We start from the raw sequence: 144179 nt of genomic DNA on the forward strand, positions 1-144179 counted from the left end.
TGCTAGCAACTAGACTAGCTGGAAGTATTAGTCTATTTCTATTGTTTCTTTTCTTGAGTGTGGTGCGAGCTATTAATAAAGATTTGTGTCCTTCAGCAACAGGGAAGTTACGTACGATTCACATTTAAAGTTAGTTCCGAATGTCGAGCTGATCGTGAATTTGGTGTATGTACATAACATCACGCAAGATCAATTCTAAAGTATATGCCGCTCCCCACTACTTAACCTTGCCTACAGGAGAACTAGATTATCTGTACCACATCACTGACTCTGATTACTCTATTTTCTGTTGTATAAATGAAATCAGAGAATCAAACGAAATACAATAATTTTTAGTAGTAGTAGTAGTATTGGAATATATGGATATTTAAAAACTATTATGATATAAGTTTATAAATCTTGTTTCGGAGAAAAACGAATTTAAAATTGAATGATCCCACAACTTTCTTAACAAAACTGCAAATTTTAAAAAGCTGTATCTCCGGTAAATAACATTATCATGTTTAGGTCTCTTTATTACATGAACTTAATTGTGTGTGGTTGTCGTGTAGTACATAAACGTATTTCTATTTTGTTCTGGAACTTAATTATGATGCTATGTTTTCCAGCCATTTATATATGAGCAAATAGCGCAGCCAGCTTAATTTCTTAGAGAAGGCAGAAATTATTATTGACGTGGAAATGATAGACATCAAAAAGATAAAAAGAAACTGTTCACGGACCTATCGCTGACTTTTCTCCTGTTGAAGAAAGAATTACTGTAATATATTAGTGAAACGTCACCTATTCATCCACTCCCCACGTCATTTCCAACCAGTCTAAATGTGTATCAAATTACTGTCATCGCAGACTTCTTCCGAAGTGTTTGAGACGCCTTAGCTCGAGATGGATTTATTAGAGGAAGAACTTTGGATTGGTCAAATATGCCGAATTTCGAAACAAAATCCGAATACGAACCAATAAGTTAATTAATTAATGTCCAAAGGTAGGATGATTTGGATGGGTACGAGTGAAATTGATATACAGCCACCGTTTCGTGGTGTGTAATGGGTTATTCTGTTAACAAGGAGAGAGTTGTATATTTTTAAAATTAATTCCATAAATACGCAGAAATTTTAAATGTAGAATATAATTTAACATTTTTCATGAACTGTTTTAGAAATTTCCATAAAGTTTCAAATACTTTATAAACTTAAAAGGCTGCAGGGAGTAAGATATGAATTAAAAACCCTATCCACGAATGTTTCAAAAGCCATTTCAGAGTGGTTAACAGATGGCAATAGCAAATTAGAACTGAACTCTTGAAAACGTTTTAGGTTTTGTTACTCATGTCTTGCATTAACTGAACAAAGTAATAAAACGGAAAATTATCCATCAAGATCTAAAATGAAATTATCACATTATTTAATTTTTTACTCTTTGTAAATAGTTGGATATCGATACCTACATTTGAATTTTTATTCTATACGTACATGTAAGAAAAATGAATTTGCTTGGTGCTTCAAACAATTTTATATTCTCCAAACCAAATTTTCAACAGTGCGCGTTGAGAGCTTCTTCAGAGAAGCATTTAACCGCTTTATTATCGGAGTTGTTGAAATAGAGTGCATGCTAAATCCCGAGGGGTTGCTTGAAGTTATTGCCTCCTGTACTATCTTACTTAGTAGGTAGTGAGGGATGATTACTTTTACACTATTATCAACAGTTTAGAAATTCATTATAGTGAATGATACGTAATTATCATGTATTTCGTATAACAAATGGGTAAACAAATGCTTCTCCGTGTCCCTTAACCTTTCACTAATAAATATGGAAAGTCAAATATGTGAGCTCTATATGTCGACATATTCCAGTACAAAAATGTTATACATTTTCTACTCTCCTGTCTCCCCAGGTGTGCCACCACACACATACTTTGACTCTTATAATTTTGTATCCTTCTTGAGGTGATATGCACTGTAGAAATCAGCTAAATATTTTAAATAGATTAAAGTTTACAACTGCTTACTTCTATAGAAATTCATTAAAAGTAGCCAATAACATTAATTCTTAAGAATACAAGGAAACTAACGCAACTAACATGAATATAAGAGTATTCATTTTAAGACAAAGTTATGCACAAACAAAACTTACACCCATAACATTTAGTTGACAACTTGTCTCTTACCGATAGCAGCCCAAACAAGAGGCCATATTGGAAATACGTAAATACACTGAGCTCGATGAATTGAAATAAATATTAACATTGGAAGCAAGATCTTGGCGTTTGAGGGGCACACGCAAAGATAGTAAAAATCCAGAAGACATTAAGTGATAAGTAGAGTGAAAACATGTCATACATCCATCAGCTATACTTGTTTCAATTAAGAGTCTGCTTGCGCTGACCAAGAAAAACATATGTATACAAGATGTGAAGATTCAATTTCCACGAAGGAATATGTCTTAGTGTTGTGTATGTCTCCATATTTTTAATCTGTATCCATACTAGGATCTAAAATACCAATTTTGTCCAAAATTATAGTTGAAAGGTAATTTCGAATTAAGTCTTTGACGTCACAAGTGAGATTATTTTTAATTCCCTACGGTTAACCACCGAGTCAGAAGGAAATGATGATAACGAGATAGATAATAATGGTGGAATGAAGAAAGTGAAAAGAAAGGGGAAGAACCACGTGAAAACTCACATACAGAAATACTAAGTGGCGGGAGCTAGCTTTGAAGCAAATATCCACGTGTCAGATGCGAGCGCTCTACCACTGAGTCACTACGTCCCACGCTGTATATAGTTTACACTTCAAGTACAGGGTGACCTTTTTTATCTGTCATTACTATTTTTCGTGTACTCCAGAATATGACGTCTGGCAAGATAGCCCAACAGACTTTAGAAAATTGAAACAATAACTAGGTCATTTGTTTGTACTACGTTTGTACCGTTTGTACCGAAAATATTTTCGTTTCTACCATTTTCCTTATAGGGTTACTTGAGTAGTCAACTGGGGGGGCTATCTTGACTCCAAGCTAGCCCCCGTATCACAGTACAATAAAATTGAAATACACCTTTCTAAAGCAAATCGTTTGTTCCGTTTGTACAGAAAATTTTTTGTTTGTACCCGGATAGCTTTCGAGAAAGAGGGGATGATATTTGGAGGAGGTATCTTGGCGCTACGACAAATCTCCCCGTTAGATTCTTAGGTTTCTGGTTGTCTGCATTTGCAATCGTTATTAGTTTATGAACCAATTCTTTTTATTATTTTATATTACTTCTTCAGTTTGCTTTGCATAATTTAACGTTTCATCAATGTACTCTTCTTTTTCAATTCTTTGCTCTTCCAATTTACTTATTTGATAAATTTAGGATTGGAGCTCTTAGCAATCGTTGTCCATTTCGTTCATTTGTTCTAGGAACATGAGGCATTGGTCAATCAGAATATCCCAAATATCTGGCCGGCAATTTGAACCTTGTGAACTTCTTTTTGTAAAGTTAGTTGGCGATTTTTACACTGTTCTAGCATAAATTAACATAATGAGGTTAGGAATTAATATATAGGAATATAGCAATTAATGTAGGTGTTTCTATGGTTTTAAGTTGTTGGAAAAGTTACGGCCACCATAGATTGTCACACGCTCAATTTATAAATATTATTACTAGATATTTTTCTATTTCTCGTTTTCTACGACCTCCAGAAGCGTCCTAATGGCGGTTCCTGCTTCCCTTCCTTTCCTGAGTCCATGTTGTAAATTATCTTTGTTGTTGGTTTAATATATTTATTATTATTCTCTGGAAGATTTTCCCAAGTATATTTAGAAGGCATATCCATCTAACAGAAATTGTACAGCCTTGGCAAATGTAGCGCCACAACTTCTATCTCTTCCTTAAATGTTTCCGATTTTATCATGTCTGATTTTCTTATTTTTAGTTCGTTAATATATACTGCTATTTTATTCATTTGTAGTTCCTTTGAGTTTTAGGCAGTGATTTCTTAAAATTTTCACCTAATTTTTCAAATTTTTATGCTCTACGTCATAACCTGTCTGATCAAAATACGGTAAAAGTTTCAAAAGTTTCGAAAGTCCGAGATTTTTTGAAGGGAACCTGATCTTTCTAGCTGCGTGTGTGCAACTAACTGATAACTATGTTAATTCAGGACATTCGTACCTCAGCGAAAGCGGATATACTCTCTGTGAGGTAGAAAAATTATAGGCGCCTAAATATGTAGATTGCTCTAGGAGTAATTAGTGGAGAAATGAGTCCAACTGCACGAAGCAACCAATGTTTAAATGAAGGTGGTGAGTATGTAGAGAATTGAAAAAATTTCAGTTGTGTAACAGAATAGTTTTTTCAATAAATGCTGTGTTTTCCATTTATATATATATATATATATATATATATATATATATATATATATATATATATATATATATATATAACACAACTGTCTTTATGATCCTCGTATGTAAGAGTCTCATTTTTCCAAAAGAGGGAAACGTTTAAACACTAGGGTCTCATGTGTTCCTTTATTTCTAATAAGCAGTTTATATTTCGAATTTCATCCACTAACTTGACGCCTTTCTGATGTACTTAATTTCTGCCATAGATTATGACCCTGCTTTCCAAGGATATGAATTTGATAAATATAATATCATAAGATCTCTGAGAGGGCAAATGTAGGTAACTATGTCTGTTGCAGTTTCATTGTAATTGGTTCAGTAGTTAGTGCGTAATGCGATCAGTCAGAATCTCAGATTTATGTTAGATTTGGACATTCTCATTACATTAAGAAATAACCTCATACCAAGATGTTTTTTATTAATGTACTTTACCTCATGATCTCTAAAGTATGGACTCAGAGGTATTTCTCCTATAAATGAAAAAATGCCAAGAAAAATATCTTAATCATCTTTTTACACCTTCCTGTAAGTGCGGCTGCCAGCCATGTTGGATTGGCCGTCATATTGGCTGAAGCAATTATGGGTGACACGAAGACTTTTACTACGTTGTTACATGTACTTTAGAAACTCCGTACGGAGTTTCAGAAATTCAACAATTATGTCCGGGTTCACCTCCCAGCTGTACTTGGATATTGTAATTAATTAAATGTGTCTGTTATGCAACCATTTTTACAGGTAAAAAAGCAGCATGAATTGAGGCTTGAGGAGGAGTTCAGTTTGAAATATGCCTATATATACAGCTTAGGTTTTAGATAATATATATTACAAAAGTATACATAGTAACGAAATCCGTCATATTCTACTTAATTGTAGATTTTCCCGCCTCTTCCCAAGCGAAATTTGATACATCTGGGTTTAACATAAATACGAAAATCTTATCCTTGTTCCTAATCTCTGAGAATGTCACATTTTCTATCTATCTTTCTTCCTTTTTGTACGGCATTCTTTATACCCAGCTAGTCACAACCCTAACACACTCTCCTTACCTGTATCTGTCACTGACCAACACCAATGAATTTTGGTAAATATATCGACTTCAACACACATAATTTGTTGGAGTATATTTCATACAGCAACCTACTCTACAGCCGAAAAAAGGTAATCCAATTTGTTTGTTAAATGCCTTTTCGGATGAGGTTTCGGAACATTTTCGTGAATTTTGCATTCGGAAGGCATATCTGAGATCTCATTGAAAAGGTAATAATGGCAAAAGCATGATTCTAAATTAATTATAGTAGGACAAAATGAAATTGTAAAATTTCAATGAAAAGAAAACAGCTGAAATTTGAAAAAGTTAATAACGCGGCCGACTAGGTATTTATATTTACATTATATTGTAGTCGTACAGGTGGCAGCTACGTTCTTTCTTGACTTTGAGAAATAAAAATGTTTACAATTTTCTAAGTTTTCATTTCTGTTTAATAAATAAAATGTATCTTTTTCTGTTCCATTAATTTTTTTCTATCAGTTCTCTTATGAATACTAGATTAAACACTAGTTTTTCGCAATATTTAGTTGCTCCAATAGTTACCTTTAAGAAAAAGCAAAAATGCTGATTCCAGAGTCAGCAAACTTAATGTGGAATATTTTGTAAAATAAAGTATTTTTTGAAAGAGAATAACCGGATTCCTACGAAAGGAGGCTGGTATTCTTGTATATCTAGCGCTGTTATCCAACAAGAAAGTTATGAAGAGCAGAACTTATTATTAATATGGTTTATGAATGTTTGAGGCTTGAATGTAGTAAACTGGGCGTCTACATGCTAGATATAACCTTCTATTCGCTAACACACCTCTTCTCTCCAATAACATCTTATTATAGGGCCATATCACTGTCTACGAATAGCGTATTTTTAAACGACAAAATTATTATCAGAATGATTAGAAAGATATTCAGAAATACATTTCATACGAAATACCTGAACCCATTACAGATTGAACGAACACCTTCACACATTTGTTGAAAATTAAAAATATATAGTTACGATATTAATTGATAAATAATCTCAAACGTGTCTAAATAACATTAATAGAATATTTATTAAGTTCTTGATTTGTCCCTTTTATCTTTTAAATACTATTATTTATTAATTATTTTTGTTACATATGTCATGTGATGAAAGTAATATTAACTTAACCAAAAATATATATACACATTCCAATGAAAGAATACTCTAAAGGTGTTGAAAAGAATAATATCAATCGGTTTTAAATGACCAGTCAATATCTCATCATTAATATGAAGGTTCTCTAAATATTTCTTCTATAATGATCTTAATGTCCAACTCTCTGAACCATACAGTGCAATGCTCCATATATAGCACTTCTTCCTTAGTCCAATATAAATGCTGGTAGTTAAGAGTGACATTTTCTAGTTGAATGCTTCTTTGGCATTGGCAATTGCTTACCCAATCTCTTTGGTGCAGTACTCGTCTTTCGTCAAAATACTAACCAGACACTTGAAATGGTACCTCTCCAAGTTCTCTTTGTTCTACTATGCCCTGTAATTGGTAATTTCTACGGGACATTTATGTGCCTTTTCTACACGAGACAATCATATACGGAACATGTTATCAAATCACACCCAGTAGGACATTGAAGCAGGACATAGTACCAAGATAAAAACAATGAAGGTTATCCTTTTCTTTAAACTCTACCCTAACTCTTTCTCTCTTTCTTTTTCTACACATTTTATTTTTTCCCTATCGTAGTCTGTAACTACCAAGGATGTTATATAATAGAGGATATGTTCATATGCATCTTCATCTTATTAAATTAATGAAGTCAAAAAATAATCACGTCTGATATGCTACTTTCGTTTCCGCCATGAATATTGGTTCAAAACACTGCGACCTTATTGGGCGGAGTGGGCAGCGTAGGCGTGGCGAAGCTGTGATGTGTGGCTTCAAATTTTGTTCTAAGAGAAGATTTTCTATCTTATAACACTCTTGGTAACTACTCTGTTATTATCTCTTTCCACTTCAGTACACTTAAAATCAACATCCTTGTATTGGCGACTCAATCTATAATGCAAATTCAACCTCTCATTAAAATACAGTTAACCTTGATTTGACAGTGTTGCTCCCAAGCAACATCACATTCTATTGCTTTATCCACACGAATTATAACTTCAGTGATCATTTAATTGGCATTATTGCTTTCATACAATATTCATATACATGATTTGCGGGTCCCTTCCTTAGATACGTCTAATCTGCCTCAGCAGGGGAAAGTCAAATTTAGTATTGTAGAAGCTTTATCTCCTACGTTCCGCGAAAGTTTCTTTCTATTTATTTATTTGTGGTTTCTTGCTCTGTAGGAAAATATTTCAACAAAAGTGTTGCTAATTACTGAGAGTATACTTATGATATTTGACCATAATGGGACAATGCTGCTTAGTAGCTACACATAAGACTTTTTTTTATCGCTATGTTTTTTGATATAAACAACCTGTATTTTGTAATACAAAAATACATTAAAGATCAAGATATAATCAGGAAGACATAGTTCAACCATAAAAGTAAACTAAACATTTTAATGGTAATGCTATCAACGCCTGCTATCAATATTGTTAAAATTATGACACAATTACATCAAGGGGTATGTAAGCGAGTTTACATCACTAATCATTGTAAGGTATTACCATAATGATGCAAATCATACATTGAAATCTCGCTCACTGTACTAAAATTCTAAAGTCTGGTTTTGATTAAGATTTTACAGTTACAAACAATGTTTCTGTTGCAACAGGATTTAAAACTGCCAATGAGAGCAATCAAATCCGCTTTCTACCGTACGAATGGAAGAATCTTCAAAATTTGTAGCATTCAGTAGGTCACATTTCCAAATCATCCTACCTGGGGATGGGTGACGAAAGCTCCGACCTGAATAAGTTAAATAATTTAAAAGTTACGCACTACATTGCACTACAAAGGCCACTCCGGCATAGATATTGTATGCTGGAAGCATGTGAAGAAGAGGATATCAATACCACGTAGTTTGGCCGGAAATATGAAAGAAGGGCATGTTACTATCATGTAGGTAGTACAACGATATTATGTGTCTGTTTTGTGAATTACATTCATTTTCGTGTAGTTATTTTGGGCAACGGCGTTTAAAAGTGCACAATTTGTTGATAAGAAGAAGAAGAAAATTGTAGATTATGTGTTGATTTTATATAGTTAATCACATAAATGTCAGTTGTTGGAAAGAAGATAGGTTTTTGTTTGTCGTAGCTATGACAACAGAATGACATAATCATGAAGTTTTGAAAATAAAAGTTAATTGTGATATGCATTTGATGTGCCTAGTTCCTCTTGTAATTATGAGTAACATTTAAGGTGCTGGATCGTGTTGACTTACTCTAATTGTGGGCAATAGTTGTAACAGGAAGTTATGAGTATTTCAACGGTAAGTTAAATAAATAAGAGTGAAACGTTACAGTAGGTCAGAAGTCTGTAAAGAACTGGATGTCTTTGCCATGTAGGGAGATTAGTATTAAGGATTTATTGATGTTACATAGAATTACGAAATACAACGTTGTTGATTGGTGAAGCAGTTTTCTAAAAATACAACGCGCAAACAAAAAGCTGCTTTTTACTTTGCATAATAGATATTCTGCCATCATTGGCAGATCACATATTCCACCTGACAAGCTTCCTTGTTCCACAGTCTTCCATTAACCTCTTTGTCTTCATGTACAATTTCTCTCTTTTGATATCATCTATTAATGGTATTTTTCACCGCCTCTCCCTCCGTTTCTTGCCACCATACCCTCTTGTAAGTCTCTGATGATACAGTTATTTCCCTGGCAATGTCCCAACCAATCTCTCTTCCTCTTTCTAATAATATCTAAAAGTTGTTTTTCCCCCATCATCCTTAACACCCTCTCATTCGTTTCCCTCTCAATCCAGCTAATTCTTTCTGTTCTTCTCTACACCCACAATTCATCACCTTCTAGTTGTCTTTCATAATTTCTGCGTAATGTCCATGTCTTTGGCCCATACAGCACCATACTCAACCCAAAGCATTTATGAGTGTTTTTCTCAATCCTTTTTTTCAAGATTCCACAAAATAGTATTATCTCCCTCCTAAAGGTTTATTTTGCCATTACTATCCTTGTCATTATTTCACGTTTGCACATCATATTATCAGTAAAAATACTACCTAGGCATTTGTTTTATTTTCCCCGATCCTAAACCTATATTTTACTTTATAGAGAACCTAAAAATTCACGCCCCTCTACATATTTCACATTTGTGTCTCAATTTGTCGAAATATCGAAACTATTTCTTAACTGATATTGAGAAATATTTGTTAATAATTTGTCCCTTAAACTATTTGTTCTTTATATTATATGATATAAGAATAACAGTGTATCAAAGACCTCTTAGTGGACAGGTATACGCAAATATATAACTAAAGATATCATTATTACTATTTTGTATATATGTGGTATCTTCCTTCTCAACCTGGCCTCCTCTCTAGTTCTGCAATTTTTATATATGCAGTAATTCGATGTATACTGCAAATGAAACTGGCCTGCTACCTCTGTTCTGTATGGTGTGTTATTTAGAAACTGCCTTAGGGCATTTCACTAAGAAGCAAAGGGTCCAAATGGATGAATCGAGTAGCGGGATGAGACATAGTGCACCTGATATAGGATATGAAAATGGTGTCTGCGCAAAGTTATAGCGATTGACTGCTATAAGAATTGAAGGGAGAGGGGTTCAAAATTGGTGGGAGAATGGCTATACTATGCTGTAGAAATACATAATTGAACTGTTGAATCATAAAAGTATGAAAGATTGTTAATGCAAACGGTTGTAGTTTCACATATCGGCAAAAGAAAAATGGGCAAAGTAGATCACGAATCTGAGCCACCATCTTGAAGTCCAAAATTTTGATGTCTGTGTTTCTTTTTGAAATGGAAAGGTATTCATGCGGTATGTATGTTAAGACTGTATTTTGATTAGAAATGCAATGCTGCTGTCCATTTTGTCATATCTCTAACCATTGATGAATTAAGACCTATTTTGTAACTTTGGATACCATCACACCACCTATGTTGAACAATGGTTTGTACTATACGCCTCTTCCACTTCATATGCACACCCAGCAATGTATTTGGACGCACTGAAGCACATGCATCCTCAATCCGCTCCAAGAGATATGGTAAATTCCTGATAATAACGGAGTATACTACGGACTGACGGTGACTCCACAGGTAGAAGTCGAGATCTGGAGAGCACGGTGGTTACTCCGCCGGTTCCCGACGCCCTTTCACCTCCCAGGGAATTGTTGATCCAGATGTTCCCTGCACTCCAAATCCGTAATGAGGAGGTGCTCCATTCTGCAGAAAGAACGTTGGATATGAACCGTCCTCCATCAACACTGACGGCAAGATATGTCCGTCCAGCAGCAGTAGCCAGGACTAGGAAAGCCAGGTATTGGTTGGCTTTCAGTGTGCCGTAGATGAAGAATGGACCAATGACCCTCGTGCCAAAAATATCTCCTCATATCATAACTGCTGACCACCAACCATCCCTGATGTATCACTCCCATACGGGTTTCTGTCACTGCAGTAACGGTGGTTTTGTTTGTTTACTTCTCCTTTGACGTAAAATTCGCCTCGTCGCAGGACAGCAACGTCAAGGGGAAATTTGAATAAGTTGCCAGTTGTGCTGTTGCCTATTCTGCAAACTGGGCCGGAAGGTCTGAATCGTCCTCTGTTAGAAGCTTGTGAAGCTGAAGTTTATATGGATGCTACTTGTTAGTAGAAAGTATCCACAAAATGGACGTTCGACTAACTGCACATGCCAAGGATAAATTCCGTGTGCTGCGTTGGAGGCTTTTACTGAAGGACAAGACGACAGCGACTGTGTAAAAGTTTTCGGAGTACCACTACGATGTCTGTAGTTCACACCACCCGTCTCCAGGAATTTGGTGATGAGTTTGGCCACACCATAGTGAGATATGAGCTTACTGGGTGTAGCGCTTTAAACTCCGCAGTCAACACATTCGAACTGTGATTTCCACACATCAGGATGATAGCAATACGCTCGTGGGTCGTCAGTACCATTGATCAGTCACTGGAATCTGCAAAGTTAAAGCAGGCCATAATTCATGAATGGTTAGTGATATGACAAAGCGGGCAACAGGATTGCATTCCTAATCAAAATACAGTCCTAACTCATCTGCCGCATGACAACCTTTCCGTTTCTAAAATGTCACATATTTCAGAATGACGGATTTAAGATGGCGGAGGCGGTCCGTGATTTACTCTCCACATTCATCTTTGGACATTATGTGAAACTACGACTGTTTGCATTGTTAATCTTTCACTATTTCTATGATTCAACAATTTATTTATGTATTTCTACAACATAGGATAGCCCTTTCCCAACATTTTTGAACCCTTCTGTTACATATTGCATACACATATTTGAACATCCTTTATCGGGTCCACTATGTCTCATCCGTAAATCGATTCATCATGATCATTTCCTGGGCACTAGTTCGAGTGCATATGCAGCGTAAGATCAAACAAGGATTTTCATTCATTTGCCCTTCTAAAATGTCATCATTAGCTAATAAGAGTAAATAAGCTAATAAGAGGTCAGCGTTGGTCTGTAATGTAGCGTTCATCTCCACTGCGTGATGTCCCTGGTATAACTCAATCTTACTCCAAATGGGCTTTGTGATGGACAAATATCGTGTGTGTAAGTCTTGTCCTGGGTCTACTGTCTCCCCACTTTCTTCATTAAACCAATTTAGATCATTATCAGCATTATCGTTTTCCTTAGCCTCCGAGTATATATACATTTGCGTGGGTACAACCCGCATCGTCGTATCTACACCCAAAATGTACATATCCATCGTCCGTGATCATCACCTGGCCTCCTACATCGCTTAATATCTCACTCCTTACTGATCAATAGCTGACTTTCAACTTCAACTCACATTTAGATGACCCTTTCTATTTCACACCATTTCATAACATCCTGCAACTTTCTAACTTTCTCATCATCAACAGTCGTTATATATCTCTGGCCATAGAGAAGGCATAACCTTCTGCGGCCCGCCCATTCCCGGATGGGAATGAAAGACATGTGAGAAAAAAAGATGTTAACTGCAATAAATGCGGAAAGCACCAAAGTTTGTTTTTGATCTGTCGTAGAAAACAAGGATGGAAATGCATTTAAAACTGGGAATATCAGTACCCAGGTTATCAGTAGAGACAAGAATTTCTAAATGTATGGAGTGATAAAATAATGGTTTTAAAAATTTATTGTTAAAATTTCGAAAGGTGCTAAATAAAAGTAATGGTCTTGATGCACAGCTGAGTCTAACACTTTCGTTTTTTGACAATAGGTATCAATGCAAATGATGATAGATTGTGAGAAATGTATTTGTGGGTTAGATTCTGCATGGTGAGAACAGATGAGAACAGATCTCAACTACTCATATACTTTAAGATATTAAAGTCATTTTGTGCTCCAAAGACTAAATATGTATTAGACCACCTGATATTATGGGTGAGTCATATTTACTCTCTAATATAATTGGTATAGATTGTCTTTCCTTCTTAATGAACAGAATGTTTGCTAAACAATGAAACATTTAGTCCTTCACTTTTAACTTAGAGTTTACATATCGAATTTTACATCACATACGTAAGTGAATCGTATAGTTTAACATTTTGGAAATAGACCTAGCTGTTATAGGATTTTAATTTTGTTTAAATTGACCCTTCTTGCAAAAGAAGCGGAACTTTTTACAATACTGAATCACATACTTCATTTTGTTTTCAGTTAATAGCTAGAATACCAATTTTCATAGACGTCAGCTAATGATCGTCACATTGGTATTTTTCCGAATAAGTAATGGTAAATTTTAATATATAAATTGCTACCTTTTTTTTAAATGCGAAGTTTTCGAAAAGTGATAGGCCTATGTGTCTGTTTATTTCTAATGATTAGTTTATACACCACATTTACTGTCCATCACCGAGAAGTGTGTGGTGTCTTAGCTTCACATAGATTTACCAGAGTAAGCGCTTTCGAAAGGTCAAATATTCCAATTTTCGGTATATATTCTGAATACGAACCAACAACTTAAGGAAATATTGTCGAATCGTGGGTCAATTGGGTTTAGTTGATTTTGAGTTTAACGTCTCTTTAAGCACCACGACTATATGAGACGTGGATCTGCTGATTAACGTGCAAACCTAACCATATGAGCTCCTGCCTTGATTCGAAGCCGGGTCCCCACCCCAAAGGCGCGTACGCATACCGTTTAGCCATAGATGAGTTCGTAAGGTAATTGAGATGGTTCTTGTAGCACTCGATACTCAATCATTTCAAAATTTTAAACGATGTTGCTCCAGGGAATAAACTTCATTTTTAAAATTAATCAAATTAGAAAAAACAATCAACCTATTCCTCGTAACACTATTCAAAGTAGTACATGAAAAATTCATTTCACAGTAGTTACACAGATGGCAGAAAAAAATATTATTTAATTCTTGGATGCAATTTAGTTTACTTTAACAATTATTTGGAAACGAAGGAAATAAGGTAATAAAATAAACAACCTTGTACAAAGTTCTAACTCGGAATTATTATATTATTTATTTCTGTATTGATTGTAAGTACTTCGATGATTGTTTCTAAATTTCAAATTCATAGTAGACGTGCTTATAATAAAGATAATTTAAGTACTGGTATCAACTCAGTAAATTATAACCAAACCAAATTTTTGACAGAGCGAGTTAGGAGTTTCTTGAAACGGAGCACCTGACCGCTTTCTTTTGCAAGTACTTGTATCAGAGAATAATTAAATATAAAAAAACACCAGAGGTGCAAGAAGCAAGCCCGTATCCACGTGGGGGGGCAGAGGGGATCCGCCCCCCTAAAATTTTCATGGAAGGCTTTGAAAAAACTCGGTTAATTCTATGAGTAAATACTAAGAATAAAATGCAATATAAAAGAGATTATTCCAAGAATTTTTCCATTTTAACTATTTGATGAACACTTCTAAACATATTTTAAAGAAGTTAAAGTAACGTTTATCAGTCGTCTCGATATGAAATGAAACAGTATATATTGAAGCAAGTTTTTTTTACGAAAACAAGGAGTATGTTCATAATACCTCATGCCACAGTTGTAATAGCAATCTGGAAGGTAGGAGACGAAGTGTGAAGTGCTTGCTGCAAGCCAAATCATAAAAACATGATTTGGTTGACAGTTTATCTTTTGTCGATTGCAACGGCGGTAGGTTATTGTTATTCTATTGTATAGTTGTAGTACATACATGCATTGCAAAATCCTCGTCAACAGCAAACCTTAAGTTAACTGTGGAACAATTAGTTGTGAATAGAATTAAGAGCTCTGAGTTCCGTTAAAGGCGATTGATTCTAGTAGGGTCTAAATTACTGTGGTGTGAAATGTTAAACAAGAACTGTGGTGGAACACTCACCGAAAAAGTAATGTTTCAAAGACTTTCATATGCTTGTTCTCATAGAAGAATAAAGTTAAGCTAAATTACCTTAATTAAATGAGTAACTGAGCAAGTGAACATTTTTAAAGTTTACGTTTAAGGATTAAATTCCGGGATGTGGAGCCAGGACTAGTAAAAATTTGCAAGATTTACAGGAGAAATTAATAGCAAAATGTTTTTATTGTACTTGGGGTGGGGGATCCCGTGGAAGTAGCTAGTTTTCATATAAAAACGTTGTAAATTGGAATTATTTCTTAGTCGCGTACGCGTAATAATGTTGTAATTAAACATGAAAGAAGCAGTGATGCTTTTACTCGATACTACATGGGTGTAGCGTTTTACTTATACTGAGAAATACCCGTTCTCCGGACAGTGGTATACTGTACAAATATACGGAATCTTCTTGCTTACTACAAAAATCAGAACGGATCATACGTTCGTTATCTGTATGCTACATAGGAACTGCCCGTTTGTGTTACATAATGCCGTTGCAGGATTTTTGATGTCTAACAGTACATATGTTGTATGTGTGTTACCTTCGTCAGCTATATGTTATATACGTCCATTTCTATGCGAGATCCTGACCTCGTATATTGTTTCATACGGATAGTATGTATAGTTATACCACATATACAGAAAGCATTATAAAACATGCGTTTTCAGTAATATGTTTGCTGTACGTTGAGTCCAAAAACTCTAGGATTTACAAATGTAATGTACGATATTACGTATTTCGCATACATTTTTTCTCAGTGTAGCTTTGAATGGCATTATAGTATTTTTTAAAGCTGTTTTGGTATGTGTCTTCTTGGTATAGTGTGCAGGTAGTTCATTTATATAAAACAAGTTTAATTTAAGATTTTAAACAAGAACTTAGTATAAATATTTAAAAAATTACAACTGTAATTGTAAACAATGGAATTGCTTCAAAGTTACATAATTTTCAACACAAAACATAATAAAATCTGTAATAATCAATTTCTAATTAAACTTTACTCATTTTATGTTCTGTTACGTTACGTCGAGGGTGTAAGTACGGGGGAGGAACCACAATTCCATATGGAAATCCATTGTTAACCGAAAGGGGAGACTGGCGGGCCGCGCTGAGTGTGGTTGTGGGTAGTTAATGGGGAGTGCGGAGTTAAGAGGGAAGAACGAGCGAAACGAGAAGCCGAAGTAAGGTGGGATAACGCACTACTAGGTTACTTAGGTTAGGTTATGTCTACTTCTCACTTACGTTAGAACGTACTTAGGTTAGCAGAGCTCCCTATCTCAAGCAGAAACTCGTGAATGACTGTTGGTGGGCTTTGTTCTTTCATTCATTAAACCATGAACATTCAAAAGATTAACCCTTCTCCGGGCAAGATATTTTTGTAACGTAGACGGGCAACTAGGCCTTACCAACTCTATATGTTCATGACTTTATAACTTCGACAAAAGATAAAAGAATTCAGAATTTTATGTCATCGAAATATTTATGGTTATTGCGAAATTCGAAAAAAAAATATATAAAGCTACTGGGCCTGGGAGGCTCCGCTTGCCCGGATAACATTATGTTTTACAAATGTTAGTACTGTCAATTCAAATCCAGCGCAAAGAGCCTGTACACTTGCAGGCATGTTTACTCGAAAATTATCCACAATCCAACCGTCCTTAACCTAGAGACAAGTAGTTCCCTCTACTTGCGAATTAGTCGCGTCTTTAAAACCGCTTATCAATAGGTATTACACATAAATTACGCTTCACTTGCATCTTATCAAGCACACAAGCAATCAAATTATCAAATTCTTCTAGGTAACTTTTCAAAATTTTGATGAAAACGGAAAGGCAATTTTACCCTAAGCAAGCGCCTAAGTAAAGTTGAATTTCCTTATTTCACATAGATCATCTCTCGTTCTTGATCTTAAGGTTACTATTACATGTGGGACTATTAAAACATTTATACTTTAATTAAAATTCGTGTAGTTAGTAATACCCATTTAATAAAATTAACGTTTTTTATATAGGTTACAGAATGTAGATTACAGTTTTTTATGTAGATTACAGATACGAGAAAAATTATTCATCACAGAGGAAGATATGCATTATAGATATAGTTACATCGGCGCTCAAGAGAGAATAGGTATATCGACATGTGGTGAAAAGATTTTCCAGTGGCAACTGTTACCGTGCGGACGTGACTCAGGGTGTTAGTTCGTGCACAGGGTAGAAACCGTTTCTCAGTCAAGTGACCTTCAAAGGCCAAATATTTTGTGCCTTTTTACGGTGTAATTCTTTAGCTGTTGTTACAGAAGTCTGCTATAAAAATACTCTGTTTATCATTTTGCGTATAACCTGGAAACAGAAGTGCAACTCTAAAGCAATAGACGCTTATCAAATTGCATCAATTTTTTTTTTTAAAAAATATGCCAGGATGGCTCATGGAGGTTATGAGTTGCACTCTCTTTTCAATTCTCCCTTCATTAAAACATTTTCCGTAAATAACATAATACTTGGTTTCACTGAAACAGGAATATTTCCTCTGAATGCTCACGCAGTATAAAGTGAAGCATTTTTAACAGCCCCAATACGTCTCGATTTCTTCCTGGACGCAACTAGGTCTGTATACGCTGAGAATGAATCACCCGATTCGACCAATATTTATATATTACCGATGGATAGTCTTCTCCGTGTAACGAACTTAACCCTGCCTGACAAAAACAATACTGTTTCTAGCAGAAAAGCTCGACGAGATACAAAAGCAACAGTTCATCTTCCTGATCAGGCCACAACGTCGACGGGAAATGCCACTAGAGTAAAACGTGATTCTCCAGCTAAAAAGAACAAGCGTCAGCGTAAGAAAACTGATGAATTGAACACTAATTGTAACGAGAACAACAGTTCGGGAAAGAATCTTAGCCCCTAGATAAAGTGCTGCTCCTGTTTACGATCGTTTCATGAAACATACTAGAATCATAATTAAGGTGACATAACCATTTTTATGTGCAGCATATGTGCAATGACAAATGACAGTGATGCAGACGGTGACAATTAATTACACTACCGTATCACGAAATAAACTACACACCCTCACGCAATAATGTATGCTATCACGAAGTTACATATATAATATAGCCTATATATATATATATACAGTGTATAATAAAAAGGTCGGGACAGTAAAATATCTCGAGAAATACACTTGAGATTCAAAACTGCGAAACACGTATCCAATATTTTAAAACGATTTATTTAACAAACATAAAATGAAGTTTCTATCCCCCTCCGTAACGGGGGGAGGGGAGGCACCTTGAAAATTTCACATGGAAACCCCCTACTTTTATTGCAGATTCATATTCTGTGACCACAAATTAGCAACTTTTGCTGGAAGAACTTTTACGTTGTCTTTATAGATGGCGCTGTAATCGCAAAAAATGAATTTAATCGTATCTACGTCCCCTCATTTTGCAATCTGAAATATGTCCTAAATGACAAAAAATGTCACAAATCTGGTTACGCAAGAACGTATCAATGTCAGGGGCCTATACAATTCTGTGAACATCAAAGTGCCCCCAGGGAATCCATCATAGGGCCCCAAGGGCCAACTTGAAAATTTCAAATGAAAACGCCTATTTTTATTGCAGATTCGGATTCAGCGACCAAAAATAAGCAACTTTTGCTGGAAGTACTTTTTCGTTATCTTTCTAGATGGCGCTGTACTCCTAAAAAATTGAATATCAGCACACCGACGGCCCCTAACTTTGCGATCTGAAATATTTACGAAATGACAAAAAATGTGACAAATGTGGTTGCGCAAGAAGGTACCCATTCAGCGGCCTATAAAATTCTGTGAACAGCAAGCGCCGCGGGGGAACCCGCTATTTGTATTAAAGATTTTGATTTTGCGTCCGAAAATACGCAAATTTTATTCAAAGTACTTTTCGTTATCTACCTACGTGGCATTGTAATCAAAAAAAGAAATATTATATACTTTACCTGGGATTTGTGATAACCTAAATATTTCTAGAAATACACGTGCAATTAGAAAGCACGGAGTACGTTACCGATATTTTTAAAAAAGGCTTAGCATAAAACAAAATTGCAATTATTAATATTTCAATGGGACCGTTGTAAACCATTATGATATAGAATGGAAAATGTTTATGATTTACAAGATACATCTTCCCTTGAGTTGTAAAAATCAAGTAGAATCAATATGTTCGTTAAATATCACGGGACGCGGACAGATTAAATAAAATCATTTTTTCACGCTAGTACGACAAAGCACAAAAATGACGGAGATTTCACGAGAACAAATTTACAAAAAGTGGATAAAGCATAAACAAACTTAATTGATATACAGTGGTATGTCAGAGTCAGTAGATCCACCTGTTTTCTAAATGCGTTCTCAAAGTTCAGTTAAATTCTTACGCTTGGATTTAACATAACCCTAACTTCGTTGAACGCATACTACATTCCGTTTCACATGAAATTCGAGAGTAGAGAACGTTGTCCTGTTTTCGTTTCCTGCTATCTTGATTTACTGTTAGGCTAGCTGCGGAATGCGTAACTTTATCAATCATGTACTGTCTTCCCGTTTTTCTCGAATAACTTGATTATCGTGAGTCCCCTTGGCTCTCAGGACTTGGTTGTATAGAATTTGCAGATGAACAAAATGTAACTGATATTTCACAGCAGTGCTCATGCTCAGTGGAACATCATGAATAACCCTGTGACGAAGATTATCCAAAATGGTTGACATTGTTTGGTAAACTCAGACTTATAGAAAACCCCAGAAAAAGTGTTTTAGTGGCGATAAATCACGGTAAGAGAGAACGAGCGGGCCACCCGACCTCGCCTCTTCTGCCAACAAGTTATTTAGGAAATTCCGTGTTAAGAAATTGCCGCATATTTATAATGTAGTTGGGTCTTGCACCATCTTGCTGGAACCATCTGTGGATAAAATTGCTTTCTAGAGTGTCTCACATTGACGAAACTACTTGATTTCGAAGCATCTCCTCACAGAGTTCAAAAATCAAATTGTCATTGCTAAAAAGGGGGACAGTTATTGTATTACTGCTTCTCAGATATTCAAATTTTCAGGATTTAGAGTGAGTTTGCAAAGGACCAATGAGATTGCTGTCAAATCGAAACCTACAATTATATCTGTTAATGTAACTAGTTAAGTGGAACGTGGCTTCATTAGAAAATACAATTGTGGTGGTGGATCATCATTGATTTGTTTCATCATATTTTCAGAAAATTCTACACGATGATCAAAGACATCTTCATTCAGCTGATATATCACATGAATTTTGTATGGGCGCAGCTTTATATTCTTCAACATTTTTTTCGCAGACATGTGACTAATCTCATGTTGTTCGGCAGCTATATGAATGCTAAGGTGAGTATTTTCAATAAATGAGCGCAACATCAAGCTGTTTGTCGCCGATTTCGGTCGATCAGGAATGTTACACTCTTTTATACTTACCGCTTTCCCTACGCGTCTTACGATGCACTCGACAGTAGATCTCGAAATGGAATTGTTTGAAACGCGAAATCTTTTCGTTAAATATTACCCTTACTTCTGCACATGACCTTTCGCGATTGCCCCATCCTCGTATCATCGATAACGTTACAACTTCACTTTGAGAGTTCTAATACAAACCAGTTCAAATACATCTTGAGTGTTCAGAGATTTTCTGTAACAATGATTTCTGCTACCAATATCTAATAGCTTCTATGTTGCTGGGGTGTAATTTACGACCAACGATAAGTATTTACAGTACATGCCATAAAGATGACACATACGTATGTTTTGTGATCAAATGTTATTTGTTACACTAATTTTATAAAAGCACATTTGCTCTCTTCTCTAATGACTAATTGATCTATAGATCAACTTTACATGTTCACATTTACTTTCACAGATGAAATTAAATGTAGTTTCAAATCAAATCGTAAGTATGCACATCTCCATAACCACAACAACAAACTGATAGTTTCATTTTAAACTTTAATAGATTCACCGATCAACATCATGTGTTCACTTTCACTTTTTTCCTCTCAGGTAAAATCACATGGTTTATATTCAAATCAAATCATTATAATATCTAAATAAACATGACGAAAATGAATAACTTAATTGATTTTTGGCACTATGTCCGATTCTTAATTGACACTTCATGTCCCAATGGAGAGCTGGCGTTAATCAACTTTCATAGTGTCCGCAATCTTACAGAAAATCTCAGTTCTTGAAGAATATTATTACAAACATCTTCATAACTTTATTTGTTTGCAAGTCTTAGCAACAACATCACACTGCATGTCCACTTGTTGAGCCAGTTTTTCATTTATCAACCTCAGGTGACGTACAATGATGTTATTAAATTATTATTATTATTATTATTATTATTATTATTATTATTATTGCGATTTATGTATTATCTAGGAGGATAACGAAAAAATATTTAAGTAACAGTTGCGTATTTTTGGTAGGAGAATCCGAATCAGCCTTAAGGTAGAGGGTTTATATTTGAAATTTTGGTGAGATAAATGCAACTTCCTTTTTTGATAGTTGAATAGATATTTAAAAATTATTGGACAAGTGTTAAAATTGCAAAGTATTTCTCGAGGCATCATCAGCCTCAGATGACGTATGTTTGTACGATGGTATTCATTTTTTTTTTTGCTATTGCAGAGCCATCTAGCAGAATAACGAAATAGTGCTCCAAGTAAAAGTAGCTTACTTTCTATCGCAGAATTACACTGAAAAATCGTGTTATTTCAATGACATGCCTATGTGTTAACACAATTGTGTTAAAACATAACACAAAGAGGTGGTTAGAACAACTCACTCTCCAATTGGAGTTGTGTGTCAAATGCAGGTAGTTGAAATAACACACAGCCTCTATGTTAAATTAGCACAAGTGTAGAATCTTCGGTGTTGTTTTCTGCGTGATTGCAAGATATGTTGGGCATCTAATTACAGTAAAACCTGTCAACTTGGCCACCTCTCTAAGTTGGCCACCTGCTTATCTTGGCCTAGTTCGTCTTGAACCTGCATTTTCCCATAAGACATTCGTTACTTACTACTCTATAAGTTGGCCACCTGTCTATCTTCGAAGTTGGCCACATTGAAGCAATGTTTACCCTATGATGATGATGATAAATTTATCTGTGTATCTTGGCTACGCAAAATACAGTTTTGTTATTTTTCTTAAGTCTTTCGAATTCCCATATGTGAGGCAGATATTCTGTATTTGAGACTGGACACAAAGAAGCATGGATTCGCACGATCTGTTCTTGGAGGTCAATGGCCAGATATCCACCCTCATAAAGGGGTGGTAGAGGAAGATGTGAAGAAGAAAAGGTACGTACAGAAATTCAGGAAATGGTTGTACGTATCTGTTTACCGTATCTTCTGGTAAAACCATTAGATATATCAACTCCTCTCATCAGTGGTTAGCTTTGGTAATTCAGGAAAATTCTCAAGGTTAAAACTAACCATCTCAATTGTCAACTATTGGCACCTGCCGGCTTGTCAAAACATAGCGGAGTTTTTGAGATATGAATTCTCTCAAGATTTTCTCGAAACATCTTTTGCTCCGAGGGAAACACTTCTAGCTCATTAACAAGAGGTAGTTAACTACTATATTAGAATGTGCATATCTGCCAAAAAGAATAAAGCAAATATGTCTAGAATTAAACACCATTCAGTAACAACTGAAAAAAGTCATATAAATTGCATATGAATTTCTCAATGTATAACGTAGCTTTTCTTGTTTTCAGTCTGAATAACTCAGTGTGCTATAATATCAATTTCAATAAACTGCGTACACACACTTTTATTTCATGGTTATTTGTGTTATTGTGTTTTCAATCCGAATAATCCAATGTACCAGACTAGTTTTCAGGAAGAGAAAGGTATGCACATATATTAAACATACTATCAAGGGTGCCGATCCTGGGCGACGGAGGAGGCCTGGGCCCCCCAAAGCTCATATGGCCCCTATTTTATTTATGAGTATACAATATTTGGTATAATTTGAGTGCAATTTGTCTTAAAATCTACATATATATACCTTTTGCATCTGAATACCCCTCCCCTAAATTTACAGAGAAATCGGCGCTCTTGTATACTATATTAATATTTTCTAGTACTATATATTTTTATTATTACGCTATATATATTATTTATAAGTAGCTGTCGTGCCACTGCTTATTAAAATTTTACAATCAAGTAACACTAGCAATCCTATTCTAAAAGTACACAAATCACACTTATTTTCTGTAAGTTGGCCACGTGTCTAAGTTGGCCACTTTTCGATTGAACCGATGGTGGCCAACATAGACAGGTTACACTGTATAAAGGCTTATGAATTGAAACTACAGACAAATACAGAAACACAGTAGAAATACTTAAAGAAATCCAGGTATTTACAAAATTTCAACATGCAAACCGCGCGATGCGTTTTCAATTGTTTTACATAATGTTTCTGAAGAAACATGTTAACAGCGAGAAACAGCACCGTATTACTGTGTCACTTCTGCACTGCACTAGACCTCATCAGTCAACACCGGGGACTTTGCTTCAAAAATGGCAGAAAACAAGTAGAATCACGATTAAGAGCAAACAAACTATTATAAGGACAAAGGTAAGAGTTTCCTATCATATTTGGACAAGATATTGGTGAAGGTTGTGTTTCGCACCAACAAGAAATACTTCACACTAATGTTGGGGAGGACGAAGATTTTCTATATGAAGTGTTCTGTAGTTTACTATTCTTATTTTAAATTAGAATCTTCGGTAAGCGCCTGACTTTCCAATACACAAAAATGGTTATATCAACACCCCATACGGAGTTATTTCAACACCGAAATAGATGTCGTAATAACACAGAAGTGGAATCGAACTAACACCAAAAATTGTGTTAATCTGGTAGTCTGACCTTGAATTTTAACACAGGGAGTGTTGAATTAACACCAAAACAGTGTTACTTACACGGCTTTGACATTGAATTATGACACAGATAGTGTGTTGAAAAATGAATAAATGATGTTGAAGTAACAGAGACTGTGATATATTGACACTTGACATGGTGTAATATTAACACAAAATAATGAACACACTACACAGTTAAGTTCAACTATTAACAGAATTAGTGATGGGCAAACCGATTCATCTCTGAGATCGCCGCTCAATAGGTCGCTCACTAAAATGAATCTATTCATTTGAACGACTCAGTGGCTCACTTATATTTTTACAACGGTGGAGGAGGAAGTTAAAAACTGAAATTTTATTATCAGACTAAATGCATTACATAAAATGAATTTAAAAGGTATAACTCCATCTTTAGATTATAAGGATACTGCTATTAACAAATGTAACTTTAAAAAATCACAGAAAGTTACACTTTTAAACTAATGCAAATTACAATTAACAGATGTAACACACAAAAATGCAATTCAGATTCAAAATACACATACAAATTAGACTAAATAAAATTACTATTAATAAGTGTGAAAATACATCACAAATACAAAAAAGCTATATATAAATTACAGCCTAAACGAATCAAAATACGGAATGAAAAATATTACAACTTTAGACTCAATGCTATACCAATACAATTTTAGAATTACTACAAAAGTGTGACAACTTTTAATTAAATGCCAAAAATATTATAATTTTATTACAACATCGTGAGAAACTAATTTTTCCCTAAAATTGTTGGCGACCACATCCCCCTTAGAATACACATTGTAATCAAAGTAACGAGTTCCCCCATGACTAAGCGGGTAGCGTACGGGCCTTTGGCGTGGGAGATCCGGCGTTCGATTCCCGGTGGGATCTCATGTGGTTCGGGTTCCAAGTTTTCAGTAGGTCCACGTCTCATATAGCCTCCCTGCTGAAATAAAATGAAATATTTTAGCTTAAAAGCAAACGATTAAGTTCTGTAGGCAGAGGAAGACGATGATTAAAGCAACTGAATGATGAAGGAAGAATTTGTGGAATGAGAAAGTGGGAGGAAACGGAGTACTTAAGAAAACCCACGGACATGATGTCCACCACGAACTTACTTGACCGGAGATCGAGCAGGGACCCCACGCACAAGAGGTAAGCGCTTTACCACTGAGCTACAGTGCCTCGCTACTGAAAAGGACGCTAGACTCAAAACCAAATAAAATCAGGCCCGTAGCCAGCCCAAAAATGTAGGGGGGGCTCGGTGGATGTTAGGGAGGGCTAAAACGAAATATATTATAAAAACACTTCGCTTTAGCCCTGATTCGTTTATGTACCTTTAAATCACTACGTTATTTATAATAAATATACCAACTATTAATCACTAACCATAAATACGAATTGCGTCCAGATATCGTCGATTTATTCTTCTGTTTTTATACGTACATTAAATATCAACAGCAACCATAGCTTTTTGTACATATCTTCCAATTTCGTGCGTATCCCTCAGTAATGAGCTTTCCCATAGCAACTAATAGTCTCGACAATAACAACATGTCCTATCAATAATAAACTAATAATCTTATTCATGACAACATGTCCTGTCAATAACAACGTTCTTTCTTTTAATTAATATCTAAGCTATATGCTTAATTATTGCGCCTCTGATCAGTGTTGATAATATAGGTACAGATTAACTATAATAGGGATATATCGCTGTAGAAATGTCGCCCGAACGGGAATTCCGTAACAGTATTACAGTGAAGGAAAGAACCCTGGATATTTTCAAAACACTCACTTTTTGAATAGCCCTCGTACTAATTATTATTACATCAATCCTCGTATTAATTATTATTATTACATCAATATAAATATTTTTCTTTTCTCTTCTTTCTCCATATATATATATATATATCAATTCATTTATAACAACATTTTTCTTTTATTACTAATCACATATCATAAAACGTCGATTCACTACAAATATCATTTATGGGTCTATTCAAAATTATAAGTAATTGATGACTTACGCAGAGTTACTAGTTAATTGTTCCTCTTTTACATTGAGCGATAACATCCATATACAAACAACATTATTTATAATTAAGATCGTCATCTTATCAAAACAACAACAAGATCAGAAGGCAATAATTACGTTTAAAGGCTTCAATTTAAAATCAATGTCATGGATTTCAAGTTAACATAATCAAATCTCTTTTGAACATGTAAAGTAAAATAAAGGTAAACATAACACTCAAAGTTAATACAAAGATAAGATAAATTAATCATATGATAACATGTTGCATAAACATAAAGTTCAAATGAAGTATTCACAACACAACTCGTAACATCTGAGAGAATAAATTAAGAATTGTTATCCATCCGTAACTCAAATCTAAGTTACATGGCCAAAAGGTTCAATCAAGCTAAACGATAAGTCACAAACGGGAATACAGCCATCTTCAACTACATCTATGCTAAGAATTTGAGCACAACTCTTAGCAAAAATAAATCCAATTCCTCCAATGGCACAACACACATCTACCAAGGAAGTTTCTTCGTCAACTTCAACCATTTCTGCGATGGAAGTATACAGCATCAAAGTATTCACTTGAAAATAATAATCTGGAGATACTCGAAAATTCATGTCACATATAGTTTCTTTCACATATTCTTTCTTGAACAACAGCTGTAGTGGTGGAGGTTTCTCACCTTCTTCCTTTTCATTGAAGATCTGGAAATAGAGCGATGTTACGTTCAAGCAGTTTCTTTCTCTGTTTTGGACATAATCTTTCAAATCATCCGTAATCTTCTCTATAGACGAATGCTTCAGAAAGTCAGCAAGTCCTTCATTCTTCTCTTTTCTTTCTTCTGCCCAATTTGTTAAATCTAAATTCCTTCTCGGCAACAAATCCATTAGTCGCGTGAGTGAAGATTTTATTTCTTCAGTATTCTTCTTCAACTGTTCTCTATAATTAACATCCCACAAAGGTATTATAGCCTGTTTTATTCTGTCTTCTACGGATAACTGAACTTTCGCCTTTTTATAATCCTTATCAACAGAGTTTTCCAATTTTCGCTTACGTTGATCAGCTTCGACAACTTCGGCTGAAAGAACTCGCTTCTTCCAACTGTATCCATTCAAAATCTTTACTGCCATCTGTTGGTCTTCTTCAGTTTTGAAGATCAAATAAATCCAAGAACTCGCTCTTTTCGGCGACTTAATAGTATGGCTTCCCAACTTCAAATTATCAGTCAACAATTTCTTCAATTTCCCTAACCGGTATGATCTCGGCAGACCTTTCACTTCAATTTTGAATACGCCTGTAGTAGTAGTGGAGGTTTTCTTGACCGGAGATGACGGTTCTTCTTCAATTGTAGCATCTTCCGTATCATCATTCGTCACAGGTTCTATGGTTTCATTACCATCTTGTTCTTCACTATTTTCGTTTCGTCCATCTTCATCTAGCTTTTCATCTAGCTTTTCATCGTACAATTTTTGTTGTCGATCAAATTTCTGTTTTAGCTTTTCATTGTGTTGTTCGAATTTAGCATCTAGTATCTGTTCTAGCTTTTTATTGTATTGTTCGAATTTAGCATCTAGTAATTGACTAATCGTATCAACAAGATTAGAATAGAAATGTTCAGACACAGTTACGGCATTTCCAGATATGGTTTCATTTGAAATACTGGGTACTTCTTCAATCTCGGAATCCTGCATATTGCTAATTCTTTGGATTCTCTTCCCACTTCTTAAAGTAGTGAAACTCATAAAATACGTATACACATAAACTCAGTTCTTACTATTCTTCGGAACTAAATAGTATAGTATAGTCCCGGGTTTCGGCACCAGATAAAACGAAATATATTATAAAAACACTTCGCTTTAGCCCTGATTCGTTTATGTACCTTTAAATCACTACGTTATTTATAATAAATATACCAACTATTAATCACTAACCATAAATACGAATTGCGTCCAGATATCGTCGATTTATTCTTCTGTTTTTATACGTACATTAAATATCAACAGCAACCATAGCTTTTTGTACATATCTTCCAATTTCGTGCGTATCCCTCAGTAATGAGCTTTCCCATAGCAACTAATAGTCTCGACAATAACAACATGTCCTATCAATAATAAACTAATAATCTTATTCATGACAACATGTCCTGTCAATAACAACGTTCTTTCTTTTAATTAATATCTAAGCTATATGCTTAATTATTGCGCCTCTGATCAGTGTTGATAATATAGGTACAGATTAACTATAATAGGGATATATCGCTGTAGGGCGATCCAACCATATTATAGGTCATTTGCAAGCCTACCGTGAAAACTTTAGGGGAGACAGTAGAAATTCAGAAGTGGCCCGATCCCCGTCCCCCCCATGGATACGGACCTGAATCAAATCAAAGTAACATGATAAAAACTGAATTCGAAGTAGGTGTCAATAACTATCAAAAAAATAAAATAAAATAAATGGTTCAACTGTTTTCCCTTTTCGTGATAACAAGATTCTTATCATTTTTATATAATAGACTTGTTGTGTCAATAACGTAACATTGCGGTTTAAGAACTGTTTTAAGTACAGAAAACCATAACAAGGTCATCGGTAACACCCATCCCAACCGTGTGTGCTTCCATAAAATTCACTTATGTTGTAGGTACAACTTACTGGAAATACATTTTGAATTTTGTACATCACAGTTCTAAGAATTTCAATGTAGGTCTATATTATAAAAGTGTCTTAACATACAGTACCCTTAAGTAGACCTTCGTTACTTATGCTGATATCTTTTGCAACGGAAATAATTAACTAAGACAATCAGGGTCAATTCTCTCCCATTATAAAATATATTTAAAATTTACTGTAATTATTACGAATTTATTTGAATTACATATGCTCATTTTAACATACCATTTCCCTTAAGAATTGTATAACACATACTTTTGTTTAAAACTAACAGTTGCACAATATTGATGTACGAATAAACACAGAGTGACTAATCAGTTCTTACCTCTACTGCTGGCGCCCTGTGCGCTCTCGTTTTCATTAATTTCTCTACTGAATATTCAATTGTCTATGTGCAATTGCAAGAGCGGATCCAGGGAACAGGAAAGAACCGGCTCTTACGGGCTTTTACGTACTTGACCTACACTTAAATTTTGCAGATTCGATTTTAAAAGTTTACGCTTTATACGTAAAATATCAATGTGAGTCCAACTGCCAAATTAAAGTGCTAAACATTTACATTGTTGGTACTCTTTTTAATTTATTCATGCCAGAGGTGCAAATATAATAAGGCAACGCACATTTGCCGAACTCAACTGAAGAGGCGCTCGTGATAGTGAGAACTAGCGAAACTACCCCTCCAAAGCAGCAACTGACTGAATCAACCAACAAGATTATAAAGCAAGAGGGTGGTTCGCGAGTGAGAAACGTACAAGATTAACGTTCTCCAAACATTGTCACTCCTAAAGAATCGTCCCTTCCAGAGAACAGAAGTTCAAAAAGAACCATGACTCCTGAAGAACCACGACTCCAGAAGAACAATGACGGACCACGACTCCAGAAGAATCATTATTCTCGAACAACCACGACTCCCAAAGAACAAGGACTACCGAAGAACAACGTCTCTCGAAGAATCGTTGCTCATTTCTAGTGAACAACGACTCACTCACTCATCTAAGGGAGTTAGTCAGAAGAGTCGGCTCACTCGCGAGCGATACATCACTAATCAAAATTTAGAAATTTATTATAGTGATTCATACGTAATTAACATTATTCCATACGTAATAAATCGAAAAACAAATAGGCTGCAGTAACATATCTAACCTTTCATACTTTTATAATTGTGGAAAGTCAAATCCGTGAACTTTGTTTGTCGAAACATTCGAGTGAAAAGCGTATTCATTTTTTACTCTGTTATATTCTCCAATGTCCTATCACGTACACGCTTGTCTGTTAAAATTTTGCATTTTTCAAGTGTTATATGCACTTGTGAAATCAGGAAAATATTTCTTATATGTGCATTGGTTAAATCAGGAAAATATTTCTTACAGGTTAAAGTTTGCAACTGTTTACCTTACAGAAATTTCATCATATTGCCATGACAGTAATTATTGAGGCCACAAGGAAGCTTATGATGCAATTAACATGAATATGAGTTTGTGTTCATTTCAACACAAAGAGACCTGAAACAAAGGTTACAATCATAGAAGTGGGTTGACAAATTATCACTTCAAAGCAAGACGGTATATTGGAAATCCCTAAATAAAGTGAGCTTCATAATTGGAATAAATAATAATACAGAGTCCAACATATTCGAGATTCATGGGCAGACGCCAAGATGGTAAGAGTCTGAAAGGTATTATCTGATAAGTAGCTTGAAAACCAAAACAATAATAACACCCTTCAGTTATTCCTGTTCCAAGTAAGGATCGGCTTGCACCGACAAAAGAATCTGTATAAGATATGAGAAGGCTATTTGTACGAAGAAATATGTCTGACTATTGTAGCCCAGAATCTATATTTTAGATATATTCATTTCATTTAATTTTCTATTTGATTAACCATTTTTGTTTTCTGGAAAAGTTAGAAATTATCCATTGAATTAACAGAATGAGGTTAAGAAATATTAAATAACAAAAACATTTCACAAGCTACAAGTTGTGTAGTTAGATTTATGTAATGATTATATAACTTTGGCATCAAGGAAGACATGATGTGGCACAATATTGTAACAGATGCAAAAGAGAAAAGAATCTGAAATAGTCATTACTTGGAAAGAATTAAGGAAGTTTTATGTAACTAAATTTTGTAATTAATTGTTAACACAGACACAATTTCGGAAATGTTAAAACTTGCAGCATCGCGGACGTAGGTATTCTGGAGATTTTTATCACTGATCAACAATGAGGAAAGAGAGAGCTTCCTGGAGAAGGGACATTACGCCTCTGACGTAATGATGATGAAGCGGAATCCTGAAGGAAGGAAGCTAAAGAAAACCGGAGGGTCGCTGGTCTCATAGAGGTAGTCGAAGCAGGAGAGGTGATCGAAGTCGGAGGTAGTCGAAGGACGAGGAAAGAAAGTCCGGAGAAGTCCGAGGAAGTTGGTAGAGAGAGAAGTAGGAGGAAAGAGAGTCACAACAAACGATGCGAAATTTGCGTGATGGAGTGAGATATAACAAGCAATATTAAACTAGCGAAATATAAGTCATCCAGGAGACAAGAACCATGTTACTCCGATAATACTTAAATTTACCAAGACTCCATCGAAGGACCTCATTGACACAAGGAGAAAACCAAGCCCACTGACGTTCCAGGAGCTTGTGTCTGCAGGCCCACGTCGTCATATGTACGCTAAGGGAAGTCCAAGAGCCATCAGGTATGTGGTCCTTCTTTGAATCTGTTATCAGTGGTATCATGTCCAGCAATGTCGCTATCGAGATCTGGCTGGATTAACTTAATCGCTCTACACACACACACACTTTCCACACATTCGAATATTCCTTCGTAGTTGAAATACATGAGCATAATTCGTATTAAATCTGATTTGTTATTTCAAGTATTTTACCTCTTACATGATTTAAGTAAGTTAGCTTATTTCCCGGTCATTCTAGATGGTGAACGGGTAGAACTTGGTATGCAGCCACCTTTTTGTGGTGACTTCTAGCTGGTACGGTACTGAGAATCGGGGAAGAGTTGCCTGTTTTTAAAATAATTTTCACAAATACGCATAATTTATAAATTCAGAATATAATTCAACACAAGATCAATGAACTCTTTTGAAAATTTACAAAAAGGATGACATATTTTACAATTCTAAAAGTTCTTCGTTGGAATAAAGTTTACTTTTTAAAAATACATTGTTTTAAAAAAATGAACCTGTTTGCTCCACTCTACTCAAGATGCATGAAAATCCATTTCTCAGTGGTTCAAAGATGGCACTACCAAATTATGATTTCATTCTTGAATACATTTTAGTTTCTGTTACTGTTCACTTGTATTGAAAGGAACAGAGTAATAAAACACAAAATCTGCTATTAAGCTTTAAAACGGAATTGTTATTTTATTCATTTTTGTATTGATTGCAAATAGCTGAATATTGGTTTCTGCGTTACAGTTGTCGTCCCAGATATAACAAAATGAATTTAGTTACTGCTTGTCTTTCAAATAATCGTATTAAAGCAAACACAAAGTATTGACAACAGCGCATACATACTCTACTGTTATAATTTCGCATCCTTCTCAGTGAAATATTTCGTATAGGTTAAACTTTATAGAAATTTCATCAACGCAGCCAATGACAGAAGTTCTTAAGAATATAAGGAGGCGCATGCAGTTAACATGAATATAAGAGTGTACACTAACATGAATATAAGAGTGTACACTTTAAGACAAAGTTAGTCTCAAACAAACTTTTCACACACATCAGTTAATTGACGAATTTTAACCTACCGAAAGCAGCACTCAGCAAGAGGCCATATTGGAAATCCGCAAATAAAGTGAGCTTGAAAATTAAAATAAATATTAATGTCAAAAGTAAGCTATTGGTGACTGATTGGTAGACGCCGATAAACATCTACATCCTGACCAGGATAGCAGTGCGGTTTTTGGGAGCATGGCGCTGTTGTTGTGTTTAGATCAGTTTCTTGGAAAGCTCGGTGGGACAAGGGAACGAAGAGTTTCACTCTGCAGTGTATCCAATGGTTTTTAAAAGTTGCAGGTTAGATGTAATGCATAGCCGAATCTCTTTACACTTAGTAAAAAAACGCCGTAAGTTATGTGGTCGTAGTGAGCCATTAATGCAGTAATACAGATATATTATGAACAGTAATATATGAATCGAAATTACTAGAGACAGTCACCAGAAAATAATGAGTACACATACTCCATATCGTCTCGTCAGAAACTTCAGCGAGTCGAGTCGACCAATTTTAATTCGTTTTTTTCTTTGCCACAGAGAGCGTCTGATCCTTTGTACAATACTGAGATTAGTTTGTTCGCAAGTTAATATGGAGTTTTTCTTTATTTATTTAATTTGCTTGTTACTTAAAATGTTCTACAAATAACTTAAATATGTTTTGAAACTGTTTGTCTTAACTTGAGACAGGGGTTGATCCAGGCTGAATGTTTGGGTGGGGCAGTCGTTCGGAATCAAATAAAGGTAAGAGTATATTGCAAATTAATAATAATAAAAAACAAATTTAGAAAACGAGAAGTAGCTATTGTTTGCAATTTCTAGAAAAGAAATGGCCACCTGCGGTTTCGAAGCTGGATATTTTTTTTTGAACAAGAACGCAAAGGTAAGTAATTTCTTTCTATTTATTGCTTCATTTGGCTTCTGCAACGTAAAACAAATAGTAAGTACTATTTATTTTAGGTTTTATTTTACATCTATAATACAAAGGTGGAACCTCTTAGGTTTTATTTTTAAAATAAAAAAAAATATCCTATTCTAGGGGAAGGGCAATCGCCCCACTGGATCCACTCCTGACTTGAGCATATGCATGAAGTGGTTTGTTACGAACAGGACAAAAAGAACTGTGATAGATTGATTACAAGTAATTCGGTTAGAAACACTGCTGCTTGCATTTTAGTTCCAAACCGGCCGCCCGCACTCGTTCGCTGGTCAGGTAATAGACGATATTAAGTGAGAAATAAAGTGACCAATTCATACAATAGTGACCCTTCATCTTTACCTATCCCATGTAAGAATTGCAAGCAATGGTGATTATGTAGAGAATTGAAGGAAGCTTCAGATATGTAACAGAGTTTTTTAATACATCTTGTGTTTTCCATTTTGTATAACTAAACGGTTTTTATTTTCTGTGTGAACCTCGTATGTAGATGTCCCATTCCAGCAATAAAAACGAAAATTTTCCGAAACGGCTGAGGAGACGTCAGTTCCCTTATTTCTAATGAGCAGTTTATATGCCGAATTGTATCTTCGTTATTTGACGGCTGTTATATTCATTTTTTGACATAAATTATGAGCCCCGCTCATTCTATGAATAAGTACTAAAATAAATACAACATCGTGAGATCCTGCTAGGGACAAAAGTTTTAAACCATGGCTTCGTATTTCGTTGCAATTGATTCAGTAGTTGTTACGTAATGCAATCAGACACAAAATTCAGACCAGGATGTGTTTTAGTAATGTATTTTATCTCATAATAATGTGTGAAGTATTTTCTGTGGTTCTTCTGCTATAAGTGCAAAAAGGGCCAAGAAAAACTCAGAAATATCAGTTTATACTGCCAGGTAAGTTTGGCTTTCGGCCATGTTGAATTGGCCTTCATATTGAATGATGGAAGTATGGTTGATGCGGGAACTTTTACTATGTTGTTATATCTACCCCGGATTCGATTCATGTGGTTCGGATTCCACGATAATCAGTAGGCCCACGTCTCATATAGCCTCGCTGCTGAGCGGTACGTTAAACTTAAGATCATCTCAACTCAAGTCCGCATACAGTTTCAGGAATTCAACAACTATGTCTGGGTTCACCTCGCAGCTATATTCGGTTAGTGTAGTTAATTATAAGGTAAGTCTGAGTTATATCATCTTAAACATAATCCTACAGCAAACTAGGAGCGTGAATTGGGCGTTGGGTGGGACTGAGTTTGAGATATTAGTATATGTATATACCTTACATTTTAGATAATAAATATTGTAATAGCATTCCCCAGTAACGAAAACCATGATAATCTGCTTAATGAAAAATACTTCCCATCATCTCCCCACGCAAAATATGAACATCTGAACCTTACAGAGGCCTAAATATGAAAACATATCCTATTTTCTACTCTCTGAAAATATCACATTATTGGTCGGCGATGTTTATACATACTTAGTAACCGCCCTACTTCACGCTTCCCTTCCGTATCCGTCACCGACAGTACCTCAACGAATTTTAATAAATACTGTATATAAATAAAAACCTACACAATTTTTTGGAGTATCTTCCATACAGTAATATCATCCTAGATCCCAAACAGTGGTATCCAAGCATTTTTAAATTCTCTTTTCTTGAAGGTTTCGTTACATTTTAACGAATTTTGCATTCGGAAGGCATATTTTTGATGCTATTCAAAAAAAATCAAAACCATGAGTTTAAAATAATGGCAACACAAAGTGAAAGTTTAAAATTTCAGTGAAAGGAAAAACAGTGATTTTAAAGAGTTAATAAAGTAACGGAAAACGTGTTTCCATTTATATTATATTGTAGTCGTATAGGTGTTAGTCACATTCTCTATTCACTGAGAAATAAAGATGATTACAGTGACCAAAGTTTCCAATTCTGTTTAATAGATAAAATGTACCTTTTTCTATTTCGTTAAAGTTTTGTTTAACATTTGTTTCGTGAATATTAGTCGAAACAAATAGAGTTTCTCACTATTTAGTTCCTCCTAATTCTACAATTAAGAGGAAGTAAAAATACTGAAGCCGCAGACTCCAATGGTAGAATGGTAGAATCAATATTGGCACAAATTATATTTTTGAAAGAGAATAACCGGATTCATACGAAGGGAGCTGGTTTTCTCTTGAGTAAAGTTTTTTCTACGCAACAATAGCGTTAAGAAGGACAGAGCTTACTATTAAGGTTGTGTCTGAATATTTGAGGCTTAAATCTGGTGTCAGATATGGACGTATACATAGATCAGGCGTGCACCCAAAAATTTGTGTTGGAATGGATTCAATACTATGGGTACTATTATTCATTAGAAAAGACAATAACTAATTCTAAAATACTTCTACTTATATTTTCAGAAAACAATGAAAAAGTATATATTTTTTTAGTAAGAGAATGAGTATAGATGAAGTGTAAAACAAAATGTTCTTGCTACATCAATGACTTCCCTGTTTAACAAGCACAGTTTCCTTGATAAAAGCGTACATATATATGTTGATTTAGCAAGTATTTTTTGGGGGAGGGAAGCTTTTGAAGACAAAATAAATTAACCGAAGTTAATTGTCTTATTTCTGGTATGCTGAGAGGTAGCAAGTAGTATTATTATCCATCCAAATTTTATCATATTTTTATTTTCTTATTCTTAAATGTATCCTTCGTCTGATGTAAGACGAGAAATTATGTAAAGCTTTCATTCTTTTCTTTAAAAAAAGAATAAACGAAAGAGAATTTCCTACTCTCCCAATTATATATATATATATATTGTGTAACAAAAAGGTATTATGTAACAAAAAAATATATTGTGTAACAAAAAGATACACCAAAACAGGAGTTTTGCACTCATTATGAGTAAACAAGTAAAAAAGTTCATATTACCATATCTAGGCAAATGCATCGTTACAGTTATGGACATTGAGGCGCCTGACGGTATGAAATAGTCGCATTCTGCACGCAGCTTAATGTTACTCAATTTAAACCTCAATAGCTTAACTCCTAATTAAGCTACAAAGATAATTGCAATATCAATATCTTGAAGAATGAAGCTTTCTACTGATATTAATTTTCATGGGTGGGCGAACAGTCAAGAGCAAGTTATCCGACACATCCAGAAGTCTCTTTAAGTGTTTCCCGTCAGCCTCTGCGAAAGTATGTGTGCGCCTAGTAATGCGTTACCAACAATACAGCACCACACACTGAAAGCAAATTTGTCTTAATGTCTCCTGGAACTGATCGAATGACAATTATCGTCAGCTCAATAATGTTCGTACGTTATGGTATCTTTAATTCTCATGTGAGTTGAGTCTCATCTGTAAACACTATTGCAGCTATTGCAGATGGGAAAATTAGGTTAACCGCACACTGGTGGAAGTATCAGTGTACTCTCGGCAGATAGTAGACTGTTTACAAAGACTGCACTCACTGCAGGTGATATAGTACAGGCTCGCTGGACAACATATATGCCATATCTGCATGTGATTTACATGTAGTTCATTCTTCAGGAAAACATTGATACCACAATTATCTTTCTAACTTAATTAGGAGCAGAGCTATTGAGGTTTAAATTTAGTCACATTGAAGGGGCGTCCAGTATGTAGCTGTTACACACAGTCAGGCTGCTCAAAGACTGTAACTCTACAGGGATACATTTCCCCACATACGTTCATACGAACTTTTTTACTTGTCGACCTATAAGAAATCCCCGCCTGAAATTGTGCCATAACTTTTAGTCACGATTATATATATATATAAAGTGTCCATAAAGAACATTTCCATTGCATGTATCTTCCAAACGACTACAAATATGAATGAATGGAAAAACATGTACACCATTACTGTGAAGGGCTTGAATTTTGAGCTATGAAAGGGCCATCCCTGGCACCCCCATATAGGTCTACGTAACATCAACTTGAAAATTTCAAATAGGATAGCGGGTCGATTTATATATCGTTGGAAAGGAAAAGTTTCAAGTCGTCATATTGACCCAATCCAAAATGGCGGGGGTTCATATTTAATCTCATAATGTCCGTTGCCACACAGTGTATCTGCAAAACATCTGTGAATATAAGAAAATACAAAAAGATGTAAGTCATTAGTTCAAGGTGTTGCAGTTGTGTGCTATCAAAGTTTCACCCCTTACCTCCCAAATAGGAGTACACCCCTTACCCTCCAAATATTGTATTGCCATAAGAGTAAGGTTTGGGAGAGTTTTATTCCCAAAAGTGGGAATAAAAAGTTGCAAAAGTATCGACATCACAAGGAGGGATCAGCACTATCGGAGTTTAGAGAAGTGGTAATCAATACACCTTAACCTTGGTTTGAGAAATGTAGGATTACGTAATTTCACTGATTGGAAATTAAACAATCCGCATACACAGTCCCAAATGACCTTACAATTAGTTACATTGATGTAAATAAACCTTTGCAAAAATATCTGAATTGGTTACGTGTTCGTTCTGAGATTTGCCTGTAGTCGCACTAGTCGACGCAGAGTTGACCACAGTTGAGTCATGAATTGCAGTGCTCACAAATTTTAATATTGTCGTAGCTCTTCCTGTCTTCGTGTCCAATCTTCATACAAAAGAATGTAATTGGGTGCAGTTTTCCAATTAGTACTGAAACGAAGCAGTGAACGCTCTTGCTTTAAGACGTTTTTCTGAGGATAGTTTTATTGAACTTGTGTGTGAGTGTTCTTTTCTTGCTGAAGATTTTCTTGTGACTTTCTGAATGAATCTTATCAAAGTAGCACATTCTGCTGAAGATAAAGTTAAACTTACTTTTTTTCAGACAATGTAGGCGAACCTATCGTGCGACTGCTAGAAGATTTAATGAACTGCATCCAGAACCAGTGTTGCCAACACGTTAATACAAAAAGTCGCTAAATAGGAAAGGAAATCACTCCAATTTTGGGTGAAAAATCGCTAAAATGTTTTTCATATATATATAGTTTTTATAAGATATAACCTACAACGTCATAAATGACTTTCATGGGATCATTTTAAAAATACTCGGTTACTGCGACCTCTACATTAAATTGGCTAGCTCTATTTTTATAGGTAGAACAATAGTTTTGGGTTCATTTGAAAGCTCTTAAAACGTCGTAATTCAAATAATAATTTTGAATCTATTCTGAGTGAAATGAAGCAAATAGAAGTTTCTACCTTGAAGTGTGGAGAATATACGACGTTTTAAAATTTAAGGGATATAATTTGTCGTCGGCCATTTTGATGACGTCATATCTTGATTTCCTCAACTGGGTTCTTTTTAGGACTTTGAGTAAGTTTCTCTGAACAATAATATGAACATCTTCAACAATTTTCAGCTTATCATTTTAAAATGCCGGGTGTGGACCATTTTTTGTGTTATTGCACTGGTCTAATACAAAGATGCCCACCCCTTATAGTTGCTTGGTGAGAAGTTTCGCTTTTCTCTCGGTTTTTTGTTTTTCTGTTATAGCGGATGATCAAGATAAATTGTCCATCCTGTACATATACCTATCTGAGAAGTGAAACTCACTTGAAAGGTACACAGAAAGAAGAGGCTAATCGACATTTTACATTTTTGTCAGGAGAAGCAATTTAAAATGTTGATGGGCGCCTTCTTTCCTCGTATAGCAATTCTTCTTTTCTCTGCAACGAATCACTTTTTTTTTTCTTTTCAGAATATTCGTAGTGCATTTAGAAGTACAAACTATCACCAACAAGTGGTGTCCATTTCGTTTTTTTTCACTTGTTTAAGTCAAATTTTATCTTAACCAAACATCCTCATCTGTAACAACCTGGGCGTTATGGGAGAAGCAGGGAAAAAATAATAGATGGTGCTTCAACAGTTATTGAAAGCAATGAATACTTGCGTTTTCGTTAGTAATTTTTTTCCATAAATTTCATAGCTACTATGGTAAAACTTTTCTATCATCGATTACCTTCCTTTTGTTTCATATCTAAGACACCTTTGAAAATCATTATGTACACGTTTAGCATAGTTATCGTAGATATAACATTTTGAAAATTGCTTGTCAAGAGGCCAGTAAAAGTACAATTAACACTAATTTATCATATACGAATTCAATAAAATTTTACGCTCTAAAATTACCTACAAAGAAAACTAAATTAATGATGTAATATCTTCGGACAAACACTGATACGTTCGACCTAGGCTTGACCCTTAATTCCTAACCTGTACTGAGTCCTGTCGGTGGAGGCTGCACATTTGAAATATCACACACACCGTGTCACAGTAACATTGATTGGTGTCCGTATCGAGTTCAAAATTCGGAGGTCGGTATACTCATTCAAGATTATGCGTTCCCACAAAGAAGCAAGTTTTTGTTCGGACTACCAAAACAATCATATTCGACAATGTCTCTAGCTTAATTATGAGTTCTTCCTCTCACCTACAACCGACCAAGGTGGCTGAGTTGTAGACCGCTTGCGGCTGGTGCTTAGGGTCTCTGATTAATTCCTGGCCAATAAAGTTTGCGGTGTACAACATAGTGTCCGGAGTTTATCTCTGAGTACTACTGTTTACTACCCTTAGAATATCATTCCAACAAATTCTTCCATCATCTTTCACTTCATTAATCATCGTCCCCCTGAGCCAAACAGGCATAAAACTGAGAAATTTCATTTTATTTAATTTTCCGTACTAAGTCAGAATGGCTCCACTTCACTCAACGTAGAAGAGAACTACTTGCCAATCACACGAAATCAATATTCATCATAGGACATAAAGGCCACTGCCTAGATGTACATCTTATAATCCTGTCCCTCTGGCAGGGAAGGTAAACTGACGACAATTCATCCATCATTCATTTACTTTTGAAATTTAATAGAGCAAACTATTTTCCCTAGTCGATACTAATATACATCTATCCGGAATATAATTGTTATACAGACTGCGTGGTAAATCAGTTAACAAAAATTCTTTTGAAATTGTAAATTATTTAACAACTTTAAAACAATTACAAGATGTGTCGAGTAAGTAAGAATTACTTAAATGAAGTGTCCAAAATGACTTCTATCACTTTTAATACACAAATTTGCTTATTTAAAGTACACAGTGACGACGCTAGCTCTGGCTCTTTTGGGGAAGATATGTACAGGAGCAGAGAATTAGAAGAGGGGCTATTTTTGGTGTTTATTTGTGTGTGTATCGAATATGAGAGTGGAGGTTAGTTCTGGGAACATCTAATCTCTTGCCATCTCTGGCATCTTCATCGGAGAAACACATTACATCACTAATGTTACTGGATAGTAATTTATCAAGTTCAGAGGCAATACCGTACGCTCTTTTAATACTCTAGATCCGTGGTATTATTAAGAAAGAAACCTTATCTTTCATCATTCTTAGAACAGAAAATTTCATTGGGCTTAGATATCTTTTGTGGTACTTTGTGTTTCAACTTTTGCATTAAAATTATCATTACAAAATTTTCTCACAGTGTGTCCACCGTTGTTCAACGTCCTGTTACCAGGAGACATTTTTTTCATAAAATATTTGTTCGTAGTTGTTCAACACATTTCAAGGTACGGTAATTTTTAGAAATAAGAGAATGATAAAAGAAAGCAGAGTTCAGTTAAAGCCTACCAGTATAAACTTCTTCCTACAACCTTACGTCAGATGCATTTGATTCATTTTGAATTACCAAATGTGAGCTTTTCAGAAGTCTAAAGGAGCATGAGTATATATGCTTTCCACGGTTTAGTTAAAACGTTACCTGGTTAGTTCAAACCTTTTCCTATTAAAGTTAAGGATTGCTTGACGAAATGAAGACATAGTCGTATGAAACCGCTGTACAACAGCTCAAATAGCTCAATCATATCTCCGCGAATGTGATCATGGAACTACAACTTTGAAGTACTGTCGAACGACCCTCCTATGATAACGTTCTATTCCTTGAATACTCATTTAATTATCCTTTAGTTTAACGTACCATGATCTCCCAGGCTGAAGCAGACGGATGATAAGAGAAATTAATGATGATGGAAAGTGTAGTAGAATGAGAATGTGGGAGGGAACGGAAGTACATTTAGAAAACCCACGCACACAATGTTCTTCACCACGAACTTACTTGTTTAGGGATCGAATCAAGTGTCCCGCCCACCAGATGTAAGATGTCTACCATTGATCCAACGCGACCCCAGTTCTTTAATTAAACATTTAATAAACCATTTTCGCTAGAAATACAAATCGAATTCGGGACCCCGTAAAGAAAAGACGTGTTCCCTAGCAACTAGAGCAGCTGGAAGTGCTAACCTTAGTTCTAGCGTTATGTTTCTTCAGTGTAGTGTGAGCTTTTACTGTTTTGAGTGCTTCTGCAACAGCGAACTTTTTTTGAAAGACAGGATCTACACTAAAACTTATTTCCAAATGACAATCGGGTCATGAATGCTGTGTATGCACATAACATCTCCCAAGGTCACCTGTCCCAGTATATGGCGCTCCTCACCACTTAATATTACCTACAAGATATCTAAATTACTGAACCATATCACTGGCTCGTGTTACTGATTCTGTGTCTCTGGCAAGCAATGTTTCCCTGAATAGATTTCTTTATTGCACGGAGTTCGTTATGAGTAGTTGTCGTTCATAAATTCATATCAATTTTGGCGTAATTGCTTATTGATTCGTTACTTTTAAGCGATTCAAATGTGAGCAAATAGCGTAGCAAGCTTGATTTCTTAGAGAGAGCAAAGTTATTATTGACGGGGCAATGACATACATCAAATAACATTTCAAAAGTGTTCATGGGTTCAACAGTGTTATCTAATGTATTGAAGAATGATCTACAGTAATGTATTAGAGAAAGTTTACCTATCCTTTCACAGCTTATTCAGTTCCCATATCACACCCAAGAATTGAAATGTGTATCTCATTACTGTAACCGTAGGCTTCCTCAGGAGTGTTCGATGCTTTGCGTCGAAATGGATTTATTACAAGCATTTTGGAAAGATCAATTATACCAACGTTTGGAATAAAATCTGAAAAGAAAAAAAATTAAGGAAATTGTGTCAGAAGGTAGGATGACTTGGATGGGTACGGGTAAAATTGATATGCATCCACCATTCCGTGGTGATTTCTGGGTGGTACTTGGAAACCAGGGAAACCTGTTTTTAAAGTTAATTTCATATTACGTATGCATAATTTTTAAGAACATAATTCACTATTATTTCAACGAACTGTTTTGAAAATTTCCATAAAGCTTCACAAACTTTAGCAGTTTAAAAGGTGTTCCTCCAAGGAATAAAGTTCATTTCTGAAAAGAGTTTTTGAAAAAATCAATTTCTTTGCTCCATTCAACATGAAAATCAATTTCACAGTAATTCACAGATGGCAGTAACAAATTACGACTCAAATCATGAATATATTTTACTTTCTTTACCGTTCACTTGTACTAAATGAAACACTAATATTCAAAACTTTCTATCAAGCTTTAAAACGGAATTATTATCATATATTATTTTCCTCTGCGTTGATTGTATTACTTGAATATTGGTTTCTATATTAAAATTCTCGTTCTAGATTACTTGTAACAAAATAAATTTATTTACTGTTTAAACAGTATAATAAAGAGAAATTTAAATTTTTGACAGAGCACGTTGGGCGCTTCTTCAAACGAAGCACCTAACCGCTTTATTTTAGAAGGAGCTTGAAGTAAATTCTACCAATACTATCTTAGAGTACTAGGGGAATGAATAATTTCACAGTACTATCAGAAGTTTAGAAATTTATTATAACGGTTATACGTAACTATCATGTTTTTCATATCGAAATGGATTAATAAGTGGTTAGCGATGCCTCTAACCTTTCATAGTTTAATAATTATGGAAAGTCCAACGTATGAACTTTCTACGTCGAAACATTCCAGTGAAAAGAGTATTCACTTTTTACTCTCCAGTGTCCCCATGTGCGCCACCACATACACACACACTTCGTTTGTCATAATTTTGTATCCTTCTTGTGATACGCATTGTTGGAGTCAATGAAATATTTCGTATAAGTTCAAGTTTGCACCTACTTACCCTAGAAAAATATCATCACCTTAGCCAATGACAGTAACTGTTAAGAATACAAGGAAACTCACGCAATTAACACGAATATAAGAATATAAAGTTATCCTCACTTTAGAACAAAGTTACCCTCAAACAAATGTTGTATCCATATCGGTTAGTTGATAATATATCACTTACCAGCGTTACAACTCTAAGCTAGATAACATATTAAAAATCCGCAAATAGAGTAAGCTCAATAATTGAAATAAATATTAATACTGAAACTAAGATATTGGCGACTGATGTGTAGACGCCAAGATAGTAAAAATCTAGAAGTCATTAAATGATAATAAGAGTGAAAAAATTCCTACAGTAGTGACGACATTCAGTTTCGTCTGTTCCAATTAAGGATCGACTTGCGCCGCCAAATAAATAAATAAGTAAAATAAAATAAATAAAATAAAGTAGATGACACGAGAATGCTGTTTCCAGGAATAAATGTTGCTTACTTTTATATAAATATCTCCATATTCTTAATCTATACGCACGCTAGAATCTGAAATATCAATTTGTCCGAAAATTATGGTTCAGGAGTGATTTTGAATCATGTTTGACATCACAAATCACATTCTTTTTAACTCCCAAGTACTAACCACCAAGGCAGAGGGGGACTGTAATGACGAGACAGATAATAATGGTGTAATAAAGAAAGTGAGGAGAAATGGGAGAACCACGATAAAACTCACACACATAAATTTTATAAAGGTAACAAAGAAATTTCAGTCGCTCTTTGTGGACGTATTTGTTCAATTTACCCTCACACCGTGAGATAAATGCGTTTGGAAATAAGGCGAAGGTCAGTTGTTGATGTGGGTATATCTCACACACTACCTGGTTGTGGCAGTTCAATTACACCATGAACCTGCGTAAGGCCAGAGTGAACATGAGGCTTTCACATAGCGTCGTAAGGGCGTGTATACTGTAGGAGTTCAAATTAGGGTCAAACAGCGCTGCAGCGGGGAGGAAGATATGCCAGGCCTTTGGTGAGGGTGTCGTGACTACGCGAACAGTGCACCGGTGGCAAAACAAGTTTAAGGACTGTGGTGAAACACTCGAAGACGCATCATGTGCCGGAAGACCAACACATGTACAAAATGAAGATCTTCAGGCAGAGAGTTTGGCGAACAGTAGCCAGACATGTGAGGAACTGGGACTACAATTCAGTGTGAGTGGAGAAATCATTCGACAGCATATCCATTAACTTGAAAACCACTACAAGTTGAGTCGATGAATCCCACATGATTTGACTTCGGTCCAGATGGCAACGCGAGTAGACACCTGTATTTATTTTCTGTCTCATCCGAGGAAGGAGCCATTTCTGGACAGGGTAGTGATAAGTGGGTCCTGTACGAAGCTCCGCGGCGCTGTCATCATTGGCTAGCATCCGATAAACCGGTTTCAATACAGTCGAAACCAATACTGCACCAGAAGAAGTTCTTCGTGTGTTTGGTGGACCCGTGCATCGGGAACTTGTACTAGCTGGTCAAAGTATCAATGTAACTGTGTACTGTCAGCTGTTGAGCCGTTCTCAAAAAAATTCAAAACTCTTGAGGCACCTATGAGTTTTGTCTATATTTTGGCGTGTTTATTGGACACACATTTCCTGAAGAGACCGTTGTTCTTTCAAAAGAGACAATTTTTCTTAGATATTGAAACACTTTCAGAATTTATATTCCAATAGAACCGAATTAATGTATCTAATTCTTGTTTATCGTATTTTAGGAGTTAAGAGTTTTCCTGTTAAGAGTTAAGACTTCATCTTTGTGTAACTCTCTCTCTCTCTCTTGCATTGAAGTATGAGTTGTCGACTGCAGTTTTCGGATCAAACTTCTTCAGTGAAGGGAAATTGGTGGAGATTGGCAGCAAATAATCCAAGGTTTCAATCTTCAGTGAATTCCTATAGGCAGTCTTAAATCTGTTGATATTGCTGAAGCTTCTCTCACATGAAGAAGTGCTCACAGCTAAAACTTCACCAAATGTGACATTTGGAAGCCAATTTAGCAATCTCCTAATGAAGGAGGGGTGAATTATAAATCTGCCAACACTTCACTTTCCACGTCTGTTATGAAAACTTCACATTCTGTTTTTCTATCATTCAGTGACAATTACTTTCGTGGTAAACAGAAGTTCTGCAGCCTGTGAGTTTAGGCAGAAATCATTTCTACTGAACACTTGTCTCCAGCTCTAAATTTTTAGTTTCCGTTGGAGACATGGCGGAACCGGAAATTTTGCGCCCTGCCTTAAAGACGCATTTCAAATTCCTAGTAGAGGCGGTAAGTGCACTTGATATTTTCTTCGCTTCACGCTCACCATGTTCTACCGCAATGGAATCCATGGCCTTGCAGAACGTTGGCAGAAAGTCGTCGATGCTGATGGGGACTACTTTTGATCATCTAGGTAAGTCTTATGTGACATATCGATATTCGAAGTTGATGGGTGAAGAAGTGACAAAACTTTCTTGGTAACTTTTATATATACAAATATAATTATTAAATGATATTTTTTCTGTTTTCCTTATTTCTATGCACTTCAGAAGCCTCTCAATGGTAGTTTCTCTCTTTTTCTCAATCCATGTTGTAAATTATCTTATTATATTTTTGGTATTTTATATTCTTTGTGTTATTACCCTCTGGAAAGGTTTTCCTAATTATATTTAGAAGATATATATATGTATACAAGCTTTTGGATCCTAATTTTTCTTTCCATTAGTCTTCTTAATTATTACCAGATTAGCATATTTACAGTGTAATGGTATTTATCTCTGTCTTAAACAGAAGTTGAACAATTTCACAAATATAATGCCAATACTCTTACTTGTTCCATAAATATTTCAGGTTTTATCATGTTTTTATCCTGCTGCGTTTCCTCTTTTGAGTTGGTTAATAAACATATAATCTGTTATTTTTCCGTTTGAAGTTTCTTTGATTTTTAGGCCTTGATTTAGCAATTTTTTCATTTAATTTCTAATATGCTAATTGCTGTTCGTAACTATCTGACTGTTCGTCCTGTGATAAAAGTTTCGATCGAGAACTTTTGAATGAATTCTGATCCTTCTAGTTTCTTGTGTGCAATAACTAACTTATAAATTAGTTGCAGACATTTTTGCCCCCGCAAAAACAGATTCAATCTCTCTGAGGTAAAAAATTTATTTGCGCCAAAATATAGAGGTTCACCTTGTTATAGAAAGTACAGTGATCAAACCAACAACAGCAACCAACAAATGTTTAATTGGAGTTTATAATTATGTAGGTAAATAAAGAAAACTTAGGTTGTAACTGGCTTTCTAAAATAGTGTTTTTCCTTAACTAAAGGTCTTTATTTTCTAGATGACTCGAGTGTGTAAATGTCCTACTTTTCCCCAAAAGGGGAAATTTTCAGAAACAACGGGGACCTGTGTTCTCTCATTTTTAATGAACAATTTATATATCGAATTTCCTCTTCCTAATTTGACGGGCTCGTGATATCTTTAATTTTCGGAATAAATTATGACCCCCGCTACACCTAGGGTGATGCATTTTAATAAATGTAATATTATAAGATCATTGAGGGATTAAAAATTGGTAACCATGTCTAGTTTCATTGTAATTGGTTCAGTTGTTATTGCTTCCAGGGGGAGCTCTTAACGCGATGTGCAAATCCAGTTTAAATTTCGGCTTTGCGCATTACGTTACGATAGGAGCAAGTGAGTACGTACTGATAAGAGCGCCTTTATGTACGAGCGGAAAAAAAGGATTCTCGGTTTCACAATTCGCGCGGATTATTGAACGGCTCGTTCTGTGCATTCATTGCTGAAATTTAATTTCTTGTTTCTATATGTGGTGTTAAGTTTCTTTATATTTTAAGCTTGTTTTTCTGACTTTTGTTAAGTTCTTGTATGTATGTCTTTGTGGATCTATGTGTGTGTGTGTGTGTTACGTACAGTGTATAAAATAAGTTTAAGTGGAAGATTATTATTATTATTGCTTTGTTTTGTGTTATTTCGCATTGTGTTGTGAGTGTGCACTATACAAAAAGTAAACACAAGAATGCCTCGTTGCGCAGTCGCAGGGTGTGCTACGTACAGTAGAAAAACTATGGCTACAAACATAGTGTATTATTCCTTAACAAAAGATCCTCTTTTACAAAAAAACATGGATTTTCAAATGTCGAATTAAGGACTACTTCCATATTTCAACTTCCACCGTACACTGTTAAAAATAATTTCTTAAATTTGCGAAACAGTTTCTTATCTCTGCACCGAGACAATATTTTCTTAGAAATGAGATTTGGCAATTCTCATTCATAAGGAAAGTAATAGTACTGTATATTTTCTCATTACGCTTTATATAACCTCATCTGATTTTCTTCATTTCTCATTAATGGGAGTTTCGAACTCTTGTATCTAAGAAAATATGTTCTCGGTGCACAGATAAAAAACAGTTTCTAAGATTTAAGAAAGTATTTTTAACAGTGTATGTTCCCAACATTTCAAACCAGATGATTACGTTCGTGATTTGCGAGCAGAACTGCTTACGTTGCCCCTAAGAAACCAGATGCTGTACCAAAGGTAAATATCTTAAATATTATGTCATGTAGTACTACTAGTTCTGATGATTTACCTGCGCGGACTTAACGAACAGGACTGATAGATATCATGCCGGAGAAGTTACTAAGAGAGCAATTGAAACCCTAATGAATTTGCCTCCGAAAAAGAGAAAAATTGATCAGTGTACGTTTACAGGAAATAATTTCGTCTTTGAAGAAGTTGAAAGTCTTAGAAAGCAAGTGAAACAGTTGGAACACAAAAATCGTAGACATGTAGAACAGCTATCAAATCTTAAACTGAAAACTAAGTGCATATGTAAGAGTCTTTCAGCGGTACAACGGAAACTTAATAAGCAATCAAGAAATAGGAAAAAAACAAGTTGAATTTGAGGCACCCAGACTTTTACGGACTGTTTTCTTAAAAAATCAAATAAAATGCTTATTACGTGGAGTGAAAAGAACTAATTGGAGTACAGAAGATATATGCAGGGCGATTACGCTACGTGCCATCAGCAAACGATGTTATTTAGTTTTAAGAAATAAGTTAGGAATTTCATTTACCCGGGATTTCTACTTTTAAAAATATGGATTTCTCTTTCGTTTCGCTGCCGCTCTGGAATTCTATCAGACGTTCTTAATTTAATGAAAACAGACGCGGAAAAATCCTCCACTATTGAATGCATATGTGTAGTTTCATTTTATTAAATAAGCATTGATAGTAATATTACATACGGAAGACTGTATGATTGGCCCACATAGTAATCCGTAAGTTGCAATGGTTCGAGGACTTTTTGCTGGCAGCCAACTTATTGTGGTTTTGATGAGACTATGACAAAAAATTTGTTAAGAAAAATTATATATTTTCTTTATAAGGTGTTGGTTGTAATGTTGTTGGTGTAATATCTCATCTGGAAGCACAAAATCGTGATGTACGGAACGAACTGAATATTTTGCATACAAACACATGTATTCCAAATCCACGAGCGCCAAAGAAAATAATTTTTTTTAGATGTTCCACATCTGTATAAGATTTTAAAGAATAATTTCTTGGATGAAGGTTTAACTTTGCCTGGCAATAAAAATGTAACAAAAGAAACAATCCAAAAATTCCTTGAATTAGATAATGGAGAAATTAAATTGTGCCATCAGTTATCTCCTATTCATACCAATGTGAAAAGCAGAGAGTGCCAGCGAGTGTACTTACCAATGCAGTTGTTATCTAATCATAATTAAAGTTATTCGCTACTTAATGCCAAAAGAACGTCATGTAACAGATTTCATTCAACTTTTGAATGATTCATTCGACATAGTAAATGTCAGATGTAGAAATGATAAGAAAGGACTGTCATGGGGTCATGCTACACATCAAGTAGTTCAAGAGAGAATTTTGCGAGAAATTTATGCTTGTTGTATAGGAATATGAGTAGGTAATTCACAAAATCTCTTACCATTTCAGGAAAGATTCCTAACAACAATTCGCTCTCTGTTTCGTCTTTTTTTTTCTGATCTTCAATCACTAAATATTAAGTATCTTCTGGCAACACTACTAAATCAATATTGTTTGGCGAACTTTTTTTCACACGTACGAGGATTGTATGAGCATCCGACCCCAACTGAATTCAAACACCGTCTGTCGCAGTTAATTATGGGAAAATATATAAACGATATACATCTTTGAAATGAAGTTCCTGTCTCCCAAGAAGATGATGGAGATTTGTTGACATCAAAATTATTAGAAGGTGTTCTACCCGATAAGTCCCAATCCTTAACAATGGTTGAAATCGAAATTGAAATCGATAATATTTTTATATCAGACGACAGAATAACAACTCAATCACCAGATGTTGAACAAGAAACAAATTGCTCAGTGGAAGGGTTTCGATGTCTTGCTGAATACATAGCGTATTAAGGAAGAAAATATGATATGTCAATGGGTACAGCATCTGGAGATGTACTTTCTCCCACAGCCGACAAAACATCTGAGGGTTAAATAGAGTTTATATCACGTGGAGGTCTCCTCGTCCCATTAGAGGAATGGATAACAAAAATAAAAGGATTTGAACTTATTTTCAATGATGTTAACGGATCCAACACAATGTAGAAGGAAAAAATATTGTTAAAATACCGATCGCGAAAATACGTGAAAAATATCCAAATGTACACGAACAAGTAACCAGGCTATTTGTTAGAACTTAAATGTTTTTCGCATTAAATGCATGAACAGAAGCAATAAAATCCGCAGATCAACGTCTGTTCAAATAAAATTACGGCGATAGCATGCATCAGCTAAAGTGAAGCCCACCACAATGAACTTAACAAGAAAAGGTACGTAGAAATTATTGTTTATTAATTCTTTTGCAAGCTCCGTGCATAATCTCGCTTGTGACTGTGTTCTTCTCTTGCTCTGCTCCTGCAGTGACGTCATGTCGCCACCCAATCACCGTCTCCTTCTTCGTATAGCCCAAATCTTACTACTACTTTAACCTTGCTATTGCGTAATGGGATCAAAGAGAAACTGACATTCACTTTTATATACTAGATTTCGACAACTTTATTATTTTGAGACATAACATAACACCAAGGTGTGCTTTAATAATATATTTTACCTCATAGTGGTCTGTTAAGTATTTACTCAAGGAAATGTATCCTGTAAATGCAACAAGAAGCAAGATAAACTCAGAAACATCAAGTTATACCGTCCCGTAAGTGTGGTTGGCAGCCATGTTGGATTGGCCGCCATATTAGATGAGGCAACCATGAGTAACGGGGAGACTTATACATAGTTAACGTGGTACATATAACTTATTCAACAAATTTGTCCGGGTTCCCCTCCCAGCTACAGTAGGCTACTGTAGTTTATTATAATGTAAGTCTGAATTATGGAACTCTTCTTTAAATACAAATGTAACTAAGGTTATAGGCAAACTAGGAGCGTTAATTGAGGTTTTAGAGGGGAGAGGAGTTAGAGGTAGACTTATGCATACAGTTTACAGTTTAGAAAATAAATATTGAGCTCCTCCGTGGCTAAGAGGTTAGCGTACGCGTCTTTGGCGCGGGAGACCCGGTTCGATTCCCGGCGGGAGCTCATGTAGTTCGGATTCCACGTTAATCAGTAAGTCCACGCCTCATATAGCCTTGCTGCTGACCGGGACGTAACACTCAAAATCAATCAATCAATCAAAATAAATATTATAATAATATAGATAGTTACGAAAACCATAAATTCTACTTAATGGGGGAGTCCTTCCCGCCTCTCCTCAAACGGAATCTCAAACATACATACGAAAACGTATTATCTTTCCTACTCCCTAAAAATGTTATATTTTTCAATCACTTCTTTCTTTTTCCTCCTTTTATTGGTCATCACTCTTTATACTACCCTACTTCACGCTCTCCTTCTGCATCTGTCACTGACCGTACGTCAACGAATTTTGGTAAATATGCAGACTACAACACTTAGAATGTTTTGGAGTACCATTCACACAGACATCTGACCACAGTGCACTAACAAGAGAATTCAAACGTTTTTAAATACCCTTTTTGAAAATATCGGGACCTTTAATCGAATTTTGCATTCACAATTCATTTGTTGATACAATTCAAAAGCTAATGATCTCAAAATCATGAAGTTACTAAAGTAGGATAATGTTAAAGTCTAAAATTTCAATAAAAAGAAAAAAAAACATCTGTCATTCGAAAAGTTAATCAAACGGCTATCTATTTATATTTAAATCATATTGTAGCCATATAGCTGGTAGCTGCATCCTCTGTTGACTTCGAGAAATAAATTTGTTTACAATTTCCTAAGTTTCCATTTCTGTTAATAAACAAAAGGTATCTTCTAATTCACTAAGTTCTAATTACCAAATGTTTCATGAACATTAAACGAAACAAACAAATTTTCGTAATATTTATCTGTTCCCTTAGCTACAATTAAGAGGAAGTAAAAATAGTAAAACCGAAGTGAGGAAATTACGAACAGAGATAATGTAATAGTGTAAATTATATCTTTAAAAGATGATAACCTGATTCCTATGAAAGGAGTTGGTTATCTCTTGTATTTAGCTTTTTTACCCAAGAACGATGTTATGAAGGGCAGAACGTAGAGTTGACGTGTACATAAACTATCATACAAAATTATCTCCTCCAATTCCCTGCCACACGTATCTCACTTCCAAAAGTGATGGATTACATTGTTCACGTCTACCTTATTTCTTAAAAGTTCAAATTATCAGAATGGCTAGAAAGGTATTTAAATATATATTTCATAAAGAGTACCTGAACCCATTACAGATAAAATTAGCAACTTCACATACTTTCCATTCAAAGTAAATAGCTACGAAATTGATACATGATTCTAACGTGAGCCTAAATAACTTAAATAAAATGTAAAGTAAGATTTAATTTGACTGTCCCGATTATATATATATCAAATACTAGTGTTTATCACACTTTTCTGTTATATATGTCATCATGTGATGAAAGTATAATCAGACTAAAAAATTAAACGTATACATATTTCAATGAAAGAAAACTCGAAATGTGTTGTAAACAATATGAATCTGTAATCAATTATCAATCGATATCTCATGAATAACAAAGGTGAAACTTTATTTCCGGAAAGCTTGTGTTAACCTTGTTTTCTTAAACACACTCGAACCAAATGTTGAAGACGAAAAAGACCATTCAAAATAAGTTATTTCCGCGTGTGCTCACCCATAGCATACAAGCACATTTTATTATATTTTCTATTTTCTGCTTCCTATTCTCTCTTTGTCTACGACGATAAATTACGTAAAGTTTTTCTTCTTTCTTTAAAAAATGGATAAACGAAATAGAATTTGATACTGTTCAAATTTCCTCCTTTTATGTAACCAGCACGTGCCTTGGCTAATCTGAGGGTCATCTACGAAATGAAATGCATCCGTCAAAGAAGATAATTCTGTTTTTAATTTACCATTTTTGGGAACTTTTGGCCGCTCAGAGGATGTTATCAGGTAGAATGTAGGAAGTTCACAAGCACATGATAGATAGTTTACAGATAGAGAACATGAAGTTAATGGTGAGTTCGATAGGAACACGTAGAACCTTTCATTCAAATGATTTCCTTTCGCTGGTTATGGCCTTTTCTACTTCAGATTAAATCCTACTTGAGACTAAATTAACACTTTGTAAAACCAGAGCAGGTACGGAAGCAGAACTTTATGTTAAGATAAAAACAATGAAATTTATATTTTTTTTCTTAAAGATCTAACCAAACTCTTTCTCTTTTGTTCTTCTAGACATTTTAGTCTCTTTTTCTTAATTTATTTTCCATGTCGTATTCTTAAAGTACCCTGTTATTTTTTTTATTGAATATTCGTATCTGAACACCAATCTCGCATTAAAATACAGTTAAAACTATCTCACACAAATACGCCAAGGAGAATGAGTGGTCATTCGTATCACTAAGCAATGTAATGTATTTTCAAGTGACGTAAGAAGTAACTTGAAATATAGATGACCGTGCTGATAGTTTAAAGTCTGGTTTCGGTTAAGATCTTATTGTTACAAACAATGTAGCGTTGTACATAAGGATGTAAAGCTTTCAATGAAAGCAATCGTATCTTCTTTGTATCGGACGTATCGAAGAATTGTTAAAATTTGTAGCATTGGGTCACATTTCCAAATCATCCTATTTACAGGAAAAAGCTCCGACCGGAATAACTTAAACAATTTCGAAGTTACGCTAGGTCAAGCAAACGCAAAGACCACTACGAGATAGTTATTGTATAGAGGAAGTATGTGAAGAAAAATAAGTCACAACCAGTTAGCTAGCTCGGAAACATGTGAAGAAGGGAATGCTACAACCACGTACTTTGGTTGGAATCATGTGAAGACGAGGATGCGAACTTCACGTAGATAGGTCGAATGTATGTATAGAAGTGGATACCAATGCCACATTGGTAGGTTGGAGACATGTAAAGAAGTGGGGGTAACAATCATGTCGGGAGATGGGTACTGAGGAGTTATAGATGTTATATGGACATTAAGAAATGCAAATTTATTGATTCTCTAAACAATTATATAACAATAAAACAGGCAGACAAAAAGCTACTTCTACTTTACATAATCGTCATCATGATAGGTGCTCTGCCATCATTGCCAATTCTCTTGCCGCCACTGCGAAGCTTTATTGCTGAAGGTTTTCCGTTAACTTAATCTTCACATATGATTTTTCTTCCTTAACATCGTCCATTAATTGTTATCTCCTTCTCCCTCTCCCTCTCCCACTCTTCCTGCCATCATTCCCTCTAGCACGCCCCTCATGATATAGTTCCTTCTTAGCCAGTCTCCCAACCAGTTTTTCTTCCTCTTCTTAATAATATATTAAATTCTTCGTTTCTCTCCAACCACTTTTAATACCCTCTCATTCGTTTTCTGCTTGGCACAGTTAATCTTCTGCATTCTTCTCCATATTTCGAAAGTTTCCAGTCGTTGTTAACCATTTTTACGTAATGTTCATGTTTCTGTCCCATACAGTACAACACTCCATACAAAGCATAACTCCACGGGCAATAAGTACTCACCCAATGGCAAATTTTCTATGGCATCATTTTTTTCTATGAACCAGTAATACGTACAAAAACGTTACTTTTCCAAATGAAACTATGTACATTAAAGGGTCACTTAAAAATAGTGGGGGGACAACTGCTCCCTCTTGCCCCTAATCGCCACCCCTGGTTATAAGTATTAACTTCCAAATGAAATATTGTAACATTATTAACATTAAGTAACACATGCGTACATAGAGGTCAGGAAAGGTATAAAAAAATACATCTTCACTAGTACCTTATCTGGAATTTTTCTATCCATGCACGCACCCGGATCCGCAATACCATGATTCACATCAGCAAATATTGCGATATCAAGTATACAAAATGCGTTTCTTCTATGACAACTACAATTTTAAAAAGAGTTTCTACTATAATATACCATTTATAGTTTTGTAAATACTACGATATACGCTAATATCAATAAAATCCTACCCAAATCGTAGCCACAACCTCGTTCCTTAATAAATATACTACGCTAGATTAACCATGCATTTACTTAAGATTCCCTGAAATGTACAAATTGTGCTAAAAAATTTGAACCTAGTATTAAGGGATACAACTGTTAAGTTCAGAGGAAATACTGCAAATGTCTCTGCTAATAACGAACAGGCAAAGTGGAGATAAACGTCCATCTAGAATGAAAAATAACCAATTTCACACAAACTAAGATAAAACCAGATTAACACTTCATAGTGATTATACAAACTTGATATTGACTATGCACTTAGACATGATTCTTATAAGATTAAAAACAGAGGTAAAGATAAAATGGTTAACGAAATTCAATTTCATTCTAACATCTATTCATTAGAAGATGTAAATAATTAATAGCGTTTAAAAGAACAGTCTTTTACAAAAATCCATATTTTTACGTACCATTCGCAGAAAAGCAAAAAATATATTCGCTGAAACCTACAGTGATGTGGACATCCGCGTTCGCACATACTTTCAAAAATAAATATTTATACGCTATGTCAGATGCGCACTAAATTTATGTGCCGTTTTATACTAATTTCCAATAACAAGGAAACACAGGGAACTAACTTGTGTCTATTTCTAAAATTACTCTTCCATTATATTGATACACGGTTGTGAGTTCTCTGTTCATTTTGTGTAGCACGTTGCATAGTCATTTTTGGGGGTCTGTTTCAGATATTGAAAAAATAGAACTTTCTGGGGAAATCTACTGGCTAAGTGGTGTCCCTGAAGACGATATATGAGGTTTCGGAACAATCCAAATTACTCAGATATAAATCTGATAAGTAGGATGGATGTGGCAAATGTTCAATAACGTAGTCAGCAAAGAATGAACTCACAACATTAGCACGGTCTTATGGTGCATTCTTCAGGTAAAGGACGAAATTATCATGTGTCATTTTTATTCTTTCTCGCTCAATTTTGGCAAAAGAAAACCTGTATCCAAAAGTGTAAGGAAATAATCGCTCGTAATTGCATGACCTTTCAGAACAGAGCTGGACAATATTAGGTTCTTGAAATCCCAGAAGACAGCTTAGAGTACCTTTTCATTAGAAGCCACTTGACGATTTTTTGGAGGGGTGGGTAGTATATACATTCATACGCAATGTGAGATGCACACTAACCGTATGTGCCGTTTTATTCTAATTTCCAATCAATATGCTTTCATTACATTGACTGCCTTTTTTATTTCTTGGTTGAATAATGAAATCTGTGATTTATCCATTCCACTTTCCAACAAATTGCATCCCTCTCTTCTAAAATTTGTCAAATTTGCAGCACTCTACCGAATGGTTGCCGCTTTATGTCATTTAGAAGAAACTTTTCTTGCCCAGTTCGTTTCTTATTATTAATTTTACTATCTCATTGTTAGTCCTAGTGTTTCACAAATCTCCTGCATGGTGACGCATCTATCTTCCATGATGAAATTTTCAAACGTGGAATGTTGCAGTCAGTTGATGCTGTTTGTACACGCCCACACATCTGACCGTCCTTCATACTCGTTCTCTTAGGGATCATCTTCCTAACAGTGTTTCTCCAAGAACACTATCACTACACACACGCTCCAATTCGGTATGAATATCGACTTCCTTACGTACAGCCGCACTGAAGAGTTTCAAAATTACCCATTGCCCTTCAACAAAAATATTCTTGTTCTCGGGCAGTATCATAAACACGTCGTCCTCGTTCAGGCATCGTAACTCAAATGCTATCACCTAATAAACAAAGCCTACACTGCTTAGAGACGAAGGGTGAAGATTTCCGACGCCGTAGTTGCTTTTCTAAATTGGAATAATAAAGTGTAATTTACAACAAAACGGCAAGTCTACTTTTGCTGTCACTACGTACTGAAAGACCAGTTTAAACTCCAATGGTCCAACAGCTTTCTTAATAATACTGCAATTGTAAATGACTATATATCTAGCAAATAACATTGTTCTGCGTAGATCTCTTTACCACATTAACTTCGTTGTGTCTAGTTTCTGTGAAAGAATATTTTTCAATCTTGATCAAACTGTTAAGTACACCATATGACATTTTGGCCATTCAAATCTAGCCCGTAGTAAGGGTAAAAAATTGCGTAGTCCGTAGTAAGGAACAAGCTTGATTTCTTAGAGAGGGCAGAAATTAATATTGCGAAAACAATAACACATATCAAGGAACATCAGAAAACTGTCCTTGACACTTCATCTGTCGGAGAATGGTCTAAAGAAATGTATTAGGGAAAGATTTTCTTTCCTTCCACTCTTTTTCAACTTTCCATCTCATATCCAAGCAGTTGAAATGTGTGTTAAATTTCTGTCAGCATAGGCTTCTTCAAAACTGTGTGATGTCTGAGCTTGAGATGGATTTATCAGAGCAAGAATTTTGGATAATTTAATTATGCCGACTTTCGAAACAAAATCTAAATAAGAACCAACAGGCTAAGGCAATAGTGTCCACAGTCAAAATGATTCGGATGGGTATGTAGTTAGAACTAGATAAGCAGCCACCTTTTCATGGTGAGTTCTGGATTGATCTGGAAACCAGACAAGAGCAGCATATTTTTAAAATAAATTTCATAGATGTGCATAATTTCTAAATACAGATTATAATTCAATATAATTGCAATGAACTGAGTTTAAATTCTCATAAAGTCTTACATACTTTACAATTTTATAAGGTGTTGCACTGTTCCTGCAGGGAATAAGATTCATTTTAAAATTTATATATTTCTTGTTGAACGAATATTATACATAAAAGCCGCATTAAAGCAGAAGACGACGAATTCATAAAAGGAATCATTAATTATTCTTCAGTCTTGTTCAAAGCACAATTAGTAAAATAAAAACATTTTAAAATTTCACCACAATCAACAGCACCATCAAGAAGATTGTAAAAGCTGCCACTCCTAGAACACACATCATTTTCCGACTTCTTTTCTGATGTTTCTCTGCTTTCTGCAGCTGCTGAAGTCCTTCTTGTACCTGCACTTGGACTTGTTCTATGTTGTAGTCTATTCGATCTAATACAGTTCCCGGTATTAGCCATGACTTCCAACAATGTATATTTATCCAAACTGGATTCAAAACATTCTTCATGAACATAGTCAAAGTGGTTGTCAGCCTCCTCGGATATGTCTCCTTCCGTCTTATTGTGTGTTATAGAAGAAAAATCTCGTCCAGTTCTTTACCAGGAGGTAATGTGCCTAAGATCGATGACACATTCCCGCGCTGGATGGCGATGCTGATACGTTGGAAAAGGAATGCAGTAGCTCGGGGGTCACCAGTTTTGATTGCTATTCGATGACCAACTTCATTAATTAAATTAAATCCTTCGTGACCCCAAGACCCACTGGTTTCTATTGCTACTGTTACAAACCAATATTTGTCCAATAGGTTTGAGTATTTTAGTCTTTTGTCTGATTCTCTGTGAGCGGCGACGAGACCTGCCTGAATTGAAGAATGGGGTAAGTTGGAAGGAGCAAACGTATCGGAACATGTGAAATCCCAGACTAGTGCTTTTCCATTTTTCCACGGTACCAAGGTCATGCCATCAGGCCTTTTACCATCAGAGCGGCAACAACCATTTGGTTCTTTTATTGAAGGAACTCCCGCTGAAACGAGGGCTCTACAAATAATGTCGTTTACAATATGATGTCGAGATTGTCTTCCCGCACTTTTTTTACATGAAAGGCCATGTAATCCTTTATTATCGACATATGCGTTGCAAGCAGGACAAAAGTGAGGCTCACAAATATTAGCACCTAAGCGCAGAGCTGTAGCAATACGAAAGCTCTCATTAGAAAGGTGTAGCCCGAGTGTGTGAGAAGGTAGGGCTTGAAGCCATGCTCCGTTTTTGGAGGAAGAGACAGCTAACAGCCTGGCTTTGTCATCTGGGTTATTAGTTGATGATAGGAGTGAAGATAAACGAAGCTTGACTATAGGTTCATCCCAAACAGACTGAACATGTCTTTTGTCGATAGGTGGGGGATCCATTCCAACCAGACTAGTCCATTTATCGGTGCATTCTTGTACATCTCGAATCGAGTCTAAGTCAACTTCCTGTTGAAGAAGAGATCCAATTAGTTCTCGTGAGCCATAGAATGATGCGAGGAAAGAAGGTATGGCGATATCCATGGCCCGACGAATCCCAAGGCCTCCATTCTCAACTGGTAAGGAAGCTTGTAACCATGAACTGTCTTTCAAAGAACAGTTTAGAATGGATTCCAGTCCTGTTCTAAGAGTGTGGTCGAATTTGTCAAGTAATTTATCATCCTGCCAAGAAGGGGAGCAACGGAGGAAATACAGTAATCTTGGAAGTGAGAGTGAAGCTCGTAGTAAATAATAAGCGGAGTGTGCAGAAAGTTTTGATAATTGAGAAAAGAAGAATTCTAATTTTGATATCTTGTCCAATAAAATTTTGCTCCTTGATTCGGTAGAGATGGCAGCCCCTAAAAGCAAAACATTTTAAATATATGAATCAATCTTTTAAATATATAATAATATATAACTAAAGGCAATGTTTTGCTCCACCCTGCTCAAGATGCATGAAAATCTATTTCACAGTTGTTCACAGATGACACAAGCAAATTATCATTTAATTCTGGAATACTTTTTTAGTTTTGCTTTATGTCGACTTGCATTAAATGATATGGAATAGTAAAATAGAAAATTTTCTGTCAACCTCTAAAACGGAATTATTACATTATTTATTTTTGTATAGATTGTAAATAGCAGAACATAGATTTCTGCAGTAGTCTTTTAGCTCTAGACCTTCTTAAAGAAAATGCGTGTAAATATGAACTGATATTAGTAAATGATGATTTTTAAAACCAATTTTTGACAGAGTGAGTTAGGAGCTTGTTCAAGTAGAGCACCTAACCTCTTTATTCTCGAAGTGCTTGTGTCTGAGCTTAAGCAAAATCTTGAGAAGGTCTTGAAATAAATTCCAACAGAACTATCTTACTAAGTTGGTATTGGGAAATGAATAATTTTACCGCAAGTTTAGAAATATATTATAGTAGTGATTTATACTTAATTATCATGTTTTACGTTTGTAGTACATTGGTAAACAAATGGTTTGTAGCATTCCTAAACATTCATAGTTTAATAATTATGGGTAACGAAATATGTAAACTCTCTATGACGAAACCTCGCAGTGCAAAGCATATTCTTATTTTAAGCTCCTATCTCCCCAGCCAGCAGCCAAACACACACACACACACACACACACACTTTGACTACCGTAATTTCGCATCCTTCATGTGGTAACAATACACAGTAGAAGTCAGTGAAATTTTTCGTAGAGGTTCAAGTTTGCAACTGCTTACCTTACAGAAATTTCATCACTATAGCTAATGACAATAATTCAAAAGGATACAGAGAAGCTCACATCATTAACATGTATATAAGAGTTTTCATTTTAAGACAAAGTTATCCTCAAATAAAATTTACTCCCACAGCAGTTAGTTGACAACTTGACAGTTACCAATAGCAACTCTAAGCAAGAAGTGAGCTCCTTCGTGGTTAAGCGGTTAGTGTACGCGTCTTTGGCGTGCAGACCTGGGTTCGATTCCTGGCGCGAGTTCATGTGGTTCGCATTCCACAATAATCAGTAGCTCCTGTCTCATATAGCCTCGTTGCTGAAAGGAACGCTAAACTTAAAACCAACTCAACTCAACTCTAAGCAAGAGGCCATATTGGGAATCCACAATTAAAGATCGGTTCACACCGACAAAATAGAATGTATAAGTTATGAGAATGCTATTACTACGAAGAAGTATGTCTTACTGTAATATAAATGTCTCTATAGTTTTAATCGATATGCATATTACACTGTACAATATTAATAGCATCCAAAATTATCGTTGAAGATTGATTTTGAATCAAGTCTTTGGCATCACAAATAGCATTCTTTTTAACTCCTCACGGTTAAGTACCGAGTCAGAGGGTGACGGTAATAGCAAAATAAATAATAATGGTGGAATGGAGAAAGTGAGGAGAAAGAGGAGAGCCACGAGAAAACTCACAAACATATTTCCTACTTGGCGGAAGCTAGGATTGGTCAGAGATCCACGCGTCGGATGTGAGCGCTCTCCAGCTGCGTTAGTACGGACCGTGTTGTATATACAGGGTGAGTCATAAATCTCCATACAAGATGACTAATGTTTATTTTTCATATTCCAGGTAGTAAGTTTCCATACAAGATGACGTTTATATTTTACTTATTTTCCAGGTAATAAGTCTCCATACAAGATGACTAATTTTTACTTTTCATATTCCAGTTAGTAAGTTTCCATACAAGATGACCGATGTTTATGTTTTACTTATTTTCCAGGTAATAAGTCTCCATACAAGATAACTAATTTTTACTTTTCATATTCCAGTTAGTAAGTTTCCATACAAGATGACTGATGTTTATGTTTTACTTATTTTCCAGGTAATAAGTCTCCATACAAGATAACTAATTTTTATTTTTTATTTTCGAAGTAGTTGAACCAAAGTGAAGGTGCAACATAGACTAATGTTCGTCGGAATTGGTTAGAGCGCCTGCCATTTTGTCTCGACATGCAAAAGAAAGATGTGGAGTATAACGTTATTATATAACTATAGTGTAGTATTATCATCATTAGTATGGAGACTTATGACTCACCCTGTAGTTTACACTTTAAGCAAAGGATAATTTTTATCCAGCATTACTATTTATCTGGGACTAACATAAATATGAGAACATATCATCTTTTCTACTCTTTCACAATGTTACATATTTTTCTTCTTCTTTTAGCTTTTTTTCTTTTTGGTCGGCATTCTTCATTCGTAGCTTAGACTTACTAACCGCCCTCCTTCACACTTTACTGCTGCATCTGTCAATGATAGTATGTCAATGAATTTTGATAAATACATAGAATACAACACAAAATTTTTGGAGTACCTTTCATACAGAAACCTGATAATAGAGCCAGGAGCGCAAATCTGTCTTCAACGTTCGAGGGGACAAGTCAGATAAGACATTTTTTTGGTAAGCGATGCTCAAAATATTTGTGAAGTTAAAAAACAATCCTGTGGAGGATCAGGGAGCAGAGCTGTCTTCAACATTAGGACGCGGGCAGATTTGAGGCTTATTCGGGAGGGACATCAATTTCATCTCACTTTCCTTTGTGACAATCGGACACAAATCACCACATTTTTCCTCCCCCCAAAAAAGCACATTCCAATTCGGATTATTGGGGGGACAGTCCCCCCAGTTGCAAGATTGGAGGGGACATGTGCCCCTCATCCCCACGGGATTTGTTCCAGTGCCTCGAGCCACAACCATGGAACCCAATTGCTCTTTTAATACCTTTTCTGAAGAAGGTTTTGGGACATTTCCCAAAATTTTGCATTTTGGAAAGCATATGTGTGATACCATTCATAAGGTAATGATCTCAAAACCGTGAATCTCAAGCAATTAAAGTAGGAGAATGTGAAAGTAGTATATCTCAATAAAAAACAGTACAATATTTCAGTGAATAGTGCAATATGAGGATAAGGTGAAAGTACAATATTTCAATTAAAAAAAGCGGTGATTTGAAAAAAGTTAATCACATTGCTAACTATGTATTTTCATTATATTGTAGTCATATACGTAGCAGCTATATCCTCTATTAACATTGAGGAATAAAGATGTTCACAGTTTTCTAAGTTTTCATTTCCGTTTAATAAATTAAATGTATGTTTTTCTGTGTCATTAAGTTTTAATTGTCATTTCTCTCCTGAATACTAATCGAAACAAATAAAATTTCGCAACATTTCGTTTTTCCGTCAACTACGTTTAAGAGGAAGCAAAATACTGAAGTCAGCAAGTTTAGGTTAAAAAAAATTAATATTGCATTCTAAGTTGTTTATGAGAAAGAGAATAACCGGATTTCCTCAAAGGGAGTTTTTTTTTAGTTTAGCGGTTTTATACAACGAGGTTATGAAGGACAGAACGTGCAGTTGGTGTGTACATAAACGATGATGCAAGAATATTCCCTCCCATTCTTCACCACCAAGAGCACTTCTCTACACTGTTCAGAGCTATTATATTTCTTAAACGCCAAAATTATTATCATAATCGCTAGAAAAGGTGTTTCATACGAAGTACCTGAACTGACACATGGCGGAAACGTGAGCCTAAATAACGTAAATAGAATATTCATTATGTTTTAGAAGAGATTGATTGTTAACCCTTTGGGGATCTTTTCCGAATCTTTTAGACTTTCAGTCAAGCAGCTACTGCATCGTCACTATTTATCCTAGGATCATGGCTAACATCTCATTCTCTTTAGAATAGAGCTGGCTTTCAAATGGTACCACTTGCATGCTCATACCATATACCAGAAGCGGGAAAAAATGTCAAAGTGAAAATTTCGGAGGGAATTTTTTTTCTCAAACTTTGGCCCCCCTGGCCCCCCTGTGTGAACGTAGCCATCCAAAAAAATCTGATAAATCGTACCTGGTATGCTGAATGTGTGTGCCAAATTTCAAGTTTCTATCTTGAATAGTAAGGGCGGGAGAAATTTTATCAAGAATTCCCACAATGCCCCAAATTACCACAAAACACTATGATCTCAGGGAAAAAAATCCTGGGACATCCCTAATTATCCTAGGGTAATGTGTCGCCCATATTCTCTTCTGAATAGAACTGCCTTTCAGGCGGTACCATTCACATGTCTCCATCATATATCTAAGGCGGGAAATCTTCAAAAAAAAAAAAAAGGATTTTTTGGTCTAAATTTCCTTTTTTTCAACTTTTAACCCCTCTGGACCCCCCTGTTTTAACGCAGAAATCTAAAAAAATCTGTTCAATACTACTCGGTGGACTGAATGTTTGTGCACAATTTCAATCTTCTAGGTGCAAAAATAAGCCCACCAGAGAAAAAAATTCAGAAAATAACCCATGTTACCCTATACAAAAATATATTTTGAAAAAAATTCACTGAGACGTCCCTAATTACCCTAGAATAATACTTTGACCGTCATTCTCTTCAGAATGTAACTGCCTTTCAGACGGTATGACTCACGTGTCTCCATCATGTATATGAGGCGGGCAAATCGTAAAAAACGGGATTTTTTGGTTTAAAAATCCCTTTTTTCAATTTTTCCCCCTCTGGACTTTGGATTTTTCCCCCAAAAAATCTGATAATTACTACTAGGTGGGCTGAATGTTTGTGCACAATTTCAATCTTCTAGGTGCAAAAGTAAGCCCGCAAAAAAAAAGTATACCGACCATGTCCCATTTTTCCCTATATAGAAGTATATTTTTCAAAAAATCCCTGAGACGTCTCTAATTACCCTAGGATAATGATTCGACGGTCATTCTCTTCAGAATGGAACTGCCTTTCAGACGGTATGACTGACGTGTCCCCATCATGTATGTGCGGCGGGAAAATCCTGAAAAACGGGATTTTGGGGGTAAAAATATCCCTTTTTCACCCCTTTGCCCCTTCGGTTCCCCCCCTGTTTCAACACATAAATCTGAAAAAAATCTGGTAAATACTACTCGGTGGACTGAATGTTTGTGCAAAATTTCAATCTTCTACGTGGAAAAATAAGCCCGCCAAATAATATTGAACATAGGCTTAGTAAATGAGAAAATAAATTTGACTTACGACGTCATCACCTCCTATGTCTGGACGCAGGAAGGTCTGAAACCATACGTAATGTCTTTTGCAATGCCTCTGGACTTGAAAAACAAAAAAAAAACGGACGAAAAAACTCAAATGGAAGAAAAATAACGCAATGTACCATGAAAAACGCGTATGGTACAAAATGTACCATAAGATCCCCAAAGGGTTAAGGGCTTTGATCCAGTGCAATATCGAGACAATAATGATGTATTTACATGCTTCAAATACATGTTTATATGTTTACTAAGCTTTTGTCTTACATATGTCGTCCTGTGATGAAAACATATACAGATTCAAAATAAAATAACACATTTCAGTGAAAGAAAACTATAAATGTATTGTACAGGGTAATATGAATCGATAATCAATGATCAATTGGTATTGCATTAATAACTAATATAAAAGTCTATTTCTGCAAAGTTTGAGTTATTTTTTCTTAAATCCATTTGTACCAAATTTTGAAGACAAAATAGATCATACGGTATGACTTATTTCCACTTGTGCTGACAGATAGTACGTTATATAGTATATTACGGACATATGTTTCCGATATTATAGGATAAAACTGTAACTTTAAATTAAAGAAATTTCTGTGTGCACGTGTATGCAAATATGTAACTAAACATCTCATTATTACTTTCTTTCTATTGTATACGTATGGTATCCCAAATCCTTCTTCTGAACCTGCCCTCCACTCTAACTCGTCAGTTTTAAATATTGTACATACCATTTCGACGCACATTGCAAAGAAAACTGTCCTTCTATCTCCTGTTCTGTAATGTAAGCTAGAATCTACCTTAAGGCATATCAAGTTAACACTAGCAATGTATGTAGTTCAAAAATCAACTTCGAGGCAAATATGTTAACTTGAAAATCTAATTCTACTAAGCGGCATATTAAATATGTAAATATTTAAATATTTAAGTGGCATATTAACAGCAGTTTTCGCATTAGACTAACATCACGCTAACATCACAAGCGGTTCGATCTCACACCTGTACCCGACATCAACCTAACATGCAGTGGGACATACCGCTCACATCATTTAGACATTACGCACACTCGACCATATGCTCATATCCTGATTTGAAACTAGAGCTGACATCGTGATCCGGAACGTATGCTCACTCAAGATGATCACTTTGTGAGAGTGGGCGTAATCATAGGCGCCAAGTCCATGAGTTCTGACACCTTTGTTCATTACAAACTGAGTTGGCAAACTGCTCCCTAGCGGTTCTGTGTCTTTCAAATTCTAATAGTTCTGTTCCAACTCGAACGATTTACTATGCTTTTTTCGTCCATTGAAATATTGTATTTGATTATTGTTCATTCTCCTCATTCAAGTTTAAAAAAATTCACACAGAATGTCTTTAGTTTCTTTGAGGGTCACATTTACACTGCCGGGACCAGGGTAGCTTAGTGGTAGAGCGCTCACCTCTATTGCGTACGGCTCCTGGTTCTAACCTCGGCCAAATACGTTTGTGGTGGATAAGAGCATATTTGTGTGTTTTGTTAGTGTGAGGTCGACACGGACTCTTAACGTTGCACAAGCATTATATATCTTCAAATTGGCGACAACAACGACGAATGTTTTGGGGTGCAGGCAGATCAATGCTAAAACGTGGACGAAAAGCATATTGAACCGGTGTCACTGACTCAGTATTTCCAAAAATACAGCACAAGAAACGCGTTCTGTTGAACAAACGCCATTTTACTTCTCACTGACTGCAAACTGAGAAGACACATTGATGGACATGTAACGGCGATTTTCTGAAATTATAGGCCACGCCCATTCAAACAAGGCTCATTTAAAAACCGGCACATTCCATGTTCCGTAAATATTAACATCCAAAATCAGTTTCTTCTTTCTGAAACAAGATGTACTATAGTATGTAAGTAGGAAACACTCATATTTTGATAAGTAATTTGAAACACTGATCCCTCTTCTCTACCTACAGAGATGGATAATTGTTCTACTTTGCCCCAAAGTGCATGTGGCCAAGGGATCCCTTCATTTGCCACGCTAAGCCATTACCACGACACCATGAAAAATACAGATTACCATACTAGAAGAATATCTGGTTATTAATGAGAATACATATTTACAATGAAAGGCACGATAAAATACTTTTCTTCACTTGAATTGAATGGGTATCTCGGATCTAATTCTTTCTTCATTATTTTAAAAAATATTCCTATGACCTTTAAATAAACAGTAAAACTGAGAGATTTGGAAACAAACGCGAACTGAAGTTAATAAAGCTCTTACTAGAACGAGAGGCGTTTCATTTCGAGTCTTATCTCTGAAATGATGGTATTCAAATTCTCTCTTTCTGCTTTTGTTCCTAAGAAAATGAAGATTGTATCGATACAAGATGGCAGTGTGAAGAAAGTAGAACATGTATTAGCCCTTTTTTTCTTGCTTTTTAAAAATGATAACTCCTTCTTTATGTTGTTAAGTACGTTAAAAATGGCAGAGTATTATCAGCATCTCTAAATGGTTGATATAAGACTTTGTGCTATCTGCTAAATAAAAATGCTATATTTTAAATAAAAATAACGGATCGTTTTAAAGATAAAAAGGAAACTGTTTCTTTTCTGCCTTTAACACAGCAAAGTTCTGGGTTTTCGTCATCTTTTCTTTTGTACATGGTTCGTTCTTTTCCGTTATTCAGTAGAAACGAAAAGATGAATAGTTAGAAATTGTCCTTTCTACGTCATAGACAAATTCTCGTCTTGACTGTCGTGGCTAAAGAATGTGAATCACAAATAGGGTTCGCAGCACAAGAAACTGTGTGATGAAATACCTTGAACTCACTGAACAGAAATGATTAGTGCTAGAAAAAATTAGCCAAGATGAAAATGTAGTATAAGAGACCTACTCATTTTCTTTAATTTTCCTAAAGAGAAAAAAGTATAAATTGTGATGGATATTAGTTTCTTTTGATATAAACAGAAAAACAGATAAAAAATAGTTTCCAAAAGGAAAACTTTTAAAAAACCTTGGTGTAATGAAACAATAATTAGATTATCTTCAATATTAAGAGATCAAGGAATCAGTGTAGAGGACTTATCTCTGGTGCATGGGGTCCACCTTCCACTTTCTCATTCCGCCAATTTTTCCACCTTCATTCACTCAACGTTCACTTAGCTTAAAGGGCATATTCGTGGGACTTTAAACTGACATATTTCATTTTGAATATTTTCAACTGGAAAAATGTTATTAACACTCATAAAATTTTCGAATATAATAGAAGCTCCCAGTCTATGCAAACAACAAGAACAATGTTTAAGCAAAATCTTTAAATGTGAAGCAATACGTGAAATTTACAGGGCCTAACGATATGCAATACTTTCGGCACCATAACAATTATCGGGCCAGATGACATGCTAGTACTTTCCACGAGACTGTATGCAACCGGGATGACAGAAAGGACGTTTGAGTTGCCTACATCACAGGCACTATGGGACTAATTCAATTTTCCTGTGCTTAAATTTCAAAGCGAAGAAGGACAGATTGCATGGCAATGGAGGGCAAATGAATGGATAACGATCAGATCAAAAGCATTAGCTACTGAAAGAGGAACTGATCTACGTAGAAATCTGGAGGAAACGGAAAGACGACAAGAAAGTATACGCACACGATAATTGTCCACTACAAAGCCTACTCGTCGGAAACTGGAAGGAAACCAGAAACCCAAATCTACATTCAAGAAAAATGAAATGAAATCTTTAAGTTTAACGTCCAATGGTTATGCCGGTTAGGCTAAAGGAGACGGTGATAATGAGAAATGAGTGAAATGGTCGAATGAAGAAAGTGGGAGGAAACGGGAGAACCCCAAGAAAACCTACGAGCACGGTGTTTGTCCACCACAAAGTCCACAAGGCTCGATTTGGGATCGAACCAGGGACTCCAAGCACAGGAGGTGAACGCTCTCTCTACATAGAAGAGCAATCTACCAGAGGTGCACGGGAAGCCACCCAAACAACATACAAATGCTGCTAAAGAAAGACAAATTCACTGAGGACATAACATATAGTAAATATCTAGAGGGAGTTCACGGAGTTAATTATATCTATCATCAGTTATGAGACGTAAATAATGCTAGAAACCTCCCTAAATGTTTTCATGGATCCTTAATGATCTTTGGACCACCAATTAGGAAAGGTTGCGCTAGATGGTTTAAAAAGTGTTTCTCCGAAATTTACAACAACTTGATTTTTAATCAGGTACTGTTATGTGGGAGAATAAAACTCACTTACTAGTTATCGTCCAATACCATTATTATTGATGTGGACGTGAAGTTGGGCCGAATACTCCCTTGTCACTGAAGTAAGAGACAAGAAAGTATTTTGAACTTGTCACTGATGGTTGCTGACAAAATTTTGTTTTTCATTATTTTTTTACCTAAGTTTGTACCACATTCAGGGAGTTGAAAACGGGTATTCATTTATCTTTTAGCCACACAGGTTTGTTTGTAGCAGCCATTTTGTATAGTTGCCTGAGCGTATTTTGAACTTTTCAAAGGATTCCGTTAAACACTGTAACTTTTTAGGTTTTAAAGAAAATGGGTTCATACGAAAATCATATGAAATTTAATGGAATGGACAACATTCTGTGTTCGTGCACATTGAGACGTACTTCAGAACGTCCAAACAAAAAGCTCTGAACATTGAGGTTGGAAACCTAGAAATAGCCGTTTTGGAATGAACATTTTGAAACGAAATAAATGAGACTCACCTTCAACATTTTGTCTACATAAAGACTACATACCAAACAAGTTTCAGATCTGAGAACCATACAACCGATTTTTTAGAAATTTTAAAAATTAAGAATTTTCGAAAATCATGAATTTTCACCATCAAATATCTCAGGTAGGACACCATTGAAAAATCTCGAATTTGATTGATTTCATTTGGATTGCCGCTTATAAGAAGTCTTTGTAACGGCAGACGCTTTAAAATCTGTAAACCGTAAATTAGAAAAAAAAAATGTAAAAGATGCCTGGTAAGAGTTCAGGAAATCTGGTGGAAAGGAGAGGGATTAGTGCAGTACAGAAATTTGTTTTCTTATGGGGAAAGGAATAAAAAATCACCAACTGAATTCAAGCATTTCTATATATTTACAACCCTAAACAATGATTATTAAAGAGAAACGAGAATTTGACTTAGAAGCTATATTTAAGTATAAAATGTATCATAGAATGGTTAAGCCCGTCTGTCCGTTCCGAGCCTTTGTCTGTGACCATCGCTATCCGTGGTGATGACAGTCCCTTACAGTAGGCATCATGGCACTCCTTATGTAATGTCAGAGAAGTATTTTGAGTCGCAGTGAGTTCAGAGTAATTTATCACTTCTGTATAAAAGGGCGATTTTTTATTTCTCTAATCACGTGTTTCTGTATCATACCTTAATGTAGTTCTGTGTATGGTTCAAGTTTCACTGAACTATAGACAATGCTGTGTGACGAAGAGGTGGTGTTTGAATACAGTCACCACAGACGACTACGTCATTGTGCAATAGTTAAGATCGACCGCAAACAACAGGTACAATGGCAAATACACTTCAGAAGACTTTAACTTAGGCTTTACTTTACACTCGCTCGTTAACAACATCGGGATAGTCTTTTTACCCGATGGCCATTAAATTGTGCATCATTGTCACCCACATATCAGGGGCATCGTATGCGGTGGTGTTACGAATATCAGTCGTAGATGAAAGCAGATCCCGTCTCAGTAGTGATTCTGCACCTACTCTTATCTGTCGAGAGGGAGAAAATTAATCTAGGAACACTGTCAAATATGATTGTTTTGGTAGTTCAGGTGAACCTGTGTGGAAACAGATAATATCATATCGGTATAACGACCTATATTTTCGAACGTGATACTTGCACTGGGCAATGTTTTTGTGAGATTGTACTCATTCCCGAAGTATGTGTGAAGTACTACCACATTAGAAAGCGCAAGTGGCAGAGTACATGATACGAGAGGAATGCCTTCGATAATATGAGATCTTATTGCGAGGCGTCTTGTTGCACGTCACGATGACCAGGGACCATCCAGGAGTTGGAAGGAGAACGCTTGCTGTATATACACGGAGGACCTTACATCTCGACATGAAACGATGTAAGTAAAGGTAAGAAAACTTATGGTCTTTCACTGTTTATGGCCATTTTGACCTGTCACGTATGAGAGATACCGCCAGCGAGCACACTGCCCGGTCAGTCGGAAATGAACAAATGAATGTGGACGTAAACGACCTTAAATTTTATGTTGGGTACCATCCACGCATTGGCCTAGTATGAATGAGAAAACCTACGAAAAACTTCACTCAAGAAGACTCGCCTGAAAAGGATTTTACACTTTTCCGACCGAGTGTCCCCATTGGGAACCAGTCGCACCGAAGTCGAGATACTTAGCGACTCCACGCAGGGCTATACATATGAGGAAAGGGACAAATTAGAAACCTTCTACCACTATTTACCCAAATGTTATCAAAGTCTTTTCTATTTTTAACAGTGGCGTTGTTAGAAATTTATAATTCCTTTCTGTGACTAATGCCGATAACGAAAATTAGTACAAAAAGTGAATTACAGGTCGAAATCAGCATTCTGATTTTTTTTCCTTTACTTTGATTACAATGTACTTTTTGTGATTTTGCTATGAGAGGCAAGCTAATTGTGACCAGTGATGGCTGTAAATCAACAGACAGATGATACCTAGTAACAGACTTTTGAAACACTGACTTTTAACACTCAATATCAATGAAGAGTTATAGTCTATATATTATCAGTATAAAACAACGTTCTCTCTACTGATACATTAACCTGCGTAAAATACAAAATATGACAACTGTATCATGTGATACATAGTAAAGATAAGAATACTTGTTTACGGTTTACTAGTTGGAGTTAAGTGTTCCTTTTAGCTTTGAGATGAATCTAGAGATTAAAGTGGAAATCGAACAAGTGTAATGTGTTCCAATTTCAAGGCCCTGTCACCGGGAATCGAACGCCGGCCCCCGTACAGCAAAGGCATTCGAGCTAGGAACTAGACAAGCAAGGAGGTATAAAACTTCATATCTTCCTTTTCTTGAGTGTAGTCTGAGTTTTTAATGATTTACGCCTTTCTAGAACAGCGGAGTTATGAAAGACAGATTCTACACTTAAAGTAAATTCCAAATGAAGAATTAGACTTTGAATGCAGTGTGTGCATATAATATCGCGCAAAATCCAACCTCACAATATACACTGTTCCCCAACACGTAATCTTGATGACAAAAGAACTATATTATATAATTACATTTCTAGCTCTGGTTTATCTATTTTCTGTTGTATAAATGACATCAAAGATTCAAAGAAAATCGAAAATAACTTTTCTGTAAAATTCTTTTTAACTTTGCCAATATCCGATCTTCAATTGCAGCAATTGTGATAGTAGCAGATACAAGTGGTTTATATAAGTGCAAAAATCTTGTTCTCTGAGTTGTACACAAAGCGTACGTGCTTTCTGTTCTAAATTTCAAGTACATGGACATACAGCAACTAACCTAATCTATTTCTAAACAAAATATCCATTTTTATTGATACGCAGTCTCACCGCTCCGTTCATTTTGTGTAGGATGTGGCATACTGAATCTCGTATATTAGTCATTTTTAGGGGTATGTTTCAGATACTGGAAAATACAACTTCGCAGGGTTTGGGAACCAGAAGAAGTCACTCGGGTCAAAATCTCGTAAGTAGGAATGGAGTGGCGAAAGTTCAATACTGTGATCATTGAAGTATGAAGCCAAAACATTAGCACAGTGTAGCAGTACTTTGTCCATGTGTATGATGAAATTTCCATTTGCTATTTTTGGTCGTTTCTCAGTCACTTTTGTCACAAAAAAACTGTATCCAAAAGCGTAAGAAAATACTCACCGGTAATTCTGAGACATTTTAGAACAGGATGGAACGATATTATTTTTTGGGTATCCAAAAGGCAGCGTGCAGCACCTTGTAGTTGAATGCCACATGTCGAAAAATTTTAGAGGTGGTGAATCTGTGTGTTTCCACTGCATCGACTCTTTTGTTTCTGGGTTGAATAATTGAATTTATGATTGATCCATTGTCATACACTTTTTAAGATATTGCTTCCCTCTTCTGAAGTGTGTCAAATTTGCAACACATGATTGAAGCCTTGCCCTCTTTTGATTACCAATAACCATTCATCGAGGAGAGGCTTTCCTTAGGCCCAGTTCTTTTGTCATTATTCGTTCTATTTTTCCCATTGTTGGTCCCAGTATATCACAAATCTCCAGCATGATGGCACGCCTATCTTTCATAATGAAACTTTCAACAAGGGCTATGCTCGCGTCAGTTGATGCTAATTTTGGACGTCCGGACCTCTGTGTACCTTTCACACTCACTCGTTCGTCCTGCTTTGTCCTCACTCACCCACTTGCTAATACTGCAAGAACACTACCACCACACACATTCTCCATTTCGCGATTAATACTGGCAGCACCAGCTCCATCAGCGGTGAGGAATTTCACAATTACAAGTTGCTTTACGACCGAAAATTCCATGTCCTCAGCAGTATCAGAAACAGGTCTTGCTCGTTCAGGCAGTGTTAATCAACTACTGACACCAGTGTGACTAACCGGAAAAAATGTTTCGTACTAGCCTATTCAGAAAAAAGTACTAGATCTGTGGGAAAAGTAGTAAAATTTTATCTTTTCCTGTTTTACCCTATTTATGACCTTTTACGATATTAATTTCTTATTACAAGGTTTCCTACAGCTCCTCTCCTCCGTGGGTGGTGGCATGACCCCCACATTCTTGAAAGAACTCCCATTTTTTTATTGTATAATTCGTCTGCTCTATTCAGCATTTTAATTCATTTGTATCCAGCTGATCTTTTCCATTCGTCCCCAAATCCACATTTCAAAGCCTTTAAATTTTCTTTGATTCTCTCCCTCAGAGTTCAGGTTTGCCGCGGTGGCTCAGTAGTAGAGCGTTCACCTCCGGTGCTTGGGGTCCCTGGTTCGATCCCAGCTCGCGCCGTGTGGACTTTGTGGTGGACAAACACCGTTCTCTTGGGTTTTTTCGGGGTTCTCCCGTTTCCTCCCACTTTCTTCATTCCACCATTTCACTCATCATCACCGTCTCCTTTAGCTTAACCGGCATAACCGTGGGACGTAAAACTAAAGATTTCATTTCATTTTACATGTGCACCCTACAAGTGGAACATAGCTTTATTCTTTTTTTCCACAAAATACAATGAAACTAACAGTTAGTTTCACTATAACACAAACATGAATGTTTTAAAAACTCTTTTATAGGCCCTTTTTATGGAGAACGACTTTGTACGATTCTCCTGTATATGTATCACAGCAGTCGTATGATAAGTTTTGTGAAAGTGGATAAAGAAACGTAATTACGAAGTAAGGAAAACAGATAAAGTAAACAGAACAGTATGTGTGTAACCATACTACATTAAGGTAGTGCATGTACGAGTAGAAAATGGACATGTAACCATCCTGGGCACTAGAGAGTCTATGTGTTATGTACAGCTGGTAAAATCTACTTATGAAGATCATGCTCTGCATTCCTGATGCCTGGCTTCACACTTCCTCGTACCAAATAACAGCATTTGCATCTAGAAAGCGGAAAAACTCCGTCAACACTTCCATGTTCTTGTCAAGAGTAATCACTTTTTCATCCTTGGCCATTTTGAGGCGGAACAAATCAACATTCCTGTCACACTAGTTGCAAAAATGATCTCTGACAAGAAATATATGTAAGAGCCGCTTTGGTAAGAGCCGCTTTGCGTGTTTTATTATTTCGTCTTTCCATTCGTTACAAAAACTGTGATCGAGTGACACGTCTCTACCGCTGTCGTTCTCATTTATACAGTTATGCCAACTAAAAAAATGAGAAACGAGTTTCGACATGAAAAAAAATCTGTGTTACCGCTTAAAGTGAAAATAGTAATGCTTGATCGTTTACGCCTTGAAGAGTCGTTTGCATCCACATCACGCTCATTCAAAATCAACGAATCAGCTGTATGACCGATAAAAATACGAAGATAAAATAAGGTCGTCTGTAGCTTCTACTTCACTGTCAGCGAAAATTGTTCTTGATCTAGCAATAGAAAATATGGAATGGCGTTGTCAGTACGGATCGAAGACCGCAACCAGTAAAGGATGCCCCTGAGTGGTCCAATGGTGCGGGAGAAGGCAAAGCGTCTTTACGCTCATTTTAAACAATCTGATGGTAGTTGTAGTGGTGAATGTACAGATGGAGGATTTCAAGCATCAGAAGGTTGGTTCAATAAATTTAAGGTGAGACAATCATTGCATAACATTAAGATCGTTGGAGAAGCTGCATCTGCAAACACTGCTGCAGCAGAACGATATCCAGAAGAATTTGCAAAGTCAGTAGCTGATGGAGGATACAAACCTGACCAAGTATTTAATGCAGACGAAACTGCACTGTTTTGGAAATGAATGGCAAAAAAAACATTTATTTCTAAACGCGAAAAGTCAGCTCTTGGATTTAAGGCAGCAAAGGATAGAGTTACACTGCTGCTATGTTCTAATACATCTGGAGATTGTGTCATTAAACCACTGAGGCTTTACAGATCGTTAAATACTCGGGCTTTAAAAATCAAAACAAGGACGACCTTCCAGTGTTTTTGCGTGCTAATAAGAAAGCGTGGGTTACAAGCGCTATTTTTTTGTGACTGGTTCCGGAGTTGGTTTGTTTCTGAAGTTGAAACTTAATTAAAAAAAGAGAATGTAGACTTTAAAGCATTTCTAGTTTTGGACAATGCACCAGGTCATCCTCGCGAACTTGAAACTATGCATCCAAATATAAAAGTGACATTTTTACCTCCCAACACGACGGCTTTGCTTCAACCTATGGACCAAGGAATAATCCAGGCCTTTAAGCTCTATTACATCAGACGAACCTTCAAAATCGTATTGGATAATATGGAATGTAATCCTGATATGAATGTTGTGGAATGCTGGAAGAAATTTTACATAGTAAAATGCATCGCAAACATAAAAGAATCATTGGAAGAACTGAAGCCACACACATTGAAGTCATGCTGGGAAAAACTGTGGCCTGCTCTGACTACGGAAAATGACGAAGAATGTGTGCAATTCAAACTTTGACTGCAAACATAGCCGAAATTGCGAATGGAATAGGACGAGATGGCTTCGAACAGATAGAATCAAGTAGCATTCAGGAATTGCTTGAAGCGCAAGATGTATTTGATTGAAACCGTCTTGGAGGAAATGTTAATTTCACATTCTATTGAAAAAGAGGCTTCGACAAGCACTGGAAACGTGACATTTAATTTGAAAAATCTTAGTGAAGGTTTAAGAATGGCAAATGAGCTTTGTGATTTCTTTATGAAAATTGATCCGACTATGGAACGAAGTCTTATTTTTAATAGGCAATTTGCTAATGCCACTGCTGAATATCAGTCTGAATTGAAGGAGCTTTTAAAAACTGCCAAGCAAGAAACATTACAAAATTCTTCAAACCATTGCATAAGACTGAAGATAATAATTAACCAATATGGTCAAAAAATCAATTACAGTAAATTGATATTTTATATATGTATTTGTTTTTTATTTTGTCACCTAGGAACGTATCCCCTATAATCCCATATAAATTACAATTCTGTATTCACGATTTCAGTATTTGCGGGATATTTATGGAACATATACCCCGCGAATAAAGAGCTTTTACTGTATAAACAGAGAAACTCTAATAGTGTAAATTATATCTTGAAAAGATCATAACCTGATTCCTATCAAGGGAGATGGTTATCTCTCGTATTTAGCATTTTTACCCAAGAACGATGTTATGAAGGGCAGAACGTACAGTTGACGTGTACATAAAATATTATGTAAGATTAGCTCCTCCCATTCCCTGCCACACGTATCTCACCTCCAAGAATGATGGATTACATTGTTCACGTCTACCTTATTAAAAAGCTCAAATTATCAGAATGGCTAGAGAGGTATTCAAATATATATTTCATAAAAAGTACCTGAACCTATTACAGATTGAATTAGCAACTCCACAAATTTTCTATTCAGAATGTATAGCTACGTAATTGATACATAATCACAACGTAAGCCTAAATAACGTAAATAAAATGTACATTACGATTTACTTTCATTGTCCCTCACTGGCCCTATTACTTGTACCTGATTGTCCCTATTACATGTATCAAATACTAGTGTTTATCAAATTTTTATGTTATATATGTCACCATGTGAAAAGTGTACAGTCAAAATATAAAGTATACATATTTCAATGAAAGAAAACTCGAAATGTGTTGTAAACAATATGAATCTGTAATAAATTATGAATCGATATCTCATCAATTACTAATGTGAAACTTTATTTCCGGAAAGCTTGTGTTAACCTTTCTTTTCTTAAACACACTTGAACCAATTATTGAAAACAAAATAGACCATTCGAAATAACTTTTTTCCGCGTGTGCTCTCCCATAGTTCGTCATATACTAAACAAGCATATTCTAGTATATTTTTTTATTTTCTGCTTCCTAAATGCTCTCTTCGTCTACGTCGATAAATTATTTAAAGTTTTTCTTTTTTCTTTAAAAAATGGGTAAACGAAATAGAATTTCCTACTGTTCCAATTTCCTCCTTTTGTGTAAGCAGCACGTCCCTTGGCTAATCTGAGGGTCATCTAGGAAATGAGATGCATCCGTCAAAAAAATGTAATTATGTTCTTAATGTACCATTTCTGGAAGCTTTTGCAGCTTTTAGGGTGTTCGCAGGTAGAATGCAGGAAATTCACAAGCACATGGTAGATAGTTTACAGATAGAGAACATGTAGTTAATGCTGAGTTCGATAGGAACACGTAGAACCTTTTATTCAAATGATTCCCTTTCGCAGGTTGTGGCCTTTTCTACTTGAGATTAAATCTTACTTGAGACTAAATTAACACTTTCTCAAACCAGAGCAAGTATGGAAGCAGAACATTATGCTAAGATAAGAACAGTGAAATTTATGATTTTTTCTTAAAGCTCTAACCAAACTCCTTCTCTTTTTGTTCTTCTAGAAATTTTAATATCTTTTTCTTAATTTATTTTCCATATCGTAGATATAAATCCCTGTTTTTTTTATTGAATATTCGTATCTGAACACCAATCTCTCATCAAAATACAGTTAAAATTATCACACACAAGTATGATAAGGAGAATGAGTGGTCATTAGTATCAGTAAGCAATGTAATGTAATATTCAAGTGATGAGAGTCCTAACTTGCAATCTCGATGACCGTGCTCATACTTTAAAATCTGGTTTAGGTTAACATCTTATTGTTACAATGTAGCATTGTACATAAGGATGTATAGCTCTCAATGAAAGCAATCGTATCTTGTTTCTATCGTATGTATGCAAGAATTGTTAAAATTTGTAGCATTGGGCAACATTTCTAAATCTTCCTATTTAGGGGAAAAAGTTCCGATCTGAATAACTTAAATAATTTCAAAGTTACGCTACTTCAAGTATACGCAAAGACCACTACGACATAATTATTGTATAGACGAAGCATGTGAAGAAATATAAGTCACTACCAGTTAGCTAGCTAGCTCGGAAACACGTAAAGAAGGGAATGCTACAACCACGTAGTTTGGTCGGAATCATGTGAAGAAGAGGATGCGAATTTCATGTAGATAGGTTGCATATATGTACAGGGCTGTCGAAGTAAATCCGGAGAATGAAACACAAGTACGAAAACCCTTATTTTCTGGACATCGTGCACAAAACTTTAAGACACTTTTTCAGAAAGAAATCTATTCGATGTAACCGCCGTCAGCTTGTACAACTCGCTCAAGTCTGCCTCGGAACCGGCTACAAGCACGTTTCACCTCCTCCTTGTCCATGTGGTCATCATCTCCGTGATACGGCCTCGCAGTGCGTCCTTCGTGTTGTGGGGCTGTGCGTTGACCTTTTCTTCTTCGGGTGACGAGTGGTAGGGCACATTGGTGTGGAGCCACGCCTGAGTTTTCCTTGCTTTGTGCGCGGGTGCTGAGTCCTGCTGAAACACGTAATCCCCTCCAGCAGCCACTTTGTCCTTCCACTGCTGCACAACAGTCGTCAGAAGGTCAATGTAAACGTCGGTGTTGATTTTGAGCCATTTCAACGTGTTAACGATCTTCTCTTTCAACGTGTCAACAAAGTCTGCTGTTCTTTTCGGGTACGAGCGCTTGCTGTGGCTTGCACGGTTTGAGGAAACCTCATGCGGGACGTCGGCTTCTCGAAATTTTTTAGCAATTTCATACACTTGCGTTTTCTTGTATCCGAACCACTCTATTATGTCCTTGGGTGATTTTCCGGCGTGTTTGACTCAAGTATCGCAGCTCTTCTGTCCTGCTCCCGTCTCATTTGTGCACAGCTTGGCACGTGCTTGTACCTCACTGACTCCTATGGGCAGGCACTACACCAGGAAAATGGAATCCTCAAGGTCACCCTTTATACCCGTTAGAGGGCGGCCTTGAAATATATTCCGTATTTACCTCGACAGCTCCGTATAGAAGTGGATACCAATGCCACGTCGGTAGGTTGGAGACATGTAAAGAAGTAGGGGTAACGATCATGTCGGGAGATCGTACTGAGGAGTTATAGATGTTATATGGAAATTATGAAATGCAATGTTATTGATTCTCGAGATAATTACATAACAATAAAACAGGCAGACAAAAGGCTACTTCTATTTTACATAATCGTCATCATGATAGGTGCTCTGACATTATTCCCGGGTCACTTGCCGCAACTGCGAAGCTTTCTTGCTGCAAGGTTTTCCGTTATTTTCGTCTTCACATATGATTTTCCTTCTTTAGCATCGTCCATTAAATGTTATCTCCGTCTCCCTCTCCCTCTCTTCCTGCCATCATTTCCTCTAGCACGTCCATCATGATACAGTTCCTCCTTAGCCAGTCTCCCAACCAGTTTATCTTCCTCTTCCTAATAATATATCAAATTGTTCGTTTGTCTACCACCATTTCTAATACCCTCTCATTCGTTTTCTGCTCGACTAAGTTAATTTTCTTCATTGTTCACCGCATCCATATTTCGAAAGTTTCCATTGGTATTTAATTATTTTTACGTAATGTCCATGTTTCTGTCCCTTACAGTACAACACTCCATACAAAGCATAACTCCACGGGCAATAAGTACTCACCCAACGGCAAATATTATATCGCGTCATTTTTTCTATGAACCAGTAATACATACAAAACTTTACTTTTCCACATGAAACTATGTACATTAAAGGGTCACTTAAAATAGTGGGGGGGACAAATGCCCCTTCTTGCATCCTAATCGCCACCCCTGGTTATAAGTATTAACTTCCAAATGAAATATTGTAGCACTATTAACATTAAGTAACACAGGTGTACATAGAGGTAAGCGAAGGTATAAAAAAATACATCTGCATCCGTACCTTATCTGGAATTTTTCTATCCATGCACGCACCCTCATCCGCAATATCACAACTCACGTCCCCAGATATTGAGATAACAAATATACAAAACGCGTTTCTTCTATGACAATTACAATCTGAAAAACAGTTTCCACTGTACAAAAAATTAAAAATACCCCTTTATTGTTTTGTAAATACTACGATATGCGACTATATCAATAAAATTCTAGCTAAACAGTAGCTACAATTTTTTTAACATGTCTTTCATTCCCATCCGGGGATGGGCGGGCCGCAGAAGGTTATGCCTTCTCTATGGCCAGAGATATATAACGACTGTTGATGATGAGAAAGTTAGAAAGTTGCAGGCTGTTATGAGATGGTGTGAAACAGAAAGGGTAATCTAAAAGTGAGTTGAAGTTGAAAGTCAGCTATTGACCAGTAAGGAGTGAGATATTAAGCGATGTAGGAGGCCAGGTGGTGATCACGGACGATGGATATGTACATTTTGGGTGTAGATACGACGATGCGGGTTGTATTGCGCAGGTGAATGGTCCTGTTCATATATGGCTAACAGATGGTCTATTGGTGGATAGGCATATTTGGGTACCGCCGGCGTTTTTTGCAGCAGTTCGTAAATAATAGGATATTCATGGGCAATACGAGTAAAGATATAGCGGGTGCGTAATATCTTCTTGTAATAAGTAGACTACGCTAGATTAACTTCATGCAAAGAGAAACACGAAATTTAATTCTTAACCATATATTTACTTAAGATTCCCTGAAATATACAAATTGTGCAAAAAATTTTGAACCTACTATTAAACCATATAACTGTTAAGTTCAGAGAAAATATTGCAAATCTATCTTCTAACAACGAACAGACAAATTGGAGATGAACGTCCATCTATAATGAAAAATAACCTATTTCAAAAAAAACTAAGATAAAACCAGATTAACACTTCATAATGATAATACAAACTTGATATTGACCGTGCCCTTAAACATCATCCTTATAAGATTAAAAACAGAGGTAAAGAAAAAATAGTTAACGTAATTCAATTTCATTCTAACATTTATTCATTACAAGATGTAAATAATTAATAGCGTTTGGAAGAACAGTCTTTACAAAAATCAAAATTTTTACATACCATTCGCTGAGAAGCAAAAAATGTATTCGCTGAAACCTACTATGATGTGGACATCCGCGTTCGTACAGACTTTCAAAAATACATATGTGAGATGCCGTTTCATTCTAATTTCCAAGCTCAAGTAAATAAAGGGAACTAACTTGTGTCTATTTTTAAAGTAACTCTTCCATTATATCGATAATCGGTTGTCAGCTCTCTGTTCATTTTGTGTATCACGTGGTATAGTTATTTTTGGGGGTCTGTTTCAGATACTGAAAAAATAGCACTTTCCAGGGATAATCTACTGGCTAAGCGGTGTCCATGAAGATAATATATGAGGTTTCGGAACAACCAAAGTTACTCGGAGATAAATCTGGTAAGTAGGATGGATGTGGCAGATGTTCAATAACGTAGTCAGCAAAGAATGAACTTACAACATTAGCACGGTCTAATGGTGCATTCTTCAGGTAAAGGACGAAATAATCATTTGTCATTTTTTATTCTTTTTCGTTCAATTTTGGCAAAAGAAAACCTGTATCCAAAAGTGTAAGAAAAATAATCCCTCGTAATTGCATGACCTTTCAGAACAGAGATTGACAATATTAGGTTCTTGGAATCCCAGAAGATAGCTTACAGTACCTTATCATTAGAAGCCACTTGACGATTTTTTGGAGGAGTGGGTAGTATATACATTTATACGCTATGTGAGATGCACACTAAACGTATGTGCCATTTCATTCTAATTTCCAATCTGTGTGCTTTCATTGCATCGACTGTCTTTTTTATTTTTTGGTTGAATAATGGAATCTGTCATTTATCCATTCCACTTTCCAAATTACATCCCTTTCTTCTAATGTGTGTCAAATTTGCAACACTCTATCGAATGTTGCCACTTTCTGACCGCCATTTAGAAAAAACTTTCCTTGCCCAGATCGTTTGTTATTATTAATTTTACTATCTCATTGTTAGTCCTAGTTTTTCACAAATCTCCTGCATGGTGACACGCCTATCTTCCATGATGAACTCTTCCAACATGCAATGTTATCGTCCGTTGATGCTGTTTGTACACGCCCATTGATCTGATCGTCTTTCATACTCGTTGTCTTAGGCATCTGCTTCCTAACAGTGTTTCTGCAAGAACACTATCACTACACACACCCACCAATTTGCTATGAATATCGACTTCGTAACGTCCAGCCGCACTGAGGAGTTTCACAATTACCCATTGTTCTTCAACAAAAATTTCTTGTCTTCGGGCAGTATCATAAACACGTCGTCCTCGTTCAGGCATTGCAACTCAACTGCTACCGCCTAATAAACAAAGACTACACTGCTTAGAGACGAAGGGTGGAGGTCTCCGACGCCGTAGTTGCTTTTCTAAATTCGAATAGTAAAGTGGACTTTACAACAAAACGGCAAGTCTACTTTTGCTGTCACTACGTACTGGAAGACCAGCTTAAACGTCAATGGTCCAACAGCTTTCTTAAGAATACTGCCATTGTAAATGACTGTATATCTAGCAAATAACATTGTTCTGCGTAGATCTCTTTACCACACTAACTTCGTTGTGTCTAGTTTCTGTGTAAGAATTTGTTAAATCTTGATCTAACTGTTAAGTACACCTTATGACTTTTTAGTCGTTCAAATCTGAAACAATAGCGTAGCCTGTAGTTAGGAGCCAGCTTTATTTTTTAGAGAGGGCAGAAATTAATATTGGCAAAGCAATTACACACATCAAGGAACATCACAAAACTGTCCTTGACACTTCATCTGTCGGAGAATGATATAAAGAAATGTATCAGGGAAAGTTTTTCGTCCCTTCCACTCTTTTTCATCTTCCCATACCCTACCCAAGCCGTTGAAATGTGTGTTAAATTTCTGTCAGCATGCTTCTTCAAAACTGTGTGATGTCTGAACTTGAGATGGATTTGTTAGAGCGAGAATTTTGGATATGATTATGCCGACTTTCGAAACAAAATCTAAATAGGAACCAACAAGCTAAGGCAATAGTGTCCACAGTCAGAATGATTCGGATAGGTATGTAGTTAGAACTCGATGTGTAGCTACCTTTTCATTGTGAGTTCTGGATTGATCTGGAAACCAGATAAGAGCTGCATACTTTTAAAATAAATTTCATACATGTGCATAATTTCTAAATACAGATTATAATTCAATATTATTGCAATGAACTGATTTAAAAGTTATCAATTAACATTTTATATATTTTACAATTTTTTAAGGTGTTGCACTGTTGGTTCAGGAAATAAGATTAATTTTAAAAATATGAATCAATCTTTTAAATATATAATTAAAATCAATCTTTTTGCTCCACCCTGCTTACGATGCATAGGAATCCATTTCACAGTTTTTCACAGATGGCACAAACAAATTGTGATTAAATTCTCATATACTTATTTGGTTTTACTTAATGTGAACTTGCACTAAATGAAACGACATAATAACATAGAAATTCTTTTATCAAGCTTTAAAGCAGAATTATTGTGTTAATTACTTTTGTTTTGATTTAAGTAGTTGGACATAGATTTCTACAGTAGACTTTAAGTTGTAGATATTTTTGTAAGAAAATGCATGTAGTTGCTGTTAACTACACATTTGATATGTAATCTAAAACCAATTTTTGACAGAGCGTGTTGGGAGCTTGTTCAAGTAGAGCACCTAACCCCTTTATCTTCGAAGTACTTTTGTCTGAGTTTAAGCAAAATCTTGAGAAGGTCTTGAAATAAATTCCACCAAAACTATCTTACTGAGTTGGTATTGGGGAATGAATAATTTTACCAGAAGTTTAGAAATGTATTATAGTACTGATTTATACTTAATTATCATGTTATTCGTTTGTATCAATTGAGTAAACAAATGGTTAGTAGTATCCCTAACCATTCATAGTTTAATAATTATAGGTAATGAAATATGTAAACTCTCTATGCTGAAATATTGCAGTGCAAAGCATATTCTATTTTTAAGCTCCTATCTCCCCAGCCAGCAGCCACACACACACACACTTTGACTACCATAATTTCGCATCCTTCATGTGGTAACAATACACAGTAGAAGTCTGTGAAATATTTTGTATAGGTTCAAGTTTGCAACTGCTTACTTTACAGAAATTTCATGACTATAGCTGATGACAGTAATTCATAAGGAGACAAAGAAGCTTACGAAATTAACATGAATATAAGAGTTTTTATTTTAAAACAAAGTTTTCCTCAAACAAAATTTACTCCAACAGCAGTTAGTTCACAACTTGACAGTTACCGATAGCAACTCTAAGCAAGAAGTGAGCTCCTTTGTGGCTAAGCCGTTAGTGTACTCGTCTTTGGCGTGGGAGAGCCGGGTTCGATTCCCGGCGGGAGCTCATGTTGTTCGGATTCCACAATAATCAGTAGCTCCTGTCTCTGCTGAAAGGAACGCTAAGCTTAAAACCAACTCAACTCAACTCTAAGCAAGAGGCCATATTGGGAATCCGAAATTAAAGTGAGCTCCATAATTGAAATAAATATAATTACTGAGAGTAAGATATTGACATTTGGTAAACAGAGGCCGAGATAGTGAAAGTGTAGAAGATATTGACTGAAAAGAAGCGTTGGAAAACATTCATACAATAGTGACACCATTCAGCTTTATTTGTTCCAAGTAAGGATCGGTTCACACCGACCAAAGAAAATGTATAAGTTATGAGAACTATTCCTACGAAAAAATATGTCTCTCTGTAATATAAATATGTCTATATTTTTAACCGCTATGCATATTACACTGTAAAATATCAATTACACCAGAGTTATAGTTGAAGGTTGATTTTGAATTAAGTCTTTGGCATCACAAATAGCATTCTTTTTAACCCCTCAAGGATGAGCACCAAATCAGGGGGTTACGGTAATAACGAAATAGATAATAATGGTGGAATGGAGAAAGTGAGGAGAAGGGGAGAACCACGAGAAAACTCACAAACAAATTTCCTACTTGGCGGAAGCTAGGAGTTGTCAGGGATCCATGCGTCACATGTGAGCGCTCTCCAGCTGGGACAATACGGACCACGTTGTATATAGTTTACACTTTCAGCAAAGTATGTTAATTTTTATCCAGCATTACTATTTATCTGGGAATAACATAAATATAAAAACATGTTACGCTTCCTACTCCCTGAAAATGTCACATTTTTTATCGTTCTTCTTCTAACTTGTTTTCTTTCTGTTCGGCATTATTCATATGTAGCTTAGACTTACTAACCGCCCTCCTTCACACTTTCCTGCTGTAGCCGTCAATGATAGTAAGTCAATGAATTTTTGTAAATACATAGATCACAACACAGAATGTTTGGCGTCCCTTTCATACAGAAACCTGATCCTAGAACCAGCGGCGCAAATCAGTCTTCAACATTGTAGGGCACAAGTAAGACTTTCTTTTAGGCTATGCTCAAAATATTTGTGAAGTTAAAAAACAATTCTGTGGAAGATCAGGGAGCAGATTTTTTTTCAACATTCGAACGCGGGCAGATTTGAGGCTTATTCGGGAGGGACATCAATTTCATCTCACTTTCCTTTGTGACAATCGGGAACAAATCACCACATTTTTCCTCCCCAAAAAACAACAAAAAAAACACACATTTCAATTCGTATTATTGGGGGACAGTCCCCTCCAGTTACAAGATTGGAGGGGACATGTTTCCCTCATCCCCCGGGATTTGCGCCAGTGCCTAGAGCCCCCACCATAATAAAATTGCTGACTATGTATTTTCGTTATATTGTAGTCATATAGGTGGCAGCTACATCCTCTATTGACAATGAGGAATAAAGATGATCACAGTTTTCTAAGTTTTCATTTCCCCTGAGATCGACCAAGACTCTTAACTTTGCACAAGAATTATGTATCTTCAAATTGGCGATACCAACGACGAATGTTTTGGGGTGCAGGCAGATCAGTGGTAAAACGTGGACGAAAAGCATGTTGGACCGAGATCACTGACTCAGTATTTCCAAAAATACAGCACAAGAAACGCTTTCTGTTGAGCAAACGCCATCTTACTTCTCACTGACTGCAGACTGAGAAAACGCATTAATGGAGATGTAACGGTGAAACTATAGAAACTATAGACCACGCCCATTCAAAAAATACTCATTTAAATACCGTTGCCTTCCATGTTTCGTAATTAATACCATCCAAATTCAGGTCCTTCTTTCTGAAACACGATGTACTATAGTATGTGAGTAGAAAAATCTCATATTTTGACAAGTATTTTGAAAAACAGAACCCTTTTCTTAACCTACAGAGACAGATAATTGTTCTACTTTGCCCCAAAATGCTTGTGGGCGAGGGACCCCTTCATTTGCCACGTTAAGCCATTACTATGACACCAAGAAAAATACAGATAAGCCTACTACGAGAATATCTACGTATTAATGAGAATATGTATTTACAACGAAAGGCACGATAAAATACTTTTCTTCATTTGAATTGAGTGGGTATCTCGGATCTAATTCTTTCTTCATTACATTAAAAATGTCCCTATGACCTTTAAATGAAATTAAAACTGAGAGATTTGATAACAAAAGCGAACTGAAGTTAATAAATCGCTTATTAGAACGAGAGACGTTTCATTTCGAGTCTTATCTCTTCCCCTATAATATTCGAATCCTTTCTTTCTGCTTTTGTTTGTAAGAAAATAAAGATAGTATCGACAGAAAATATCTGTGTAAAGAAAATAGAACATGTATTTGGCCTTTGTTTTTCTTGTTTTCTAAAAATGATAACTTGTCTTTTATGTTCTTAAGTACCTTTAAAATGGCAGAGTATCACCAGTCTCTCTAAATTGTTGATATAAGACTTTGTGCTATCTCCTAATAAAAATGCTATATTTTAAATAAGCATAACGGATTCTTTTTAAAAATAAAAAAGAAACTATTTCTTTTCTCCCTTTAACACAGCAAAATTTCTCGGTTTTCATCCTCTCTTCTTTTGTACATGGTTGGTTCTTTTCAGTTATTCAGTAGAAACGAAAAGATGAATAGTTAGAAATTATGTCGTTTCAAAATGTACATTCCAAAATGGACATTTTTAGATTTCTAACCTCAATGTTCAGAGCTTTTTCTATCGATGTTCTGAAGAACGTCACAATGTGCACAGAACACAAAATGTGGTAGATTCCATTACATTTGATATGGTTTTGGTTTGAACTCATAAGCTTTAAAGTCTAAAAAGTTACAGAGTTTAACGTAATGTCCTGAAAAGTGCAAAATACGCTCAAGCACCTATACAAAATGTCCGGTGCAAAAAACCTTCGCGGTTAAGAAAAATAAATGAATACCCGTTTTCAACTCATTGAATGAGCTAAAAGGTAATCTTAGGTAAAAGGTTAAAAATATATATAAATTTTGTGAGAAACCTTTGATCTGGAAATTTGTAGATTTCATTTGGATTGCCCTTTATAAAAAGTCTTTGTAAAGGCAGACGCTTTAAAATCTTGAACGCTTAAATTAGAAAAATTATAGAAGGCGCCTGGTAAGAGCTCAGGAAATCTGGTGGAAAGGATAGGGATTAGTGCAGACCAGAAATTTGTTTTCTTGTAGGGAAAGAAATAAATATCACCAACTGAATTCAAGCATCTCTATATATTTACAACCCTAAAAAATGATTATCAAAGAGAAATTAGAATTTGACTTAAAAGCTATATTTAAGTATAAAATGTGTCGTAGAATGGTTAAGTCCGTTTGTCCGTCCCGTACCTTTGTCTGTGACCATCCCTAATCGTTGTGATCACATTCCCTTACACTGTTAAAAATGGTTTCTTAAATTCGAAAAAAAAATCCTCGTATTTGAGAACATCCGTTTCTTACCTGTGCACCGAGTAATACATTCTTAAAAGTGAGATTTCGATTTTCTCAAATGATTTTGAGAAATAATGACTCAAATGCGAGGAATTACGTCTTATTTCTGAGGGTATAAATGCTTTCTCAAATTTGAGAAAAAATGTATTTTTTCTTAAAAATAAGAAGGTAACATTTGAGGAAATGAGACGTATAAACCCAATTTTGAGAAACACATTTCTCAATAAGATTTGAGAAATATCTTCCTCAAAAGCGAGAAACGGTGCACAGAAACGGGGTTCTCAAATACGAGAAGACAGAAAAGGATATAAACAAAATATAAACATGCAAAAAACATTCAAACTATAAGTACAACCAAAATTTATATTAAATAAACACCTACAGTTATAGATATTGTTTATAACATATAACATTTAAATCTTCACTTGAACTCAAGAAAATTCCACGAATACCACGATGACTTCATTAGACAGTTGAACATTTTCCTTTTTATCAATGTCCACTTTCTCAAGACTTTTCTTTTTCATCGACGTGGTTTACTCAAGATTCTCCCGTTTCTCCAATATTATACCAACTTCTTGATAATTCAGATTCAAGAATTATCCGTCTACTTCAGATTAACGGCAACAATTTCTGCTGGAGTGTAACGTCCCACGCTTATGCTACGAAGCTCAGGGAGACGTTATGATGATAATGAGCGAAAATGCTGTAATGAAGAAAGTGAGCGAATCTCGAGAAAACACACATAAGATGTTTACTCACACTGCCCACTTGACGGAGGTGGAATCAAACTAGGGACCCCATGCACCGAAGGCTAGTTCTACCACTGAATCATCACAATCCAATTTGCCTACTTCTCTACCATAAACAAGTTGCCTACATGAGAAAACACCGTGTTTGTGGGCTCATCCAAGATTCTCCAGTTTCCTCCTACAAGAAACATACGCAGGAATTTATTTCGGAGTGGCTCCAAGCTCAATACGAGGACAAATTGTATTAAAATATATAAAATTGCCCCTAAAATTAGATAAAATTTAAATAAAAGTAGCGATTTCGGGGAAGGTCCGGAGTTCCAGGACTCACCCCCTACCTTCCAGCTTCTTCATTACGGCAGGTGCATGCGACAGTTTCTGCCCCTCATAAATGTGCTGAAACTCCACTGCTAAGGATTCAAATCAGATTGGAAACAAGGTCACAAACCCATGCAAAGACTGCCAAGAAACGTACGTCAACATTTTGATTACATCATTATTATGCATCTCTATCACTGTCTCTATTAGCCTTGGAGCACAATTGTGGGACGTTGGATAAAAAAATAAATGAAATATTTGAGTTTTACTTCCCACAGTTGTGTTGGGTAGGCTAAAGGAGACGATGATGAGAATGAAAAAGATAGTGGAATGAAGAAAATTGGAAGAAATGGGAGAACCCCGAGAAAACCCATGCACACTGTGTTTATCCACCAGAAAGCCCACTTGCCACGAGAAGAGCCTCATCGCACCAGAGGTAAACGCTCTACCACTGAACTACCGCAGCCTCTATGTTAAATTAAGAGCAAATGCGTACAGTACTATGCCACAAATAACCTGCAAACGTGTGTCATTAAAACAATTACGGGTGGTGATAAAAAGGAGGCGTCAATCTATCCTCGGTGATCAGTACAAAGTACCTTTGTATTACAATTCCATAATAATAAATCGCTCGTTGTTTTGTAACGCTGTTTCTAACTAGACATAGATGACTTAAGTATTCTTTGTTTCCGTACATAAGCTATTTTACACATTATAACGAATGGCGAAAGGTGTAAAACATTGACATGCCTCCCCGTTCTATTGTAATATAGAAAACAACGTGCCCTACAGGGCTCTAATCCGCCTTCACTTGATATTGCTGCAGTCGTTATTATGTGAATTGAGTACTGAGCTTTGATACATAAAGGAGCCAATCTGACTGCTATAGCGTGTATAATCTGTATGAAGGGGGTCAGCGTTCTACACTCTAGCGAATGTACTACAGTAACTTTTAGTCTATGGTAGTATGTTTACAATGAACCCAAACTTACGTTCGAAAGTTGATATGTATGCTGCTCCTCGCCGTTGTCACATGACATATATCCATACGCCACCTCAGCTGCATCACCTACTGCGTACTCATATCCATTCGCACTGTGCTACAACTGAAATCCTTTATCTCGTTTCCTGAATAGTAATTAAGCCCTAGCAATATTACTTCTTAGTAAAACATTGTAATATTATTTCGGTAAAATTGTTACCGTTATTTTTTAATAATCTATAATATTGCAAATCACGCACTATTCCATTCTCATTTTTAAGAAGTGAGAAAATCTCATAAATGGGAACCTGAAAATTTGCCTTGAGCTAACAAATGAAAACACATTTGGAAATAATGAGATATTTTCCCTCAAATATGAGTAAACATTACTTATTTTGTTTTGAACATGCATTTTTCTCATTTCTGAGCAGGGAATTTTTTAAGAGTGTACAGTAGGTATCATGGCACTCCTTATATAATGTCAGCGAATTATTTTGAGTCATACTTAAGTTCAGCGCCTTATCACCTCTGTATAAAAGAGCGATTTTTTATTTCTCTAATCACGTGTTTTCTGTATTATACCGTAATGTAGTTCTATGTATGGTTCAAATTTCGCTGAACTATAGACAATGCTGTCTGACGGTGAGGTGGTGTTTGAAGACAGTTAACACAGACGACTACGTCATTGTGCAACTACGTCGTTCTTGAGTAAAGACGCTAAATACGAGATAAAACCAACTCCCTTCATAGCAATCAGGTTATCATCTTTTAAAGATATAATTTACACTATGACATGATCTCTGTTCGCAATTTCCTCACTTCGGTTTTACTATTTTTAATTCCTCTTGATTGTATCTAACGGAACAAATTACAAAAAATTGTTTGTTTAGTCTAATATTCATGAAACATATGGTAATTACAACTTAGTGATTTAGAAAATACCTTTTGTTTATTGACAAAGTGAAAACTTAGGAAACTGTAAACAAATTTATTTCTCGAAGTCAACAGAGGTTGCAGCTACCAGCACGTCCGTGAACTTGCCCCCACTTTGAGCACTAACGAAATAATTAGTGCCATTCGTTAGTGCATCGGGCCGCGGCGGCTCAGTGGTAGAGCGTTCATCTCTGGTGCATGGTGTCCCGGGTTCAAACTCTGCTCCCGCCAAGTGAACTTTGTGGTTGACAAACACCGTGTGCGTGGGTTTTCACGGGGTTCTCCCGTTTCCTCCCACTTTCTTCATTCCACCATTTCATTCATTTCTCATAATGACCGTTTCCTTTAGCCTAACCGGCATAACCGTGGGACGTAAAACTCAAAGATTTAATTTCTCAAAGATTTTCGTTAGTGCATCGTTAGTGCTTCCTAGTACATCAACCCGTGACGTTAGTGCTTCATTAGTGTAGGCTCTAGAGCCAAAAATTGTACACGCTTGCCCCCCACTTCAAGCAAAAGGAAAGGAATAGTGTCGTTCGTTAGTGTATCATTAGTGCTTCTAGAAAATACTAAAAGTTTCGTTAGTGCTTCACTATTAGTGTAGATATAGCTAATTATAAGTCACGAAACTCCCATGAGAAATGCATGGGGAATTTCTCATTGCGTCAAATTACCGCCAAATTCAAAAGCACTATTGACCTCTTCTACTGCAATCGGTAGTGCATCGTTAGTGCTTCTTACTGCAAAAACCACTGATGTTAGTGCTTCATTATTGTAGGAGTTATAAATAAAAATCGTTTGGGGGACAAGTTCACGCTGCCCCCCTCACTTCAAGCATTAACGATAAAATTAGTACCATTCGTTAGTGCATCGTTAGTGCTTCTAGAAAACACTTATAGTTTCGTTAGTGCTTTAATATTAGTATGGTTATGGCTAATTACATGTCACGAAACTCCTATAAGAAATGTATGGGGAATTTTTCATTGCGTCGAATTACCGCCGAATACAAAAGCACTAATGATCTATCCTAGTACAATCCTTAGTGCATCGTTAGTGCTTCTTAGTGCACCAACCCTAACTTTTGTTTCATTAGTATAGGAACTAAAAGTGAAATACTTTGGGCCTAGCGTGAATTTGCCCCCCCCCCCCCACTTTGAGCACGAACGAAAAGATTAGTGCCGTTCGTTCGTATATAGTTAGTGCTTCCAGAAAATACTAATAGTTTCGTTTATTATATACGGGAATTATATACGGGAAAATGCTTTGAAGTAATCGTTATTCGCTGATTTATGAGCTTTCCAGCGAACCCAAAACTATTGTTCTACCTCTAAAAGTAACAGAGCTAGCCAATTTAATGTACAAGTCGCAGTAACCGACTATCTTTAAAAATGATCGCATCAAAATCATTTATGACGTTGTAAACCAAAGTAAACGAATTTGTATTGCAAATATCAGCTGCAATATTCGGGATGACTTCTGTTGTCTATATATATGATTGTCTTCTGAAACGATATGTTTATGATTATAAAGTGAAACAAGTAAAACTTCAACCATGAAAATTATCACATAACAAACAATAATTGTTAGACAGAAGAATAAGTGAAACTGCTCATGCCAGTGCTTATAGTTCAAGCTCTTCCGCATGATCGTCGTCATCTAGAATGTGTGAACGGTTTTCAGAGCTATGTCCAACACAATAACCACACCTGGAGCATGCATGAATGAGGCATTGCCGTATCGGACTGTGGTACGTTGGGTAGCAGCGTTTCGTACAGGACGTGGCAGTGTGCAACAGGAACCAGGTTGAGGACTTCACAACCGAGTCATTGAATTGAAGCAATCGTTGCTCCATGTGGACAGGAGATGGACAGAGAAGGAATTGGCGTTCGAGGTAGGAACATCCCATACCACAGTGTTGAATGTGTTGCACAATGTCCATTCGGTACCAAAAAATTGCATCCCGGTAGGTACCACATCACCTTACAGAAGTTCAGAAATGGCTGAGATACGCCCTCGCAGATGATCATTAGAAACGGTACAGTCGGGAAGGTCGCGCGTTCCTGGACAGGATTATAGAACTTGAGGAAACATGGGCGCGCTCGTATGAGCTAGAACTGAAGCGCCAATCAAATGAATGGCGCCAGTCATCATCTCCCCGACCCAAGAAGTTGCGTCAGGAACCTGGAAATGTGAAGGTAATGGTGATAGTGGCACATGATGTACAGTGTGTCATTTTACGGCATGCAGTTCCTCCGAACCAGAAAGTCAATTCAGTGTACTACCGCAGGATTCTGGAAGAACATCTTAGTCCTGCATTCCGCAGGAAGCGACCCAACTTCTTGAGGGATTCACCCATTGTTTTGCATGGCAACACCAATTGTCAAAACCCACGTTTTCTGAAGGACCTGTTTGCACGATGTGGGTGGGAGGTTCTACAGCACCCACCCTAATCTCCCGACATGAGTCCATGTGACTTTCATCTGTTCCCTTTGATGATAAAACCACTGCGAGGGATGCGTTTTCGCATCAGAGATGCTATACTTCGAGCTATAGGGCACTCTGTTGCAGACATCAACAAAGAGAGCACCGCTGCTGGTATCCTGCGACTTCCCCTCATCTCGCAACTGATGCAACATGCTGCAAGATGTTTACATTGAAGGCCTGTAGAACTTACGTCCGACAATAGGTTCGTGAATAATTGTCTGTTGCCACTTTTTTCTTTCCAGCCCTCGTACAAGCGTAATTTTCGAACCTACTGAAACACATGTATTACTTTTTGTTAAGAATTTAAATACCGAATTTTACACCGACATAAACGAATATCGTTACATTGGTAATTGAAGGGTTCTATGTTATAAAATCGCATAACGGACGGGAAACAATGTTTTTAGAAAGTTACGTGTAAACATTTCAAACATTGATATATCTTTTATTTAACGTTTGCACATGTGCTCCCTCCAAGAGAAACATAGCTTTATTCTTTTTTTCCACAAAATACAAAGAAACTAACAGTTCATTTCATCATAACACAAACATGAATGTTTTTAAAAAGCTTTTAAAAGCACCTTTTAGGGAGAACGACTTTGTGGGGTTCAACTGTATATGTATCACAGCAGTTTTATGATAAACTTTGTGAAAATGAATAAAGAAACATAATTACGTAGTAAGGAATAGAGATGAACAAAGAGAACAGGATGTGTGTAACAATAATAGATTAAGGTAGCCCATGTACGAGTATTATGTCGATACTGGATATGTAACAATCCTAGGCAATAGAGACAGTCTATGTACTATCTACAGCTGGATATACTAATGGACTATTCTTTCAAAATATGTTTTTCTATTATGTAAACACTTTTTCGAAAAGGTTATCCGTCATGTTCCTTAGGGAGAGAGACTGATTGGGTCAAGAGGGTCAAGATTTCTGAGTGTATCATTGGTCGTGGGTCAACAGCATCACCCACAGTGATCCACTGCGATCCTCCACCTACTATGACCCATTGCGACCCAGCACCCACCATGACCCACCAAACCGCCGACTCACTCTGACCTTTCGACCCAGTCTGCTCACTGCACTGTAGACATCATCTTCTGAAGACTGGTGAATTTTTCTACGTTTTACTTTCAAGGCCTCCATTTCCCTTCCTTTTTCAGTTGTTTCTGTTTACTTACCTGATATGAGTATATCTAAGTGAAAAAAGAAGTTCAGGCATTTTTGGACATTGATATTTGTAATTGTAATAATAGCAATAGGACTTATACTACTACTTGGCTTTCAAGACATGCAGTCTGTGAGTTTTTAAAGGAGCTAACTACTGGCAAAACTACATTTTTGAATCTCTGTAATATATAAATTATTATATAAAAAATGAATATAACTATGTATGCCTGATCATCACGGACAAAAAGGAAAGTCAAATTAAATTATCTTTGGTATATAGTTAGGTCTTAATCAAACTGGGATGTTATATAATGCTTTCATTATAATATATATCCTAAGAGGGTAGTGGGGATCAGAATTTTTGGCGAAAAAATTGAGTATTTCTAGGGATGGGCACAAGCAAGTTCGAACAAGTTTTCTTTGAAACTTTACTAGAATTCAAACAGACATTTTTCAGCTCGTCTCGAGAACTCGGTCAAAAAATATCCTCCAACTTAACTCGAAACTCGACTCGAATTAGGGCCGAGTTTCTAGTCGAGCCGAGTGAAAACGTGCCAATTCAAGCTAAACCCTATGTGTGTAGTTGCAAGTACTCTTTTCTAGTAGATATATTTAATCGATAATATCATTATCAATGATACTGCTACTACTAGTACAACTTGTTATATTATTATTATTATTATTATTATTATTATTATCATTATTATTATTATTATTATTATTATTATTATTATTATTATTATTATTATTATTATTATTATAACACCCTGTATAACCATGAAAGGAAGGTGGTTTGTATCTGAATACTGAAAACTATTTGACTGTAGATATCAGTCTTGAAAAAAATGCATCCCTCTTTTCTAAAATATGTCAAATTCTCATCACTTGATCGAGTCCTTCCTCTCGTGAAACCCAGGAAGAAGAAACTTTCCTTAGGCCTAGTTCGTTTGTAATTACTCGTTCTAGTTTTCTCACTGTTATTCCTAGTGTATCACGAATACTCTGCATTTGTGGCACGCCTATCTTCCATAGTGAAATTTTCAGCACTTGCAATGTTAGCGTCAGTCGATGATACTTTTGAACGTCGAGACTTCTGGTCGATTTTCACACTCGTTGTGCACTTCATTATACTCATACTCACACACTTCCTAACAGTGCTTTTCTTCTACAAGAATCCTTACAATGATAATTTTGTATTTTTTACAGTATAACCCCTTTCGTCTCCCCCCCCCCCTCAGCTAGTCCACTGATCCGGTTGATCCCACCGTACTCGAGCCGAATTTGTCCCGGCTTGTCGGTGACTCAATAGGCTCATTGTTGTTTACTATCATTGTGGCATTGTTTTTTACCTACTGTTACCGCATATCCGCTTTAGAACTCTCTCATCTCTTTTATTATTCCTTTAGTTGTCCATATTTACGGTACTGTACTATGCAGTTTTTAGTGTTTATTGATAGTTTGTTTTTACTGTTGAGACAAATACAGTAATTTTTGAGTTCAAGGATTGTTTATTTTACAGTAAATCCGTATTTATCTATATTTTCTGATAATCCGACCATCTTGCGTTCTGACCATATCCCCAGTCCCCAAGATGACGGATTACAGAGGGTCTACTTTATTTCGTTGGTAATAACCGCAACAGAGCTCAAACATTTGTCATCAAATAGAACAAGAAAGAAATAATGTAAGCAATATCCGTAGAATGAACTATATATCTTTGTTTGTAGATTGCTATGGTGATGTTAAAAGTTTTCAAGCAGATGTTCTATAAAATAATACAATTCAGATAATCGCACTGACAGTTAGATGTATGATTTTGAACCGTGATGGTGTTTTAGAATTTGAGGTTGGTGCAGTTTCAGTCAAACTATTTCTAATGTGCGTAATAGTTAAAATACATGAAAACATATACGAACTGAGGCATAGTGTGGCCATATACCATCACCACACCTATTCCCCAATTGCCGATGAATATCGGTTGAACAATATCCAAATGCAGTGAGGAATTTCATAATTACCCATTGTTCTTCAACTGAAAATTTCATGTCCCCGGCTAGGATCAGGAACACATCTTACTCGTTCAGACAATGTGACTCAATTACAATCACGGGGGGCGTGTGGATCAGTGGTAGAGCGTTCACCTCTGGTGCTTGGGGTCCCGGGTTCGATCACAGCCCCCGCCAAGTGAACTTTGTGGTGGACAAACACCGTGCTCGTGGGTTTTCTCGGGGTTCTCCCGTTTCCTTCCACTTTCTTCATTCCACCATTTCACTCATTTCTCATTGTCACCGTCTCCTTTAGCCTAATCGGCATAACCGTGGGACGTAAAACTCAAAGATTTTCATTTCAATTACAATCACCTAGTACACGAAACCTACAGTGCTTAAAGACAAAGGACATCCAACTTTGTAGTTGGTTTCCTAAAATGAAAAAGTGGACTGTAGAACATAACGGTACGTAGATTTGGAGTTTCCCTGCTAGAAACAGACAAGTTATTAAAGAATTATCCCACAACATTCTTAAGAGAATTGCAAGTATAAACGACCCTGTCTCTGGCAAAATACGTTATTCCCAGTAGATCTCTTTACCACATGAACTTCATTGTGTGTGCAGTTATCGTTCTTGTACCTACTACTAAGTTCTTTGACCTAAAACTTAAAAATACCGTTATGGTTTTCCAGCTATTCGAATATGAGCAAATAGAGGAGGTGTCTTCATTTCTCAGAAAGAAAAGAAATTAATACTGACGTGGCACAGATCGACATCAAATGACATCACATAACTATTCACGGAACCAGCCCTAACATTTCATCTGTAGAAACCTAACTACAGAACTATATTAGTGAAAGTTTACCTATCCTTCCACTGGTTTTTCACTTCACTGAATGTTCCTTGAGATGTATGTATGATAATCGTAGCTAGAGATGATTTTATCAGAGCAAGAATCTCGGAACCGTCAATTATTCCAACTTTCGTAATAAAATCTGAATATGATCCAACAATTTAAGGAAATTGTGTCCAAATGTAGGGTGATTGAGATGCGCAAGGGGACTAAAGGGAAAAACAAGTTACTTCCTTTCTTTCAGTTAAACAGAAAGCCGTACACTACCTATGACAGCGAGAAAACATTGGTGAAAGTTTAGAGGTTAGTAGGCATCGAGTAAATATACTTGTAGTAAACTAATGGTAAATTAATTTTACAGATGATGGAATGATAGACGAAAATCAAAACCTCTGAAAGCATCTGTAATTGTCAGAAAAATAATTACTGTTATTAAATTCCTCCCTGTCCAAATAACCCCTTTTGCGAAAATCAGGCGAAAGAGGTTTTCCTTTTCGGTATAAAGATAAGACCCAAAATGTGTTACGCAGTGCTGAAAGGTCATTAAGCAGAGCAGGAAGACACCTTCTGTAGCACAAGAATAATAGCAATGGTGGATAAGAAATGTCGTCCTTTACATAAAGTGTAATACAATACACAGCGTAGGTCGCACTGACTTAATGTGAAGCGCTCACATCTGAAGCATCGGTATCTGTTTCAATTGGAGCTCCCGCCAAGTAGGATTTATGTGTGTAAGTTTAATGGGGAAGTATCTCTTCCTCACACTTTCTTCATTCCACCACTATTATCTTACTCGTTATCATAGTTTCTCTTTGTATCGGTGGATATACATAGGAAGTTAAAAAGAATGTTATTTGTGAAGTCAAAGACTCGATTCAAAATTACCCTTTAAGCATACTTTTGGAAGCAATTGATATTTTAGATTATAATATGAGTAGAGATTTAGAATACGGAGACATTTATGTAATTATGAGTCATTTCTTCGTAGAAATAGAATCCTCATATCTCCTTTTTTTCACAGGCCGTTCATTACTTGGAATAAGTAATGCTAGAGGGCTTCACCATTGTTTGATTTTTTTTCACGGTACTTACCAGTTAATACCTTCAACATATTTACTACCCTGTCGTCTGCCCATCAATTACCAATTTCTTCTCTCAATATTAATATTTATTTAAATTATCCACCTCACTTTTTTGCGAATTCTCACTATGGCCTTTTGCTTAAGATTACTATCGGTGACAAGTTGGCAGCCTACTGGTATGAGTGTAACTATTATTTAAGAGTATTTTTGTCTTAAAATGAACACTCATATTTACGTTAGTTGAATGAAATTCCTTGTATCATTAGGAATTATTGTCATTGGTAATGGTAATGAAATTTCTGTAGGTATAAGTGGTTATAAAGTTAGACCCATAACGAACTTTTTGCTATGTTCTACTGTAATATGTTGTAAGGAAACTCATGTTACCTTGGAAAAAAGTTACTGCTAGCGCCCCAAAACTTACGGAGAATTAGATAACTAGGAACGCTTCGTGGGTGTAGACAGGTGGCTGGGAAGCCATTAGTATTCTGAAGGAAACTTAGGTAACATGTACCTGAATAGAAGTCAAAATAGGTGCATTTATAAAACTACTTGTTTAAGTAGCCTCCGATAAGACAGTTATTTTGTTAAGTGATAGTTATGAAGAATTTATGACTGAATGTTACATGAGATAGTTATGACTGAATGTTATAAAGAATTTTCTACGTATTTAAAATGGTTGACAAGCTATAAATGGTGTAGTAGTGATTTATATTGAAAAAGTTTATAGCCATATAAAAAGTTAGGTATGTATATAAGGATTTGTCTATTTAACACGTCTGTATAGTACTTTCTGGAAGATTTCGAAGTCACATGTGGTGCCTGCTGTTCTATATTTTGTAAATGGAATGAAATTTTTAAGTTTTACGTCCAACGGTTATGCCAGTTAGGCTAAAGGAGACGGTGATTATGAGAAATGAATGAAATGGTGGAATGAATAAAGTAGGAGGAAACGAGAGAACCCCGAGAATCCCCACGAGCACGGTGTTTGTCCACCACAAAGTCACACGAAGCGAGCTGGGATCGAACCAGGGACCCCAAGCACCGGAGGTGAACGCTCTACCACTGAGCCACCTCGCCCCCAGTTCTATATCTTGTGTTCCAGTTATGGTATGTAAAATGAACTACTGGTAAGCTGTACATATACATTATATTTGGTTCAATTTAATTCTGAATAAAGAAAGTGAACATTCTGAAGTTAAATCGGGAATGGTAGAATGCGAATGTTGTCTAATAGATATAAAATGAATAGAACTTTTCGAGAACTTGTTTTACTTTCAGTGCTATTCTGAAAGACTGTGTAATGTTTGTACTTTCTGCGTTAAAGTGATCATTAAAATACTATATCTTAAATATTAAAAATGATGTTTTATTTATATGATTTGCAGAACTCTACGATTGTTTTGTGTCGATTATCGTATTAACACGTCTTTATGGTGTACAACGCTCTTAAGTATAAAACTTTAAAATTATTTTGTGTGGGTTTTTGTCCCGACACCTTCGGCGTGTTTCATTATAAATCTTACGCGTCGTCACACTACAGTACACAACACCACGGACAGGAAATTATAACCGTCCATGTGTGTGTGTGGTGGGAGGCTGTGGAGACGGGAAATTAAAAAACAATATTCTTTACACTCTTAGAATATTTCGAAACAGAAAATTCACACATTTTACAATCCATAAACATTGAACTATGAAAAAGTTATGAGTATTGCTAAGACTTTGTTAAACCATTTACTACATATGAAACGTATGATAATTACGTATGAATCCCTTTATTGAATTTTTATATTTTTAATAATTGTCTCACTTTATTCTCTTCCTCATGCCTCATAAGGTGTTAGCTGTGAATTTTGCTTTGAAAAATATTAAATGAGGAATTCACCTACTGCAAATTTTGCTTTGAAAAATATTAAATAAGGAATTCACCTACTGCAAATTTTGCTTTGAAAATTATTAAATGATGAATTCACCTACTGCAAATTAAATGAGGAAGTACTTAAGACGTTTAGGTGCTTCGTTTGAAGAAGCCCCTAATGCGCTCCGTCAAAAATTCGGTTTTACTTTTGTGCATAAGATCCTATCAGTATAGTTGACTTTATTTTGTTATAAGTACATTTGGATAAAAAATTATAGTATAAAAACCAATATCCAATTATAGACAATTAATACAGAAATAAATAATCTAATTTTGTTTTAAAGCTTGTTAGAGGATTTTATATTTTGTAACTTTGCTTTATTTAGTGCAAAACTACACTAATGGAAGCTAAAATGTATTCAAGAATAAAAGAGTAACACGGTACTACCATCTGTGATCTACTATCAAATGCATTTATAATGCATTTTAAATAGAGTGGAACAAAACCCTGGATTTTTTCTAAGTTGATCCTTTTAAAAAAATAAGTTTATTTAATAGAACATTGTTTCAGATTGTGATGTATATGAAATTTTAGAGAATTTCTAAAATAATTAATTGTAATTATTTCGCTTCTAATCACAGTGCTAATAAGGTGGTCGTAAAGTGGGATTTTCGTAACGCGTTTAATGAGCTTCGAGTGGAAACTACGCTTGCCACAGTGATGAAAATGTTTCCTTCGATTTATCCTTACGTTTATTAATGCTATGCTCCATCAAGTAACTGTTTTTCATCGAGAACAAGATTTCGTCTCAGAGAGGTGTACACCAAGGTCATCCTCTGAGCCCAGCACTTTCCGCTGTAACTACCCAGTCTTTAGTTAAATCTCTGGACGCAAATTAAACATTTGATACTTAGACGATGGAACAATGTACGGTGAACCCAAGGTGACTCTTTCATCCTTAATACAAATAAAAGAGAAGGCATCTCTTGTTGGTTTACGTCTTACGTTTTCTAAATGCGTTATGTTGGTTGTCTTGGATCAGATGAAACAACATTCTACGAAACCTTTACATTTAATAAGGCTGTTCCATGTATGCTTCCTTTAACCACTCAGAATGCTTATCTTCTAGGTGCTGCTCTCATCACGGAAGCACTCACTAATGTGCTATTGAATAAAATATATAATTTAGAACTTTTCTGGTCTCAACTTTCCTCAATTTCAGCTCATTCAACCTTTTTGCATTTTACGGGCATCTTTATCAATCCTTCGCTTAACCTATGTTTTACGCTGCTTTCCATCTTGGCACGAGACTTCTTTGCTGGAAAAATATGATATTGTTCTGAAAATTGGTCTTGAACCAGTTCTGAACTGCTCCTTAAATGGCAACTCTTGGATGCAAGCATATTTACATTTTGCCTTGGCATTCGACAAGCTGTGGATATGGCGATTCCTACATTCTTAGCGTCTTACCACGGATCTCTTTGTTTAATCGAAGCTCCTCCTCCATAAGATTATTGTTTGGACCCAGATGGCTCATTTCAGGGAGGCTCTAATAGGTGGGCTCTAATAGGCGAAGCTTAGTAGACACAAACATCTCAGAATTTAGCAAAAGGATTTATCAGTCACATCTTGGTATATTCCAATAGCAACTCACTCACAGAATCATCTGTTACAATCTGTTGTTGTTCCGGAATATAAAGTCAAGCTCATTGCTACCTCATCTCCCGAAGCGGGTGCATGGTTGGCGGCAATACCATCCCCGCCTTTAGGCCTTCATTTATTAAATGAAACCCTTCGAATTGCTGTTGCCTTACATTTAGGTTTAGCTGATTGTGAGCCTCATGATGTCGAGCTTGCGGTGATCAAGTTAACCAACGTGGCCTGCATGGCCTTTCATGCAAAAGAGCGCTGATAGTTATAAATCGACACACCTCAGTTAATAATATAATACTACGAGTCCTTAACACTCCTGGAATTCCTTAATACATGAAACTTCTGGTTACTGTCGTTTAGATGGAAAGCTACCCGTTGGTATGGCAATGGTCCATAGATGAGGGGAATATACCTATTATGGGACTTTATATGCACTGACACATACGCTCATTCAAGTCACCCTCTATCTGTAATAAATGCTGAAGCTGTTGCTAATCTCAGAGAAGTTGAAAACAAAGAAACCGTCTCCTTTAGCCTAACCAGCATAAAATTAAAAGATTTCATTTCATTTCATTTCAACAACCTTCTCGAAAATTGTGCTTTCACTCCTATTGTTATTGAGACTAGTGGCGGTTGGGGAGCAAGAAGTCTTGAATTTATTAGGGAGGTATTAAGACGTATTTTTTGCGTTACCGGAGAAGTTTTCTGCACATCTTTTCTAATACAGCGTATAGTTGTTTCTACCCAACGTGGCAATACTTAGACGGTTCTTTTCACTTTACCACCTGGAAAGGAACTGGATGAGATGTTTCTACTCTAACAAGAATAGTTTAAGTATATTACTCCCTGGACAACAGTCTTTTTAAGATCATTTCAAATTAATATCAAATCCGTTCTGGTGACTTCCTCTTGTGTAGGTAGGGAAATGAATTATTTATGTTATATTTTTGTGTATATTTATTTAAATTTTACATATTTTACTGTTTTGATAAGATGGATTTTATATTATCAGTTGTTAAAAAGTTTTGTTAGATGCATAATAATTGTTTTTCTTGCAAATTGATAAATAATCACAATTTGTTGCTAGGTGTCAACTAAGGAAGAAATTTCGAAATGATACATTGTGTAGAAAACTTTTAAAATTTCACAGAACTTGTGATTTAATACAAATATAATAGTCAAAAAACAGATCTCAATTTGAAAATATCATAATCATAATTCTCTGGTAAATTTATTGTTAGAATATTAAAATTATAATCTGTATTTAAATATCTGCGTATTTATGAAACCAATTTAAAAGATATGCATCTCTTTACTGGTTTCCAGCACAAGTTGATCTACATGGTGCAAACTGGAGGGAGGCACCCAGAATACAGATTAAGGTGGATATGTCATGAGATTACTATAAACTTGCAAAATATATAAATAATAGCTTAAATTATTTTTGTCACTAAACAACTGGAGTTCCTAGGTCCCCCTGGCCCCAGGCTAGATCCATCATTGTTTCCCAAAACCGTCGAGAACATAACGCTAGAAGATATCTGCATATCAGAATCTACCATTGCTAATGCTTACCCCCAGAAGTTTATGTTGGAAGGGGTTGGGAATCGAATTCTGCAAACGTGTGTGTGTAGTATTAAACGGGTATCATTTTCCAGCCGAAAAAACGATACATACTGATAAAATAATGAAACCTATATTTTCAAAAGAAAATGAGTACGGATGAACTGTAACATCAAATTGTCATACTTCGTCCACCTTTTCCGTGTTAAACAAGTATAGTGGTATTGAGAAACTGTTCAAATATATGATGAGTAACGAAGTTTTGAGGGTCTGTGTGAACTAGCTGGACCCCCGTTAGTGTACTCCTGCCCATGACCATCCTTATCATTCTACCTTTGGATACTATTTTCTTAAGTTGTTGGATCGTATTCATATTTATTACGAAAGTTGGAATAATTGACTTTTCCAAACCTCTTGCTCAGATATACGCATCTCAAGCTAAAACACTCTTCTGAAGAAACCTACGGTGACTGTGATTTAACAGAATTTTCAGCAGCTTTGATGTGACATGTAAAGTGGTAAAGAAGTGAAATAAATAGGTAGGCTTTTCGTTATAAATTTCTCAAGATCGTTGTTTGACAGATGAAATGTCATGGATGGTTCCATGAATAGTTTTCATGTTATTTGATGTCAGTCAATCAGTACCCGTCAATATTAATTTCTTCCCTCTCTAACAAATCAAGCCCGTTTCACTATTTGCTCATATGTAAATAGCTGAAAATTTGCAACGGTATACTGAAGTTTTATGTCAAAATTGAAGTGGAATCAACAACGATAACTACACAAAATGATGTTCATGTGATAAAATGATCTACTCAGAATGTTGTTTGAGAGATATACAGTCGTTTATAATTGCAGTTCTCTTTAAAACGTTATGAAAAATTTTAAGTACAATTTGTCTTGTTTTACGAGGTAAACACCAAAAGTCTTTTTGTTCTACAGTCAAAATATTTCCATTCTAGAAAGGAACCGTGGCGTCAGAGCTCTCAATTTTTTGCCCCTTAGCAATGCAAGTTTTGTTTACTAGGTGGCAGCAGTTGAGTCAGTGTCTGACCGAGTAAGACTTCTTTCAGTTACTACTCCACGACAAAGAATTTTCGGTTGAAGAGCAACTGGTAAGTGAGAAATTCCTCACTTGCACTGCAGCTGGACATTGTGCAGCTGATATTCATTTGCAGTTAGAGACTTGTGTGTTCAAATTGATCTTGTAGAATACACTGATAGGAACTGAGTAGGTGAGTACAAAGCCGGGGCAACTGTTGTTAAAATTGAGCATAGAGGTTTGGACGTCTAAAAACAGCATCAACTGACGCTAACACTGCCCGTGTTGAGAATTTCATTATGGACGATATTCGTGTTATCATTCATTAGATTTGTGATACACTGAGGCTACAATGGGAAAAGTAGAACGAATAATAACAAACGAAGTTTGCCTAAGGATAATTTCTTTCCGTTTGGTTCCACGAATGTTTAATGACCATCAAAAAGATGCAAGGATTCGATGTGATGTTGCAAATTCAACCCACTTCAAGAGAGAAGGATGCAGTTTGTTGGAACGTCTTGTGACCATGGATAAATCACAGATACAAAGAGGCAGTCGATGCAGCGCAAACAAAGACTCACCAAAAAAGTTAGTTGGAATCCAATGAAGAAGAGATATACGATATCTTTTAAGATTTCCAGGCAGTGGTATTGATCTATCCTGTTCCCAAAGGTGATACAATTACGATCTAATATTTTCATACTCATTTCGATGCAGATTTTGTGGAAAATTAATGAAAAACGACACCAAATGACAATCGACGATTTCCTCCTCCATATTGACAATGCACCATCACACCGTACGAAAGTTGTGAACTCATAAGAGATTTAGATCGGAATGACTTCTTGTTGTTTCAAACCTCAAAAATTCTCTCCTTGAAAACCATTTAACCGGTAAATCATCTCTGGGAAGTGGTCTTATCCATTTTCTGAAACAAACCCCCAAAGATGACTATACCATATTCTCCAAAAAATTGACGGCATGGCAACAACCGTGCATCAATATAGTGGGAAAGCTTGTTAAGAAATAGACACAGGTTATTTCCCTGTATGTGCTTGTTCTTGGAAATGAGATCGAAACGGCATATACTATTTAGCTTGTATAACCTGTGAATTTGTACATAGGTCAGCGTGGGCGCGGATATCCACAACATTATAGATTTTTTCGGGTATAGGCTTTGCTTCTCACCTAATGGCTGTGATTTGTGAAAAGACAGGAATTTTAGTGATCGTTCTTCAAAACACTATCTTGTAATAAATTCCCGCTAGAATAAAATTGATGTTCGTTAATTATTTTAACCTTTTCTCTGTATTTTAATTCTATAATTAATATGAAGTGCTAATCTGATTTTATGATAGTTTGTGAACTGGCTAATTATTTATTCTTGGGGAGGTCTTTTATCTACATTTGGCCTTTGTGTTCTGAACAAAGGTACTTGCTGTATAAAGAAAAGGATTTACTTTAAAGTGAAATCAATGATATCATGTGTATGATAATACCAGCTCGACAATTTGCTTTCTGAAATCTCCATTTGAGGGAATCTTAAGTAAGTAAGTATGTTTTCCAATGGTTCTAGGAATAGATTTCATTCAGCGTTACACGTATGGCATTGGGTTACAGTCCATTCTCATTAAAGGTAATCAAAGACATCCTAACATGAAGTTTTATGTTCAGTACTTGCCAAGTCGTAAGGAGCAAACAGTACTTAATTTATCGCATGTTCAGTTTTACAACAAAAATGGTAACCCTAGGACGAATAGAAACGTTAGCTCAACATCAGTATCACCTACGAACATTGACGTGCCTCAAAGTAGTTTAGAACTTCATGATTCAATCTCCCTTTCTGAAGACGCACATCGTGATTCCCAACCTGAGGACGAATGTCCTATATTGAAAATCAACTGTATTGAGCAGCAAACATCTCGTAACTTAATCACAACTGCCGAGCGCATGCAAATACCTGCTGGAAAAGTTGGTTTAGTGCAAGTTAAGCCATGTTATCCTATAACTGGAGATCATTATGTTGAACCGAATGATGTTTTGCACCGAACTTACTCATGTTTAATACCACCTACAATGTATGTAGAAGAAAATGGGTATGCTAAACTGCCTGTGTTTAATTTAAGTAAGCGGGACGTGACTATTCCAGATGCTCAAATCATAGGACATTTGGAGAAATGTGTTCCTACACCAGAGATAAGAGTGAACACGGTTAAAGCCAGCCCACTCTCCGCTGAGAAAGTCGAAAATTCGAAATCTAAATTACAACACGATGTTGGTAAAGAAATTGACATTTCCCCTGACCTTTCGTCTGAAGATCGAAAAAGGGTAGTAGATCTATTGAATGAATTTCAAGATATTATTGCGTGGACAATAAATGATATAACTGTAACACACAAATATGTGCATAGCATAGAATTAATTTCAAACATTCCTGTATCTTCACCACCTTACAGAGAGACATTAGAGACAAAAAGAGAAATGAAAGAAGAGATTGACAATTTGCTTAAACAAAATATCATCTCTTGTTGTCGGTCTTCATACGCATCACCAGTTATTTTAGTTAAGAAGAGAGATAATTCTAAGAAACTCATAGTGGACTATAGAAAATTGAACTCCGTCATATCTCCTGCCAGTTACGCTCTTCCATCACTCAACGACCTAATAGATTTATTCACAAATATTCAATTCATAAGTTCAATAGACCTCAGAACTGGTTTTCTACAAATTCCCTTAAAGGAAGAGGATAAATTGAAAACTGCATTCATTTGTAGTGCCGGTTTGTTTAATTTTAATGTGCTCCCAAAAGGTCTCTCCACTTCCTCCGTAGCATTTCAAAGAATGATCGACAAAGTGTTTGCAGGGTTAAAATTCAATATTATGGCATGCTTCGTGGATGACTTGATTGTTTTTGGAAAATCTATAGACGAAAAGTTAGACAGACTTCGGAAAGTATTCACTCGTTTGCGAGAAGCCAATCTAAAATTAAATCCCTCAAAATCTCACTTTATGTATGCTGAACTACCAATCTTAGGATTCGTCGTAGGACGCGAAGGGGTTAAGATAGATTCTAAACGACTCGAGGCTATCACTAACTTTCCCGAACCAAAAACAGTTCGTGATGTACGCAGTTTCGTTGGATTGGCTAGTTATAATCGAAGATTTATTAAAAACTTCTCAGTTATCGCGAAGCCCTTAATAGATTTGACTAAGCCTGATGTAATCTTTCAATTTGGAGATAAAGAACGTCAAGCCTTTAACATTCTAAAGGAGAAGCTCGTTACTGCCCCAGTATTAGCCATCTTTGATCCTGAAGCAGATGCTACCGAATTGTATGTAGATGCTTGTGAATACGGAATTGGCGCCGTATTAATGCAAATCAAAAATGGAGAGAAGAAACCGATTGCTTATTATAGCAGAAAAATCTCAGACCATGAAGCTAAGTCCTTAACGATCCCAGAAAAAGAGACCATGGCTTTGGTACAAGCCGTATTACACTTCCATGAATATCTAATAAGAGTGCCTCACTTCACTGCATTTACTGATAGTTGTTGTGTTTGTTATTTAACGAACATGAAAAATCTAAAAGGCAAATATCTTCTTTGGTTAATCAGGTTGCAATCTTATAACTTCTCGATTAAAGCGATAAGAGGTAACCCCTCTAATCGACATTCGGACTGCATGTCCAGATATCCGACGCAAATCTTAAGTGTAGAAGAAAACGCCAATCGCGACGAAGGGTTGTGTATAAACATGATAAAAATTGACGCGACTGATGTAATCAAGGCACAGAAAGAAGACGAATATTTTGGTAGAATTCGTGATTTAGTAAGGTCTGATCCTACTAATAATGAGGCTCGCCCATATGTATTAGTAGACGAGGTGTTATATCGTAAGTCTAATAATGATTTAAAACAATGTGTTCCTCGAAGTCTGGTTCCTGAGGTGCTATATGCTATTCATACATCATGTCTAGAAGGCGGACATCTTGGAGAACGCAAAGTGTTTTCTCGTGTAAATGAGGGATTTTATTGGCCTCGAATGGGATTCGATATCAAACAGTATATTAAGACATGTCGCGAATGTCAAGAACGTAAAGACTCAACCACTACACCATTAGGGTTGCATGAACCAATTAAACCACTAGCTCCTTTCCATACCTTAACTTTGGAAGTATTTGGCCCACTGCCCCCTCTAATGGCTATAAGTATGTCATCACCGCTGTCGATATGTTTTCAAACTATGTAGTGGCACGACCATTAAGAACAATAACAGCCAAGAATGTTGCAAAGTTTTTATTGGAGGATATTATTTGTTATTTTGGTCCACCCCGCCATATATTGTCAGACCTTGGTTCTAAATTCCACACACAAGTAACTAGCGAAATTATGACTGTACTCGGTATACATCAAAAGTTTAGTATTAATTACCATCATAGAATAAATTCACGAATGGAGAAATATGATCAAGCTTTGGTAAACTATTTGAAGAAATATATGTCTACTTCCCAGAAAGATTGGTCTCTATTTGTTAGAACTGCTTGTTACTCTTATAATACTATAAAACACAAACACCATCCTTGTTCTCCTTTTGAATTGGTGTTTGGTAGAAAGGCTGAATTAGGACTCGAACTCGAGACTCCATGCCGAACCCCGTATGGAAAACTCGTGAAAAAGAATCTTGATCGTATAAAGAAAATTAGCACAAAGGCCTTAACTAGTCAGCAGTAAAAACAAAAAGCCAAAATTGATAAGCGTAGGAGAGCACATACGTAAAAAAAAAAAAAAAAAAAAGATTAGACCTCATTACAAATTTGGTAACTAAGCCGGGGTTATTTCCTAAATGTATGCAACGTGCATCATTAAGAAAGTTAATGTTGAACGAACGAAGTTATATTGTCCAAGTTCTCTAGTTTCAACCTGATCGAATTGTTCAATCATTTCATAGTTAAAAAAAAAAAATGTTAAGTTATCGCTATAGGCGCAGGAACTTCTAACGTGAAATTCAATATTGATGCAGGCTTTCTGAAAGAAATGTTATATTAATACCTAAATAAATAATTAAATAAGTAAATGGGTACCCAATCAATTAAGTAAATATATTTGTATGTATAGAAGGAATAAAGAGAGAAAAGAGTAGTTTAGAGAAGTACAAAATGGTTTTAAATCCATATATGGTCGGAAACCCTGCTAAAAAAAAAGAGAGAGAAAAGAGAATAAGAAGAAAATATATAAATATATACAACTAAGGAAGCTTGATTCCTTGCGTAGGTATTATATTCCTGGTGTTGACAGCAGACCAAAGACAGACAGACAGACAAAACAAAAAAACACCAAATGAAAGGAAAAGAGAGAAATAGAGAAATGGAAAATAAAAATTATTTATTTGCTAAAGGTAAAACTTCCGTTAGAAGAATTGAGAATCGCATTAATGAGAATATAATTACAAAGACAGAATAATAATTAAAAAACAGGATACGCCTTTGTATTTTGTAGGTAAAGATAGGCTCTTGCCTTCGCAGCCTCATTTGAGCTTACTGAACCACTTGCCTTGATTGACAAGATGGAAAAAACAAAGATCATGAAAGTTTTTCGAATTATTTTTGCAGTTCAATTAGTATGTAACAAACTAGATTTAATATGAGTGAAAACGATAAATACTAGAAGGTTTGGACCCCGCGCGTTGGAAAATATCTTACTCTTAAGCCAGGTCGTGTATAAATAAAGTTGGTTGACTAAAAGTTGACTGGATCTGCTAAGGTTAAGTAGGTTTACGTGTTCTTTCTGGTGTTCCCTTGGAACTCAATAATGTGAAATACAGTCAACCCAAATTAAAATCAATCGACAGAGTGTACTGATAAATCATGGAGGACAATGATTCTATAATAATAGAGGCCGTGGTATAGGAGGTCATTAGAATAATTATTATAGTATATAACTATAATTATTATAATAAAGGCCAGCCGTGATAGACAGATTAACGATAAGGATAGAACTCTCAAAATGTAAGACCTATAGATAAAACTCAAAAATAAGCGAGCATTGGATTTTTAAATCTTATTCATTGTATTTCTTTCAATTTTATTTTCTTCCCTTTTACTGTTTAAATTTCTGCGCAGGTAATTAGTAGTTAGAAGAGATAGCTAAGGAAATAAAAATATATAAAAGGGACTGATATAATAATTTATATTCCCTTATATCATAAGATAACCAATCATGAATCACTGTGTGCTTCGTCCTCGTATAGCAGAAAGGTGTACGTTTCCATATTTCTATTAGTATTATTTTACTCTAAAGCATTAGATAATGAAGCAGTGAGAACGATGAAATTGTCATTTGAAAACAGAAACAGACAAGAAAAGAACACGAGCAACAATAATTTTAATTTTGTATAATCATGTTTTGCTTCCTTTTACAGATAATGCCTCTATAAATTGTCATTGGTCGTAAGTAAGTATGTCTTGCTTTGTTTGTATTAATGCAATGCAGCATTATAGTATATTCTATAAAAAGGTATTATAGTTAAATACATCAATGTACTACAGATACTGCAGCTGGATGACAATTCACAATTCACCGTTTGTTTGAGCACTATAGGTAGCCCCGAAATACCTGTATACCCCTCCCTCTTTATTTTTTTTTGGATTGGCATGAAAGTAGGTATAGTACTCTGTTACGAAGCAAGGACGCCTTCCTCCCCTTTATTTTTTTTATTTCCGGTTTATTTCCGGCCTGATCCAGCAACGTTCTGTATTTTTTTAAAGGTCTCTTTCTCTAAGCAAGTATATGTTTTGTAATATATTTCATACTTATTAAAAAAAATAATAATATTGTGATATACTTCATAATTGTTAAATCAAACATTGTTCTTTTTTTTTTTTCAACGATCTCACTTCATAACAGTATTATCTGTTATTATGTAATAGTGTTTTCTTGAGTATTTTCTGTATTCCGGAAGTAAGTTATCTACTTCCTTACTCAACTGTTATCAGCACACACTCTCAGCACAACAATCTTTATCTACAAATTGCATGCAATGAAGCGCAATACTTTAAAAAGAAGAAGGTTCTAAATTATAAAATCACTATTACTACGAATTGAGATTAATGCTCTATTATTGGAATTAGGTCAAGTTGAATGGTAACAGCCTTACTCAGAAAGTTTTCATGCAATAATAATAATAATAATAATAATAATAATAATAATAATAATAATAATAATAATAATAATAATAATAAAAGGGTAACTAAGTTGTACCGTACATTAAAACAAATGAATAGTCATGAGCATTCTATAATCTGGAAACAATAATAAGATTAATAATTAATTAACATTCATTAATAGCCGTAGTTCATTCATCATTGCTAATTACAAGGCAGTTGTCACTATAAATACCTTTTATTTTCTCAAGGGTGCATATTATGAAAACGTATTCACTTTCAGACCATTTATACTCATGGTTTGGATTGGTCCTATTCTGATGGGATCTCTATTTCAGCAGTAAAGGAACTGCTTTCCACCTTACTTACACCAAATAGCAAATTATACTGCAAGAAAAAATTATAACATTAAATAAATTCTTACGGGTGAGCACGGAATTGCCTTTGAAATTGTGTTACAAAATGGAGGCTGATCCTTGTTCGCCCACTGCTCCATTTCGAACTCTGTTTAGACGTTTGTCTTTAATCATGACCTTTAAATTGTTATCTAATTGTCATTAAATTAGCTAAAAAAAATATTACTGTTCCATTGGCTAATAAGGAATATGTGCTCCACAGTAACCTCTCCCAAGAAGGCTTTCTGCGTACGAGTGCTCTTGCTCTGACCGCTTTAGATTGGATGAAGCGTCAGTCCTAAGAGTGATTTCCATTTCCTAGACAGTTTGACTCTTACCTGTGCTGACTATCTGAATATATCAAATGATATTGAGTTATGCGCCTTACTACTCCTTATTAAGGTACTATTATGAACGTTGTATTGTTTTGATTACAGATGAGCTTTGATTACAGATGATAATGTAGTTATGGTGATATTATTAGTACATAATTATATGTGTTGCGCAAGTTATGTTTCAGGCTAATGTTGATTATCTTTGTATTATTGCTTAATATTGATTTACTGTTGTTTTATCATTAGAAGTGTAGAAGTAACGTTATATAATTGCTAGATTTATTTGAATATGTATATGTAATAGTTATTTAGTAAAATTGTTAGATTATTTTATATTTTGCACATTGTCGATATATATATATATATATTTGCACAAGATGCTATTAGCTTATGATGATTTTAAGCAAAGACCGAGTCATTATCATTCCTTATGTGTAATATATATATAGAGTGTTGACTTCGCTCACATATTTTATATAAGAACACTATGTTCAGTAACTTATAGGCTAACTTATTAATTAGTATATTACTCATATATCCCAATAGTATATTACTTATGGATACAGATAGATATAACTCCCTTGAGTGCAATACTAATTATGAAAAAAAAACAAAATAAAACAACAACACTCAACAAAACCTTGCACATGAATCATGCATAAAACCTTTACGTTGCATCTGTTATATAACTAATAATAAACTATATTGTGATAATAAGAAAAGTGAAAAGGAAATCAAGCAAGTTATGTCAATACTACATATTACACTACTACATGCATTACATGTCATTACTCATGCTACATTCCCTCTAATTACTAATTCTACATATACTCCAGACTCCATGCATTCAACTCTTGTTCCAATGTGTAGGTGTTAATTGGTGAAATTCTTCAGTCCTCTCACATCCACTTGCTGAGAGCATGCGAGGTGAATTAACAACATTCCCCCAGGGACACCCCTGCCTAACGGAGTTTAATTAAAATCACGCTAGAGTCAGGGTTGCCCCTAACGGAAGTTATTAGTAATCAACATAGTGCCATCAACCCCATTGCAGACTGTAAGGGTCCATCCACACACCAGACAGGGCGTTACATCATGCAAACATCTATGGTATAGTTTAACTTTCTGCTACCGGCGTCCCCGAATAATTGGCGTAAATTTTCCTAAATTGTACCAGAAGTATTTTGAGCGGCCAGTGAGTATGTCCTCTTAAATGTCATTGAATGTTGATGAGTGCCTCTTTCCTCTTCAACGTGCATTCTAACCTTATATTCTAAGTTCTTACTCATTAGTGTTCTTATCTTAATAATTATGGTGGACAATACCGTGTGTTTTCTCGAGATTTTCCCGTTTCTTCCCACGTCCTTCATTTCATCATTTTCATTCATTACTCATCGCCACCGTCTCCATTAGCCTAACAGGCATAATCATGGGACGTAATTCAAGAACTTCAATTCATTTTCATTATCTAATAAATTTTATCGCACTAATTTATATGGTACAACATGGTATTTAACAAAGAAAATAAAATAATTTTGTAATAATCTAGTTCCTTTCTATACAGATAAAAGCTTGTTTTGCCACAAGTTGTAAGTACAATCAAGTTATTTAAAATGTATTCTCATTTCTAGCCGACGACAGACCCTTATTATCTCTTAATACGAATTCTATTATTAAAAGACATAGGTAGACTATTGATTAGGTAAAATAGACAAATAACACCATAAATAATTAATCATATGAACAGGGGTTTGCCTAATATCAATTGTGTGGATTCCTTTTATCTATTTACTATTTTTAAGAGAAATATATTAAAAAACAAAAAGAGAGAGAGAGAAAGTCTATGCAAACATTTGCATGCAAACATTTTATACTCTTCAACTTCACTATTACTTAATCTTATATAGCAAATCATTACGTAAAGTTGGAAGCCCGGAAGACTTTATCATCACAAAATTCCAACGACTCGCTATCAGCAGAACAAGGACACACATATGAATGAACAGACAAATGCATTATTATGTGGTTACGCATGCACTTTAGATTATACTATCAACGTTTTCATACTAAAAAAAAAAACAAGGGGTGAACAAGAATATAAAAGAGCAATACAAGAATATAGAATAAATTATTTATCCTTCCATACTATCTATCCATTCTATTAATTGTGTTGTGTTGTTATAGAAGTTATTATTAAGTATTAATGTATTAAAATTCGTTAATGGTGATTAATATTTATTGTTATGTATTAATGATTTGGATTTGTTTATTAGAGTTTATTTAGTTATTATTTAGAGCTAATAAGATTATGAATTAACATATTTTAAATTGTCTTTTCATGAGTAACTCTTGACAACGGCTCGAGAGACACCTCGTTCAAAATTAACGGCCAGCACTGGAAGGGGATACTTCTAAAATTGATTAATTCTTCAGGTATTTGGAACAGCTATTGGACGGACAAGTGAATGACTGTGATCTTTACAAGGATAGTTCACCCTTCGAAAATAGTATTCCTGGAGCACCTGCAGTATCACTAATGTATTATTAGTGGTAGTCTATATGATGTTTGGTAGGACTAAGGAAAAGACATTCGAAAATGCCTATTTACTTACCTGGTTAACGAAACTTTCCTTTTCTTGTTCTCACTTTAATACTTTCGTTTTTATACTAATTCTACAACATTTTTTTACACTTCATCGTTTACTTCACTAAATGCACTGTACACTGTACACCACCTACTGAATTCCTAGGACTGAATATTGAAGAACAATAGTATACTTCGATACGAATCGTTTCCGGACAACGCCCGAACGGATTTCCACTAATAAATTTCAGCCACCAATCGAATAACAGAAAACATATTTTCCACCCATATTAGGCGTTATGGGTTCGCTTGCTAACATTAGTAAGAATTAAAACGTTCCATCCCCACATTTTTTTCACTAGTATATCGATATCGCACATAAACAGCTTGAAGAATATAATTGTAGAATTATGTAATACCCTATCTTGGTTTAAAACTCATACTTACAGATGAAAATATTGCTGCAACTTTCTTCGTTGCATTCACACAAGTTCCTGTAATAGCATTTAATGCGTAAACAGGAAACCCCTATCAAGTAATGTGGTTGTCCACTGCGTAGCTCATAATACTTGTTATCTAATATTTCCTTTGATGTAACTCGTCTATGCATGCAATTATATATTTTTATTCTATGTATCTGTTCAATTGTCGTGATGTTAGTGAAATAGCCCCCTAGAAACGTTGATTCCAGATTGATTCCATGTTGATTCCAAATTATATTAGGGATACGATTTAGTTCCTGAATACAAGTACTCTGAGGTTCGATTTCCCCTCGTCACAGATCGACAATCTAAAATCCTCTCTCCTCGCTCCATTGGCTACTTAAAGTAAATAGTAGGAGAAAGGAGAGACGATTGCTACTTAATCGAAAGGTTACAAAAACGACTAATGCCTCTGCTCCTCCTAAATCTACGGTTGCAAATAATCGCCTATGGCAATATACTTTGATGCCGGCAAGAAATAAATAAAATATAAATGATTCAACTTCTTTAATTGCCTAAATTCGATATATCTGATACTTCATCCATAACCAGGCAGAAGCAAGAACCACTAGGTGTGGAGTTTCCAAATCTAACTAAGTATTGGTTCGATTCTCCGAAGTTCCCGAATAATAAACAACAAAGGATCCTTTTCCTTCCTCGCTCCTTTGAATACACCTGTAAACTTTTAAAACGCACAAAAAAAGGAGAAAGGAGAGAGAGGATTATTCATTAATTTAGAGGATTACTTAAACCGAAACAGGGTTCCAATAAATTTTAAACTCATGACATGTAGACTCAAGGCAATTTCTACGAGTCAACTCAATATTGAACTATTATTCGTTGTTTGTCACGGTTAAAATAATATAACCTATAGTAAAGAGATAAATTAAAATTCAAGATCATAATATCAACAGTTTGACGGTAGTTCCCCCTTGAATCTACATGAGCTTAAATATTGGAAAGTCATTATAAAAAATTAACAAATCAATGGTAGTCAATAATAGTAATTCAACCCTTGTTGATATCTCAATTCCTTATGTAACCAAATCTCTACGAGCTATGTAACTGTAGAGATCTCTATTTAAACCCCATTAATAATTGACGTTACTAATTACTCATTACCAATTACTTGAGGTGACTAAATTGTAATCATTCGTTTATCTTTGTAAACAACGAAACAAGGCTGTCTTGCTATGTAATTACGACAATTTATGTATTTACATATCTTCTTTTCCATTCATCTTAGGTGCCAATCTCTTCATCAATGGTTTATGTTCTCTTATTTCATTCAATCACTTCATAAGCACAATATTGAAATTAAAATATGTTTGTAATGTAATGAAATAATGCAAACTATTTTGCTCCTGAGTATATTACATTGTTACTAATTATAACAATACTACTTCTTACTTGTGTAGCGTTAAATTTCTAATGGAGCCCTATTTCGTTGAGTATGAGATGGTACACATCTCACTAGATTGTAGTATTTAACGTACGTAACCGTATATTAATACTTATTTTTATTAAAGTTCAGAATTTGCCATTAGTGAATCTACTGTACTAAAGAAACTGAATTGAACCTAAGATAGTGTGCTGAACATTACAAAATCACCGTTAGAATGATAAACCGAACGGTTCTCTGTTATTGTCCAGTAGTCTAATTCACTCTCTGTCATTACTTTATTCTCTGTCCTTTTTGCATATATTACAATTCCAATAAATTGTGGATGTTTGTCATTAAGGTTTTTATGCAAGATTTTTTTTAAATAATGAATCTTTAGAACTGAGGACTGTTAGTTGTTAATGAACATTATGTAGGTTGTTCTCCTGTTGCATTCTTGCAATCGTAGCATTTATGATAATTGAGAAAATTGCCTTTTTCTCTTAATGTAGCATGTTCAATATGTCATTGACTTTTCAACCTTAGTGTAGTATTTCATTCGAGTGACTTCTTGCAAATTTTAGCACATTGAAATGTTGTTGATCTTTAACTTTGTTATAGTACATTAGTTATATGATGTGTCAAACTAAAATATTCTTGTTAGTAGAAGTTACTCATTCATAATCACCTGTATCTCCATTTAGCTGAGTTATGTGAAGGAACAGAGACACCATTTTGTTATAAACGTTCTCTGTATTATTGTTAAGGAAAGATGAAATGCGACTATGCAGACAACAGACTCATAAGTATACATAACCTATGCTTTCTTCACTTTGCTAAAACTTTTTTTTTTCAATATAATTTTTTCACGAGGGCCACTCGGAAAGTAAATTACCCATGTTCCAGCTTTAACCTCGCTTCTTGATGATTTTCGAGGTCGAAAATTATGAAGCAGTGAGAATGTGACGCTGAATCCAAAAATATGGTTACATTGCTCTTTATTGAAGGAATTGAGAAGGCTATTTTGGATTAATATGCATTATAAAAGACATTTTCTCTCTCTTGACTTGCTACAAGCTAGCAACAGAAACAGGAAATACTTAAAACTTTCTGAAAGTGACTAATGTTGCTTTTGCTGCGCAATTTTGTAGGAAGTTTACTTGTCGAAGATTACTCATAAGTCATCCTACAGGATACATAATCATGATTTTGGCAACGTGACACCGCATTAATATGTTGAAATTGGTTATACAGATATGAATCTGTAGATAAGTCTAGAGATCACGCTATTGAATTCTTCCGGCTGTGACAGTACACGTATGTACATGTGTGTCACGCCACGTATTTTGGGTGCGGCAGTCTCTAAGAGCCAATCAAAATGCAAAAGAGCAATAAGTTTCCATATTTGTGGAGATGATAAAACGGATGTACTGACGGATGTGAGGCTTGGGTGTGACCCTCGAGAATAATATAAAAGAACCTCAAGGTCTCAAAAGGATTGAGAAGTTCACAAGTTCCGGTGCAAAGGTGCAGAGGTTCGAGACGTCGGTTGTGACTGGACAGAATCATCGTCAAAGTTTCTAAGAGTTACAAGAATACTACCATAAGGTATGTATAATCTCTTGTTGCATCATAAAATTCAAGTTTAGAGATGTCATGCGGTACTCCAAAATGAATTGTGTACCTACCATAAAACTTTCAAGATTACGAACTGTTGTCACATACTTGTATTTCATCTTCCGTTTCTTCTAACTTAATATTTCAATCTCTAGCCTGTCAATCAATATATATATAAGTTAAGGTATCAATCTATCAAATGAACTATCAGATATTCCATTACTTTGTTGAATCACTAAATCAAATGTTGTTATATATTACCATTTTAGTTATGTAATAAACTTAATTTTTATAAATAATGTTGTCATTCCCCTAGATTAAACCACTTTTCCCATGAAAATCATGGTGTAATTCAAGTATATTTCCTTGTGACATCCGCTACAGAATTAGCGTGAGCAGATCTCTATATTATGGTGGAATAAAACGAGCTAAATAATTAAAAAGAGTCTGCACATCGTCACAATATCATATGATTATGTTCGTACACTGTAATATTCACATTGAAAATATAATTATTTTATTACTACCTCATTTCGTTTCTACTCGGCCAGGATAGCCATGTGGTCAAGAAAGCTAGACAACCAACTTATTAGGCATCGCGGGTTCTAGTCCCGCCTCGGATATTTTTTGTTGTACTTTTCACCGTACATTTCATTGTTCTTTCTTGCATAGTGATTTGGAACCCATTTTACACTCCTACATAGATTCGGAGCTGTCACAGGACGTAAAAATGGCATCACTCAATTTCGATTTTCAAATGTATCAATATTTTTTGACACTGCTGACATTTTGCTATGTTATACAATCTATATTATGCATTTAAACAAAATTCGTAGTATGAGACCCAGATTCCTTTGTTACCATGTGCTGTCACATATTTATCATACTTCTCCATTGTACATTTTCAGCACACGCAGCTCCAATTGTGTACAAAAATGTACCACTACATACACTGTTTTGTTTAGTGATAATAGGAGTAGTGCATTTCAAATCTGTGCACACTTGTATATAGTGCTATTTCAAACAAAATATTTTATGCTGAGTTGGCAGCACTGCTTCACTTATGGCAACACTATTTATGGTTTTCGATAGCGCATTGTGTTCTCGTTATATTGTGCAACTTTAGTTTTGATTGCTTTAACGGTTTTCAAGATATTTACTTTAAACATACATAATTCCATGCTATATTTTTTTTGGATATTCAAATTTTGAAGCCACATAGCTACTATCCTTCTGGTCCATAGCACCTTAAATTTTGCTCATGTTCATTTCTCATGATGCCCTAGCAGATGTGCTATGTGGCAAACAGATTTAGCGACAACTTGTGGGACCCTCTCGTGTGAGAATTTAGCTGTTTTCTTCAAATTATATCTTAGTATTTACAAAAGTATAAAAAGAGTATTTGCAACTGTTATAATTTGGGAACTGTTTTTTAGGATTGTAATTATCATAGAAGATACAAATTTCAAATACTTGTTACCTCATTAACTGCGGACGTAAATAACGATATTCCAGATACAGGTGCTGATGTGGATAAGATAATAGGCAGCAGACGACGTACGGATGCGTATGCAATATTTTATATTCGCGCTGACCTCTACGTACGATGTATTGCATTATATAAATAATCTTCCAATGATGGGGGAGAATAAAACACATATAGCTATAAGCGCGAAAAAATTTTAGTGGTTTAAGTTATATTTATTCGCCATTCCGTTTTAGAGACTTATTTATTAAGTTATATGTAGTGGAGACTCTTAAGGATAGTCACATGGTTTAAAATTAAATCTTTTATCTATTCAAACTAAGGAAACAACAACAAAATAAGAATCACAACACAGGTAAGGTGATTATACCCGTAGTTTCAGAAGTTGGCCTTTGCAAATGTCCCATTCTATGTAGTAATTTTACAGAATTACATATTTAAAGGTGAGAATGGTATAACTGTGTAACATTCTACATATCAAATACGGAAGAAAATATTTGAAATCTGCGTGATAGTGTTACCTTACATTCTCGATACTGAATTCTAGGCTATTTGTTAGAGATGTTGTCATTGATTTATTAATTGACTTGGAGTCATTAATGCTTTCAGAGGTAAATTAGGTTGTATCTTGAGATTTTTCGTTTCTTACTTTCACGCATTTTTTATTACTGAGGCTGTGTAAGACGTATCCCAACAGTTTAGTGTGGCATCCAAACTGATACTGGTACTGCTGATGTCATGTACTCTTACCGTATATCCACAGACTTATATATAGAGAGCCGAAAAAGAGTATGAGGAAAGAATTACTGCAATTGCAAATTATATTTCTGAGCTTTCAGTGTTTATGACTATTTGGGACCGTCACCTTTCAAGGATAAATTTCTTCGGCGATCATTCAGCCCGGGGAAGTGTGGAAGGAAGAAATGAATGAGGAAGGAAGAAAGCGGCCTTCTACCTTTAGGTTAGGTAACATTCTGGAAGTTGTCTAGCAGCATTTTATACCTTTCCGACCAAGTATCCTCACCGGGAATCAAACCCGGAACCACTGACACCAAAGTGACGAGCGTTTGTAACTACACTACCGACACTACAGATATAAGGAAGGTGACAAATTAGGAATCAGCAACCACAATTTACGCAAATGTTATGAAAGTGTTATCATCATTGTCAATAAGACTTGCCACAAATTTATTTTTTCTTCGGGGTGAAAGGAGATTCGACTAATCTCTGGAATAAAAGGAGGTATTGAGAAATGAATTTCAGATCGGAGTCAGTATTCTAAATGCACTTCTACTTAGTCAGAATATAGTGTTTTTTTTTTTAATAATTTAGATTTGGAGTCAAAGCAGTTTTGACTCCGGTATGATGATAGGCTCTATAATTGCAAATCAAGAACTAACCAAAGGGTAATACTTAATTACAGGTTTTTGATATACTGACTTTCAGCACTCAACATCCATGACAAGTTATAAAATTATACATTCTCAATTGTAACGTGCCTTGGTATAGCTAAGTAGTGGGCCACCGGCTTTTAATGACCAGGACAAGTATTTATACAGGGAGACAAGCCTTACAATGATAATTGTTAAACGAGGGAAAATAATGGAAATTCCTTCTATCGCAAATAGATATATGTCCGTAATAATTATCTGTATTTCAGACTAGCAAAACAGAAACCTGTATTTCAGAATCAAAGAGGTATTACTAGGATATAGAAATAAAAGCTGATATATATATATCTATTCCAAAACTGTTCCTCCAGTAAGTCTAATTCAGAAGTTTAACACATCTGCAAAATATACCCTAATACAATGCAATAATGTTAATTTCCTGCCAATAAAATATATTTTAAAATTTTCTAATAGGGCTTTGCTAAATAGTTTAAATAAATATATATACATTTACTCTTCAATACATGAACTCTTTAAATCAGAGAAAATAACAAATAAGTACAATGAACCACCTATTGACAAAACTGGTATATAATTATATATATTTACTTCCGATTTAAGTGTTTTGTGCAGCACCACAGTAATATTTAACCGCGCAATATCGTAAACCAGAATAACACTTTTCGGTAATTATGTAACAATGCTTTTGAAAATATATATATTTCTTTCCCTTGAAGAAGCTGTTAAACTCACTAACGTAGTTCACTACAATAGAACAGATAGTGCTCACTTTCACAGTAATGATCGGATGGCTAAGCCATCCTCTCCAAGCACCTTCGTATGTACGTAATTCACAACTTCAGGTTGCATACGCCTCAGGCAATACCTTCCATGATTTTTTTTTAAGTATCGATAAAGATTTCCGCAAGTAACGCAGTATAAAACAACGTTCTCTTTAGATATGCATTAAGCTGTATAAAATACAAAATATACTGAAATGTGTAAGATGATACACATTAATGGTAAGAATACATATTCACGCTTATATGGTTGAACGTAAGTGTTAATTTTCAACATTCGGGTGAATTTAGAGTTTAAAGTGGGAACTGAACCTCTGTAATGCAATCGAATTTCAAGATTATCCCAACGCGAATAGAATCCATGACCTATAGAAAAAAGACAAGAGCGCTACCAACTAGACTAGCTGGGAGTAAGTAGTAGAAAATGGATCGATCTGGCTCAGCGCTTAACAACTCACGAGCCCCTGGGAAAATGACCACCGTGCACCGTGAGCCCACGGTCTTTTACGACCTCCATTTTAGGGGTGAATTCGTTCCCTTTTATGACCTCCATTTTAGGGGGTGTACTCGTTCTCATTTACGAGCACATTTTAGGGGGTGAACTTATTCCCTTTTATGAGCATATTTTCCACATAGCATAACATCAGACTACGTAACATAACGAACATACAGCAGAGAAGACTCGTTCCCTTTTATGACCTCCATTTTAAGGGGGTGATCTCGTTCCCTTTTATGAGCACATTTTTCAACCCCTATTTTAACATAACAGAAATGACATAAGACTACGCAACATTTCAAGGGTGAACTCGTTCCCTTTTCCAACCCCTATTTTAACATAGCAGATAGCACAGCTAATAAAAGAGCATGGCTTATTTTTCAACCCTTATTTTAACATAGCAGGCCTCCATTTTAAGGGTGAACTCGTTCTCTTTTATGAGCATATTTTTCAACCCCTATTTTAACATAACAGAAATGACATAAGAATACGTAACATAGCAGGGTGAACTCGTTCCCTTTTATGAGCACTGTTTAGGGGTGTACTCGTTGTCCAACCCTTATTTTAACATAGCATAGAATACACTGAGACTATGAACATACAGCAGAACAGATAATACATAACACAGCTAATAAAAGAACATTGCTTATTTTTCAACAACACATAGCAGACATAAGACTACGGGGGGGGGGGTGTACTCGTTCTCATTTTTCAACCCTTATTTGAACATAACAGATAATACATTCGAACCCTATAGCAAAGATTATTTTAAGGAGTGAACTTGTTTTAACGTATATTTGAACATAGCAGAGATGATTATTTAAAGATTGTACAGGAATGCGAAACTTCCGTGTTTTGTTATCAGTTACATAATAACTTCCGCCATATGTAGATAATTCTCATTACGTCATTCATCCGGATTTAAAAAAAACATTGACCTAGTTTTCTCTTTAACAGACAATAACTTGTCATTCAACGATAGGAATCCCTGAACGTAATGTAATCAATCACAAAGGTATAAAAAAAGAGGGGAATTCCCGAGGATGACTCATACTATTGCGCAATATGACGTAATGCGGTCAGACAGGTATAAAAGACTGACCGACATGTTTTTTTGTAATCACTTTATGTTTACGGCGTGAAGCGTAAAGTTCAGATATTTTTTGTGTGTGGGCGTTTATATTATTAGTGTGGTTTATTAATAGTGTGGTTTTGTTTTCTTTTGTAAGTAAGACATTTTATAATAATAATATTAATATTATGTTATAAAAACTCAGTTCAAAATTATTATAGTAACTTTGAAGAGTTAGTTTTAAAAAAATGGCAACAAAAAAGGTTAAATCAAATACTATTAATTCTGATACTCTATTTAATAATAATTTAAAAAAAAATATTTTAAAATGTGATACTGATTTAAATGAGGATAGTGGATGTTTTTTAAAGAATAAAAGAAAAGACTGTTTAGATATATTAAAACAGGAACAAGATAATTCAGCATTTAAAGTAAATTTTTCTTTGGCTACAACTTTTGTAAAACCAGTAGATTTAGAAACATGTCGATTCTTTGTAAATAGTGGTGACGAAATTATTTTACCGAGTACAGATGTGAATTCTATAATAGAAAAAACTATTTAATAAAATTTTAGTTGAGCAAGAAAATAGAACAATTAAGAAATCAGGGTGGTCTTTATGTTCTGAACCAAACCATCACTTAGAAATTAAAATCAGTAAATATGATCCTCTTTCCGCTTCTTCTTTTATAAAATTACCTCAATGGATTTTATCCAAAAAGAATTGTGTTTTAAATATTCAAAATAACGATAATAGATGTTTTATGTACTGCATTCTAGCTGCGTTGCATCCCGCAAAAGATAATCCATATCGTGTAAATAATTACATACAATATATTAATACTTTATTACCATTATTTGAAAAAAACCAATATAAAGTTTCCCGTTGAAATAGAACACATAAGCAAATTTGAACATATGTATAATTCTGTATTTCCTAAGGAACAAATTTCCATTAATATATATGGCATTAATTATGATCATGAAACTGTTTTCCCGTTACGTGTAAGCGAAAACACAGCTGTAGATAAACGTATAGATTTACTGTATTGTGAAGAAAATTGCAACAGTCATTAATGTCTAATAAAAAATCTCAATGCGTTATTGAAGAGTCATAAAGAGAAAACTTATGTAAAATTGCTTCAATGGATTTTATCCACAAAATGTGTTTTAAATATTGAAAATAACGATAATAGATGTTTTATGTACTGCATTCTAGCTGCGTTGCATCCCACAAAAGATAATCCATATCGTCTGAATAATTACATACAATATATTAATACTTTATTACCATTATTTGAAAAAACCAATATAGAATTTCCCGTTGAAATAGAACACATAAGCAAATTTGAACATATGTATAATTCTGTATTTCCTAAGGAACAAATTTCCATTAATATATATGGCATTAACTATGATCATGAAACTATTTTCCCGTTACGTATAAGCGAAAACACAGCTGTAGGTAAACATATTGATTTATTATATTTAAACTCTCATTATTGTTTAATTACAAATTTAAATGGTTTAGTCAGACATCAGTTAGGTAGTCATCAAACATTTATTTGTAGACGATGTTTAATATCTTTTTATAACAAATCAAAATTAGATGAACATGACAAATTATGTAAAGAACAAACTCCAACCAAAATTAACATGCCGAAACAAGGAGAAGTTTTAAAATTTCGAAAATTGAAATTGTTATTACAGAATGATGTAATAATAATTGCAGATATGGAAAGTTTATTAAAACCTATAAATAAACAAAGTGGATCTCATACAATACAAATTCACCAACATATACCATGCAGTTTTGGTTATATTGTATGTTGGAGTAACAACTATATGAAATCAGATTTAGTTATTTATCGGGGAGAAAATGTATCAATGAAGTTTATGTCTGCTATGGAGAATGAATTAAGAAAAATCATAAACATATTAGATCAAGAAAAACCATTAATACCATTAAATAGTTCTCAGTTACAGGAGTTTAAAATATCCACTGAATGCTCAGTTTGTGATAGTAAATATACGAGTAACAATAGAAAAGGTAAACATCATAACCATTTAACTGGTCAATTTATTGCCACGGTGTGCAACAAGTTTAATTTACAAATTAAACGTCAAAGTAATTTTATCCCTGTCTTCTTCCATAATTTGTCTGGGTATGATGCACATTTATTTGTGAAAGAATTAGGTTGCACCCCTGGAAATATTTTTGTAATTGCTGAAAGCACTGAGAAATACATAACATTCTCTAAGCACTTTAATTTTAATGGTAGACCTATCGAGTTACGTTTTGTAGACTTATTTAAATTCCTACCGTATAGTCTCGAAAATTTGGTGTCAAAATTAAGACCTGAGCAATTTGTCTATACAAAGCAATATTTTTCTGATGAAAAGTTTCCTTTAATTCTCCGTAAGGGAATTTATTTTTATGAATACATAACAAATTTAGATACATTTAAAGAAACTGAATTGAACACAAATTGAATGGAACACAAATTTCCGAGACTGATTATCAATATGCAAAACTGATTTGGCGTGTGTTTAAATGTGAAAATTTAGGGTACTACCACGATCTATATTTAAAATGTGATGTACTTCTCACAGCAGATGTGTTGGAGAATTTTAGAAAGACATGTTTAAATGCTTTTTGTATTGATCCGATTAATTGTTTTACTGCACCTGGGTTGGCATGGCAAGCCATGTTATATAGAACAAAAATTGAACTTGAACTTTTATCAGATATCAATATGTATATGTTTGTAGAAAAATCGATTCGCGGAGGTATTACTCAAGCTGTGTTAAGATATGCCAAAGCTAATAATCCTTACGTACATGATTTTGATGCGGAAAAAAAAATCTTATTTACTGTATATTGACATGAACAATCTGTACGGACTATCAATGATTGACTATTTACCATATGGTGGTTTTCGGTGGGAGGATAAAATTGACAATTGGCAAGACAAACATAAAATTATCAATTGGCCCACGGATAGTGAATGGGGATTTTTTCTAGAAGTGGACTTAGAGTATCCAAATTATTTACACGAATACCATTCTGATTTTCCGTGTGCTCCAACTAATGAAGTTCCACCGAATGGTAAATATTCAAAATTACTATTGACACTTAAATCGAAATCGAATTATATCTTGCATTATAGAGTATTACAATTTTATCTAAAACAAGGTTTAATATTGGTAAAAGTACATAAAATATTATGGTTTCGTCAATCTAAATGGCTTGCATCTTATATTCAAGAAAATACTCAACGCCGTGCACATGCTACAATTGAATTTGGAAAAGATTTCTATAAGTTATTAAATAATTCTGTATACGGAAAGACAATGGAGAATGTACGAAAACGAATTGATATAAAATTAATTAACAATGAAAAAATTAGTAAAAAATTAGTAGTGCAAAATCAGTTTCAAAATTGGGTAAAATTGGCTGATAATTTGGCATTGTTTCATATGGTAAAAAAATCGGTAACCCTTAATAAACCAATTTACGTAGGAGCGACAGTTTTAGAATTATCAAAATTAGCTATATATAACTTCCGTTATAATATAATGAAACCGCGATATGGAGATAAAATTAGAATTGCATATATGGATACTGACTCTTTCATTTACCAAATTAAAACTAACAATATTTATAACGATATAAAAGATATGATTGAGTATTTTGACACCTCAAATTATCCTGAAAATAATTCTTTATATAGCACAAAAATAAACACGTTTTGGGTAAAACGAAAGACGAATTAGGTGGAGTTCCTATGATTGAATATGTTGGGTTACGAGCAAAAAATTATGCAATAAAAACTGGTGAAAATAAAGAATTGAAAAAATGTAAAGGGATCAAGAAAAATATAGTTAAAGAACAAATTACGTTTGACGATTATAAATCATGTATATTTAAAAACGAAACGATCTATAAAACACAATTTGAAATTGAAAGTAAATACCATAATTTACAACAAATCAGGTAAGAAAATTAGCATTAGATCCGTATGATGACAAAAGAAAAATTTTAAATTGTAATATACACACTGTTCCTTGGGGGTATTATAATAATAAAGATGTAAAATGTACGATTTGTATATTGTAGATACGATATAATTTTTTTGTGGATATATTAGTATTAAAAAAATATGTCACAATCAGTTCGAGAACAAATAGTTGCAGAATTACATAAAAGCGCAAGACGAAACTATCCTCGAATACCCGTTATAACGAAAGGGATTCATGATTTATGGCAAGCTGATTTAGTTGAAATGAATAGTGGAAAATTGAAAGGTCTAGCAAAAATTAATCGAAATTTCAAATATTTATTAACTGTGATAGATACATTCTCGAAATATTCTTGGGCTATTCCTGTGAAAAATAAAACTGGGAAAGAAATTACACAAGCATTTATAACAGTACTGAGAAAAGCAAACAAAAGCCCTAAATTTTTACAAACTGAGAGGGGTCGAGAATTTTATAACTCAGAGTTTCAGAAGGCGATGAACCAAAATAACATTAAACATTATTCCACGTACAGTGATGTGAAAGCAAGTATTATTGAAAGATTTAATAGATCATTACGTAATTTAATGTGGAAAAAATTTACACTGCAGGGAAATTATAAATGGATTGGCATTCTACCGGAATTACTACATAATTATAATAATACTATTCATTCCACTATTAAAATGAAACCTATCGACGCTATTAAAAAAGAAAATGAAAAACATCTATTGACAAACATCTATTGCAAAAAGTTTTCTGTGATAAAAAGAAAAAGTAAATTTAAGATAGGTGAATATGTAAGAATTAGTAAACTTAAGCGTCCTGGTTTTGATAGAGGTTTTACACGCAATTGGAGTACAGAAATTTTTCGAATTGCTAAAGTTTTCTTCACTAATCCTCCGACATATCACTTAGTAGACTCAAATAATAAACCTATTGAAGGAAGATTTTACGGACACGAATTACAATTAACGAAATTTCCAAAAACATATTTAATTGAAAAAGTTTTGCGAAAGAAAAATAATAAGGCCTATGTGAAATGGTTAGGTCTGCCAAAAAGAGAAAATTCTTGGATCGATTTAAAACATACTATATTGTAAAAAAAAGGGAAGTCAAGAATTTATAGGTGAAGCATGTCTTCACAAGTATTTTAAATTCTAGCAATGGAATGGAATTCCTTTTACATGTATGGTAGCAGGTCCTACAGGTTGTGGAAAATCATATATTGTTAAAACATTTCTTGACCATTATAGTAAGTTATTTAAAAATATTGTATGGAGTTATGGTGAATGGCAACCGTTGTATGATACTCTTTCAAACTGTACGTTTAAAGAAGGTTTACCTCAAAATAATGAATTTCAAGCACATGAGAGTCCACATCTTGTCATTATAGATGCTTTAATGCGTGAGTGTGACCATCGGATTGTAGATATATTTACTAAGGGTAGCCATCATAGAAATATAAGTGTAATATTTATCACACAGAATATTTTTCATCAAAAAAAGGAATGCGGGATATTTCGTTAAATTGTCATTATATTGTTAGTTTTAAAAATCCTAGAGACCAAGCTCAAATTAATTATCTCGCACGACAATTGTATCCAGGTAATACAAAATTTATTCAAGAAGCATATCAAGATGCAACTCGAATTGCACATGGTTATTTACTCTTTGATTTAAAACAAAATACTCCTGATGAGCAGCGAGTTCGAACAAATATCTTTCCAACAAATTCTTTTAATTATGTTTATGTACCTGTAAAAAAAATAATAATTGTAATATGGTGTTACACAGTTGTGCCTCGAAGTCCTAAGCCGGACCCAAATTATGGGGCGAGACGCCCGCGCTTTTCATATTGTGTGTGTAGTAAGGAAAAGAGAGATAGGGAGAACGGAGTCAGTTGAGGGTCAGATTGAATTAGTGACCTGATGCCTCATTGACACCAATCCACACGCATGTATTAGTGGTAGGACCCTAGCTATGATTTACTCAGATCACAGAGCTGGGTCCTAGATGCAATATTTAGGGAATACCACGAAAGCAATAAATACAGGAAATCTATTATGTAGTTAGAGTTAGGTGTAAAATAAAACTGTAAAAATAAATGTAAAATAGGAATTTCAATCCCGGCGTGATAGGGAAAAATCATAGAAAAAACCTAGAAGTCTTAACCACTATTGAGCATGCGCGTGAAGAAGTCTCTCCCATGCTCGATGAGGCTCGTGACGTCGCCTTCGAGCTACGTCAAAACTGGCAGAAATGCGTGGGACGAAACGCCTTTATAAACGAGGCCTGTTCGCCGCTCCGGTTGATTCTACTGTAGACCGTCGACGAGTGTGTGTGCTCCAAAGTCCCGGACGCTTAGTTGAACATCAGGTATGTGATTATTTTTTCTAAGTTCCCCCTTTAACGCGAGATGAGCACTTTGAGAATATTTAATGTCGAATACGAAGTCCCTTCAACTTGAGACCAAATTCCCTCTTCGAGAATTAACATTTTTCCCTTCGGGCCAATGCAAGTTGAGATGTGCGAAGTTCGTGTTTCACTATTTTTAATATATCGCGGTTTAGCATAAAACCTTCTAGCACCCATTGAGTATTATAGGGGTTGTGCTCCAACTTAGATGATGTAGTAAAACTACCAAGTTGTAATTCCAAGTAACCAAATTTGTAAAATTCATCTGTATTCTTATTTTTTTAGTTCGTTTAATAAAAAGTAAAGTGTAATGGTCTCTTTGATTTAGTCAAGCCAGTCCCACCTAATTAGATTCAACTCACAGTCTTCATATGTTACCTGGGTTTCGATTTCCAGTACCAAGCTCTACCACTAATAGTACTCTTTCTCATCATCTTCGAACCAGTAAGCTAAAGACGTTTTTCGAGACCGAGGCTAAAAGGGAGTTGGACTCCGAACCAACTTTGTAATACTGGGTGGAGAGTGAAGAAGTGATCTCAATTAAGATATCACAAAAGAAAGTGTACACAATTGCTACGCCAATCTCAGAACAATCAAAATATCATATAACATTTTATGGTGTTCGGTGTTCGCCGGGTAACCAACTGTGTTTTTTTGAATCACTAAACAAATCTCTGGTGCTCATTCACTTTATAGGGGAACCAACTATCTCAGTTGTCCTAAAACGTGATTTTAGCCAATCGGGAGTGATTTTTTTTTACCGAAGAGCTATCAATAGAAAAAAAAAGTGAAAAGTGTACGCGAAGTTTTTCTTTTGACTAGTCAAGTGGTGAATCGATACTATGTAAAGTCAGTAAAGTTCAGTGGCGTACTTAGCCTAGGCGGTGTTCAGCCTATGACTCTGATATACAAATATCATTTTTTCTGTTCTAAATAGTGCGTTTCACAAGTAGTAAAGTGGCGACGAAAAATTTTTTATCCTCAACTTCTCTCGCTTTAAGTTGTTATAAGTCAGCGGAATAGTTGCTAGGTTCCGCAGAACAAGACTCAGTTCACCTCACGACGTTTTTCTTGTGTAGTAATGGAAATGAAAAACCGGGACGCGAGTGTTAATACTGAATTCAGCTCTTGTCTCATGTACTTGCAAAACCCTAAGTCTGCTTACGCTTCTGCCAGCTTTGGTAGGGTCATAGTCAGTTTTATCTCTAGGCAACAGAACCTCCCGTTTTACGGGATGAAAGTTCGACTAGTTTGTCTGGCTATAAGTGGCTAATACCCTTACCACTTATTTGGGGAGGATCACAGGCAGTTTTATCTCTAGACAGTAGAACCGCCCGTTTTACGGGATGAAAGTTCGACTAGTCTGTCCGGCGATAAGTGTCTAAAATCCTTTCCCATGCAAAGCTTGGGGGTCACAGGTATCTTATTCTTTTGGTCCAGCAGGGCCCCTCTGTAATAGGGGTGCATGCCCGACGGCTGCCTGGGAATAACTGCCTAAAACTCACCTTTATGCAAATGCAATACCTAAAATCAAAATGCAGGTGCATGAACCAATGGTTGGATGATCGAAGTCCCCCTTGTGAATTTAAAAACAAAATAGTTTAAAACAATGTTGTTTGGGTTTTGTTTAAAAAAGAAAACAAGTTAAAGAATAGAAGTAAAAAGTAAAACTCCTCATAAGTGAACAAATAGGCATTATCTGTTATAAACAGCTGTCTAGTCACTTTCCGTTTTCCGTTCTAAAAAGTAAAGCAAAATTTATAAAGAAAGGGAAGTTGAGTATTCAAGTTCAAAGGAAGTTAAATGAAGATATTGAAATAATAATAAGTCTCATAATACGTAACAATTTGACGTAGTATTTCCGAAGGAAGTAGCTATCAGTGAATAAATTCTTATTATATCAGAGGAAATAGGTTGATTACCCACTGCCCTGGTTTGAGAGGCCACTGACTTGAAAGAAAAACAGATTTATTCTCAAAAATGAGTTTCGCGCAGAAAATAAAAGAAAAGCTATTAGATTTAGGGCAATCTCATTGTCCTAAGACGCCCACGGGCAAGCACCGTTATATTTTAGATCGGTGAAATAATTATTATTGTATTGAGTGCAATAAAATAAAAGTCCACGGGCATTCTCCACCTGAGTTTGGTCGTTCGAATAAGAATCCATTACCGAGATACTTGGATACGTGGAGTCAGCCAAGATATCGTGAACCAACGACTGCGAGCCCGCAAACCCCAGACGCACCAGCGAGCGGCTGCGATCTAACGCCGCTGGCCGCGTTTAGTCCTATACCGACTAGAAATGATATAGAAATACAAAGTGCTGGTTCAAGTGAAAAACCAACGCCAGCCCCTAGGACGATATATGTAAATTCAGATACTGATGAGAACCCACCGGGGGTAGATCCGAAAACTCTAGTGAATGAAGTAAATTTAAAAGATGAACTAGAGATAGCCGAACTAATCTCTGCAGGTCAGGAATGGCCTCAGGCAACAATTGAGACAGAAACAACAGCAGGTGTAATACATGATGTCCCCTCGAACCAAAGTCCCTTAGATAATAATAAGTTAGCTGATAAGGAAAATAGATTAAGTAATTTAGTGTTAAGTGTAGAAAATAAAGATATTGGTGTATCCAAAAGCCCAGATAGCCCAGTAGCGCTATATTTTCCTATAAAATACGAACCGTCAGATCCTAGAACGCCGTCAGAAATGCAAAGACCGACCTTTCAATCTTTTTATGCCGGTAGTAGTGATGAAATGGTTTATGCCGAGATCGGTCCTAGAACCATGTATGCTAACTTAGATACTGAATCACGAATTTCAGCGAGTAAAGAGCCAATTTACGAAAATATTGGTCTCGAACCCAAAACTTCAACGAATAAAGAGCCAATTTATGCAAATATAGGAACCGAACCAAGGGAAACGAAAATTGAGAACTCTGACGAGAATAATGAAAATGAATCGCGTTTTTTGTCACAATCTAACGATAAAGCGTTAATAGACCAGATTAAGCATTCATTACAAACAGAACTGTCCCCAGCAGTAGGAAACTTAATTCGACCTTTAACTAAACAACTACGAAACAAGAAAGTACAGGTCACAGTTGTTCGTCGCCAAGGTGACGAAGAAGAGAAATTAAGTATTTTATTTCAAGCGGACCCCTCAGCCCCCTTTGAAGATTTATTACCTGAGGAAAATGTAGTTGGAAATTTTGACATGGAAATACAGACCGACGTTTTTCAAAAGAAAGATGTTAGCGTTCAAACTGAATATAAGTTCCCTAAAATGATCCGGATTGATACAGACCGTGAACTTAAGGTCCTTCGGACAACCGCTACTCAAACCAATCCTGTCATGTTTGAAGATAGCCTTACCCTCCAAGAGAAACTGCAATATTTGGACAGTATAGATAACATACTCAGTGTAGTTAGTAAAGTTAGGTGGTCAAACGGAGATATTAGTAGTGCAGATTCAGATGGTGGTGAGTCGTTGAAAGACGATTGGTTAGGTTACGAACTACAGAAATTACAAAACGAAGAAATAGCGAAATTACAAAACGACAAACCGGAGTCTCCTCCTGCGTCATCCCTGGATGATGAGTCAAAACCTTCGTGGAAATCCGACGGAGAATTCCGATACGACCACTGGGATCCTCCCACGGTTTCTACTCCCCGAGCAGCGAACCAAGACCCTCCCACAGAGTACGCTGACCAGAGAAATGACCTCGTCGCCCCTGCTCCAATTGAGAGTAGGTTAGGCGAAGAGAAGAAAAGTGATGATGCTTTTCCCTCAGTTTGCTCTGACCACCAGAAGCAAATTGAAGAGGAAGAAAAAGAAAATAACGATTCCTGGTCTGAAAGTAGAATAAACGAAAACGTTGGTAAAATCTTTGATTACGCGGAGTTTGGTGCGTCTGTAATTTGTTTAGATGAAGTAGAAAATCGAGACGATCCCTCAACCTCTCCAACCCAAAGTGAATCTAACAAACAAACTGATAGTGTTAAGAATAGTGGTTTACAACCTTCAGCTAGTACTAGTTCTAAATTTAGTTCCTATAATGAACCTAGTGAATCACCTGCGACTAAAGAAATGAAAAAGTACCAACAAGAGGAAAAGTTAAATCCCTTACAGATAGTGTTTGTTTCGCCACCTAGTAGCGTAGTTACACCCATGACCCCCATGGAGAAATTAGAATTTAGCGAAGGGAAAAAGACAGAAAAATCAGTATTTAGCGAACAAGATAGAACTTATACATCAGAATATAGTTCAGAACAACCCTCCGAGTTAGAAAATAGAAGTGTAACTGATGCCGACTATAGGTCCGTCTCTGAAAATTTCGACACCTCGGCTTCTTTAGACAGGTCCTTAGATCTGAAAGATGAGCCCGTCTCCCACTCATCAAGTGAAGATAAGACCTCTGATAAGCAAAAATCCAATTTTTCGTCCTTTTTAAAAGTAGATCCTGAGGATAAGCCTCATATAAATTTAAAATCTGAGCAAGAAATTGAAACTAGTCCGGTTACCGAGACATCAATACCATATAGTTTTGAGAAACCTAAATTTACGGATACAGTAGTAACAGGCAATGTTAGCAACCCTCCTCCCGAGGGTGACAATCAAAATTCTATTATTGGTGCTAAACCACAAGCCTTTAAGATTTATCCAAATGTTGAAATTCCCTCCTTTTCTGGTAATAGACATGAGTGTGTGGAACTTTTCCTGCAAGAATATGAATTAGTGGCTAGCATATACGAATGGTCAACCCTAGAAATAGTAAATTACCTTCCTTACTGTCTAAAAGGGGAAGCTTTCTCCTTCTATTTATTAGACCTAGCAAACATTTTACCTTTAAACTATAGTGAGATGAAGGAAAAACTTATAAAGGCTTTTCCTAGTATTGAGTATACTGCAAGATTAGAATATGACGTTGATACAAGAAAACAACAACCCCATGAGAGTACTTTAGCGTTCATTTATAAGTTAATAAAGGATTTGAAATTCTTGCGAGGTTGGGTTAATGAAAGTGAATTGATGAGTAAACTTAGAATGAGTTTGTTGCCAGACACCCTAAATAAGCTGATGCTTGAGGTAGATGATTGTGATAATCTAGAACAGTGCCTACAATATCTTGGAAAATTTCACACAGCGCAAAGATTAGTTAGTCAGAGAATTAGCCATGACGTAATATGGGAAAATGACCGCTTGGACTGGTCAAGCATTAAAGAACAACACCAACCAGGATTTGTACAGATTAGTTCTTGTTACACAGACGAAGTAGTAGCAGAACCGGGTTACAAAACGTATAGGAACAATCACCAAAATACCTATGGCCTTGGCCATGGGCAGGCGCAGCTTTGTACAGTCAAGATAAAAATAGGAGACCGCTGGGCGCAAGCTCTTATAGATTCTGGCTCTGAAATTTCGATAGCTTCAAAAACCCTTTTACCCCCAAGATTTCCACTAACGGAAAGATTGAAGGGTTATGTAAAGCTTCGTGGAGTAGGGGCCCAACCCACAGATTACATTCCTGTGGTGAGAATAGCGTGTTGCTTCAAGGATCACTTGAAAACAACCAAACGAAGATTTCTAGACGTAGCTATAGTTGACCCACAGTTTTGCGCCTATGACGTTATTTTGGGGATAGATTTTTTGCACAAGTATGTCACAACCATTCATTCCAAATATATGGCACTAGCAGATAAAGACGGGAAGCATGTCGAAGATCTATGGTTTACAATCCCAAAATGTACATATGGGACTCGTCAAGGTGTGATTCATACCTTAGACTTAAAACATGTTAAACGGTACCCACCATCAGTAGGAAAAAGATCGCTTAGCGATTCCCAATCAATACAGAACGATAATGCTAGACAAACGGCTTTCTCTATCCCCCCTCATACAAACAAACCAATTTATAGGAAACGGAACCTCCCACTTAGGAGTACGGATCCGTCTCTAAAATTGGTCACCGGAAATCATAGAAGTCCCGTTGTTAGTGTACCTGATAGGAGACAACAACTCCCTGTTAAGGAAATTACATCTCGTGTATTCGTGTGTTCCAGGGAAACTACAAAATTTCCCTCGGAGCCTACGAATAGAACAAATGGAAAAGTCAATAGATGTAGAAGGGCAAGACGTAAACGAACTAAGAAAAGCAAGGTGTCTTCCAGTGCTCCTGAGCTGGAACTTACCAAATCGCCTGACTTAGAGAAAGAGGAAAAGAATCTATGCAGTTTTGACCCTCAACCAGGCCCTAGTGGAATTTTGGCAGTTAGTTCCACAGATAGTTCGGATACAGAGATTATACCGAGAAAGAAAGAGAATGCGTCTTATGCGACAGAATATAACAAAAAGAACCAACACTCTGTAAAGCCACCCCTGGCCTCCCAGGCGCCTCATGAGCCTGTAGAGGGCCAATCAAATAGTGGACAGTTAGAAACATTAGAAAAACAATTGATAACGCAAGGAAGTGTAAATGATCCCGCAACTCTCCCTGATCTAGAGAGTTCTGCTCAGGATCATAGTCAGAAAGAGGTCGTGCCAGACCCCTTGGGGCTGAACGACGAACTTTTTGATATCTATCCGGACACTACCTACAAAGTACACCTTCCAGCAAACGTCCGCGTGCCGTCCAAGGCTTCATATGACATAGAAATTACCGCACCAACTGGGAACGTGCATCTTTGGGAATTCTTACCGTCCAAAGGAATTCGGTATTGGCACTCGTGTTTGATCCCAAGAGGTCCAGTTTTTACTGACAATGGAAATATTACTCTGACCATTTTTAATAGTTCAGATCGAACCAGATCTCTGTCTAAAAACCTTTATTTAGGGAAACTTGTTCCCCAGGTCGAGTCCTTAAATGACGAAACGGAAAATAACGTACAGGCCGTTAATCAGATCATACACCTTACTAACAAAGATGAAACAGATGACGTGGAAGTCCCTGAACAGCCCCAGAAAGTCCCCCAAACAAAGGAAGAATTAGCTCAAGCACTAAATATTGGCCCAAACTTAAACCCAGAAGAAAGAAACCAATTACTGCACTTATTGATGGAATTTAGGGATGTAGTAGCCTGGGACAAGTCTCGTCTGACTGCGGCTACCGATAAATTTATGTGCCCCTTAGAGGTCATTACAGATATACCTGTTTCTCACCCCCCATATAGAGAGACACCAAAACAGAAAGAGATAGTCGCGGCAGAGATCCAAAGAATGTTAGACAGCAATATTATCCGAGAAAGTCAAAGCCCATATTCTGCACCAATTGTGATAGTAACTAAAAAAGATGGCTCCCCGCGCATATGTACAGATTTTAGGGGTCTAAATAGGATCTTAAGGCCCAATTACACGCCAGTGCCGCGTATAGATGAGATACTAGCGTTTCTGAATGGTACCAAATACATAAATACGCTGGATATGCAAAATGGATATAACCAATTATTAATCCGTCCGTGTGATATAGAGAAGACTGCATTCATCTGCAGCCGTGGAAAATTCGAATTTTTGAGACTACCATTCGGATTAAGCACGGCCCCGGCTCTTTTTCAAAATATGATGAACGTTATCTTTGGTGACATTATGTGGAAGGATGTAATCTGTTATTTAGACAATTTGGTTTGTCCTAGTCCTTCTTTCCCAGACTTAATATAAAGAACGAGAATTATTTTATCTCGACTCCGGGAGGCCAAATTAAAACTCAACCCTAAGAAATGTTACTTTGGTTACGAAGAAGCCTCTGTGCTTGGTCACATCGTCGGTAGACGAGGGATTTGTGTAAATCCTGCAAAAACGGAAGCTATATCAAAGGTACCATACCCTACAACAGTTAAAGAAATACGTAGTTTTATTGGACTTTGTTCTTTCTACAGAGCTTTTGTTCAAGGGTTTTCTACTATTACCAAACCACTCATTTCGTTGACTAAAAAGAACGCCAAATTCAAATTTGGAGAAACTGAGAAACAAGCATGGGATACTTTGAAATCTTGTCTTATATCTGCTCCGGTTCTTGCCCACTTTGACCCGAATCAGGACGCCATAGTTTATTCGGATGCTTGTCGAGACGGAATAGGTGGATATGTCGCACAAATTAAAGAAGATAACAAGGAACATCCAATAGCTTATTTTTCGAAATCATTGTCTCCAGCTTAGCGCAACTACTCCACGGTTGAGCTTGAAGCGCTAGGAGTTACTAAGACAATTTTGCATTTCCACTTTCTATTGGCAGACCGTCCCTTTATTGTGCGGACCGATGCTCACGGCATATGTTACCCCAGAAATAATAAGATGCTAAATTCTCGTTTCATGCGTTGGGCAATTCGTTTGCAGCCCTATCAATTTACGATTCAACACGTCAAAGGCCGCAATAACGTGACCGCCGACTTTTTGTCAAGATGTCCGCTAAAGGATGAATTACCTTCCAAATTTGGTCAAGAAGAAGATTGTGCAGAGGTGTGCAACCTAGTGTTATGTCCCAAAATAGATATCAAAACAATGCAAAAAGAGGACGACAAAATTAGAGAACTAATACAACAGAAAAAAGATAACCCCACTGATCGAGCTCTAAAACCCTATGTTGTAGTTGACGATGTGTTATATCGAGTCATGAACAAAGATAGGAAACTAGTGATACCAGAAAAGGCTATCCCCGATATATTACAAGAAGCCCATTCGTCTCCGCTGTGCGGAGGCCATACGGGATTTTCTCGCACTTACTCTAAAGTAAACGAACGTTACTATTTTCCGAACATGGGGAAAATAGTTAAGGAATACGTACGCTCTTGTGACGAATGTCAGAGGGTGAACATCCCTCGAGAAAAGAAACAAGGTTTTCTTCATCCCTTACCTGTAAAAGAGGAATTGTTTTTCCGCTGGAGTTTAGATATTTTTGGCCCGCTACATAGTAGCGCAGGCTACAGTTATATCCTAGTTATGATAGAATATCTTAGCCATTTCGCGATATTGGTCCCGCTTCGAAATATGAAAGCTCCGACAGTGGCTAGAGCCATGTTGGACGAGTTAATCACGCGTTTTGCCCCCCCTAAAGAGGTGCCGACGGATAGAGGAAGTAATTTTCTCTCAAAGATAATGGCCGAACTAAATGACTTATTCGACATTAAACATGTTCGAACTGCAGCATTTAAACCGTCAACAAACGGGCTATGTAAGCAATTTAACTCCGTAATCGCAAATTTTCTAACTAAGTACACGGCCAAACAGCCTACTAAGTGGGCAGAATATGTCCGATTGTGTGAATATGCTTATAATGTGACGCCCTCACCTATTAGAAAATACTCCCCATACGAGATTGTTTTTGGTCAAAAGGCAAGATTTCCCACTCAATTGGACACCCAGTATCAATTTACTAAAATACAGGAACACCAGAAACAATTAAAGATAATCCGTAAGTTAGCCCAGCAGGCCATGACACAAGTACAGCAACAGACTAAGTTACGAGTTGATCGCACTAGACAACCTATTAAGCTGAAAGTCGGTGACTTAGTATTGTGTAGAGATTACCTGCCAAAGAAGGATATTTCTCCCAAGCTGACACCAAAATTTATAGGACCGTATTATCTTAGAAGTATTTCCCCTACTAATGCCTGCAAAATTGAATTAGTATCGGATCCCAGCCGCACCCAAATTGTAACAATCGAAAGATTAAAGAAGTACTATCCGCGAGATAGGTTGACTTCAGAGGAGGTATCCGGTGACAGTGAGGAGGATTAAAAAAAAATTTAAAAAACAAAATTATGTTAAAACAGAAGGGGAACAATTACACTAATGTGTAGCCGCCTTGAGTGTGATGAACTGGCGCCAAAATTCTCACCATATTCAATGCCGCTACGCTGTGAAGAAAACAATAATGTTGGGGTTAGAAATATTATTTTCCCTTCTATCCTTGGAGGCCGGAAAGAAAACTTCGGCAGCTACAAAGTATGAGTGTGACCGAGCCTCCGCGATGGTCGGGAGAATACTGCGCCCTGAATTTTGTTTTTTTAAAAAAAAAACAAATATCTACAAGAAAAGAAAAAGAAAAGGAAGGAAATATCCCCCCTTCTTTCGTAACTCTTGCTCCCCCATCCTCCGGATTTTTAACCTACTCAAGCCACTATTTTAAAAAAAAAAGTACTCGCGAAGCTTGAACCTAGGTTTAACCGAATTAGTATCAAAAAGGAGCTCCTTACTTCAGAAACATGAAGAAGTTACACACAGAACTAAATCGCATAAGTAAAACCGTACGGTGGTTAAACATAGGTTAAGCACAGTGTAAGGAAAAAATCCGCTAACTAGTGGTGTTGGGATCTCTTAAAATTATAAAATACTATTGATAGTATTGATAGTACTAATCAGTAGTATTAAAAGGTTTCAATATTAAACCAAAAAAAAAGGTAATTGGAAGATGATAATTTACAAATGTTATTACTCTTTTGGCAGACAAAACTTCTGGTTGAACACCAAAACGATCTGGTAAAGTGTATAAGGTCAAGTAAGTTATACTAAAACCCTCATAAATACTGCTTATCTGCTTGACGCTTTAAAAAATATAGGGGAATCAATTTCAGGATGGCTACGGCAAATACTACGGCTATATCACCTAAGGTTCCTAGCATCAAAATTGATAACTATGGCGGAACCCCAGGAGAGTCCCTGGAGGACTTCCTTCAAACCTTCAAATTGGCCGCGAAGCTATATAAATGGAATGATACTGATTGCATAAAGTACCTTGTTGCTTACTTGTACGGTCTTGCCCGCGACTTTTATGAAATAAATTGTGATGAGCTACAAGCTCTAACTAAATTTGATGATGCAGAACAGAAGTTGCGCGCTGCTTTTGGAAACACTGACCAATTGTCAGACAGTTATGCTAGCCTTCATAATAGAATGAAGAAACCGACCGAAACATACTCGCAATATTACTAGGCCATGATGAAGCTATGCCAACGTGTTTCTCCGCATATGAGTGACGATGATAAATTCCAGCATTTATTGCGAGGTTTACCGGCTGATGCCCTTAGTTATGTCATTGAAAAAGGGTGTAACACCCCGGAAGAGGTAAAACTGGCACTTGAACGATATAAAAAAGCTCGAGTACGCTCGCAGTTGCGTCGAGAACAAATCTCTTTCCCGTCCACCACTAAGCCACAACAAAAAGAAGTAAAGACTCAGATAGCCAGGAAGATTCAACCCCCAAAACCCAAATTTTCCAAATTGCAATCTGTCTCGGTCGAAAAAGCTCCAACCCGAGGCCCCTTGAAGTGCTACAGATGTGGGCGACCGAAGCACTTGCGTGCTCAATGTTGGGCTAAAACTCATATTTCAGGGACACCCCTAACTGACAAAGCCCCTGCAGTCCGCCCACAAGATCAAACAAACACCCGTGATATACAGAATAAATGGAACCCCAAGGTAACTGGAGGAAGGCCAAACACTTTCGGCCGGACTTCACAGGGTCCACAAAAGTCGACATTGACTACAAGAAATCAGACTAAGGAAAATAATCCTTCAGTCCAACCAAACAAGCAGAAATAATAAACGATTTTCTTTTTCTGGTAAACATTTTGTCAGGTTTGATCAATACTAGTTAATCAGTAGTATATCGAGGTAAGGACAAATTTAGGTGATAAGTAAATTAAAGTTAAAAGTAGAATAAGTTAGATTAAGTGCAACCAGACCATGGCAGCACCAAGGTCCAATGTTGTGTTTTCCCTTTAATTATAGAATTTATACTCTGACATGGCACATTTCTGGGAAGAAAAGGAATTTCTACAACTGGATAGCGAGGACGCGGAAATAAATGAAAGTGTAAGCCAAACGGACAATTTTCACATTGCTCCCGCTTATTTCTTCGCGCTGGAAGGCCTTCAACTAGCGCCCGGACTTCAAATATTCAAGGAACTGTCAGTTCTGATAGTACCCCCACGGACTAGCCAACAGCTACTAGAGTTGGATCCTATAAATTATATTTTAAAACCCTACATCACCCATGATCAACTTACCCCAGATCAACAAATTACCGCATGGCTCTATGAACAAGTCCAGTCGTTAGAGTATGACCAAGGAGAATGTTACTTACATGAGGCGTTAGGCGAACTTAAAAACAAGATCCCAATGGGGTCCACGGTGTTCGTTTATGGCGAGCCGACGGCCGCCGCCTTAAGAGAAGCATGCCAGGAATGGTTTATTTTGGACCTAACACCTTTGATTAATGTTTCCTTGGGCCAGTTGCCTGACCCCATAGTACCCTGGCCCCTTTCAGAGCACCTACAAAATCACTTTGAATGTGGAATCCCACAAGTGCTAAAATTACACAGCTGGTACTCGAAAAAAATAGAATCCCCCTCCTGGGCGGATCCATTTTGTGTGTTAGAGGACCTAATTTCCGAAGGAGAAGGTGAGCGGTAAAGCCATAATAAAGATTAATACTTGTGATGAACCTTAAGATCCTTCCACCTTACACTTCATACGTACCGCCTTCCTCTTCGATAATTTGTGGATGATAACGAATCCTAGATCCCCGATCTGGAAAGAGATAGGAGAGAGGATTACTCATTTAAAAAATAAATAAATAAATAAATAAATAAGTAACTAAACAAATTAAGACATGTCATAATAGTAAAAGACTATTAGTAGTTAAGTCTAATGGAAACAGACAACTATCCCCTATAAGTTACAATTCATTTACGATGACCATATAATTATCGTTTTATCTTTCGTAGAGAGGACAAACAGTAGAAGGTCAGTCTCAGGACAAGGTTGTAAGTTAAAACTTTTAGCATTTAGCTGTACGCCCCATGCCGCTCTTCACTCGCATCTCTCAGCGAAAATATTTTGCAAAATCCTTTGTGGCTCAAATTCTATCTTGCATCAATCGACAACTACCCCCGGACTTGGTATATGTCCATTTATCCGTAGATTTCCTGGAAGCCCTAAAAGTTATCTGCCTTAGCCTAATATACCGACAATTGTCCCCCAAAACCCTTGCGGATACGGTTAATAATTTAACGGATCAAACAATAGCCTATCTTAGGTATGTCCAACATCGCTCGATGGATACAGGAACGCTGTTCTTGTTGTCTCTCTCCGGGAACGAATATTCCTACGGATTCCAATTCTGGAGATCAACGCTGCCATATCACCACTAATAGGAGTAGTGTCATTCCCCTACGGGTATGGACGTACATAACCCTATGGGAAAGAACACTCTGGAACAAGCTATTTGCATTCATCCCCTCCCGACAAGCTTCCAAGATATTTCCACCTTTTTCCGATACTATTTACGGCGCTATCTTGCATTTCGATATTGTCAGATAGAAAATCTCCCTCTTTTCAACGGATGGTTGAAACTTTTTGGTTTAAAAACCACGCGTTGGATGAGAAGTGCCTACGCTACGTATGGTTTCGCTTTCCGCATTTTCCTGGTAATGGGCACAAGCGATTCAACCCTCCAATTGCGAGTTGCCTCCAGACCCGTCACATGGAATGAGGTTTTGGAAGAGGAATACATTTCTTTTTAGCTTGCACTTTAAGGCAAGGAACCCTTAAGTATATAAAACCCACGGTCCAACTACACGTGATTACTCTACTGTATTAATATTAAAAATATCCCTGGTGATTTTGACATAATAGCCGAGTGACCAATGCAAATAAATAATTAAGGCATTATTATCATACCGCCGCAAGCCGGATTTCTCGGCGATATGTTATCCTATATAATTGTTTCTGTTTATTGTTTTCTTTCAGAGAAATGTTAATCCGCCATTATCTTTTTGTTATATTGGGAATTTGAAGTTCTTGTCTTCCATTATCCAACCAGGAAAGCGTTCTTCCTGTACTTGCAAATGCA

This window comes from Thermobia domestica, chromosome 3 (genome assembly GCF_964235325.1).
Source record: "Thermobia domestica chromosome 3, izTheDome1.hap1.1, whole genome shotgun sequence".
In the NCBI taxonomy this organism is placed as follows: Eukaryota; Metazoa; Arthropoda; class Insecta; order Zygentoma; family Lepismatidae; genus Thermobia; species Thermobia domestica.